The 144,179-nt window shown below is 44.3% G+C and overlaps 1 protein-coding gene and 1 long non-coding RNA gene across 3 annotated transcripts; one reads left to right on the top strand and one right to left on the bottom strand.

Moving 5' to 3' along the window:
• Window positions 1–66,041: 66,041 nt before the first annotated feature.
• Window positions 66,042–126,566, bottom strand: LOC140898376 (uncharacterized). Of its 2 annotated transcripts, none has more exons than XR_012154973.1 (3): window positions 126,469–126,566; window positions 67,868–67,991; window positions 66,042–66,179 (listed from the first exon to the last, which is right to left on the bottom strand). It is a non-coding gene; the product is annotated as an uncharacterized lncRNA (long non-coding RNA). The 2 variants fall into 2 exon arrangements; XR_012154974.1 differs by lacking the exon at window positions 126,469–126,566 and adding an exon at window positions 107,944–108,025.
• SOX9 (SRY-box transcription factor 9) lies at window positions 111,055–117,266 on the top strand. The gene is made up of 3 exons (XM_073310724.1): window positions 111,055–112,437; window positions 113,651–113,904; window positions 114,598–117,266. Exons 1-3 carry the CDS (start codon window positions 112,007–112,009, stop codon window positions 115,377–115,379), a joined length of 1,467 nt encoding a protein of 488 aa, XP_073166825.1. The 5' UTR covers window positions 111,055–112,006; the 3' UTR covers window positions 115,380–117,266.
• Window positions 126,567–144,179: the final 17,613 nt, after the last annotated feature.

The following is a 144,179-nucleotide window of genomic DNA, read 5'->3' as shown; positions in this document are numbered from 1 at the left end:
TACAGTAGTTCACATGCACAGCACTCATTCAGGCTTGCTTTCAACTTAAATGAAGGGTTTCAAAAGTGACTTGCGATTTCAGATGTCTCAAATTTGGGGAGGAGGGAACTTGCAGCACTGAATGAGCCCCTGTAAGACGTCTTGAGCTGGGAACCCAAAGTCACCTTTGAAACTCTTGGCCCTAAATGTTACGGAAAACTCCTATAGGACTTAAGAGACAATGAGTACCTTCCTATGTAAGCTTTAACCTAGCCAGAACATTGAGTGGAAAATTTGATCCCATGTATAGATTCTTCAGAAAGGTTCAATAAACGTAAAAGGAGGATCTGATTCTCTGTTATAGTCGAAAGAACTGTAGAATCATTTCAGCAGAAATCTATTTAATTGCCGTTTAATTTCACCATCCCTTCATTTCTACAGGACCTTTCTCCAAGGAAAGGGTGGGAGGTGCACACTGCTCCCTGAGGTTCTGGTTAAAAGTCTATCAGTGTGGGGCAGGAGGCATATGCCCCATTGCCTGGCAAGAAGCCAATGGAAAGCACATCATGCTGTGTATTACCTGAGTCGCAAGGCAATTTCCAGTCCTACATGAAGAAGAGGATGTGGCTGATCTGCCACTAGAGGAGACAAAGCACAATGGCAACTGTCTCTGTGTCCATCCCGCAAGATACAATCACAGGACCTCAGCAGTATGTGACTATTAGAGCAAAAGAACACAGATAATGTTGCAAGCTGCGACTTTAGAGATGGTAATAACCAGGCTGCAGCGGTAGAACCAACCCCCCCTCCTCTTCGCCTCCCTTGCTGCTCTTTTTCTCTCCCACATCTAACCTGCAGACACTCGATCCCAAAGGCTATTTAGTTCCTGGCCCTTCTGAGACCACTGGAGGCTGAGTGATACGTGTGGGAAAGTGGCAGCCATCTTTGGTGCACCTGTTGTATGGGTCACCCCCCTCCTCCACTCCCTTCTCTTCTGCCTGTCCCATTGTGCGCCACCTTATTCTGTTTCAGCAAGAGCAGAATAGAAGCCTAGCCGCTCACATTCAACACAGATACACACACACAAAAACTCCCATGAAAGAGCGCAGGAGAGCCCTCCCCGCTGTCCCTCTGAGGGGCAGCCCAGTTGCATGGTTCAATAGCAAGTTTAGCAACACTATCCCCCTTTTCAGAACAACAGTGCAACAGGGTCACTAAATAGCACTAACCAGGTCTCTCTAAGCGTGTGACCATTTTAATGGGCCTACGAACAATAGGGCTCGGGAGCTGACTTTAAAAAACATAACAAAGCAAAAACTCCTTGTATCTTGTATCCCTCGGAACAACAGATCCATTACATTTTTTGTACAAGGAAACAGACTGGAGATCAAAGGCAGCTAAGATTTCTAACTTCCAAGTAAAGTGTCTTCAGATCAATAATTATGCCCAGGATCCTTTGCACAACACACTGTTGAGCATAACCCAGGCTCTAATAACGCAGCATCCAGGATCATGCTAAAATAAAAAAGATCAGAAACCAACCCACCCCCAAAAAACTCCAAACCCTAACCCAAGAACAACCCAGCTCTAGAGGGCCATGTCTTCTAAACAGCTATAGTTCCACTGACTTCTATTGGTTTCTTATACTATCCTATAGAAATTAATAATTATTTCCTGACTATAAAAATCTGTAGGATGCATCAGAAATCCTACAGACAGGAAATATGTCTCCATCAAATGCTATAAGTCTTCAGAGTAACTCTATAGGTTGTATTACATTTCTTCAGTACCCTATTGTCTGTAGGGCTTTTCCATAGTGGCTGGGGAGAATGGGGTTACTGAGGATTGGGTACTGACTGGCTTATGAGAACCATGGATATGTTAAGACTCTACAAGATGCTAAGCAATTTGCATGTGCACGCACCTGAACCTGAGCACTCTCTTCCAGTTCCATCACTTGTTTCAGTCCGGTGTTTCTGAAACAGCCCTGCATGGAAACAACTAACGTCTTTTCATTTTCTAGTCTCCTCAGCACACAGATTCCTTTGTAGCACACACTGCACCCGTCGGCAAACTGAAATTGTACAAACATAATAATAATAATGCAACCTAAGCCCAAATGCAGCCTGACATAGAGCATCTGGTGAAGATGCCTTCTGCCGACAGTAGAGAATTCTCCCATCAGCATAATAAAACCACCCCCCCCAAGAGGCGACAGTGATGTCAGCAAGAGAAGCTCTCCCGCCAACATATCGCTGTCCGCACCAGCGCTTAGGTCAGTGTAACTTACATGGCTCACACCCTTGAGTGACATAACCTGTAATGTAGACAAGCTCTGAGGAGACTCCTAAATTCACGCTCATGGCTTCCTTTGTCTTCCAAAGGTCATAGGATGAGGGCAAGGCTGGCTAACTGCATGGTCTGATTGCTGCTGAACTCCTCCAACAAGCAATTTCTATTCATCTAGATAAAAAATGGGAAAAGGTTTGCTTTTTCATTGGAAACATTTTGAGCCAAAAATCACTTTTTGACCATTCTCAAATGGACATTTTTTGGCATCTAGATTTTTGTTTGTTTTGACAAAAAATTGAAATTATCGGTGGAAAATTTGGACAACAAAAAATTACAAATGTAATGGAAATTGTCTAGGGGCTGAAGGTGGGTGCAGCGAAGAAACATGTTTTCCAGTCAACTTTATTGATATTATTTTTAGATTCCCAACACACAGGCAAATGAAATGTGACTATCAGGCTCCTGACCTTTGAAATTTAATGGGGTCTTATAGAAAATACTTTACAAATCAACAAGGAGCCCGGTGGCACCTTAAAGACTAACAGAAATCAGAATCAGTAGAGAATGCAGCTTTCCCATACCATGTTACAGAATTCTATTCCAGGGCTATAGTTTTCTGCTAAATTCTGTAGGACGGATCAGAAAACCCTATCATTTTCTATTACATTCTTTAGAACTTTTCCAGTAGGGTTTGCACTGGGAAAAAAAGGGGTTTTAAAATTGCCTGTTTTCACATTGATGAGAACTGGGAAAGAAAATGAATTATTTTAAAATTTAAAATGATTTTAATCTGTCTATTTTTTTAAGGCTCTGACAGGCCATTAAGCCACCTTGTTAATCTCTAATTCCTGGATAATCATCACGCTGCGATTTAAAAATGTGGTCCCAGAGAATGACGGGAACAGCCAGGTGTAGAACAATCAGAACCAGCACATCTCAGAGAGTTTTTATTATTTTTAGCATTACAGTACTATTATTTCAAGGATGCCTCTGGCATGTCTCTCCAAAACCTCTTCCCATCTGTCCTGCAGTGAAGTGAGTTGTAGGAACAGCAACAGAATCAAACACACAATGTTTCAAGAAGTTTTTAATAAAAACAAATAATAAATCTTCCTTTGTAAATCAATCAATAAAATTACATAGTTTGCCACCTATTTAAAACAGGGTATTTATATATAACAAGTGTTATTTCATTGCTAATCCTCCTCACCCTCTGCTTAAAAAGAAAACCCATCTCTCTACCCACATTTACAGAAGATTCCTCCTATACCAGTGTGAAGAGCAGAATAACAATCCTTATTTCAGTGACAACTACAGTATGGCCTATGAAAGCAAGAGAGAGAGATTAATACTTTAACATCAATTTTTTCCCTGTCAGATTATTTTTCCTCCTTCCCGCTCAGCTTGTCAAACGATGATTGATAGATGTAGAAATGGACCTTAAAAACAGCAGCCATTGCCTGGGGTCCTTCCTATAATCAAAGAACATGCCCACCCATGGCTAATTAGACATTAGGCTAATGTCAGCTGATTGATTTAGAACAGTCATACCACCCACCAGAGAAAGCTGTAAACCTTGTTCAAAGAGGCACAGTACCTTTGACAATCAGTGATGGAGTGAAAGTGGTACCCAGAGGAGACGGTGTTGTTACACCTTGAAAAACCATGAAGAAGAAAGTATTTCAGCTTATTTATGCAAGGGGGATGCAGGGAGGTTTCTTCTTACTCCTCAGTTAAAGAAAGGAAATAGCAGGAAACGCAAGGTAAAGTGCATCCCAGCAATGTCATTCGGTTGTTTAAAAAATGAAGATATAGGGACGTTACCCTCATAATATAATGCAACGTTTTTCCCACCTGTATTGGTTTCTTCATCCTGAGTGCTCACAAGCACGTTATGGTGAGCTAAGGAATGGGGAAGGAATGCCTTGGGCCATGGGGGTGCATGGGCTGTGTGAAAGGAGACACTGCATGCGGAGACATCCTCACGAAGCAAAGATGTAAAAACAGCAAAGGTGCAAATCAATTTTTTTTTTTTACAGAGTGAGGGGAGAAGAGCAGGAGGCTGTGATGAGTTTAAGGGACGGTGAGTGAAGGGGGGAATTGCAGGGACGGGGCACTGGAAAGAGGCAGGAATTGGGGATAGGGGAAAGAGAGAGGAAGTGAATGTTTCAGTGACGGGAGAAGGACAAAAGCAGAAATGGGGGATCTACATGCATAGGAAAATAGATCATGAATTTGGAGGGCATATTCTCAGCTGCATGAACTTTTAAAAACAAGAACATTCAGAGGTCATCGGCTGAGTACAATGTAAGAAATCCTGGCTACACAAGGAGCCCTGTTAGGCAGATTATCCCATAAGAGAGCAGCTGTGATCAAGAAGGTTATTGCACTGCACTATGGCAAGCCCTGGGTCCATTTTGCTGGTGTTCCCAGTAGGCTAGGAAAGATCCCTATTCATTTGGCTACAATTTAGATACAGTTTTTCAAAGTCCTTTGGCCTACATCCTTCCTGTGACCCCTCATCCCCACACACACACACTTGCTCTGAATTTATGGGCCGGAAAAACTCAAAGTTGTCTTGATGGATTAAGCAGAGACAAGTCTGTATTGAGTAAATTAAAAATGAAACAGTTACAGCTGTTGGAACGGTCTTGGGCCCAATGAAGGTAAAAGCCTTTCTATCCTCCAGGGGCAAGGAGTCGTCTGTGAAGCACCAAGCACTTAAGTAAAGACAGCTTGCGTGAGAGCACGGGCTGTCACTGAAGTCCTGAAAGACCTCATCCTTACCTGTGGCTTAGGGCATACTGAGAAATGAACAAAAGTGTCCCCTTCTAGCAAAATAAGAGCTTCAGAGTGCTTAGTTGCTGAGGAAAACAAATGCTTGTTATAATTTCCCTCCATGCATGTGTAGTGAAGATGTTAGGGCCAGTTCCAGAGTTAATGGAGCAAAGGAAGCAGAGACATTTGGAAATAAAAACATGGAGGAATTCTCCTCTCTACTCATCTTCAAATAGCACCCGGGGGTGTCTTTGTGGGATGGAGGGCATTGGACCAGATATTTATTCTGTAACATTTCCCCACACACACACACACACAGACTCACACACCAGCATACTAACTAGGTCCCTGAATTACTGTTTTTAAATGAGTTTAAGATGGAATTCATGTCTGCGGTTGAAATTGCAGAATTCCACGTGCATCACAAGGTTCCCCTTAACTCATCTCCTCACAGAGGAGAGTTTGTGTGAGTGAGCGAGAGAGGAGGAGGAGAGGGATTTTTCTCCAACTGAAGGATCTGTGCAACTTGACGTTTTTCAGCTATAAACCTTTCAATACCTGGAAGTAAATCCTTCAGTTCTGTAACTGAGCTCAGCCTCTGCAGCTGCAGATTTACTCACCCAGCAGAGAATCGGGCCAAAAGACGTAAACATGAAAGATGTGACTGATAGCTCTAGGACATAACTCAAGCTCTCTCTGCCCTGCACTGCAGGGCACATCCCAGGGAGAGACTCTCTTTGCTATCTGCCTGCTGGAGCTGCAGATCTCATACTAGAAAGTGAGGAAATTTCTCCCTTGGAAGTTGAGGGAAGGTATAGACCAGGTACACACTAGTGGCTGGTATAGTAACCAAATGCACTTGTTATTGTAGGGTTGCTTGCGCTGAGCTCATGTCATGGGCCTGGAGTTTTAGGGTTGCGAACGACTAACTGGCACATGGAGTTTGAAAAGAACTAAAAGACAAAAGATGGTCCTGCTAAGTCAAATGTTGAGACACTCAACCTTGATATGAACCAGCAAACTCTAAAGAGGCTTTTATATAAAACTCACGGACAAAATCAATGGCACAGCATTGCAACCATTGCCTGTGAAGTTAGACTCTGAATCTGTGAAAGGCCTTTATAGTCTCTTTTATGTGATGTAATATACAGTCCTGAGAAAAAGAGCTTAGGAAATTACCTAGATCCACATTTCACACTCAAAGGTGTTGGGGAACGACTCCCTTTGAGTTTTCTACAGGGTCTCAATTCCTTTTCTTCCACAGAACTGGCACATATGTCCAGCTATGGTCCTCGCTGCTACCAGCAGCATCCCAAGCTGCAAACCAAACCAAATCGTACAGATACTTAATTCGCTCAAATCTCCAGCCCAGTTCCAGTTGCTTTGCAATGCTCCGGCAGTGGAAAGAAACCTAACATTGCTTTACCTGGAGAATCTTACCCAAACTGCCTCCTGCCCCTAGCGTAATGGCATGTCTATGACTAGAGGCCGTGTCTGGGCTTGTCATAACCCCCTGCCCTCAGTCATCCCTGGCTGCCAGAACAATCCTTTGGGCAGCTGGTGTAAATTAAAGCAGCCCTAAGGCAGCATAAGACAGCCCCAGCAGCTCAGACCCAGGAAGGTGGTTTAGAGGTACCTCTGACTCCCTTCCCTCCATGGCCATCACCACCGCACAAGCTTCTGGTCTGCCACTAATTCAGCTCAGCCAGAGCAGTGGATCTAACGGGGTTGGTGACGTTTCAAGTTTACACAGATGCAGTAATGGTTCTTGAAATCGGCATAACCTGCTCGAGCTCACATGTCCCTAAACTGGGTGAGGAGGGGGTGGAGTTTTTGAGGGTGGATTATGTCTGGGATGGGCTTGATGCTTTAGGAGAGTCTCTTGGATTTGAAGGTTGGCTGCATGATGAAGTTCTGTGTTGATGAAAGGCAGGGGAGGAGCCTGGGGGAGGGGGTGAGAACAGAACAAAGACTAAACATAAATAGGGCAGCACAGCGCTCCTGCTCCTGGCTGTCACTGGGAGCTGCTAGACTCTATCAAGCTGCAGTCACAGTGGGCCACTCATAGATACTGAGGTCAAGGGAGGCCATCCGCAGTCATTGCCAGTTATTCCTGTCTGATGGCTCATTGGTCATCTGAGTGTGGTGTCAATCCAGTCCCTAGCAGACAAATGCCCACAGAACAACAGTGCTCTGAACAGCAGTTTCTTTAGAGAAGTCACGGACTGAATGAATCCAAACTGCTCTCAGACTTCATGCTCAGAGATGATGAACCTAGCAAGGCGGGAAGCTAGTGGAAGCTAGTGTATGGGTCAGCAGCTGGGTTTTGAATCTGGAACCTTTTGCATCACAGCTCTTTTAGACCTAAGCTCCATTGGTGATCAGCAGTAGTAGACTGTTATCCTTTAGTGCACCAACTACTAGATGGGGAGACAACATGCACTCTGCCAGTGTGTTACCCTGCATTCTGTTGAGGAAGGCCAGCTTCACTTTCTAGGCCTCCTGCGCTGACGATCTGCTCCAACCCAAAATTTACTTTAAAGAAAACATAAAAACAGTAAAGCTACAGTGAAATCCAGCCAAGGAAAGCAGAGCACTTGGGTTTTAAAGGAATAGCTTAAAGGGGAAGATGCAGCAATACAGCCGATCAATATGACAGCGTTAATTACCTCTGTGCCTTCCCCACGTAACTTGAGGTGTGTCTGAGGCTGCAATAACTGCTCTGGAATGAGTCTCCTGATTTCGCCATGCTTGGGCAACTGCGTGCACCTCCCCAAGGCCATTGGAAAGGCAGACAATAAGGATGCAGTTTTACCCTCAGGGATTTGGCAGGGTTCTCAGATGCAGGAGAGAAGTGGTGCCAGCACACACACACACACACTGCGGTGGAAAATCACAGCATCAGGCTGGGCTGCAATGTAGACTTAGAGAGAGGGGCTTTAAGAACTAAATCAAGATTCTGTTTAGGGGCGAGGTCGCCCCTTTGAAGAGCTCAAATACTGACCTTGAAGCCAGTTAAATTCCACTGAACAGGGGTGAAAGTTTCACCACAGCGGACTAAGGGCTTGTCTCTACTGGAAAAGGTTTGCAGGTAAAACTTCAGTATAGGCCTGTTCCCTAGTGGCCAGAGCAGCAGACTGGAGACTTGACTTCTATTCCAGGCTCTGCCACTTGCTGGGTGAACTTGGGCAAGTCACGTCCCTGCCCTGTGCCTCAGTTTCCCCAACTGTAAAACAGGGATAATGATACTGCCCTCCTTTGTAAAGAGCTTGGAGATCTATGGATGGAAAGCACTGTATGTGAGCTAGGGATTATTAGTATTAGTGTAGATGGTTTACTCCAACCATAAAATGCTTTTGCCAGTATTACTTACACTGGTTCCCCCAGCAAAAGAAGCTACAGCAGCAAAAGCACTTTGATGTCTGTGGAATTGTGTCTACATTAGGGATTTGAATGGTATAAAAATGTCATCCAAAATCACCTTCTAACCAACATTATTATACAAGTAAAGTTTCTATGTAGACCTGGCGGGGATTGTAATAACAGGAGGAAACCACCCAGCTCGATCAATTTAAAGAGTCAGGTGGAAATATGATTTGTCTTTCCTTTCTAAACAAAACAGTGAGATAACCTTTTCTTTACCCCCCCCCCAGCCCCCTACTTGCCCTCCCAACAACCCCTAAACCATCTGACATTGCAATGCACTTTGCAAAGGTCATCTTGCAGTGTTAACTGCTGCATTTTGGCTTGGTTCATGGGCTTCTCCCCCCAAAACCTAGTGGCAAAAGCATATGACATAGTACTCGGTGGGCAACCCCTCCCCATTCTCTCCTCTCTACCCCGGGCTCAGCCGCTTGAGAGACCGGTTTCCATTAACACGGGAAAAGCTAATAAGTCTCCTGATATATCGGAGTGACCTGGATCATGCTGACTTGCTGGGAGAGAGAGAGAGAGTGCATTTCCTTCACGGTCCCTGACTAGCATTTCATCTTCACTTCACTGGCAAGCAACAAAAGGGGAGATTGTTTTCTCCTTTAACCCATAGGAGTGCCCCTTCCTATGTAGCACTTGAAACACTCAGCACTCTCAAACTCCATCGACAGCTGTTTGGTGCCAGGGAAAAGTCTTTGGGAAGGGAGCTTCTTACCCTTATTAAATAAATGGGGCGTCTATTTCATTAATTGCAACCCATGCCCTGCTATGAAAAGGATTTATGGAATCAGACCCGGCGACGTAGGAGAGAAGAGACTGGTGGGCAACACAAGCTAGGTTCATTACCAGAAAGACAAGAGTGATTGTCCTTATGCAACACGGGCAGTGTTGTCAGCTCTTCTGAGTCTATATGATATGTGGTGGTTTTCTTAAACCTCCAGCTCCAGGAATCATTTGAATATGTGAGAATCTCAGCTTTCATTAAAAAAAAAAAAGAGGACGCTTCTAGCTCTCGCTGTTGTCGAGTAAAGCTTGAAAATAAATAAAATACAGTACATTGGAAATGCAGATTTACTCATAATGATTTGAAGAGGAAGAACAGAAGGCCAATATAAAGAACCCCAAATGTATTTTTAATACAATTTCATGGGGCAGAGGGGTCAGGTTAAGCCACTTTCATCATTTTTAGGGGCCTGAGATGTTTTCTGAGGTATGATATGTTTGGGGTTGGCAGTATTGTCGATGCTGGATTAGCCCGTGGCATAAGCAGTGCAGAAGGCTAATTGGAGCCTCGTATGTTTCAAGGCCCTGTGATCCTGCCTAATTGGCAGCTTATGGTTCAATTCGGGTTCCATCTCTGGCAAGTGGACTGAAGGCACCATGCTCCTTACCCCAGGCTTGCTTCACTATGTTTGTTTGTTAATATCAGCCAATGAAATCCTGCATTCTAGCAGCACCGGCTGAATTCTACATTGTCTGGCCAATCAGTGCAGCGGCCGAGCTTAAGCCTAGGAGCAAGGCCCATTGTGCTAGGTGCTGCACAAACAGACCAAAAAGACGCCCCCTGCCCCCAAAACACTTCAGATCTAAGGAATGTTTTCTTCCCACCCCAATTTTAATCTTATTTTATTCTGAGCCACTTTTCCAGGCCCCTTTTGTTGGCCTTTCTGTTTAAGGTAATTTTGTGCCTGGCCAATGTTGCTTTTCCATCCAGATTTGACCACATCCCATTGAAAACATGCCAAACCTCGACATGTCGGTTTTGAAAAGGGTCTTTCACCTGGATCAGGTCCATTCTTACTGGAAGATGGGTTCATTGGCATTGTAACAGGTTTGGGTTTGAGCCAAAAATAATTAACACAATGGGGGGCACGGATGCTTAAAAAAAAGGGGGAGGGCCCATTGTTCAGCTTGTAACAAAAGATGCAGAAACGCTAATTCTTTTTTCCTGTGGATATTTAGCTCTCACAAGGCTTGGGTCCCTGTAGTCAATTTAGTATTTATCACTAGATCTGGGTCCAGTCAGACTATCCTCGCTGATCAACTCCTGGGTTATGTTTGCAGCACAATGCCTAGTTTAGCAGTAGGACGCTCAGTGATGCTGCAGACGTTACTCATGGCTGCATCCTGGAACCCAGACGTGAACACTCATTTCACACTGCAACCATTCCTCCCACCCCACCCCCCAACATTTTCTTTTATCGAGTTTCAATATAATAAACAAAGGACACGATATTACTTCACTGGCAAAGAGTCTGACTTATGCAGAAACAGCTTTAAATACTGGCAGACAGAGTGGCTTTTTCGCCATGCGCTGGCTAATCCGTTCAGAACAACATCAGCACTAATGGCTTCAAGAAATGGAAATTCAGATCCCTCACCTTAAAGAACAGTTGCAATTCATGCATGCTAGCGTTCTTTTTTTTCTTGCAAACATAGCAAACTGACTCATCACAGTTGTTTCAAAGGAAATTTTTACAAGACATTCACATATTGGAAGGGGGCTGCCTCTCGAGCTTTCAGATTTGGTCTCTGCAAAATGTGCCAACATCTTTGGGTGGCAGTGCGTTCCAGATAGGGCACTGAACTGTGGGTCTGGAAACACCGGGTCTGTTCCTGCCTCTGCTACTGATTGGCTATGTAACCTTGACTAGTTACTTTACTTCCCTGTAGAGCTGGTTGGAGTTTTTTCAGCGAATAGTAAATTCACCAAAATGCATTTTTGGGGGGAACCAAAAATAACCACGAATTCGCATTGAATTTGGCAAATAGTTTCAGATGAAAACTTTTTTTAAAAAGTTCTTAATGGTTTGTTTCAACTATTTTTTGCCTTCCTCTGCAGGATGGGGCACAGGTCACTTGAGGGTTTAAACGAGTGTAAACGGTGAAGTCTCTGTAACTTGAAGTCTTTAAGCCATGATTTGAGGACTTCAGTAAGTCAGCTGAGGTTAGGGGTCTATTTCAAGGGTGGGTGGGTGAGGTTCCGTGGCCTGCAATGTGCAGGAGGTCAGACTAGATGATCATGATGGTCCCTGCTGACTTTAAAGTCTATGAGAACATTTTGACTCTGTTTCAAAATGACATTTTGTTTAGAAATCATAGAATCATAGGACTAGAAGGGGCCTCAAGAGGTCATCTAGTCCCGTCCCCTGCACTGAAGCAGGAGCAAGTATGATCTAGCCCATTCCTGACAGTATTTGTCTAATCTGCTCTTAAAAACTGCCAGTGATGGAGATTCCACAGCCTCCCAAGGTAATTTCTTCCACTGTTTAACTATCCTCACACTTTTTCCGAATGGGGCTTGACAAAGATCTCCTTTGCTGCGATTTAAGCCCACGCCATTGCATCTATTAAAGCAGGGTGGGCGGGAAGATAATAAAACACCCAGAAACCAAATGAAATGACAAGAAAACCTCAAGAAAAAAAAAGTGAGATTCAACCAAACCAAAATATTGGGCAGGGGGGGAGAGGGTGTTTCGGCCCCTGAACTGAAAAATCAGTTATCCACTAAGCTTCACTGCTCTGTCCCTGTATCCCTTCCCATCCTTGTCTTGTCTATTTAGACAGTAAGGCTGCCCTTATTGGGTGGGATCTATGTTCTACTCTCTGTCTGTATAGGGCTGAGCACTATGGGTCACTGATCTCAGTTCGGGGGGTCATCAGGGCTAATGTAATACAGAAATTAATAATAGGAATGCATATCAATGTAAGGGTGTGCCATGTGTTTGATAGTATTTTTGTATTTGCACAGATTATCCGTCAGACCAGACAGCATGGCAGTCAGGTAAAGGAGACAAATGGAAAGGAGGCTTTCTCTTTTGTCAGTAACTCAAGTCAGTGTTCAATCCCACATCTCTGGAGCTGAAGGGCTAATAAAGATCATAACCACTTGTACTGACACGGCAACTTCATCTTAAGGTCTCAGAGAACCTCACCAAAAGTCTCACTTGACCCCTGTGGTGTGAGCTAAGTTTCCCCATTTGGGGTGAGCTTCACTGCGTAACTACGCTCTCGTCCACCAGGGTGGCAGTAGAGGTTCAACCCTTCTCCACCCCGCGTAGGCGCAAGGCGAAACAGAGATAACACCACCACCACCCATCCCAGTAAGTCACACCGGTGAAAACACCATTCTGCACAGGAGCAGTGTACCTCCGTGAGAGGGGAATCAACACTGTTACGCCGCTGCACTTTTCACTAGTCTAAACAAAGTGCAGCGAGGAAAAGGTCCTTTCTGTTCAAAGGGCCAACACAAGACTCATGTACTACTTAAGTCTGCGTGAAGGAATGACCTTCCTAAGATTGTACTGCAAGGTCATTGGTAGAGCCAGGGCTAGCAATTTGAAATCCTGAGTCCCTGTCCTATTGCTCTAGCTATGAACTAATACATCCTCCCACTGCACTTTCACAACCCCTCCCCTCCACCTGGTTCCCTCACTGGAAAAACATGCCATTTTCCATAGGTGGAGGAGTTTTGGGTTACTAGGAACACAAATCATGATGACTAAAACGGCATTCCCAATTTATTTTATTTATAATTTTATTCCTTACTCCACATTTTCCATGTGTTTCACGTCGCTCGTGTCCATTCAGGACTTTACATGGAAACTTGGGCTCCTCTCTACTGGCTAATGTGTTGACGGCTTTATAAACAGTCTTGTTTCATTGTTTTCTCTGCATGTTGCTATCCCAGGGGTGTGTGACTAACGTTATGTTTGGTGCAAGTCCGAGCATTCTGCAAGAGGGGGGGAAAGGGAGGGAGAGAGAAAGGCAGTTATTAATGTGATAAGCTGGAGAAAATAAGGAACATAAAATTATTCAACCCCCAGCTCCAATAAAGGAAAATCTTGAGAGTCCAGTTAAAAAAAAAAAATCTGGCCAAAGATAACAGGCCAGATTTTCCGTGAGCTCCAGACAATGAAAAGAAGTGCTAGATAAATCACCTACACATAACTAGATTTTCCATCAGCTCCTGAAATACAACCCTTTGAATGAAAAGATCTCCTTCTGCTGGTGGTAGTCGAAGGTTCTTTACTTTCTCTAAGTTACAGCCAATAGACAGCACCATCACATGCACAGATGGGACATGATTGCTCACACCCTGCCCCCCTAAACAGCCAGTACAATTATTTTCTCCGGCTAAAAACCGACTGCATGTATGCGGGCAACTCAGGAATGCTCACTGACACCATTTGCCCCTATACATTCAAGTTTTTGGGTGTGCAACAGTAGGGGTGCTGATTTACAGGCTGCTTTTGAAGATTTGCTGCAGTGTGTCTAAATATATTCAGAGGTATTGCTTAAAGTGACATCATCATTCAGCTCCTCAGTGGAGGGATGTTCATTTACACCAGCTGATCTCATAAACTTTTAATAATCCTCTTGTGAGTTCTTAATGACACCTTCGTTAATTAATGTTTTTGTTCGTTCTGTGAACAAATGTTTTGTTCAATCTACCTATCCCATACCTGCAGCACATGGGTGGAACACACACAAGATTATGATCTTTTCCTCACCCTTCCAACCTAGTAAGAACCAGCAATTGTTTGCAATGTGAATTTTGCCCAGGTAAGATCTGCAGGCTTTTCCCCTTAACATTTTTCCTTAACTTGTATGATATCAGCACCAAGAGAGCTATCCCTTCTGGAACTATGGAAAATGGACTAAAATAAAAGCTGGTCATGGTGGTGATGTTTCACTAATCTAGGGCAGTGCAGTATCAAATCAGTGCTCAGCTCCTGTGAAAACCTTGCTGGCTGTGAAGCTAGATACTGTAGTTAAGGTGATTTGCTTACATTAAGAAATAGGGAAAAAATAGTATTCTAAGGCAATGAAAGGGTGAGGAGGGGAGACTGAATTAACACATCTGGTTACGTAATTACATTCACTAAAAAGTTTACAATCCAAACTACCCATACGTAATTGATCAGACTATTGTGGTGTGTCACTTTCACTTACTCATATTAAGCAGTTGGTTTCACCTAGCTTCACCCTGGGCTAACCTTCATTGTTGACCTGCTACAGTATACTTATTAAAGCTGCAATTATGGGGTGACACTTAATAGCAAGGTCTTGGTTCAGAGAAGGGGGGGAATGTTTCTGTAGCTCACATGTGACAATTAAAGATAATTTAAAATGTAAGTAATTGAGCTGGGTTTCTGGAAACTACTGGAGAGGTCTTGTCCCAGGCATCTGACAGGCACGGCGGTGTATTTTGACAAGTTTTGTGCAGATTTCCATTAAATACCAAGGAGGAGTTCGATTTTCTTTGGAGTCACTGGTCAGGAAATGGTGCTTGTGAAAGGTCAGGCCTGGAAGACTCAGAAGGGGATGAAGGTGTTACTCAGATTCTATACCCTGGGGATCTAATTTCAATCTAAATCTTAAATCCCTCTCAACCTCATGATTCTTGCCTCCTGTGTAATCTTCAAGCTGCAGTAAATAGGGCCTGATCAAAAGCCAATGCAAGTCTTCCCATTGACTTCCATAGGTTTGGTTCAGACCCATAGAGAGGCACCAGGAATGGTATAGCCGAGAGAAATCATCCTCAGTTCTCTGAAGCCCTGGTGGGACCCAGACCACTGGCTTTTTTAAAGTGAGTAATTACTGAAGTTCATAACATTTAGAGGTTTGGCTATACCATACATGTCTGGCTGATTTGCCATCCCCTTTCTGAATTCTCCAGAATCCTCGAGCTGCAGAACTGGATGGGAAATCTCAGCTGTCTCCAAAGATTTCCCCAAGTTGTGATAGATGTCGGAACATTCCCGAAACCACACCCTGAAACTTTTGAAGGTTCACCAGCCACTAGCAAACACTTAAGTGTTCTCATCAATTTCCAGTGCCTCAGGCTAGTGAGTGGAAGTTAGAGATTAATTTAGGGACCATCTTTAATTAAGGGACTGCCATCTGACCACAGGGCTAGGAAGCATATGCTTGGTAGACTGTGTACATTCTGTTGCCTCGCTCTTCCTCAACTCCTTTCTTCTCTCTCTTTCTTCCTATAAAGCTCCTATGTGATCTACAGGGACCCATTTAAGAAACCAGAATTGTAAGTGTGTAATGTCTGTCAATATACAGGGGCTTGGATTTTTTATTTTACTGTGATGAAAGATCATTGACATAAGGCATTACATATGAGACAAAATTACAGGATTTTTTTTCAGGGGTTTTGGGTTTTTTTTAAGATTGATTTCAAGTATGACCCAATCACGGCCCCATTTTCATGAAGCAGCCATAGCTAGGCGCATACATAACACAAAGCGTGTTACAGTGATCCAGACAGATATGGAACACGTGTCATGCAGACAAGACTATGCCTTCCCACGAGTTATTCTGACAAATGCCACCACATTGAACAATGCAGCAGCACTCGCAAACAGCCATATCCCAGTGTCCTTACAACCTGACAAGTGAGGTTTATAGTAACATCATATGGCTGTCTCCACTGTGGCTGGAAGGGGGTCTTAGAGACTCAGATGTATTTGTTAGAATTGTACATTTACAGATTTTACAATGTTGTGCTACACTGGTAAAGGAGGGAGAAAAGAAAGCAATATGGAGCTAGTTTTTAACACCAGCATTTGGATAACCGGTATTGATTGCGGTAAGTCTAATCCAACCTTCTCTACTTTTGTCTGTGCAGAGTTGTTGTAGAATATTTTGGGGGCAGCCTTTTTTATGTTTTGAAACACATAACACAGAGGAAAATAACACACTAAAGAAACTTGGCAATGGATTAGTTTGGAGTAGCCAAGTTGGGCATGGAAAAAAAATTGACAATAAAAAGTTGTTTCTAGCCAAGTTTTAAGTGAGTACACAATACATATCTTTTTTTGCCTTACTTATTGGCCAACTTGGCTAAGGGCTCATGGAAAACAGGGAAATGGAATTATTTTGATTTTTGCATGCTCTTTTTTGACCAAGCAGAAGTTCTTATAAGCAATAATTTAATTATGGCAAAAGAGGAACATAGACATCGCTTTAGGGATGTACCATAGCAAAACCTATTTTGTGTACTGTACTCAAATCTAAGGTTCATTTTCAAAGCCCTGATGATCAAATGCTATTGCTATTTATGATTATTTTAAAATTATTTATTATAAAGCATGTCATAAGGAGGAAAATTACTGGTGCCGACCACATTTCCAAACAGGGTAATTGAAACCTGAATATTGAACATTTGCTTACTAAATCTAGTGTGTTTCGTTATGCTAGGATCAAAAGGGATACTTTTAAGTTAACCAGCGGCTTTTGAAGCGGACAGACATAGCTGTCTCTTTTCCGGCGTGCTCTTTGCATGGCAGCTATTCTCCAAGATGGCTTCAGTCTGCCGTAACATGTTTCCACATATTTTTGTCTTTTCCCTGAGGTATTTCAGGTGGATTGTTGATTAAGAGCAAGTTCCTTGCTGACGTAGGTTGGGTATTTAACATCCCTGGCATGGCGCTTACTTTTGGCTTGCCCTGTGCCTTGGAATTTTTATGAGGACATGCAGTGTAAAAAAAAAAATGAAATGAAAAAACCTGTTGTTTTTCCTGAGCAGATTCCTAGACCTTTGTAGCTTGGAATCAGGTCTTCAAAAGATCCTGGGTTTTCTGGGGACGTGGCTACACTGGGGATTTTGGGACCGCTTTAGCTATGTGGCTGACCCACTGCAGCCCCCTATTGCAGATTTGTTGCAACAGCTTCAAAAGTCGCTTGCAGCTAATGCTGATTGAAACGTCGGACTGGATTGGGGAAGGGTTCAACTCTGCAAATAAACAGCTACAAAACTAGGAGCTCACACGGGAAAGTGGTCCTCTGTAGAGGTCAATACTCCAGGACCCTCCTTCCTTTTGAAGATGCTGGGCATTGTACCATAAGGGATAGAGATCTCCTGAAAAGCTTGATGTAGGAATGTAAGCCGTGCCAGAGTAGATGAGACCAGCGGCCCATCTAGCCCAGTCTCCTCTTGTCAACAGTGGCTGGCACCAGATGCTTCGAGGAAGGTGCAGAAAACCCTGCCCCTGAATAAATCCTGATTTCCAGAAATGTTTTGCAGGTTGAAATTTCTGGATAAAAAATGCAGCCTTTCTTGGCATTCATTTCTGCTAGGACAGAGATTATAACATGACAGCAGAGGAGGGGAAAGGCTGAGTGCTGACAAACTGGCCTCCCAGCTGAGATAAAGATAGAAGCAGTGGGGAGAAGGACATGGCAGTATAGGGCTGAGAAAAAGAGCTGGAAGCCTTTGAAACTGTTAGGTTTTGGTGCCAATTTTTTTTCTCTCTAAGACAGGAGAAACCCTGGAAACAGAGCAGGAAGAGAGGCTACAGTTTATACTACAGAAACCAGTTAAATAAGCACAATCATCTCCTGAGCTGCCACTTGCTGACACAAGGCCATTCTTTTTGACAAGTGCTGGTCAAAAATTTTCCATCTAAAATAATTCCCAAGGGAAAATGGTCTTTTCTGACTAAGTGAACATTTTTAGTTTTTTTTTAATTTTTAAACCTTTTGCCAAAAAACACAAACCCCCCAAAATTATCAGTTTCCATTTTGCCATTGGAAAAAAAGTGTGGGGAGCAAAAAACCAAAAAGTTTTCAGTTTGGGTTTCTTTTTTTCATAGAAAAAAATTCAAAGGCAATTTTGAGACCCACCCACCCCCCAAAAATGTCTCAAAATTTTCCACAGAAAATCACTGGCAATATTTAATACCAAAGCACTGCAAGTAGCTTCCCAGCCCACATCAGTTGTTACATGCAAATGGCAAGTTAATGGTAACCATTTCTGAGCAGATGAGAATCACCCAGCTGGCTGTCATGACTGTTATATGAAAACCCACAGACAGGCATCTCCAAACCTTGAATCTGGCACAGGCTGGCACACCACATAAACGGAGCAGCCAGCCCTCTGGGAAAACTTCATTGCCATCTGTTTACTTGTGTCAGTGGGGGAGAAGTTGCAACATGGCAAGCCTCGTCAAGTTCCACATGTATAAGGCAGGTGAGGTCATTCCTAATTATACCCTTGGTAAGGATTTTCATGAACTAACATATCTAGCACATGAGAAGTCCATGCTGTGTAGTTTATGCAGCATTTGTTAGCGAGTATGACCGGTTAGACGTCCTACCCAGGCCCAAGCAATGATATGGATGGGAACAGTCGACTTGATGAAAAGGAGGACTTGTGGCACCTTAGAGACTAACAAATTTATTTGACCATAAGCTTTCATGAGCTACAGCCCACTTCATGATGAGTAACTATCCATTCAGAGACACTGAAGTCATCTTTAATTCAGCAGGTAATAACTTGATTTTTGACATATGCAGCAGCGAGATGGGTTAAAATGACACAGCTGGTATGAGACACAATATTAGATTTTATTAGCATTGTATGTGTGGTGATGTGGTATTCCTACTGCATTTGTATGTCATAATAATAACTCAGATGAATGCATGAAGGGAAATACCCCCCAGGTGAGACCATTGAAACTGTCTGGCCCCTTTGCAAAGGCACAGGAGAGGGGGAGCTTCTTGAAGAGAGGGAGTGGACAGCACATTGGACGGGGACTCAGGAGAAGAAGTTGCGTTTGCCACTGACATTCTCCAAGATCATTCACCCTCTGTTTACTCTCCTACTCTTTGCTTGTTTACACTGCAAGTCTATGGGAAAGGAACCATCCCTTACTATGTGTTCATACAGGGCCTAGCACTAAAAACAGCATGTAGGGACCCATTAAAAATAAATTAAAATATTAGTAACACTTCTGCACTCTTCTTTCCTACACACTGACTAGCCATGATCTGCCCACAATTATCTAAGCATTACACCACCGCTCAGAGGTACATAAGCATTTTACACCAAGGGCGATTGAAAAATACTGAGGCTAAGTGACTTTGCCCAATATTACACATCGACACTGTGGCAGAGCTGGCAATGGGACCCAGGAGTCCTGACACCCAGTCCTCACTTTAGCCACACGACCATGCATCCCTCCCTCCCTCCCTTAGTATCTCCAGAAGTTTTATGAAATCCTCAGAAGATTATGCAAGAATGGAAGGGGACTATGTTTGTGGGGGTTTTTTTTACAAAACCCAGAACTCATCCCTGTGCTGCACTGTCAAGCCCTATTCTTAGCCTCTGCTACTCTCTTGTTTGTTTGCTCATTCCAGGAAACCACCCAGCAGCCTTTCAGGGTCTGGTTTGATCAGACGCGAAGAATCTCACCCAAGCGTGAGAACCTCATGATATCAGTGGGACAGGCCATCCTGTGCAAGGATTCTGGAATCTTCCTGCTCTTAATTGTTAATGAAGTTACCTTCACAACATACAGGAGTTGAGAGAAATGGCTTTAAGACGTGGTCCCACATGTCTGATGGCATTTCTTTACAGTTCTGGTGACTTTCCTACTGCATTCATTTCTGCGCTGTTGTTACGACCTCTCCGGTTGTGTTATTGACAGAGAATGAAACTGGGCTCACTAGCTCCAACGCCCAGATGTCTACCACTTGAGCGAAATGACTAACTCCATTAGCTGGGAACAGCAGCGGGTGGCCATGCTCTGTGGATCAGTGACAGAAGGGGACCCAGACATATGTGGCCAGTGTATGCTATACAATCCTGCTCTCCTGCTGGACTTGTGTTTCTTCAGTCTGCCTGATCTGAATGTATAACCAGGAGACCTGTTCAGGTCAGCTTCTCCAGACACCTGAGTTTGAGGCTTCCTGTACTTCCCATACAGGGCTCCAACCCATGCATAGCTCAACACAAGCCATTCCCCACATTTCTTAGTATAGGGCATGCCACAGAGTTTAGTCCCTGAGCTATCTCTGTCCTACACAAGCCTGCTGTTGACGGCACTGGATAGTCCTGGAAATTAAGCATTGCCAGGGATGTGAAATTGCAGAGCTGCTGCTATGGCAAACAGTGTTAAAGGGAAGAAGGCTGTGTCAAACTCCTGCTCACTTGGTGGCCCGGGCATATATTACATACCCGGGTATCAGAATGCGGAGTCTCTCCCATGCCTTCATAGCAGAAATGGAATAAGGTGGGGAAGGATGTGATGGGGGGAGGTTTAGAGCAAGCGGTAGGGAAGAATCGCCCTTCCTTTGATGGTGCTAGTCCCAGAACCAGAGGCTCAGGGCCTAATTCTCCTGTGTTCTCATTTACACGCCTGCAAACTAGATGTAACATGCTACTAAATCAGATCAGAGTCACTTTGCCCTGGTATAAATGACGGCACAAGGTGCAAAGCCATGGCATGTCAGGCCCTCCATGTGGCTAATTATGGTGACAAGCTCAGTACAAATGTGGATAGGTCTGAGAGAGACAAGCAGCTGGAAAGAGACAGACAGACACAGATCTAGTTTACACTTTCCCCCTTGTCCTTCTGCATTTAAGGTCAGTCCTTGGAGGATGCACCTAGCATTCCTCTGTGTGAGTTAGGGGGTGCGCAGCATCTCCCAGGAGGCTGCCCTGAGAAAGAATCGGGGCCCTTAAAAAGCAACAGGACACAAACCAGTTTGCAAGGTCCTGCCTACATTCTTCTGGAGGGGATTTTCAGTGCATAGCCACAGCTAAGATTCACTAAAGCCAAGGCCCCCTCCTACGGTGTTTCCTGATCACTGCACCACCCAGAGCCCACAGCTCCACGCCCATCTGCAAAATCAGCAGCTAGAGCTTGCTCGGGGCCTGTTGACTCACCAGGACACCTCAGGATGTGTAATCGTGGCGTCCTCTTAGCAAAAGCTATTTTTATCTCCCAAACAAACAGAAGGCAACTTTGATGACGCGAATGAAAAATGGCTTTGTGGCTTCTCCGAAGGGAAGCCTTGTTTCAGTCTAACGCGAGGCAGCGATCAACAGCCCCTCTCTCTTCCATTTGATGGATCCTAGAACCAGCTTTATCCAAAAGCTACTGACAAATACCCATGTGCTAACCTCAGGAAACCTAACTCAGAAAGGCTGGCTGAGATCCTAGTGTAGCTGAAAGCATCTTGAGGCCTGGCCAGCCTGAGCGGAGCATTCTGTTGTTGTTTCTTAAGAGCGCGATTCATTAAATCCAGGAGTTGGGCAAAGTTCCTTTCTTTTCATCAGGCCAGTGTACTCCTTTGCTCTGGCTACTATGGAATGGGGGGTGGGGGAAGCAAACCTTGGAAAATAAAACTTATTTGGCATTGCTGCATTTCATTGTGGGAAATTGTGTTTGCCCAGATTTTATTCAGCTCTGATCTCTTCCAGCCACATAGGGTTTGTTTTAATGATAGGGGAGTTATAAGGACCTATCTTTTCCTGATTGTTTTATATTATAATATCTATAATAATAATAATAATGTTTAATTCTTATACAGCCCTTTCTATCCACATGTCTCAGAAGGCTTTATTAAGGAAGGCCAGTAATCGTATCATTTCCTATTTAAATCTGGGGAAACTGAGGTACAGATGGTTATGGTGATGTGCCCAAGGTCACCCAGGAGGTCAGTGGCAGAGGCAGGAATCATGCTCATGTGCCCCTATATCCCCTTAGACCGAAACTTTTCCATCAGCTCTAGTTTGGCTCATAAATAAAAATGCCCAGTTCAATAGTGGTGTAATGGCTGAGAAGTGAGAAAGCAGGGGGCCTATAAAGATCCGGTGGAAGGAGGGTCCAGTAGTTAGAGCTACAGACTGGGATGCAGGAGACTTGAACTCATGGATAAATACATTGAAGACTTGGAGCCACTCAGATACTGGGTTGAAGGGGGCCATACCAGAACCAAAGCTATCTACAGAGAGATAATGAGGCAAAGGTGTAATTTGACTGTGGAAACAGTAAAGTGAAGCTTAATCAAACTTATCTGGGGAGGCTGGCATGAAAAGAGGTTTCACAGCTTGACAAATGACTAGACTCCCCTCCCTTTTTCTAGACTAGGCCCGAGAGCAGAACCAATTGCCCGAACGCCTGGTCTCCTCAGCGCCAGTCTCGGGAGGGAGGGAGGGAGGGTGAACCCAGCAAGTGAGCTATCAAATCAGCTGTGGGGAGACAGCCAACCCACCCGTCTCAGGTTCTTGCCCATTTCAGAATCGTGTGGGGAAAGCCTGCTGCATCTGGAATTGTTTGGTCTGGATTGGGGGCAGGGGAGGCTTTTTGTTTGGCTTGGGGTTTCCCCCCCTCAATTCAGTGCATTCACCTTTCAAAGAAAAGTTCTGCCTCCATTAGGAAATGATACCATTCGTTTTGCAGGGTGGCTGCGGTGACAAAAGACAGCGAGGCTGAGACAAAGGCAACTGGCCGACTACCTTTCTCGAGCGCCCAGTGGTAACAAGCAACAGGGACGATCCAGTTGCCGTCATGAGCTCTCTGTTGTCACGATCATGCTCTCGCTGAACTCAGTAGTGACAATCGCATTCACTTCAACAGCAGCAGAGCCATGAGCTCTCTGTTACTGCCTCTTGCCCATATGGGTGGTGCGGGGGGACATGCACGTTTTGCAGCGAAAACCGATTTCCCCCTCAGATAAGCAGTTCCGGGGCTAGGACATCAAAATAGCCATTGAGGATAGGCCCAATCCAAAAACTCAGCTTGAATATACCAGGGGCAAAGTTCTGTGCTGCACTTTTAAGTGGCACAGCACAGAACTCACAACCCGGGGAGCTCAAGAAGTTATGGTCGTTCCAAGCTCATTTTGTACCCTGCAGAACCTGGGCTGCTCTGAGGACCAAAGAGAGCCCCAACACAACTTAGACAGCTCTGGGCACCTACCTAAGTTAACAGCAGCCTTGCTGTGGGCATCGGTGCTGCCCAGAATATACTTAGTGTCCCACCCCCAACATGCCCCCCTGTCACTGGCACACCCACTTTTCCAAGGTTTGTGAGGAGATCTTTGCAAACGGGGCTTTTGCTCCCTTTTATAGCATTTTACCCTTTCACCTGGCATAAAGGGACTGGAGTGGGGGTGAGGACCTGAACCCTGGGCTTTGGAAATGGTCAACTCCAGCTAGAACCTTGCGGAAGGAGGGAGTCTTTTCATTGCTTTCAGTGGGCACGGGAATCTTACAACTTAAATCAGTTCCTTAGGAACCTACCTCATGTAACCAGCAGACGCTCAGAAGGATCCCCCGGCAGCAAATTTTCAGGGGTAATCATTTGTAATCGTTTTTAATTTCTGACCACAGAACAAAAGAACGGCCCTACTGGGTCAGACCAAAGGTCCATCTAGCCCAGTACCCTGTCTTCCGACAGTGGCCAGTGCCAGGTGCCCAGAGGGATGCTTTGGTTTGTTGTTTCCAAACATTGAAATGGAAAAAGCTGGCAGGGTTCAAACTCCAGGTAGAGAAATGGCAGAAAAAATATCACTGGAGCCTCTTTTTTTCATCTCCTTTAACCCTAACCATTTACTAGGACCATGTGTGAGGCAACAGGAAATGTAATATACAGGGAATATTATATTATGAATATTATGTCTAGGTTAAGATGAATCAGATTCCAGAGACATGCAATAATCCCCTTCTCCCAGTGCAGGTGCTGGAGGGGAGAGGTGTGTTTACTTTTAACAAGTAGACTGATGCAAGGAGAAGCATTGCTTACTGAGAAACAAGCCCCAGGGAAAGCCACATTGACTTGCAACCCAGGACGGAAGGCGTGAATCTGGCGAGTTAATTTAACCTGCCAAATTGGTAATATTTTATGTTAATTGCTGTATGTTAAACCAATAAGCAATTGGGTCAGCAATGCAGCCAGCATGTGGGAAATGACAGACTGTGGGGATCCTGCAATCAGAATGGATTTGGGCAAAACCCCCCATTGTAATAGGAAAGAAAAATTCCCAGCACGAGAGGAATTACTGTGTAAAATTCTATGGCCTGTGTCCCACAGGAGGTCAGACTAGATAATCCCAGTGGTCCCATCTACACTTAAAATCTGTATACCCAGATCCAGAACACAGGCGGCTCCTTGCCTTCCAGGAATCCAGAGGAACCTGGTCCCAAACCAGGTCTTGCCAGCTTGCACAGAGGAGAGAGTAATGAAGTGCTGCATTTTGACAGGCCTCCCAAGAAGAAACTGCTCTTGCCACCAGAAATAAGCCGTGTGGTATCCTGAGTTCTCTCTGGCTAATGGCAGACACCTGGGACCTGGAAGGAAGGAGCTGGAGCAGGAAGAGAAAGGCGGAAAGGGACTGAGAGTAAAGAAGGTTGGAAAGAAGAAGTCATATTTCACTTTCCTGCCATTTCTTAACCTGCCTATACATGATCCCGTATGTTCAATATGTGCTTCTGATTCCAGCTCTCCATGCGCCCTACCCCAAAAAAATCCCTGCACCCTGGAATCTAGCTCTCTCCATTTGTGTTGGTAAGAAAGAGAGAGAGGAAAGAAAATAAAGGGTGGGGGGAAGCAGGCCCAGAATCTTTTTAGGGGCCTTGATTGTCTTTAATGATCTTTCTAAATTTCACATACTAGCCGATAACATGTGGGTCTCATTTATATCCCATTCACCTCTGACCTGGATGACTGATAAACATGCTTCCAAATGCAATACTGTTCTGTGACTGCTCTTGATTTTAAAAACACTTTGAATATAATGAATGCAAGATCCAGAATAGCTCCAAACAGGCCGTCTGCCACTGGGTGATTTCAATTTCAGGCAGCATGTTCCACCTTTTTAAAAGTGCCTCTCTCCTTTCTTGAATTGTACGGATCAGTTCCTCAGCTGGCATTTTAGTGATGACAGTGCAAGAGGTTGGCATGGTTTTATTATCTCCACCACTGCAGCTGGTTAAAATTTTTTCAACAAAAAAAGCTTTTTTCCCCCTCTCTTTTTTGACAAAAAACAGGGTTCCATCAAAAATGACATTTTTCACGGAAGCAGTGGTTTTTTTTATCAAATAACAAACCCAAACCTATTTCCATTTCTAAAATCCAAATTTTTTATAGGAAAAAAAATTGTTGAGTGTGAAAACTTTTTTTGTTTTGGTCGAAAGTTTTAACGGGGGAGGGGGGGGAAGTCCCGTCCTGCTCTAACACCACAACAGGGCCTCCCAGAGGGGGAGGCAAGTGGAGCAATTTGCCCCAGGCCCCCGGGCCCTGCAGAATACTATAGTATTGCAACTTTTTTTAATGGAAGGGGCCCCCAAAATTGCTTTGCCCCAGGCCCCCTGAATCCTCTGGGCGGCACTGCACCACAGCGGTAATGCAAGCTTCCTCCATGTCACCCCACCGCTACGCTCAGCCCTGTATGGGCTCCAGACATCAGAGGGGAATTCAGTTTGCATGTTCTAGTCCTTGGCCTCCTCACTGAGATGATAGTGGTAGTAGCTTTGCGACAAGCTTTAGTCTATCCAGGATTTGGGTTGAGACACCAGCTCATGTCAAACTGAAGTCACCACGAGATGGTAACAGCTTCTGTTTACAACTGTCTGGGGTTAGATCTACACTGACAATTTAAACAAGTAGGCTTGGTATCCCATTCTTAGACCCCTCAGCTATCCTGTTTACTTCTGCCTCCATAGTTTATGGCTCTGTTGGAGTTCCCATTCAAAATCCCCTACTTGCCAGGCTTTCTAAAGCACATCTTCAGTTCTGTTCCATTGTGCATTGGGGCCACACCACTAGAGAAGCTGCAAGGAAACAGACCGTTATATGGGATCCAGAACCACACCGATGCAGTCCCTTCAGTGCTATAGGATTTTCCATCTGTGAATGGGTAACGAATTCTTGAGGAGGGCTGTGTTAGTACAAATTGGACATTGTCAAGGTAAATTATATTTGGAACATCTCAGCCTAGCTAATGTCTGGCTTAAAGATTTGCTGATGGCTCATGAAAGATTTTTGAAAACTTACACTGCAGGGATGTTTCTGCTGAGAGCAGAAATGTTCTGTATTTCTCCTCTTCTGTGGATCCCACCTGACATGGCAGGCTCTCGACCATGACCTAGAGCCAGTTGGAGTACAGGACCCTCAGCACCGCGGGAAGCAATTGTACCTTTGCAAGACTGGGGTGGTGACATCAAGGGGCCTGAGGTCTGACAGCAAAAATATGCAAGTATTTACGCATCTACATTTGTGCACAAATAGAGTGTGCCTTGATGGAGCAAATGTCCTAGACTAAATTCTCCTTTCACATCCACCAGCATGAGAGCACAGCACTTCACTGATCGCGGCAGAGTTATTCTGGATTTGTGATAGAGAGCAGGTCTCTGAGCCAGATTTGTCACTGCTGTGTGACCCTGTTGCACCAGTTAGGCTGGCACAAAAAAACCCCTAGAACAGAGGACCCTGCATCAGGCCAGCTCTGCTAACTGCTGCACTGCAGGCAGAAAACGCCCTTGCTGCAGGGGGCATGCCAGGAAGGGATAGACTGAATAAGGAAGAAGGGACCATGGTGGGGCTGGAGGGGGTGTGACCTGGGTTTTTCTACACCCTGGCAGTTCTTTGCCCCTACAATGGTCCCTCTAGGTCATTGCATCAGGGAGCAAGTAAGGGACAGATCTCAGGGTTTCCCTTTCCAGTACCAGGGACCGAACAGGCATCCCCTGAACAGGTGAGATGCAAGCTGCCAATTTCAGTCCTTGCACCCCGTGTGATGAATCTTCCCCTCTGTCTTCACACAAACGTCCTTTGTAATTAAAACAAACTAAAGAAAAGGAAAAAAAGCACCTGCTCTCTGAGCAGAAGACTTAGCTCTTGTCTAGTCATTTTCATCCATCGATCTCAAAGCACTTTACAAAGGCATTCAGTATCATCATCTCCATTTTACAGCTGGGGAAAACAAGGCAATGAAAGGCGAAATGATTTGCCCAAGGTCACTCGGCAGCTGTGGCAGAAATAGAATCCATGTCATCTGAGTCCCTGTCAGTTGCCCCATCGACTAGACTTTTTCGTTTGTTTCTTTTCTGTGAGATGTCAGCAGCTTGTCATTCAAAAATAAAAAAAATATATCAGGTCAATTCAATCCAGAGTTCAGGGCCTGACTTTGGCCTTAGATCACTTAATGGCGACATGAATTCCATTTTTTTTTTCTCTTTTCAGTTGGGCTGCTGTGTCAGTCTAAATTTTCAGCCTTAATTCTGAATTTCCTTCTGTGGGATTTACGTCAGGCCCTTACCATTACTTAGTTTTCTGTGGTTGAATACATTTTGCTGCTCTCCAAAATGTGAGCTCATAGCAAAATGGACTGCATTTCAGTCCAGCTCTGCAGCTGAGGCTTGGAGGGAGCAGGAAGAGTTAAAGGGAAACCCACAAGGCAAACCACTTTGCCATTTGTTTTTCAATAAGCTAAATAATGATGGAGGACAGTGTCATGGACAGACCCTGCCAGGGCACGGAGAACTGTTTTGCTAATGGAACCTTTGGATTGAGTTTTCTGTTTAATTCTCCCAGACCTGCCCAGTATTGCCTGGGGGTGAAAATATCATGAACCAGCCTTCGGTGGCTTCTTCCCATCATGTCTAGAACTGGGACATCTCCAGCTCGGATGGACGCACCAAGGCTCTTCACCAGTCAGTACTCCCAGTGCTGCTCACCACTGACCTTCTCCACAATGTTCACTCACCTTTCCCTCCTTTCCAACTGTTCCCTTCCATTCCCCCTAACCATCTCCACTCTCCCCTTCCTTCCACACTAACCTTCACCCTCCCCGACACTCACCTGTCCCTCTCTGTTGTGGTCCCCATCCATCATAGCATCCTTCTCATTCTCATCTCCACACTCTGCTCCCTTTCATGCGCCTCATTGTAACCAGTCTGCAAAAAATTCTCAGCCTTCTCTCTCCTCTGGGCCATTCCAACATTCTGTCCCTCTCTGTCTCTCAAGGTCATTTTCCTTTAACTCTGAGTGAGTTTTCACAGCAAAATGCAGCTGAGGCTGACAAATTTCATCTCACTTTGACCCTTTGACCATAAATTGGCCCAGCTCCACTTGTGACTTTGCCTGAGTTTGCCTTAAACTTTGAAACCCCATTGGGTTTTGCTTGAAATTCCCCCTAAGTTGAAGGCTTACAAATCTCAGCAAACCTTTCCCTGAACCAGGGTTGAGTTTTGAACTGATGAAGGAACCTGAAGGTTGATGAGTTTCACCAGATTCCATGTTTTGTTAAGAAACAGTCAACATAGTTTATCCTAGGAACTGCTAAAGTCAACTCTGGTCCCCAGACACCGTATAAAAAAACCTCACGTCCCTTACCTCAGATTGTGGCATCCCCAACTCTAGCAAACTGGGGCAGGTTTGAGAGAAAACCAAACTTGGATGATTATCCAAGTACCAAAAAAAATACCATATATTATGCTGATGGATTCAGAGTTGGACACAGCTTGCATTTTGCCCTATATCATGAGAACCCCATTTTCCATTAATGAACCCTCGTTAGCTTGCCTTACTTCTGACGCAATCTCCTCTTGAATGGGTGCCTATGTTCTACCTGGAGGGGCAGCCCTTGCTAAATGTCGTGGTTTGGAATGAGCCGACACCAGGCTGGACAAGCTTCGCCAAGTCAGTTAGGGACTGGGGGCTCGCTCTTTGAAGCTGCCATTGATAAGAGGATAAAAAGATAATTATTTGTCCAAATCTGAGTGAAACAAAAGAAAAAAAGGTAATTTCCACTGCAGCTTCCTGTTCCATCCCAGGAAGAGATTCCATTGACTCTGGAAATTCTTGTGGTTTTTCCTTATCTGTTCCCACCTCACTGTGTTTCACTCCATTCCCTCCCTTTCCCGATGGTCCTGTTTCCGGATTTAACAAGCCATAGATTATACACTAAGTAGGAATGCAGTGGTGTGGCAGCTGGGCCAAGTAATCGTCTAGCAGTGCAGCCTCCCGCAAGCAACCTGTGAAATTGTTGCAGGCAAACGAGCTGTACAGTAATGGTCATGAGTGGCTGAGTTACCTCAGATATCAAAGTAATGTAGGACTCTTGGCATGGCATAGATACATGCCTTGCTGTGGCTGGACAACACACAGGTATAATTTGTACCATCAAAATGGCTGAGAAGTTAAACGCTGGTTGGTAACAGACTGTGAAACCCACAGGTGAGTCCACTTCATGATTTTCTGAACAAAAAGAGCTCTCTCAGCCAGGCATGTAGCTGTTTCAATCGCTTCACGCTGACTCAACAGATTTTCTAGGCTTCAGAGTGACACATGGCCAGGTACCAATCCTGGACTCCTATGACATAGAGATTTAAGTGAAAGTGATACCCGTAGGCAGAGGGCCAGCACAAAGGTTATGCTCCACTAAATTCCTAATGTTGTTAGTCATTTTACAGTTGGAGAAACTGAAGCCCAATGCTACTGACAAAGAATAGAGCTGTTCCTGGCTTATAGTCCTATGAACTAGAGGTCACCAAATGAAATTAATAGGCAGCAGGTTTAAAACCAACAAAAGGCAATATTTCTTCACACAGCCCACGGTCAACCTGTGGAACTCCTTGCCAGAGGATGTTGTGAAGGCCCAGACTATAACAGGGTTCAAAAAAGAACTAGGTAAGTTCATGGAGGATAGGTCCATCGGTGGCCTCTGTTTGCCAGAAGATGGGAATGGGCAACAGGAGATGGATCACTTGATGATTACCTGTTCTGTTCATTCCCTCTGACCCACCTGGCACTGGCCACTGTCGGAAGACAGGATACTGGGCTAGATGGACCTTTGGTCTGACTCAGTATGGCTGTTCTTATGTTCAGGCTACTAGAATACATGTTCCTTTATACAGGAATATTTCTCTTTAGCTAAAGCAAAGGTGGCTTTTGCAGGGTTTCGAGGCCTGGGCTTTATCCCTATTACCAATATATACTCATTAGGGAGATAAACAGCCACCCTTACAACCAATAGTATTGTCCAACAAAAAGAAGGATGGGTATTACCCATGCTGCCTGTAAATAATGGCCAACCGTGCAGGCTCAGACACGAAGACACATTTTGCCATAGGCAGTGGGAGGCTAGGACTAGAGGCAGGAGCCTCAGGGAGGAGAGAACTGGACACAGGAAAAATGGTGTGTTTTGTCCTCTTTTTGTGTCCTGTCTTTCATACAGATTGTGAACTTTCTTGAGGAAAGGCCTTTGTTCTAGGAGTGCACAGGGTCTTGCACAATGGAGCTTTGATCCTTCATCTGGGAACTGAGGTGCTTGTGACATTTAAATAATAACTAAGGATAAGAAATGGAGAAGGAGACAGAAGAAACGATCGAGCAAAAACAGGAGTCAAAGAGCCACATCGAGAGCAAGAATAAGGAAAAAGTGGAGGAAAAAATAGAATCTGTCCAGAGAAGAAGAACCGACTGAAACAAAGAAAAGTGGGAGGAAAGAAAAAACCCAAGTAGGAATGGAAGAGCATGGCAGCAAGGAGAGAACTGGGGAAAAGCTCGAGAAAGATAGAAATGAAACATGAGGGAAACAAAGACACTGCGCACAGAAAAGAGATGGTGAATGGCTAGAAGGGAGTTAATGAGAGCCAGAAACACAACAGGTTGGAGAAATGTTGATTTTATTTAGTATTAATTGCAGGAAAGAGCCTATAAACTGTGGTAAAAAAAACTATTATGTGCCCCATGCAATGCCAGCTTCATGCCAGCCACCCCTTCGAAGCAGGTGTATTATTCCTAGTTCCCGAGGTATAAATAAATATTTGATTTTCCATGTCTTTTTATGATGCCATTTCATTATTTTTTACTGCTATATAGTTAAAGGTTCTGATTCAAATCTGGAGATTAGCCCGGGTGCATGTAAATTAGGATGTAGGGGAGTGATGGAGGAGTTCTGCACCTGATCTCTGTCCCCTCCAAAACATACCTAATGATCATAATAATAATTCCTAGCTCTTATCTAGTGCTTTTTGTCAGTAATTCTCAATGCACTTCACAAAGAATGTCAGCACCATTATCACTATTTTACAATGGGGAAAGTGAGGCACAGGGAGGTGAAATTACTTGCCCAAGATCTCCTGAGTACCAGTCAGTGCTCTAGCCACTAGGAAATACTGCTTCATTTCCACATACACAGAGTCATCTCTGTATCCCACTCACTGACTCATGCCTGCAGCAATTCTGAAAACTTTCAGGTGACTATACTATAGTAAAAACTATGTGTCTATTTCTCTCTGTCTTTCTCTCTTGCTCCTGACTCCTCTAGCCAAAATTCAGATTAGGGGAAAAAAGGGTGTCTGTACTTTATTCAAGCTCCACCCAATAAATTTCTGCTAAAATGATTGGCGGTGAATTAACTGGCACTGCCGTTTTTAGGCTTCAGAGTTAGCATTGTCAGTTAAACTGAATGGGGCAGTTTCTTGGGCATTGTTTATGTCTGTATCTGCAGGCTTGATTTAATCAAGTCACATTCAGAAGACTTTCTTCCCAACCATAAGGGCTGGACACCTTTTCCGCCACAACGGAATCTGAAAGTCTGTAGAGTCAGATGGGATTACCAAAAAGGTGCCAGGAAGATGTGATCATCTAGAATTGGCTCACTCCAATTCCTGACCTGGGATGATGGGCTGTGCAAAATGAACACAAATTTTAAACTTGTGGCCAATTCACATCAAGGTTCACTGAGGACCACAAACCTTTTGGTGGATCTAACCTCACTTTGGATCAGAGCACAGTTCGATGTATGATTTTAGGTGGAAAACTATGAAACAGTGATTTCAGTGCAAAAGCAAGTGAAATTTTGCTGTTTCAACTAAGAATCAGTACAGGTTAGGGGGCTTCCAAAATAAACCATTGATGGAATTAAACAAGACAGAAGTTTTCATGATGTATAAACAGGGGAATCTTAAGTAGAAATAGGAGGTTGTGTTAAATCTGTGTTTGGCACTGGTGTGACTGCCAGTGGAATTCTGTGTCTAGTTCTGGTGTCCACAGTTCAAGAAGGATGTTGATAAACTGGGGAGGGTTCAGAGAAAAGCCATGAGAATAATTAATGATTGGAAAACATGCCTGATAGTGATAGACTCAAGAGCTAATCTGTTTAGCTTAATTAGAAGGTTAAGGGGGTGACTTGATTACAGTCTATAAAGTACCTATATGGGGAACAGAAAATATGAAAACAGAGAACCTAAGCAGACAAAGATATAATATGATCCAATGGCCAGAAGTTGAAGCTAAACAAATTCAGACTAGAAATAAAGTGTAAATGTTAAACAGTGAGGGTAATAACCACTGGAACAACTTACAAGATTTGTGGTGAATTCTCTTGATCACTGGACATTTTTTAATCAAGATTGGAAATTTTTCTAAAAGATCTGCACTAGTTCACACAGGATTAATTCAGGGATGTTCTATGGCCTGTGTTATTCAGAAGGCCAGACTAGATGATCAATGCTTGTTCATCAAGTGCCGGGCAGAGCTAGCCCACCCACGGGGATCTTCAACTCAATCCAGTGTCCAACCAAAGACCAACCAAAGAGGAAAGTGATTTATGGTTTTCAATCAAACAGCCACAAAAATGAACAATCACTGCAGTGAGCAACAGATTTTGTTTAAACCAGAAAGCCAAGCATCAGCTTAGGAACTAGCATTTAACTAGTTTCGCCATTTTTAATGGCTCTGAGGCCAGCCTACTCCCCAGAATGTCGAAACCCGGAATAGCATTGGGGAACTTTCAGTACATACGCATTGGCTGTATAATGTGTATGGCACTTCCAAAGTACCAACATAAACTGCAATACACCCACCTTTAGTCTGCAGTGTCTCTTAACCAAGAGATTGGGACTGGGGGGGTGGAGGGGGGAATTATGGATGGGGGGAGGGGATTCCTGCAGTGTTCACAGAGTAAAAGTCAACTATGTAAAACTGTTAGACTCCCTGAGCTTGCAGGATGTCTAAAGTTTATAGTCAGTGTTGATGTGGGCTCGCACTTGTAACATCTGTATCCAGTCGCGGAGCCAAGTCGTTCTTTTTTCCACTGCTTGGTCTCCCCTCCGTGTGCATGTAAATCTCCAAAGGGAAACACTACATCATAATTTTTGACCAAAAAGGTAATCCTGGGCAGTCTGTTATAACAACACCTGCAACACACAGAGTCTTTTCCAGCCAGGACTACTGTTAATACGGTACAGGGCTTCCACTGCCCCCTTAGGGAATCCACAGACCAATGTGAGCTAATAAGCAACAGGGCAGACCCGTTTCGATCAGCCAGCAGGTTTGTGTCACAAGACACAGAAAAGCGGGTAACGTGACCAGTGACATCTGTCGTGGGGAAGCCAATTGGCAACTGCTGAAATTGTAAATTGATTTGAGGCTGTGCTTCACCTCGCATGAGCCCTTTGCACTGGGGTCAATTTCATCCTGATTTCAGTTCTCTTGAGATCCCCATTTACAATCTCAGCAGTTGTGGTACCTTTCCCAAACTGTAAACTCATCGTTAAAAAAAGATGAGTTTACAGTTTGGGAAAGGTACCACATTCTGGGTGAGTGTGGGGGGGGTGAGAAAACCTGGATTTGTGCTGGAAATGGCCCACCTTGATTATCATACACATTGTAAGGAGAGTGAAAAGAAAAGGAGTACTTGTGGCACCTTAGAGACTAACCAATTTATTTGAGCATAAGCTTTCATGAGCTACAGCTCACTTCATCGGATGCAGTGAGCTGTAGCTCACGAAAGCTTATGCTCAAATAAATTGGTTAGTCTCTAAGGTGCCACAAGTCCTCCTTTTCTTTTTGCGAATACAGACTAACACAGCTGTTACTTTGAAACCTGTCATTGTAAGGAGAGTGATCACTTTAGATAAGCTATTACCAGCAGGAGAGTGGGGTGGGAGGAGGTATTGTTTCATGGTCTCTGTGTATATAATGTCTTCTGCAGTTTCCACAGTATGCATCCGATGAAGTGAGCTGTAGCTCACGAAAGCTTATGCTCAAATAAATTAGTTAGTCTCTAAGGTGCCCCAAGTCCTCCTTTTCTTTTTGCGAATACAGACTAACACGGCTGTTACTCTGAAACGGGTGAGTATGTCTTTGTTCCATATTAATTGAATTTAGTGCAAGGTGAATAACTTTTCTCTGAAAGCAGCCATTGTGAAAGCTTTTCCCCCCTTCTTTTATTAAAATTTTCCTTTTATTGCCAATACACTTTACTCTGCATACCCTACTCCTGGGCATGCACGACCCTACCAACATGCCTTACTCCTGACCTGCAGCACCTCTTTCTTTGCCAACCAAGAGATCACATACAGTTCTTCTAATACTCCTCATTATTAACCTTCTGAACCCCCTGCACTTCCAGCCCTTGGCCCACACATGGAGGGCCAGGAATGAGGTACATTGCCTTACTCATCTCCATCCCACCATCCCATGACAGAAGCTGCAGGGTTGCAACCACCAGTTATGTCCTAAGAGAAATGTGACCCCCCCAGGTCTCTCGAGGTCTAATGCATTTACTCTGGCTGAGCTAGCTTTTTCATGACTTGGATAGCATCAGTAGCATATTTCTGAGCTCTCTCTCTCGCTCACTCTTTCTCTCTGTCAAGGTCAAAGAGGTTCCTTCACGTTTTCTGAAGCAGTCTGGAGAAGGTGAGTTTGCTCAAAGGGTTTACGCAGGACCTGCAAGCCCTGGAGATGTAATCGGGGCACTAGAAACACAGCTTTATTAAAGAGAGAGAGAGCACAGGTATTAGCCATCTGTGTGCCATGGAATATTTCTGCCGTACTTGGGGCTGTGGTTTATTTTACTAGTGGTGACTAGTTCAAGCAACATTTAGTCAATAAATATGAGCTATGAGGTCACTCCACAGTTTAGCTGTTACCCTGTCTACACATTTCACAGCTGGGTAGTAACCTTTTAACTAGCGTCTACCTCTGTGGGGAGTCTACATAAAATAAGAGCCAGGATCCATTGGTCTTGGTGGGGGATCAAGAAATAGAAATGCATGCAGGGTTTCTGAACAGGGAACAAAAATAATAGGTGGGGGCTCTCTCTTCATTCTGTTACGTCAATGTGACTCCCAGTGGAGTTACTGGACCCTGGAAGCTCTCTAAGCGATGACGCCCTTCCTGCTTTTGAACATGGAAGCAAGGAGAGCACACTACTTTGAGGGCACTGTGGTGTCCAGCTTCTGCCGTCCATTTGGAAACATGAGCCAGGACACAAATAATTCCCTTCAGTTTCCATCCGCATGGAACAGTCCTATATGATTGAATACAAAATGGTAGCCTTCCACTGGGTTATTTTTAAAAATGTATAAAATGGATCTCATCGTCTAGCAGATTCTATAGGGCCCTACTACATTTCTCTAGAACCCTGCTGACTTCATCCAGTTCTACAGGATCCATCCATGAGGCCAGAGTTTTGATTCAGTGTATTATGTAGATTCCCAAATCCTCTCATGCCACGAGACCTGAGACCCAGCTGGAGAAGCAAGGGTCTTGCCCCTCTTTGTAGTCTCTCTCCCCCAGCTAGTTAAGGCCTTCAAACTGTCCAGCTCCCCAAGGATGAGTGGTGGGACACAGGTCCTTGTTAAATGGCACTCTTTATTCTGCCACAGGGTGGTTGCTGCTGAGTGACATGAGGCTCTTCCCACTAAACTCTGTTAGCAATGGGTCAGGTGTATATCCAGAACCCCTGCAGTCATGGAGACTGAGACCACTTGTCAGAGCTAAACCTAGTTGTGATCATTGCAGCAAGCCCCGATCCCATGTTAGCTAAAATTGCATCTAGAAACAGTCTCAGATGGGTAGATTTCAGCTAATGCTAAGTGAGTTAGGCTCAAAAAAATTAAATCCATGAATGTCTGTGCTACAGGGTGAGCAGGGACAGGGACAGAAGAGAATGTTCTGCCAAGAAATTCCAAGAATGCCAAGAAATTCATAAGTGGAAGGATCTGGAAAGATGCCAAATTTGGAAAATACCAAAATGAGGGGAATAAAGAATGGAGCTAGGCTGAATTACACCAGTTATGGATCTGGCCCTGTAAACCAGAGGTTCAGGGGTGTAGCTCGGAAACAAAAATGCATGAGCAGGAGATGTGGACATGAACAAACACCTGTGGCTCAACAGAAGTTGGGGCTCCTGTCCATCATCCTTCTGTAGACTGAAATGAAACGAAAAGCAAAGCCAGGGCAAAGGAGAATTCCATCGGGGGAGGGCTCTGTTCCTACACTGTGATGTGAGCAAGGTGACGGCAAGTCCCTTCCAAGCATTGCACAGAGTCTCCGAAGAGGCAAGCCAGAAAAGCAGCTTGCTTGGGCTGCTGGCAGGGCTAGAGGTGATGGCTCGGGTAAGCCTGTTGCTCCCGCCCTCTGGCACGCCGAGAATTCCAACCTGTTTCTCTCACTGACGTCAGGACGGAGCATCAGCGCCGGACACATGGCACCAGCTTCTGGAGACAGTTGCAGGCCCCACCCAGCTCAGCTGGAACCTCCTAAAACGGGACCTGTTCAGTAAGCTGCCTTTTATAGAACTATAAAACCAAGAGTTCACGTATGAGGAGCTGGGCCAGTGCGTGGGAGAGGTGGCCAGACCTGGCTGCTGCTGCTGCCATCCTGACCGCTGCTCCCTGGCAATGTGTGCCACCTTGCTCCTTGCCTGACCAAAGGCCCAGTGGCATTTTTTTTTCAGAAGATCAGGGACCAGATGGCACAGGAGCAGAAGAACCAGTGCTGCATTTCCCGGACCTTCAGGCAAGATTCAGAGCGGCAGACAGACAGACTGATGGTCTGAGGGTGTTTATACACGTTCATCTTTCCAATATGCCTGTATTAGCTCGAGATAAAAATGTTTCACTGCCTTTTTCTTGTCCAACGATGTTTTCAGCTGCCCGGCAATACTCAATAGCGTCAGAATACACCCGTCTGAATGGCAATGATTGCAAGAGGGATCGAACCAAGACGCCTTGTTCCCCAAGGACAGCAGAATGCTGCCCACAGCCTCCCCCCGACCCCAACAAATCTCTTGCTCTGCGCTAGATGCAAGCCCTCCTGAGCACATTAGTATCAATACAGTTAATAAAGTGCACACTTGTAATGCTGGGCCCGGAGACAAGAATAACATTAAATAACACTGCACCCACCCACTAAGAACACCGAATGTGTCACACTCCTCTGTGTCATGCTTTTAAAAATATCTTCACTGACGGGCCCTCTTTTTTAAAAATTGTATTTATATTTTTGAACGTCTAACTCTGCCAGGTGGAAAATGTTTGCATCAGAGCCCAAGCAGGGGCTGGTGATGGATGTCTGCTTGTTTTACGTTAAATGGGAGGAAAGGAACAAAAAAAGTTTGCAATTACATGTTCCTCACAAAGAGGTGGGGCCGCTGGCACAGAGAGCAGCCTTAACCTAAACCGCATAGACAGATGCAAAGGGAGGTGGCTTTTGTGGCCAGTGGAAATATACAAACAGGGGCAGCCTGAAGCTGAGATTTTATAGGAGTGAAGGGATTACAGGCTGAACGAAAGGCTGGAGGATTTGGTTCTCCTGAGGGCTTCCACTTTGTGTTGTTCGTTTTGCCCAGCCCTGTGGAAGAACTTGGCAGCAGAATTTGAAATGAGAGACAGGCCTCGGTGATGGGGTTAGAGCCCAGTACCAGTTTGAATCTGGATCCCATTCTAAGAGATGTCTATGGTTCTGAACTCCCCCAGGGTCAGATACCATGTGCCTATTTGACATCATCATCTTGCTACTTAAAGCCAGGCTGGACTCAACTATGGTGGAATGAAAACAAGAGCACCACTCCACTGAATGCATCCGATGAAGTGAGCTGTAGCTCATGAAAGCTTATGCTCAAATAAATTTGTTGGTCTCTAAGGTGCCACAAGTCCTCCTTTTCTTTTTGCGGATACAGACTAACACGGCTGCTACTCTGAAACCACTCCAGACAGTCACAGGATGACCGCTCAGTGTGTTCAGTTTCCCACTAACAGTTTGCTGCCCCTTTCCTGACAGGTCTCCCTGAAACCCTGCTTGTCATCATCAAAGACTTATTTTTAAATTGCCATTTCCCCCCAAAAAATTTACAAAAGCAACATTTAAATGTTACATTTCAATTAGCAAAACATGCAGCTCATTTTCTATCTGAAAACAATGCAATAAATGCATTTATTCTTGAATTGTTAATGCAATGTAATTCAATTCAATTAGGCTGTTATTGATGCATTAAACGCAAATTGAGATGGTACACTCTTAGGGGCAGGTACTGTCTCCTTCTATGTATGTGCTTAGCACAATGGGGGTCCCACTACCCTAGGCATACAAATAATTAATACTATTCACCTTTTTCTTAGGTGAATATGAAAGACAACAGGGCTCAAGAACTGTCATCTTAGCAACTGTCTTAACAAGAGTCATTATTTACTGCCTCTGTTGAACACCCCTCTTTCTCCTTTTCTCAGTGGTCATAGCAGCCACAATACCATCCTGTGGCACTGTCCAAGTCAAATCCTGCAAAGCCTGTCATTCAGGCCAAAATTATATGGCTAGGTAGGCACAAAAGCCAGCAGAGTTTCATATAAGACTATACTGGGCCTCACAAACTGTTCACAGAACCTCCAAGCAACAAGGTTTTGTTGTTCCCTGCTCTCGCTAGAGGTGAGATATTCCATCTCCAGGGCAGATTTAGTTCTTGGGCTTTCATAGGGGTGGGAACTGTGGGTATGTCTGCATAAAAGATAAAAGGCCATGGATAAAAGATCCATGGCATGGCCATGGCTGGCCCGGGTCAGCTGACTCGGGCTCACGGGGCTTGGGTTGCGGGGCTAAAAAAATCACTGTGTAGACATTCAGGTTCAGGGTGGAGCCCAGGATCTGGGTCTCTCCACTCTCACAGGGTCCCAGAGTTCAGGCTTCAGCTCAAACCTGAGGATCTACATGGTGATTTTTCAGCCGCCAAGACCAAGCCCCATGAGCCTAATTCAGCTGACCCAGGCCAGCAGCGGGTTCTCCCTGCATAGACAGACACCACAAAACTGCCATCACAGGCTATAAGATATCCCAGGCATGCTGTGAACTACAAGGCCGGTATTCCATTATGTTAATCCTGGAGACTGCCTAGGGCAGCATTTTTATATGCAGCAATGACTTTAAAGTGACATAATGGGATTGTTTGGGATTGCCGAAGGAGGTGGGAAAGAGAAAGGCTGCGTTATCAGAATAGCCTCTCTTCCAACGCCTGCTGTAATTGCTGCACTAATTTCATTGTGTTGAATTTGACTTTCCAGGCCAGCCTGCCAGATGCTTCTGGCTTTGCTATTACCTCCAAACACGACCACAATGGGCAGTAAAAGTGACGTATTCTGCCATAGAGGGTTCTCTGCACTGAGTCTGTTCATTGCAGCTTCATGGAGCGTGTTTGCATTCCAGCCAAGTGCCAGCCCTCAAGGGCTGAACTGGGAATTTGGGGTCCCATTCACTAATGTGCTATGTATCATTGCTGTCTGTTTGCCACAGGTGCTTCTAGACCCGCCTCAGTCAAATGACAGTGCTCTGCCTCGGTAGCTATCAGGTACATACCCAGAGGGGAACGCAGCTAGGCAGCATTGACTGTCTTGTGGTCAAGGCCCGGGAGGTCAGGGCTTGTGTGTGACTTAATCTCTTTGGTTCTCAGTTCTCCCTCTAGAAAATACGAATAGTAATGCTTCCTCCGTCTGTCCTCTCTGTACAAACTCTAAGGGTACGTCTACACTGCACAGACAAACCCACAGCTGTGAGTCTCAGAGCCTGGGTCAGTTGACTTGGGCTCGCAGGGCTCAGGCTGCAGGCTAAAAAAGAGCAGTGTTAATGTTCAAGCACAGACTGAAGGGAGATCATAAACACACATCAGGTTTCCTTCAGGGCAAGGACTGTCTCTCAGCCCATAGCACAAAGGGGCCCGCAGGCATTACTGAAATGCAAATAACGAATATGAATATTTGTCATTTCTTCACTGTCCAGTTGGGCCCATAAGACAAAATCCTAGTGATGGCTGGCATTGTGTTAAACAAATGTTTTCCTTGGTATATTTCATGATTTGGCACCTCCATGTGCAGCTAGAGATGAACTTCTGCCTACCACGAGAAGGAGGTTTTTATCCCAAGCGGTACAGACAAGCATTCAGATTCCATGTGCCTGTCTACATATCCCGTTATCCCTCTGTCTCGGGGCACTGGTGCCCAGAACACACACTGTATGTAGCTCGGTTATTCCTGGCAGTGTGGAAACCATACGGGCCGCCCAGACAAGCAGAGTTTAAGATGTTCCCACTGTGTGATTGCAATGTAAAGACAGATTAATAACCAGTACGTAGTAAAATGGCAAAGTCACTTTAGCACCAAGGAAATGTATTGGGCTGACACCCTGGGGAGAATGGCACTCTCTTACTGAGCCATAGGCTGCAGCACAGGCGATAGCAAGGAAGCTTAGGCACTGTGCCTAAAACCTGCTTCACTGCAGGCTTGAAAAGACCGCCTCGAAGGAGGAGGGTGGAGTTCCAGCTCCCTGGACCATTGAACCCTTGGTTTCGGGCAAGAAAGGCAGGGGAGCCAATTAGTGTGACTGGCAGTGGTGAGATTTCTACTTTGGGCACCTCTCCACCATTAAGACTTCCAAAGTCACCCAATTGCCATCAGCTGCATAATAACTTCTGGGCAAGCTCTGTAGAGGATGGCTGATTTAAACCTGTAAATGGCTCTGTTACAGAACATACTTAGAAGTCCCAAGATACTCTAGGAAACATGACCAGGTCTTTACTGCTCTCATGAAATGTAACAGATTGGCACTGAAATGCATAATGTATGCCAACACAATTGACAGCACAAACCCTGGACTGAGTTCCTCACTGGTATCAATCAGGATCTTTCTGGTGTTTAATTTAATTTGATTTCTCCTTTTCTCTTTAAGTTCCATGATTTTTGGCTGGTGCGCTTTTGGAGTCAATTAGAGGTTGCTGGAAAAGCATTACTTTGTAGTCCCCCGCAAATGCAATTATCATCCCTTTTTTAATTATTCCTTTTAAAAACTGCATGTAGTGGCTTCTGTCACTAGATGTTACTTTATATTTAAAAAATTTAAAAAAACATTTGCAAGATTAGTTAGTCAAAAAACATCACTATCTTTTTCCTCTTACACTGATTTCCCCCATACATATCAGTCTTAATGGGTTTCATTTTTGCCCCTTGCAAACTTCTCCTGCACATCGCAACCAATTTGTTTACACCCTCACTTCTAGAGACAAGAGGTCTATGGTCCTTTCACACTATTGCCTCCCCTGGTGAGAAGATTTTGCTAATGGTGCTGTAGCTACCTATCCACAAGGAAATATGCTCAGACCACTTGAAACCAGGGATATGATAAAAATATGAGTGTGAAGTTTAGCTCTTACTTATGTGATTATGGTGTTCAGTTCCCCTGTATTACGCTTTCCAGCATACAAAAGCTCAGCCTTCCAACTTCAGTCTAAACCCGCTTTTATTCTATATTGAGAAAAGCAACAAAGAAGAAAGAAGTAAAGTATCCATGAGAGGGCCCAATGTGTGTCTCTCTTCTGTAAGTCTGCAGCAGATCTGAGGACAAAATGGCTGCACTTACAAATGTAAAGATGCAGAGCACGAAACAACAAAAGGCATCACAAGTATCCTAGCTATATACATTGACACTTGCTGTATGGAGACCTGCTTTCAACATTTCTAGGAAGACTTCTAAAACTCACAAGCTTAAGGCACTGAAGCTACTTTCATAACAAGCCTTCTCCACCTTTTCCAGGCAGGTAAAAATGCCTCGTGACTTGGACAGTGTCATTTCGGTCATCTATTCAACCTTAATTTAATTGTGCAGAAAAATGGTTTCAGGTTTTGTTTTGTTTTGTTTTTCCATGAGGTGATGAGGATAAAAACAGTTCAGCAGGAGGCCTTAAGCGCTGAACCTTTCCACATTTTTTCCCATTCCCTATTTCTTCCACAACAGGAGGCTGAGCCATCAAATCAAATTTCTGACCTAATGCATGGCTGCTGCAGGATAGGAAAAAAGCAACCGAGCACTGTATAGAATTGCCATGTTGTCGCTGTCGGGAGACTCGGCTGCAGACTAATTTGGTGCAGCTTCCTGTTTTTCTATAGCCAACTCTGAAGAGAAACAGCGGAGAAGCTAATATGAGCTTCTCAAGGCATTGACTTGCTGCTGTTGTGTTTTTCAACTGACAGACCCAATTCAACAGAGGCCTGACTATGCTTCCAGCATCAGCCACAGCCAAGGGACATGGTTAATGTCAAACGTGACGCACTTTGTTTACTGTGAGGTTGCAGTTACACAATGTACCACTTGGTATTTCCAACTGAAGTCCCGGCCATGGCCTTTTTTCATTGTTTTTTGGGCAAGTGTTTGGCTTTTCAGGCCTTCGTGGACCTTGGTTAATCAGCCATAGTTCGTGTAACTCCCTAAGGGCTGCAACAGAACATCACTTTAATCTCTTCAGGCTTAGGAGAATCACAATCTACTAAGACATGAACCTGATGTCTGAAAACTAATTGCATCCCTAGCCTTTAAATACGATGATGACATTTCTTAATTAACTCCTCCAGGCCTCTGCCAATTTAGACTAAAAGAAGCAAAGAGGTAGATTGCACCCCCTTTCCCCTCCCCCGTGCAAGGATACTAGCACTTATTAAGCCATTTAATTAGTCATGATGCAGTTTGGGTGGTAGGGCTCATTTCACTGTAACTTGCATCTCAAACATCAGCATCAGTTGAAGTAAATGGAGTCGTACGGGGTAAGACAGAGAGGAGAACTGAGTCTTCTGTGTATTAATAACCCTTCACTGTGCATTCAGTTTGCCCAATTGCTCCCCATTATTGCAAATACACACCTTGCAAAGTGCTATTGGAAACACCAGATGGGCAGAATTCCATACACACAGCACAGCTGTAGACAGGACTGTCCTATTGTGAAAAGGTCATATAATGTGACTGATTTAATCTAGTGCATTGTTTGCTAAGGGAGCAATATTATACAGGCGAGGAAGGCCCTGATTAACTGGTCTGGCCAAGGTACACTTGGCACAGGGTTGAGGGCGGTAAAGTTGTACCACTTTCATGTGTCTCCAATTCTGGGGCCAGCCAGGGGTCAATCTAGTCTGCAGTATAACTTAGAGTAGCCTCAGGACTTCCTATATCCTACACCCAGCTGCCTATAGCCCCAGTGGGCCATTCTTGCAGCCAAAGCACAGCAGAACTGTAGCCATGCCTCCTTTTCTCCAGCCCCACACTAGCAGTTGTAAATGTAACTTAAGAGCTTCCTCCTGCAGGACCTGACTTTGTTTCTCCAGGGGAGGGGCAGAGAAGCATCGTGAAGGGGACATAGCTCTTAGCTGGATGTTCTGCGTCTCAGATAGAAGGGGCCTGAAACATCCCAAACATCTCTTTGAAACTGACGGGGGACTATTCCCCATCTACTTATCGCAGTTTTACATACAAGAGCCCATAGGTCTTACCTTGTGTAATACTTTCGGAAAAGTCCTGAAAAGATTGAACTCTGGCCTATTCTTCAGCAAAGCGCTAAGCTGAAATGCAGGAAGAAGGGAAGTGTTTAGTTATGCAGAATACTGAGTATCCCCTGCCCCACATTGCCCAAGGAGGGACAGCAAAGCCCCTCTATCCCACCAGGGATTTCCTTTTGGTGGAGCGAATTCCACAATTCGCACAGATCCTCCAGCTTCGTGGCCCCTTTCCACAGGCTTCTTTTCACTTTCTGCATCAACAGTGACAACGCTAAAATTACACTGCATTGCCCATTTCATGGGAAGATCTCAGAGTGTTTTACAGATGGGGAACCTGAGACACAGAATGGGAGCTAGAACCCAAGTCTCCTAACTTGCAGGTGTGTGCTCAGACTAGAACGTGCTACATCATCTGTTCAAGAGATGGTTAAGAGGAGGTTTGATCATGGTCTATAAGTTTGTATGCGAGGAGAAGAGTTCCCATAGCAGAGGGTTCTTTAATCTAGCGAACAAAGGCATAATGAGCCCCAGTGGTTGGAAGCTGAGCCTAGACCAATTTGGACTAAAATATGGAACATATTTTTAACTCTGAGGGTAATTAACCACTGGAACAAGTTAAGAAGAGGTGTAGTGGATTCTCCACCATCTCAATCTTTAAATCGAGACTTGGTGTCTTTCTACAAGATCCGCTCTAGTGAAGCCAGAAGTTACAGACTTGAAGCAGGAATCACTGGATGAAATCCCCTGGCCTGTGTTATGCAGGAGGTCAGACTCAGGGATCATAATGTCTCCTTCTCTCCTTAAAATCTCTGAAGCTGTGAAAGGCCTCCTTTAAAACATGCTTCCTCTGGGAAGCTTGCCTGAGATGCCTTGTCCAAAATCTCTGTACACCCTCCCATCATTCAATGCATTAGTCTGTGTGAACAACCGTGTAAGTAGCTTCTAGCAGGGGCCTTGTCTTCTGTAACAAGCATGTGGTCGGTACTTAATCAATAATAGGGGTAAGGCCATGCATATGATGGAGACCCCTGCCAGACTGTCTGCTCCCTGCACCGGGCATAGCCGCGTACAGCAGATGCGCTTACGCCTAGCATGTCTGTGTGGGAGGAGCTGAAAAACCACGTTACTGCCCCATGTTAGCGAAGAAATGCAGGGCTGCCAGCTGGCTCCGTCACTAGCACAATATCCGCAGGTTAATATTATATGGCACTGCCGCAGCTTGGGACTTCAAAGGGGGCAGGATCATTGGCTAATTGGATTTCTGTTCTCAGTGAGGGCCGAGGGAAAGCCAAATCCAAGGCTGACACAGAAAGCTTTAAACATCTGTAACAACAAGTGGGTAATTTATGACCAATCCATCGAGTCGTTTGTAATCTGAATGCAGGCTTTTACCTCAAGATGCCTACCTTTTCCCACAGGTGCATGGATTTGTTTTGCAAAATAAAGGAATGCAGACGTTTTCAAAGTAAAATCTCCATTCCCGCTCCCCCATTACAATTATGAAGATGGTACCTGGGAGGATTTGGGTTTCACAAAGTGAGCGCCAATCTCTTCCTGCTTTGCGATGGAAATTGGACATTTAACAGCAGGCGTGATTATTATTTTATATATATATATATATTTGTGGTGGGGATGGAACGCTCTGCAGCTCAGTTGAGGAACTCCAATCGGTTTCACCTTCAAATCAAACCAAGATTTGAAACTAGCAAGCAGGTGAAATATAAAATTGGTGTTGGCCACATGTTGCAAATCAGAGGCTAATTAATCCAGCCAAAGATTTGGAGTCGATGTTCAAGCATTTCCACATGACATTCAAGAAAGCAGCTAACCCTGGAAACCCTGGAAAAAAAATTAGGAACCAATTGATAGGAATTCAGATATCAGCCATTGGATTTCCCCCATCATGTCATGACATAATACAAACCAGCATATAGCAGATTTCAGTAACAACATGGGAGGGGAGAAGTAATTCTTTGTCATTTGGGCAGGAGACATCATGCTGGCAAGTCTGCCCTTCTATTAGAGGATCTCAAAACACTTAACCAACATTAAGGGCTAAATTTTGGCCTTAAACCACCTTCCTGTACTGGAGGCAGTATGGCACTGCCAAAGAATGCTACAATTAAACACTGTGGGTGCACTCCCCTCCGTCACCACTGGCTAGTAAGGATGGAGATGCGGCTAAGGCCCTACCGTCTCTTTGGGATGGGTAGTGTGTCTAGCAGCTCTAGCCAAGGGGCTACCAACACTGGATGTGTGGTCAGCCCTTGCATGCAAGAGGAGCCCCTTGCACCCACACACCCCTTGCACTTGCTGGGCATGATCTAGCCCTAGTCAGTTAAGACATGCAAGGCCTTTTTAAGGTATGTAGGAAACATCAGAAGTATTTGGTGGCTATATGGTGTGGGTAACTGTCTTGACAAAATCAATGCAAACAAATCCATAACAAAGGCAGGAACTGAACTGAGGAGTCTAGTCCCTGCAGGGGGCTGAACTAGCTGACCTCTCGAAGTCCCTTCCAGTCCTACAATTCTAACTACATTCCCTCTCCATGGGAATGTAGTTACTTACTCATTGAAGACAAAGGGATACTCATCTAACGAAGGCTTTGAAATATCTGGTCATGTGCACGTATCAATCAGCTGGTGGAAGGGGAATTTAGATAGAAAAATACTATTGTAAGCAAATTGTTCTGGCTTTAAAGAGACATAATAAGTTATTTTAGGGGTCCTAATGCTTCCTTAAAAATGCTTTAATTTAATGGGGAAATACCTCCTGGATAAACAGTTTGTAATATTAAAATGCACAGTTGCTGAGAAATAAAACAAAAATATAGCCATATGTCTCTTTAAGTGCGACATATCAACAAATCACTTGATAGTGTTCTAGCACTCCGCCTACTGGCCTTCCAGCAGCAGCTAATGAACAAGAGGAACATAGTCTATCACCAGGACCTAGCTGATTAGTCTGGTGTACGAACAAGAAAATGAAGCAAGTGATGGACAAAATTTGCACACACAAATGGGAAAGTTAGATGAACAGCTACAGATCTGAGTGTGCAAATGAGAGTGAAAGCAATATTCACCCGCACAAAAACAAGACTGTTTTGAACGTGTCTCTCTTATGTTTTCCAAACCGTGACTTTGGAGCCCCTCAAAAATTCAGCACAATCCTCTCTCTCTTTTGATAAGGCTGTTCCTTTAGCTACCAGCAGGCGTAAGCTATTATCCGCTGATGGAACTGCCGGTGGAGGGGAATCTGATATTTTCTGACATGGTGCTACCTTGATTCGGCAAATAAAGCTGTGTAAACTGCATTAGCACAGCATTACCTTTTACCCCAAAGGCAAAAGATTACTTTGTTTAAATACATTATGTCAACTGAATTAAAATCTTGGTTTACATGCATTTGCATGGCACATTTACATACCCATCGGGCTAAATAACACGCAGTTAAACCAAAGTAAAGCTAGAGTAACCCCAGCAGCTTTATCAAACCAACAGCATTGCTGCAGATTCGGAAAGCTAATGATGCTACTCGAGGCTTAGTCAGAGTAGAAATTGTCCCTTGCGATGTTAGACACAAGCTAAATAGAGATCAGACATTGCAAAGTCTTAGTATGCCCAGGTTGGCTCCTGCATGCACGTGCACTCACTGCAAATGCTAGAGAATCACTAAGTTGAAAGGAAAGGACATGAGAAGCTTCCCCAACTTCTGCCTTTGTACACAGGCTGGTTTCAATCATATTCCTGCACTGTCTATGGTCAATGTCAACACAGACAGCCACAACAGCTTCCCAAAAGGCAGTGGTGAGGGGTGGGGTGATGCTGTGGCCAAACGCTCATACATTAGCATTCAGAAGTGGACCAGTGCGGTGGGAAGCACATGCCGCGTCCTCTCAAAGGCGCTGTTCTTGGTCATCATTTCTGCCGCCTGCCCAGAGGCATTTTTCTTCCGCAGTCTTTGGGATCTCCAAGCAGGGGGCACAAACCGACTCCCAAAGCCTGTGGCTGAAAAGCCACTGGTTCGGGCAAAGTCTGTACACTTCATTTTCCAGGCGCTACAGGATGAGGGCAGTTAGGCTGATTGCCAGGGGCACAGGATAGCGGCACGCTGCAGGGCAGCCGCATATTATTTATGACACAGGTTCTAATAATTTGCTGCACCAACTGGGGAACTCCCAGCAGTTTCCACCCGCAGCACACACCGGTTTTTCTGTGGTGACTATCTTTGCGGCCCACAAATATTTTCATCGAGCTGAATCAAACTCGGGCGTACAAACATGAGTGGCCAGATTTTCAGCTGGTAAAAATTATTTAAGACAATGGAAGGAAATCATTTTAGACAATGGGCGGTATACCAATTTACCCCGGCTGAGAAGGGGGTCTGCGAGATTATTGGTTGGAATATTTTCAAGTGTCCTGGGTTCTTTCCTATTTGAGTAGCCCTTCATTTTTACTTTCCTATAATGTGCAGCTTGACCAGAGATGGGAGGGTTGAAATGCTCCATTTTCGTTTGGCACCATTGCCACTTAAAAAAAAAAAAAAATTGAAGCTTGGTTTATGTGTTAGCCGCATGATTGTGAAAGGAACTCCAGGGATCCCTGAAGGATTCCAGCCAGTTCTCCCAGCCGCCACTGACTGTAAAGAGCAAATTGGGCTGAACCAACAAATGTTGGGGGGTTTCGTGGCGGGGGAGGACCCACAGCCCTCCAAGCAAAGTGGCTATAGAAAGTTGATGCAGTGTAAGCTCATGATTCCTTAAGACTTCTCTGAGTGTCAGATGTTCAGCATTCAATGCCATTGCCTCCAATTTAAATCATTTTTAAAGAAGTGCAGAGAAAGGTGATGAAAAGGCCCTAATGCCATTCCCTGGTCTGAAAAACACAGCCCACTTGTACGCTGTGGTCAATTTTTGCATTTTGGCGAGACATCTCGTGCAGGGTTGTGCTGGAACCTTTGCTTATTTTTTAAAAGTGTAAGGCACCAGTGAGCCATAAAATGAGAATATACTTTTCCTTTGAGGAAGATTCTGGAGGAGTAGCATCTTTTCAAGAAATGGGGCGTTGCCCGCCTCCTTTCAGAAAGGGGTGTTCTTTCCAAAGCTGGGTACAAACTCAAACCTTGGATCGGGAAGCCACTAGGTTTTGTGGTATGGGCCCCTTATTTCCACTTCTCTTTGAAATGGTGGTTTAGGGACTTAACACTGTTTCAAAGGGTCTATCACAGTTTGCATCCACACTATGCTGGGTTTAAACTCTGCTGTGATCAGGTGAATTGGGGCTAATTCTCACTCTAGCCTCAGGGAGCTCAGTACCATTCCATGAGGTCAGAACAAAGTTTTCAACACAGATCTCAAATGCACTGGAAGTTTGGAGCTGTAGGCCCTGGGTTTGGATTTAATGCATGTAGCTGATTGATATTATTTTTTTTTTAATTTCTGGATTAGTACCTATGGGCCTGGGAAAGCAATCACTCCAGGATTTAAGACCCTATGTGCTAGGCCCTGTTCCCCCACATAATGAAAAGAGAGTTCCAGCGCAGAAGAGCTTACAATTACATGCCTTTTCCTCTCCCACAATCTTTAAGACAATTTTTAATTTTGCCACTCAAAGAGCAGTCTTTCTTTAATTCAAAGAGTGAATTAATATATTTCCATCACAGGGCACTGCAAAGAGGCAAACTTCAGAAGTGACTGCAAACATGAGATAGCAATGAGATCCGGAAAAAAGGTAAACATTACAATGAAACATTCAAATAGGTTTCTAAAAGGAAAAGCCAACTCTATGTGTATCATGTACAAAAAATTCTAAAAATAGCTAACATGCTGGGTTTATCTTAATAATTTCATCTGTGCTGAAAAGCTAAGTGCCCCCAATCTAATGCATCCCCATTGACTGGCTTTAGCTGATCCAAAGCCCACTGAAGTCAATGGAAATACTCCTGTTGACTAAAGTGGGGGTTGGATTGGGTCCTGAAAGAACTTTTTTTTCAGTGATGAATGGAATCCATTTTATTCCTGAGTAACCATAATGCTAGCCCTTCAGAAGTGCATTTTGCATCCTAAAGGGGATGGCTTAGAAATACGAGCTTTGGATTTTGACATACCTACCCTGGCATCTAGCCTAGCTTAAGATTTCTGGTAGAGTAGATTGAGCCCTTCAGCCTTTCCAAGAGAAATAAACTGAGTTCCATGCAGTTTACTCTATGGAGGCCTTTCAATGATACCTGTTTGCTCTGCCTAGACACTAAAGGTGCCATGGCACATTGTACAAGTAAACAATGCATAGATCAGCAAATGAGCCTCTCCAAAAGTTTAGCAGTCTCCTTCGGTTTTCGTTGTGGTTCCTCTCTAATTACCACATCTGCTTCTGCATTGCATTATTCTCTATTATGCTCCCTGTAGGTCCCACCCTATTCCATTAAAATCAATGGCAACACTCACACAGACTTTGTGACTTTTCCCTCATTGTGCAGCTTGGGCTCAAGCCTGCGAAGTGCTGGGAGCCCTCAATTCCCAGAGAAGGCAGTACAAGTTGAAGCATTGGCACTCCACAGGGTCAAGCTCATTGACTGTAAGAACCGGAGTTTCCAAAATACACAGCAGTGACCTAATGCTGCTCCCATGGGTATAAATGACTGTACAAAGGCCGGGCAATGGGAGCTTCTTATTGACTTCAGAGTGAGCAGAGTTAAGGCAACACTGAGCACTTCTTTGAAAATCCCATCCTGAACCTCCCAGGGCCAGATTCTCTATTGCTCTACACCAATGCCAAATTGGCATAAAATGCTACCCATTCGGAACGGTGCACTCACTTTTCATTGGTATAAATGACTGTGCAAGGTACAGACCAATGGAAACTTTGGTGGCTACCTGGTTCAATTATTTGTTTGGCAAAGCTCACCAGCGTCAGAGTGCACGGCACAATCCTGATGCTACAAAATATACGTCCTCTCGCAAATAAGAACATCCCTTAATATAGGCTGTTTGACTGCTAGTGCTAGTGTCACTTTGAAAACAGTAGGGCACAGCTATCTAGGTACAACCGCAAAAGCAGACTCCAAATATTTGTGAATTTTTGGGTCACTATTGAAAAGCTCTGCAGGTTATGTCAAAAAAAAAATCCTCATTTCTTTGGATTGCTCTAGGTTCCTGCGGCCACTGCATTAGCCTTAATAACCTAAAACAAGAGTGGATTGCCTCTTTTAATTCAGTATTTCCTTGCACTAATTAATTGATTGATGGATTTTAAGGCCAGAAAGGTCAGCTATGATCATCTAGTCTGACCTTCTGCGTAACATAAGCCACAGAATTTTCATCAAGCCCTTAATTTCTGGTTGAGCTACAGCAGGTCTTTTTTAGAACAACATCTCAACGAGTGTCTCTTTTTATCTTTAAAAAAAAGTAGATGAACACATAAAAAGCATCCTTTTGTGATGCTGAACTTCTAGATTTACTCTCTGGAGAGCGTGTGTGCATGCTTGTATTGTAAGATAAGTTTAACAATGGTGTGATTTCAATTTTTCTTCCTGCTTATGCAGAGTTACTAATATCCTGATTGGAACCAGATTTGTGTGAATTAGAAGTCGAAATTGGAGCAGTAACTGCTGTGCAGAGGATGTAAAGGGAATAAAATGAATGGGGTATTAACCTTCAACCACTGAATATTAATCAGTGTTTCACAAAAAAGAAAATACAGAGCCTGCCACACTAAATATTTTTAGCACTTATTGACAGACTTGATTTCCTCTCTCCATGGACCAAAAAAAGGGACATAGAAGATTTTCAGGGGGAGAAAAAATATTATACATTTTTAAATACTGTACGATGTTTGTGAATTATGCAGTACAGAACCCCCTGTAACAAACAAAACACCTTATCCCAAAAGAGATCTGTTCAAAGGATCATTTCTCCAAGCCTCAAGCTAAACAGTAATCTAGACTGGAATATGGTGAAGCCCTCGGAAATGAATGCACGATAAAGAAATAAACTTCCTTTAAAAATAAACTTCCCGTGTGCCGAAAGGTAAAATGCAACTGAAAATGAGCCTAATAAAAGAATTGGCATGTTAAATGAAGACATTTTCTGTGCACCAAGCTAAAGTCTGTTTCATAACATAGCAGCATCTTCTGAAAACAAAGTCCTGTTAAAAGATTTGCTGGAGTAATGAAATCTGGCTTTTCATACACTGATAACTTACATCTAGCAACACCCCCATTAGGTAGGTGTTGGCTATTATTATTCACCACAGATGGGGCAAATGAGAAACAGAGGGCCTGATATTTAAAGGTATTTAGGCACTTAAAGATTAACATGGGCACCTTCATATGTGCCTAAATCCCAATGATTTCAATAGAATCAGGCAGTTAGGTGCTCTTGAAAATTCCAGTAGGCATCCATCTCCTTCTTTAGAGACCAACATACCTTTAAAAATCTGGCCCAGAGACCCTAAAAGTATCCTCTATATATTAACTTCTGGATGCTGACTGAAAATACATAGGGCTTGATTTCCAGAAGTGCTGAACGATGTTAGAGGCCATTTTTTATCACTTAGGTCTTAGTGAATTGGCAAAAGTCACATATAGCGAAAAATGGCAGAACTATAAATAGGACTCGGGAATTCTTGTTCCGTATTTTAACTACTCAGCAGTACTCCCCATTTCCTACCACTGATAAGTAGGGATAGCTAGGATGAACATGTTATTGGCTTAAATTTGGGGTGGCTGTGTTACTTAGAGGTTAAGGCCAGGTCTCAAGAAAGGTGAGTATCTATGAATGACTCTCTATCTATCTAAAGATAGATTTTTGCTAAATTAATTAAATAAAATCTCATAGTCAGGATAGTTCAAAGAAACTGCAACTCCACATTGTCAGGAACTTATTTCAGGGTTCTCACATTGTTTATGAAATCTATTTGCTAAAACAAACACACACACACACAACTAAGGCAGCTTTGACAGCAACCTAACCCATACTATGTATATTGTTGTATTTTTATTTTAAATGCCTGCTTTGTTAGACCCTTGTGAGAACTGTTGTCTACACAGGGAAACTGAAAGAGGCTGCAGACACTTCTGAGGTGATATCACAGTTTAGCAGCATGCCAATGGTGTTAGTGCTCTGATGCTGCTAGAATGTCTCATGTCTGACACATTTCAACAACCCTCCGCCCTTCTTTAGCACCTTACTCAGGGCATCAAAGGGATAAGATCCTGAATGGGCTGGTGAGCATCTTCAACCCCCATCGACTTCATTTGGAAGTGTGGGTGCTCAGCCCCTCACCAGAGGCACCCTGTTCCTTGTAGAATTGGGCCCAGAGTGATTTACAAATATTGATCAGTGTTTGCAATCCTCTGTGAAGTGGACAGAGGCTATTATGTCCATTTTACAGATGGTTGAACTGAGGCACAGAGTTTAAGTGACTTGCTGTAGTTCACACAAGTCCATGGCATAGCAGGGAAGAGAATCCATGAGACCTGACTTCCAGCCTTGTGTTCTAACTATTAAATCACTCTGCTTTCCATAAATCACTGGCTCCTGGTTACCTGAACATGCACATCAAGGAAAGAATAGATTTCTCATGACTTTGTGATGGCAATGAAAGAGCCTGCTGCCCACTATGCAGTACAATATTCATACAGCATAATCATCTCTTGAATTTTTTTTTGTCAGAAAAACAATGAGGTCTAGCAATTGCACTGTCCGTACCTTGAATGAGGACTCAAATTTCACCGGGGATTAGGAAAACTATCTATCTCAACATTTTCAATGAAAAACACATCCTGTTAGTAAAAAAAAAAAAAAAAAGTTGTTCCAATTACTTTCATCCCATCGTTTTCACACAAACAATGTTTAAAATGACACACGCACAAATGGAAAACTACAGAGGTTTCTCTTTTGCCTATTCTCCCCCACAAAATTTGGCACAGCAAGACTCCGACACTCCAAACTATAAAGCCAGATGGCCTTTGAAATCCCTTTTCAGCAGAGACAACGATGCCCCTCTCTCGCAGACTCTGCTGCCCCTCTCCTTAATGCATCTTTGAAAGACAGAATTAATTTGTTTTCATTAACTCCTTATCAAGTTACCTGGATTTGAGTCCATGCTCAAAATGTATTTAAAAAAAAAAAACAGCGGTAGGTTTTCAGGAAATAGCAAGTTCTTTTTCACTAAGATAGAAATCATTTGGCAAGCAACAGTGAAATACCTCTGGTTTCCAGTAGAAGAGGGGAGAAGGAAGTTTTAAAAGAAAAATCAAACCTTACATTTGAAAACTCCTCTGTTTGAAGCCGATTTTTTCAAGTACTATCAGGGTTTGTCCTCAAGAAGGTAGATGATATCCTGGCCGTGTGTTTATGAAATGAAGTGATTAAGATAAAGTCCCACACATAATAATGACGGATGTTTAGATAGCATCCTGTAGCCAGAGGTCCTAGGCACTGGTTCAGCAAGCACTGAAATGCATGCTTAACTTTGACTTCTGTGGGACTTAAGCATGTGTATAAGTGCTTTGCTGAACAAGGATAGATTTAAGCACATGCTTAAAGTTATGCATGTGCTTAAGTATTTTTCTGAATAAAAGTCCTCAACAAACTGATTCAGATCCATATTTTTTGTATGTAGTTTCATACTGCAGCCTAAAACTGCAGGTTAATGCAGCATAAAACTAAAGCAAAGTGGTCATGAATCAGGGCCACTGTACGTGGGGATCAGTTTGACTTATTTCTGTAATGCAGCCACTTCATGGCCAGATGGTAGCTGCTTTTACACTACAGAGCAAGGAACACCCTTTTCCTAGTTTATTGCTACTTACCAAGCTACTCAGAACCGGTGTCACTGGAGTGCTGACGAGAGACCAAGGGGATAGCTATGGCCTTTGGGAATTTGTACACACATGGGCCAATCTGGATTTTCTGGCCTTATACAAATTGAAATGGCAATGTTCTGCTCCTTTATTCCATGCTTTCAGGAGATTGTCATTCACTTGGTTTTTTTACTCCGAAGCAGGACTGCATTCTAATTAGTTTGCATTTAGAGGCTACATAATGGTAACGTGATCCTTACTCTAATATTTATCATCTGTTTCCCATCTTCAAAGCAGCACAATCCTCTTAACTCCTGGTGCACAGGCGCGGTTTTTAGACTTGCTGCTTTGCTGAGTGCAGTATTGAAAAAGGAGGAGGCAAAGGTGACAGTCTCGCTTGGGGAGGGTGTCACCCTATTTCTGATACACCTACCTGGGAAGATGCAGGCTACTACCTCGGAGATAGTACCCTCCATCTTCCCAGGTACGTGTATCAGATAGGTTCCCATGTATCACACAATGGCTGAGTTCATTTAAGGCATACTGAGTGACAATCCCTGCTCGTGATGTTTGTCCCCTTCTGTGCAACTCCAGTGGTTTCTCAGAGCTTAGTTGCACTGACAGTGATGCAAGAGATGTCTATTGGGTTGAACATTTGCTTGACTCTGGACCAATAGTAGTTTGTTTAGGGACGGCGCAAGGAAAGGGCTGCTAATACTGTCTGTTGTAGGTGGTTTCAGTTAATGTCATGTGGTGTTTAGTCTAGATTAATGCACCACATGCTAAGGTGATGGGCTCACCAGTGCATAAATGAATGCATTAAAACACCCATCTGGTGTTTTCAAAAGTTCTCACCGGTGCTAACTCTGCTTCCGTTAAAGACAACGGTAAAATTCCCAGAGCATTTCTGAAAACCCCACCCTAAATGGCTTAGATTTCTTTAAATCATAATAAACCCTGTGCCTGAGTAACAGCCTGCAGCAGTGAGTACCACTGGTTCTATTCCATTCTGTTTGTTTACCTAGCCCCTTTGATCCAAAGGTTAATGGTAGGCCACTATAAAAAGCTTTTCTTCTTACCCATTTTAAATCCATTGCTTTTGATTTCCACCATGTGCTGCTAACTCTGGAATGTCCCAGAGAATATTTCTCTCAGCAGAGCAGGGGGAGTCATCCTGAGTCGTTCCTCTAGCGTTGGCCTCCAAAGAGGAGGGGAGGAGGAACCTCCTTTGAAGTCTTCCCTGTGATTCATTTCCAGGCCCTTCCTGTCCCTTCCCACAAGCTGACCTGACCTCCACTCCTTTCTACCTCTGTGTCAGATGCAGGGAAGACCAAGTGACCTTCCAAAATCCTGAGTCAGGGAGTAAATCTCTCCCCCTCAGCTGACTGTCCTGGAGAGACAGGACCCAATTCTCCTTTTACTCCTGGTGGATATACACCAGTGCAATTCTGTTGACTTAAGTGTAGTTCTTCCTGATTTACACCAGAAAAGATGACGTAAGTAAGAGGAAGATCAGACTCTTAGTAAATATCTTTTTTCCCCTATGAATTGTTTTTACTCCGACCTAGAGACCTTATATACTCTATTCCAGTCTTTTAAAATAAATGTCCTCGATAGAGCCCTCCTTAGATGCTGAACAAGATGTGAGCTGAACAGGAAAATCACCCTGAAGTCTGTAGTAAATACCATCTGCTCAAACCACTGTGCTAGGCTCGGATATAAAGGGGTAGCAAGATGTCCCACTTCATCCTTTCAAATAACCTCTCTCGAAAGGGTTTATTAGGATCTCTTTCATCAGTAATGTCAGGAAGTTTTGTCAGGAGCGGATGATTATAGTAGTAAAATGCACTCCAAACACAACGAAAGGCTTATTTGTTGGAACACCGGCGTCTCGATGCAGAATCTGCTACCTTGCTTTGATAACAGAAGAGTGCCAGCTAGATTTTTAAAAAAAAATTCTCTCTTTCTTTTCAAACATAACACGTTGCTTTTTTTACTCATTGTTCTGTAAACACAGTTCAGCATTTTACAAAAGCAAAACAAAAATCCCTAGGTGTGCGATGATTAAAGTTTTCTAGGTCTGGACGTTTTAAAATCGGAAACATATGTTTAAAATAAATTGTGCTGGCTGAGGGCCACTGCTCTTTACATCCAAAGGGCTTCTGCATTACAAGGCTCTGCAGTTAGCATGAAGAGAAGAGAGCGTAAGCGTCAAGAGGTCCTCCTGTCATTCTGATACTGCCAATGCAATTCCACACTGTGCTCCTAATAGCATGCATTGCCATATACTCTGTGCTGGCTCTAGTCCCTAACGTTAATGTTATAACCCAGCGGTTCTCAAACAGGGGTCCACAAGCGTACTCCAGGGGGTCTGCAAGTCATGTCCAGGGCTGCCGGCCCTGCTGATTCACTCCTCCCCCTCCCTCCCAGGGCCTTCTGCACACCACTGAACAGCTGTTCCGTGGTGTGCAGGAAGCACTGGGAGAGAAGAGGAGGAGCAAGGACAGGTGGAGGAGGTGGAAAGAGGTGAGGAAGAGGAGGGTCAGGGATGGAGCGGGGAAGGGAAAAGGTGAGGCAGGGGTGGGGCCTTGGGGAAGGGGTGGAGGGGGGGCAGCTTCTGGGGCTGAGCAGGAAGTTAAGCACCCCCAGGGAAAATTAGAAGCTGGCTTGGGGGGGTCCAAAATCAAATCAAAATTAAATCAAAATGGGGTCCTTGGGTTGCTAAAGTTTGAGAACAGCTGTCATAACCATTTCTTTAACAGTCTGGGTGATTTTCTTTGTATTCACTGTTCATCCATCTCCTAAACTGGGGGTGGAATACACCCCCATCCACATCCCCAGCAAAGTTAAACAATGCAAGATCCTCTCTACCACTTAGGGCCCAATCCAGCTCCTGCTGACATCTATAGCCAAACTCAGACCTACAGCGATTTACCAGCTGAGGATCTGGCCAAGCCTATTGACTTCCAAGAGCGCTAGATCAGGGCCCAGAAGTGGGGCCTACGCAGGCGAGGAGCAAGGGTCCATTTAATCTTCAGAGCACGGACGCTCATTAAAAATTCCAGCCAGGGCATGTCTATATTGCACAGTGATTTCCACATCCCAAAGGGGCAGCGGGCTGTGTATCCTAGCTGGGGCACACATTGCCTTAGTCTTTTGCACAGCCTCCTTGGTCTGAACACGCAGGAACGTGAGTGGTGATTCCCACCCCCCAGAGCAGGTGGATGTCCCAGCTCCTGACCCCGACTCTGCTCCGAACGATCACCTCTCTGTTCCTTTTTCCTCCCGTCACCTCTCCCACCCAACACACACCTGGGAGTTTGGCACTTGACTCTGAAGCCGCCATTATAAGTCACAGGTGACTGAGAGATCAGAGATCAGATTAGATGGGCCACTGCTCTGCTGAACTGGGGTGATTCAGCTGTGGCTGTACAACATGGGGTGGCAAAAAGCAGAAGCAGCATTTACTTTGGGAAGGAAATGAATGTGATTTGTTACTTTCAATTAGACACATTTCCTCTTTCTTTTGACACATGATGTGTCCTCTCTGGCTTCTCAGAAAATTAGTAGAAAGACATTTTTGACCCCTTACATCTCCTCACTCTGCAAGAAATGTGACCTAATTAGAGATACTTGTTTGACCTGTATCATCTAATGATATTTTTCCTCTCACTTGCCTTCCCTCTATCTGCAGGACATGAAGGCCAAGATTCCCAAAAGTATCTAAGTGACTTAAGGGCACAAGTTCTATTAACTTTCACTGTGATTTATGCTCCTACGTCATGCAGGCACTTTGGAAAAGCTCACCTGCAGTGCATCTACAAGGGTTAGTTGAACTAAATGGCTGTTTTCCTGATTTCTCCTTGATATGTTTTGTTTTCTTCCCTGTTGGGTCAATGCGTTCAAGACCAAGAGGCAGCAAGAACCTGTCTGCAGAAGGGATTGTTTTGCTGCAAACGTTTGTTTTAAAGCTTTGCAATGACCATAGATATTGCACTTCACTAGAAACGCCCTTCTAGGGCCTGATCCAAAAGCCTGTTGAAGTCAATAGAAAGACTCTCATTAACTCCAATTGCCTTTGGATCAGCTCCCAAATATCCAATTCCACAGCACATTAGCCTCTCTGATGATGAGCCATTCAGGGAAACAGAAAGGCAGAACATTTAAAACTAATAAAAGATGCCCCACTTCATCACAAAAGGAAAAACATTAAAAAAAAAAACACAACAAACAAATTAGGCTGTGGAACTCATTGCCACAAGCTATGAGATCTTTAGCTGAGGCTCAGACCTTAGCAGGATTTATAGGAACAAAAAGAACATCCAGAATTATGAAAATAAGCACTTTTAAAAGGTGAGACTTTTGAACAGAATATAAGGCCTCTTACTCCAGAGCACAAGCCAACCTCTAGCCAATATGAGTAAGAAAGAAACTTTCTCTGTGGGAGGATATTTCACACAGGATAAAAATCAGAGACTGGATGCTGGACTAGATATAGAATAGAGCAGTTTTCCTCTGCTAGTGTTTCTGTGGCTACCAGATAGTGTCCTAAAGAAGTTATCATGCAATTTATTTTCTTCTCCACTCCCTGTTTTTCTTCTGGTGTTTTAGTTGTATTGTCGTTATCAGCAAAAGAATCATCTAGGTCAGGAATATGAATTTATGGACCTAACTGGTGGGGAGAAAATCCTGAAATAATTACATTGCAAGGCTGCTTAGAAGCTGCTTTACACTGAATAATATTCTTCCTCCTACATAAATTTACAGGATTTTTAACTCTTCCCTTTTTATAGGTGGGTTTCTGAAATCTATTTTATTAGGGGAAAAAGATTTGAGTGTGTTAGGCAAAGTGCCAGTAGCCATGGCAACCTAGGATTTTTCCATCTTCATTACAAGCTCAAGTAAAACCTTCATATAAAATCTAAATGAAAGGGTACATTATAAGTCAATTTTCAAATGTTTGCCTGGAAGTAAAAATTTGGACTGCATCCTTTTTTTCCTGCAGAACATTCTGGTTCTACACAGAACACATTTTTAAAGTGAGATTTTTGTTTTATTTATTTTTGCCTTCACGTTTTATTCAGTTTTCTCATGCAGAGTGTGTTGTCTAGTTGTTAGACCAAGGTAACTGGACTCCTGGACTCTAGTCACAGCTCTGACCCGCTGTCTGACTTGGGCAAGCTATTTAATCTCTACACATCTTTGTTCACTTACCTGTACAATAATGATGACAATAAGTTATATATCTCACAGGGGTGTTGCAATGATCAACTAATTAGCAAAGTACTTTGAGATCTTCCAGTTAAAGGAGTTATAAGTGTGCTAAGAGCCGCTGGTCTCTTGATTATATTTTCTCCTTAGTCTAAAAATCATACCAAAAGGCGAAGGAAATGTGTGGGTTAGAGAACAGTGTGAAGTGTCTGTTTTCTTTTCAAATAATTGATTATCTGAGAGCCTGAAGAGGAAAAACAAGGCTGTTTGTTTGGTTAAGAAACTCATGCAATGTTCCCCTAGTACAGAGTCATCACACACACAAATATTTAGGTGCCTTAAATGGATTCATTCCAACATTGTTTCATCTGAAAGTGCTTCCGGCCAAGAGAGGAGACAAATCTGTAGCAGCCTTCATTTCCAGCCACATGGGCTGGACAACAGGGATCATTTCAAGGAGCCCCTGCTCAGCCATCCATCTCTGGGATATGCTGCTCAGTAGCTCCCAGGAGTTTGAACCAGGATGCGGCATCTCACCTCAGATCTCTGGCTGACCCTCCCTGCCCGTTCAAGGCATTCAGAACCACGGGTTTAGGGCTGTGTTTTATCCTCTAATGCAGCTTCCCCAGGGAAAGGCACAGAGTCTCTGTACTCTCAGTGCTCCCAAATGAAATCACGACCAAGCTCAGGGCTGCAGATCCAAACACACATAGACATAAAGTCTCAGACACACCTCAAGGCAGGAACCTTGCCCGTAAAGCACTCTGTATTTATAGTTTCTGAAGCCCCATGGGTGTGCAAACACGGAGGATGAAACGTGCGAATGGGACTTTCTAACTTGTGCGCATAAATCCTGTTTGCACATACAAAACGGTGGGCTGATTTTCCAAACATAGCCCTTCATCTGGAAACAGATCGGCTCCATCCCATTAGTTAGAGCATAACAGATAACGCAATGATATACTGGTATGCCAGATTGGAACCTCACAGCAATGGTGCGAGCACCTAGAGGCACTGTGGGCCAGAAACAGGCAATTCCTCCTGGAGTTCCCTGGGAATTGTTGTCAGGCAGGGACTGGGCACAATCTGGCCTTTATGCTTTTCTTTGCAGTAAATTTCATCCTTCCTGGTGTTCATGGAAAATATTTTCCAGCTCCGCCATTAGGATGAAAGGAAACCCCACTCCTGTTGTATCTGATTTCCCTTCTGCCCTGTTACGGTTAAAGCTACAACCTGCTGCCTTCTAATATTGTACATTTCGGGGGGGAGACGGATTAAAAATGGCAGGGGGTTCTTTCTTTTTTTTGATACATCCTTCCTTCCGCCCCTCGCAATCAATTAGTGGGCAAAGACTTCCGAAAAGCTCTTTCCTCCCTAACCTTTCACAGACTGTAGCGATAATGACTCTGGAGAGCTCGAGCTGGGCCTTTGCGTGGGGTTTGTTACCCTCCTAGGGCAGCGTCAGGCGACCTCCATCACTTCCTCCTCTTCCTGTCCTACTCCTGCAGCTTAGATAGTCTCAGGAAAGAGGAGGGGGCTGCTGGAGGAAGGGATAATGTTCTCAAATTGGCTTGATGCCACCAGATAATGTTTCCTCTCTGGTGTCATTTCTGCAGTCAGAGGTAAGAGTATGGCTGTAGAGATTATATAGGCGCACTCTTTTCCCCGTTAATAAATAATAATTATGCATATCTGGAGTCAAGGTGGGGGGGAGAGCTCGCTGTTTTTAATTTACATTCTCTTTGTCTCTTAAACCACTTCTTGGAACCCAACCTCCCTACTGCTGCAGCTCCATCCCGCCCCCCAAAACACACAGCTTATAATTATGGGGTTACTTATTTTGCCAGCATTCCATGATTTTCCTTTATGCCCCTCAGCCTTCTCAGAGAGATAGATTTAGGTCTGTATGAATAGGCGTGGGATCCCATTGTACACTGTTGCTTGGCACCTGGTCCCTGTTTCGCAGCCAGTTTGTTTGTGACAGCTGTATCATGGGTAGGTGATGCTTCAGTCTAAAGTGTTTCTGTTTTGTGGTGCGTGCCTCTTGGGTGTGTGCATGAGAGAGAGAAAGGATCCGGTTCTGGGAAGGATTTCTAATACTTCTTAGAAGCAGGCACGGCACGGGCAGGATTTGTGCTGCACAATGCTGCCAATCGACCCCAATCCTGGCGGGCATCATCTCCTGCTCCTCCAGCCCTGGGACGCCCACAAAGCTCTGCTCAAGCACCTCAACCACTTCCCACTCTCCCAGTCCTATGGCTGACACACACACACCTCTGCCAAAGCACCTAAGCCTGGATCTGCAATGACCCCTGCTATTCCAGGTCTGGAGTCGCTCCTGCACAAACCTTGTCACGGGTGCCATTCCAGTGGTTTACTGACGCAGACCAGTGTCTACTAGGAAGTGACCTCCACGCTCATTTTCACTTGTGACCTCCTCAGGAAGTACTGATGGACTCCCCATTCGCCTTCCCACTATGCCGAAGTTCTGCTATTTTAACTGCGCACACAGCTCTCCTGGCATATCTGCATCTCACATACAGATCTGTGAGAAAAGGAAGCGAACCTATAAATAGCAGTTCAAGCCATTCTGTGGCTGCTGTGCGCAATTTGGCATCTCAGTTGGCAGGGATTCAATTAAACCCATTTTTTTATTTCTCTTTGTGGCGGGGTTCACACCCTGGGAGCTTTGGTTTCAGCTTTAGGTTCAGACTAAGCCCCCTCCCCCAAAAGAAATCCTTCAATGCAGAATTCAGCCTAAACTTCCACTTTTTGTCCTCTTTTCAGGAGAAAGATGGAGGGGATTCACCCCTGGGGTCATTGAAAATTCAGCCCCAGTTCAGTAACAACCTTGACCCAGACCTTCAAAGGTATTTCAGTGCATAACTCCCATCAATGGGAGTTAATAGGGCTCCATGTATCTCGTAGGATCAGACCTATATCTCTGTCTCCATTTCTGGGTTTAGGTGTTTGGTGTGTGTCTGTCTGCTGTGTGTCCGGTCAGAGGAGATCTGGATAGGACTCAGACTTTTGATTAACTATTTGGAAACCGAGTCTTACTCCTCTCTCGCTCTATGTTTAAGCCAACTCCAGGACTTCTATTCCAATAAACCATTCCCCCTTTGGACAATGTGTCTCCTTGTTAATTTCTCTTTGGTAGCTGTGACAATGTTTCAAACACAAGAGGCAAAGTGGCCTAATCCATGAGAATACTGATTTCTGCCTTTCCCTCCTCCTTTAGAAAGCTACAAAAATTTGCAAAATTCCAAGTTTTGGTTCAGCAAAAGTCACTCACTCTGTCTTAGCTGTGTTTACATCTCACCTTTATTTTAGGCTCATCCATCATTCTGATTCCAGAGATTTCATCTTATCAACATAATCGAGAGGCCAAAATTCTCAGTCCTAGCTGGGCATTAATAAATACAAGACAAATCCATCCAGAGGCTTAATTCTGCCTAAGACAGAGATAAGGGCTGTTAGTTATTAGCTCTTCTTATTAAACCTTAACTTGGGATAGACAGTCCTTCACTAAATAGTCTAAGTTTCCAGACCCTTTTTCCTTTTCAAAAACCCATGAAATCTCATCTCTGACCACTAGAAGGAGACGGGAAAGTCAAAAGACAAGCGGAGGACACAATTCCCACTCCCCCCTTCACCTAAAATCTAATAAAGATGATTAAATTACATGTCTTTTCCTCCCATTGAAATAACCGCACACTGCTCAAATATTAGGACTCAGGAAATAAAGCACGACAACTTCCCTCATGAAACCTTAGAAGGCAGAGCAGGGGGCAAGGGCTACAGGCCTGCAAGACTGGGCTGGTCTAATTAAGAAATCACCCTGCTGAGCAGAACCTAATCTAAATAAAATAGAAAAAGGAACCTAGTTCAAACCTCTGCCTCCCTCCCTTCCTTCCCTCCTCCACCCCCCCCACCCCAGGACGTCTGCCCCAGCCCACCTCACCCCCATCCAAAACCCATCCAAGTCACAGTGCGTTTTTCTCCTCTGGAGTTTCTTGGAGGGTAAGGTTGGCTCACACAGAGCTCTGTGTGTGCTTAGGGTGGCCAATTTCCAAAGGAAAAATACACCAGCCATGTATGGCAGAAGACTGCTGTTTCTTTATTGGCGATTTTTTAAAATGCTACTTGGCCTGCTGTTTGCTAAGAAAAATGCTGGTGTCTCAATTGTTGCTAGGTAGGGCTGGTTGAAACGGTTTTTGGGTGGAAAATCAGGGGTTTCCATTAAATGGCATTTTTCGCTAAGTGTCCTCTTCCCACTGAAAAGTTTGATTCTTTGTTAAAAAAAAACAAAAAACCTTTTAAAAAAAAATTTTAGACTGAATACCAGAATATTTCCTCCAGACCCTGAAACATATTGATTCAACTATCCTACCCAGGTGTCTCCTGAGACTTGTAGTTGGGTGTCCTCATGTTCCCAGTCACCTCTATGGACCAGAGTCCCCAGTTGGACTACATGCAGTGTAGTTGTAGCTGGGTTGGTCCCAGGATATTAGAGAGACAAGGTGGGTGAGGTCTCAGGATATGAGAGAGACAATATCTTTTATTGGACCAACTTTTGTTGGTGAGAGAAAGAAGCGTTCGAGCCACAGAAGTTGGTCCAGGATATGAGAGAGACAATATCTTTTATTGGACCAACTTTTGTTGGTGAGAGAAAGAAGCTTTCGAGCCACAGAAGTTGGTCCAATAAGAGATATTACCTCACCCACATTGTCTCTCTACATCTCCCATGATTCATCATGGCCAGAGACTCCTATAATGCAAGTGCCTCCCCTCACTATGGTACACCATGGGAAATGTAGTCCTTCCAGGGGCCCAGACTATAAAGAGAATGGGAGCATGAAGCACCCATTTGAGGCCAACTACAACTCCCATGAGGCACTGTGGCAGTATTCAAATTGAAACATTTTGGTTTTCAACTGACATATTTAGATTCCCATTTTCTGACCACCTCGGACGGTTGACAAATTACCTGTATATAGGCACGAGAAGCCAATGTTTTCAAAAGTGACAAGTGATTTTAGGTGCCCAATTTGAACTACTGTAAAGGGGCCTGATATTTACCAGGAACATGCTGAGCCCCTTCTGAAAATCAGACACATTTAAAGGGTCTCAGACTGGGCACTCAAAGTCGCTGGTTACTTTTAAAAAGCTTGGCCCAAAGCAACGTGGAAAGTCCAGGGGAGATGGATTTGAGCCTTCCTTCCCCACCACCACCACCACATGAAAAAAAATTAATTTAAACATTTAAGGGTTGAGAGTTGTTATTTTCTGCTTTTTCGTTATATTAGAAGGATCAGGAAGGTCAAGGACAGCCGTCCCTGTTTGTGTTGGAGAACTCACGGGAGGTCTCAGATGTAGACTGAGGTATCGCAAACCCTTAAGTGAAGTGGTGGTGGCATCACATCTTTATCAGATACTTTCTTCCAGCTGTTTTCAAGGTGTTTGAGTTAAATGGCTGTTAATAAAATGGGGCAAGAATATGTGAGCGCTGGACTGACTTGGGCTACGCCTGATTCTACAGTTACTCCCAGGCCAAAGACCCTGATACTGTGATGTGTATGTATAACTCTAGGTGTATATTCACCTTGTTGTGTTTTTAAAATAAACATACTTAGATGGTTCAGAAGGAAATTGTTGCAATTTGAGGAAAGCATGGCCGGACCTGAAATGCAGAGCAAACAACATATATTTTTACTTATTAATAATTCCTGACAGGTTATTTTTAAAGGTGGTTTTGCCTTCAGCGGAGCTATGCCAATTAATACCGGCTGAGGACCAGGCTGAAAGCTGGGTGTCCTTTACAGAAATAATTAGAGATGTGACAAGACCCAAATCCTAACATCCCTGAGAAGTTTGCATCCACATCCATACACTACAGTTTTGGCCCATGTCAGTGGGTAACACAGGAGTCAGGATGAGAGACAAATCTATAATCCAGAAAACTCCTTTTCTCCTTCCCAGCCACAATCTGCTAAAAGCTAATCCTAGTAATCTATAGGACATTGCCAAGTTCCTAAAGATTCCTTGCCACTGATGTGGCCCAAAGGGACCAGCCTCACTCTTGTTATCTCTCTTTATTAATAATTATTAATTATTATTATTACCTAATTAGGTTGTCATTCAAAGAATATAACAGACTCCTAGGTTACTCACAGAAGAGAAAGCTTCAGAAGGGCAGACGTGTCCACAAGATTGGGATGTCAGCACGAGTTCATTACTCTGCCTGTGTCAGATATTACATCTGTGATCATGATGAAACAGAAGCAGACAAAATCTCAGGGGAATGGGAATGTCACAAGCAGCATTTCCAGGTTGAAGTCTAAAAGAGAGGTCATAATAACTTCAGAACCAAACATTCAGAGCCTGGGGCTCTCACTGGACTGATTTTCACACTGTGGGACTCTGCTGTCACAGATTATATTAAGTGGAGAAAAAGGCAAAGAATCTAATTTGACTGATAGGATCACCTGAAATAAGAAGATGAACAAAGCCCACCTCATCACACCCCACCCTGGCCTCTAGACACACACATACATACCACTTGCTCTCCCAAATACCCTTTGTAACCTTATACTTGCTCCTAAAATCCCCAAACAGCAGTGTAGCACACTCCCAGACACTTCCAGACTTACTGCCATTTCATTTTCTTCTTAAACAGTAAAACCATTTCACTATAACTTGGCTAAAGCATTAACACTCTGGTTTCAGTTTCTTTTATGATAGCCTAGGGCAACTGCCAATTAGGGTCCCCCAGCCACCCTGCCCCCTCAGTAGCAACTCCCTGAACTGTCTTATAGTGCAACCCAGACACATAACTCTCCTGTTCTCTGATGAAAAAATATAAAATAATAATAAACACACCGTAGAAAAGATTATTGGAGTTATTTGCCAACAGAAAATGGCTACGAGCCAATCTCTCTTCTCAAATCCACTCTCCTCGCCCAGCATCACCACCCTTCCCCAAGCTGTTTCAACCACCATCGTTTCTTAAAGTGAAGTGCACATGATTTTGCGCATTACAGGAATTGTCATAATACAGTTGTTTCAGGCTACCATGTCTGCTCTTAAATGTGACACAAAGAGGAAAGTTAAGTGACTTGCCCAGTTACTTGCCCTGTTAAGATTGAACAGCAAGCCTGTGGCATAGACAGGAATAGGACCTGGGTATTTTGTCTCTGAGTGCTGTGCTTTAACCACTAGACAATGCTTGCATATATGGGCATTTTAACCTCTTTGTTTCTCATATGGTGGCATATATTCCCCACCATTATAAATTGACTTCATACGGCTCTGTGGACAACGCGAAGTTCTACTACTCATTTACATAGTAACTAATACACTTCTAAGGAAGAAAAAAGAGATGGGAAAGACTAGAAGAAAAGCTAAAAAGAAAAGACTAAAACTGGTGAAACAAAAACAAAGTGGTGGTGTGGACGGCTCTTGAAATTTGTTGCCACTTGAAGACTTACATGGTTCAATAGACTCACTCAGAAACACATACATGCTCACAAATATGTACATCAAACCACTAAAATAAACAGACAGATTCCATCTATGAACAACACAAACATTAGAATAGATCACTACATGAATGCTAGCGAGAGAGAGAGAAAATGTTTATTCCCTCATATGCATATATATCTGTAAACATACACACACACACACATATATACATGTTGTGCGTTATTCACACAGATAATACTTTGCTCAGCTCTTTCATGAACTTACTGAATCTTAGCCAGGCTTATGGATATGAGTCAAAATGTTAAGAGAAAATGGAGAGGGGGGGAAAAAAGACCACTAAGGACATGAAAGCATAAGGTAATAACCCGGGAAACACTCAGCCTAATACACATCTCTCAGCCACGGCCTATTTTGACTCAATTCACCGAAGCTGTGCTTAAACACAGCATTTAGCCAATCGCATTGGGCATGGATGTGCAGGGAAAAAGGTGGATCCTGGGTCCTTTGTTGCTAAGAGCACTCGAGGCTAATTATTCTCCTTACCTTCCAGTTCTTTAAGCCTTCTTGACATCAGCAGATGTCCTGATTTGATTCCTATTTCACTGATCCTGAAGCAAGTTGATGGGTGGGGAGGGCAATGGGAAGAGGCTCTTGATAGTTTGACACTCTAGATCCAGGCCGGGAAGAGAAGAAAGGAATTTATTATTACACATTTTAAACGTGGAGCCACTCCAAATTTTCATAACAGTTATTTTCATCCTCTTCAATAAATTGTAGCTTGGTACCTGGACGTCATCTGCAAGTGAGCAGCAATGTAATCTCTCTGGAATAGCAGGATACCATCACATGGACCATTTTCTCTTTCTTTCAAAGGCAGACTCAGCTGAAGCCATTTGACTGCAGCTGCTGAATTCAGAACCAGCATCACCATCAACAGAGAGAGCCAGACATGTGTTGCAGCTAGGTGCATAGACAGCAATTGCACGTTTTCCACTGAGCAGCTTCTTAACTAGCTCATGGAGCCCACATGGCTTAAGATATTTAGGACAAGGGCGCGCTGTCAAAATCCCAGCTCCCAATAAAGCGCCAGCTTTACCACCCCACCCCACCCCATTGCTCTGTCCGACATCACGCTTCCAGTTTGTTTTCCAGTCTGGAAAACACAAAGCTCCACTAACACTGCAGAGGCAGAGGTACCACCGAGCCAAGAGGGGGGGACCAGGTCCCCAGCCAGCCGCCAATGCGGCAAGCAGCGACAACCGATCGGCGAGCAGGTCTGGTTGCTGCTGCCAGCAATGAAATGAGGCTGTAGTGTCCACCAATCTGATCTTTTATAGGCTTTGTTTATTAACTGGGTGCCCCTATTTCATAAGGCAGCGTTAGCTAGACTGTGATGAAGATGATGACTATTAGCAGGAGGCCAAGGACACCTTTTCTTAAGCCTCATTCATAGTGGCAGACATGGTAAAACAGCCTAGCAATTGTTCTCTCAAATGTCACCTTTCTGTGTAGGCCACTGTGCCGACAAAACCCTGCTCTCGGTGGGGCTTTTTTCCTTCCCTCCCCCCGTTTTAAAAAAAATAACCGTACTATCCTTTAACTATCGCCAAAGAAATTCAACCCACCAGGGACGTTTTTCTTCTTTTAGGCCTCCCCGCCCCCCATCCTTTATTTTTTCCCCTCCCTTCTTCACGTCGCTTGAACAATCTGGCTCTGTTCTGGGCACATTCTTGTGGCCTATTCTTTAGGTTGCTCGTGCAAGGTTCATTCTGAGTGGACGGTGGGGGGGGGGAACAATACAAGGTCTGCATTCAGGTAAGGAAGGGCTGGAAGGTGAATCTAATGTCGTGGGGGATTGTTGTGTCATCAGCTTAATACCTGAGGAGGGGAAACAAAGAACCTTTAGAGAACTTGCTTCTAGGCTGTGACCCTCCCCCTCTTTCTCCCCCCCCCCACCACCCCTGAAGGAACTCAAAAGATAACAAGGACTGAAAGAAATGGCACCAATATAATTAAAGCTATCCAAGCAATTTCTGGGGGTATTAGATATGATGACAGAGAACCAAGACATTAATAGTATTCCTGGTATTATTAACATCCACCAGCATGAAGGGACAGGTGTCATTTTAAAACTCTTCATCAAAATTATTCCTCTTAGGAGTGACTCAAAGCAGGGCTGATGCTCCCAGACCAGGTAGAGCACACAGTCATTCCTAGAATGATCCAATGATCCTGTATATATATATATATATATATATATATACACACATATAGTCAGCAGGGTGTTTAGTGACTGCAGAACTGGGATATTTTGCAGTTCACATAGGTGGCAAATCAGGGGCCTAGAGATGGGAAAGTGTTTGACCTTGATGAGTTTGATCAATAGAGTTTGACCAAGACTCAGCTAGAAAGAGGCTGAAAGTCGCTGCTGTCTGACAGCTGTTTGATGGATTGTGGGACATGATTTGATGAGGATGAACTCAGTCCAGTTCTCAGCGTGCAGCTATCTATCATTTAAGCCAGCTCATTTGCTGGTAGAGTCAGCAGAGAGGGATTGAATGGACCTTGGAGATAGTGTCCATCTAGCAAACCTAGAGATGGTCTCTTGCTAGAATAATTTTGAGGCAGACTAGTAGGGCAGCTGAGCCTATTTCAGTGGCCTGCTCATCTCATCATTACATCCAGATGGCCCTAGACTACATTTGTGGACATGGCAGTAGGACGCTTTGTCAACACATCATAGCTAACGTGAAGTGCCCCTGGTGTGAGAATGGGAGAGGAATACGAGCCAAGAATACAATAAAGAATGGAAATACATATAGTAGTTCAGTTCTAAAAAAGGCTGGATACTTACATTAACAATAACATTTGCAGTTATACAGGTTAAAATGAAGATAATTAAATTTCATGCTCCAGGGCACAAACTGATTCCCACAAGGGTCAGGAAGGTATTTCCCCATAAGTACAGCAGTGCTCAACTGGCTAGGTAGTTTATAAGGGAAGAGGAAGGATCACTTTCCTGTGAAATATGAGGTACTGGCCTCTGCCAGTCACAAAACGTAGGACCGGCTAGATCATCGCTCTGCTTGCGGATGGTAAACAAACACCCAGAGGCTGATCCAAAACCCATTGAAGTCACTGGGTATTGAGATCAGTAGGGGTTGCAGTCTCTGCACAATGTGTATGGTAGTGTCTGTAGGCTCCCTTATGCTCTAGCCCTGGGTATCCAAGGCTGTGACATGCAATGTGGACTTTGAATGAAAAACAAACATTAACTTCTCTGGGAGTTTTCTCCCCCCATGGTATTATGTCAGTCTGAAGTGATCCAAGCCAGGGCAGGATGGCTTTGGAACAAGGCTAAAGGGGTGTGAGAGATTAACTACCTGGCCTATCTTTTTGTTCAAGTGAAAAGACTTCAAACTCCCAGCTAATGAAGTCCAGAATCAAGCCATTCATCTCCTTATTAATCAGTCTCTTCATCAGTCCAATTTAATTTCAGACCAATACATTTCAAACTAGCAGTATAGCTCTGTTCTAGGTGGCAATCCCCACTACCTTCCTCACTATTCTGGAATGAAGAGATCCCATTGGATCCTATACTATTATAACAGGCTAGACACAAAAGCCTTATATCTTCCTCACTATCTGAGCACTGCCTCTGCCCCTGGCTCAAACCATCTTTCCTGTGTGCTGCTAGAAGCATTAAAAGCTTTTTTCATAAGGTCTCACCTTAGTTATTGGGCCACTGTTTAAAGGGATACCGTCAGCTCTTTGGGAACTGTCACTTGGACACAGCATTTCTGGCCCAACTAATCTGAGCTCCTGAGCCACTTACAAGTCATCTGTGATTTTGTTTAGTGATTAAACAAATCTCAGCTACAGGCTTGAAAATGGGCTTTTGGAAAATATCTCAGTGTTACTAGCTCTCGCAGTTTTATCATAAGTCTCAAGGTTGGATGTTTTTCTTAAAGCCCCAGCTGATGGAATCAGATTCTATGAGAATCTCTGCTTTGTTTAAAAAAGAAAAGAAAAAGATTTCTAGCCCTCTGGCTTGCAGAGAAAAATCTTGAAAACATGAAGCAAATACAGCCTAAAGGCTCACACACTGTAAGGCAAATAAGAAAACTAACCCAACATATATTGTTTTTATTTTAATCTCATGATTTTAAGCAAATCTCATGATTTGGCAGGGTGTGGGGGTCGCTCGAATCATAACTTTCGAATATTTGAGTTGATGATACTCATACCAGTACATTCCCCTGCTTGGAATGTAGCAGCCTGAGCTTGTTAACCTTTCTGGCTCATCAAAGGAAGGCTCATGTTTTCTGCTTGACCCACAAAGAGTCAAGAGCTGGGGGAAATTGGGATAGAAGATGTCGGGGAGCTAGTGTTAGCTGTAAGTAACTACCAGAGTCGGATTATGTATGAATGGTGCCCAAAGGGTGCACTGGCCCCTCTTTTATGTAGGATAGTATGAATCTAAATAACTGTTGCTTGCACAATACCTTTAATGAAAAAAGAGTTGTGAGAAATGTGAAGTGAAATCCTACTTAGAGGTCACCAAAAATGTTTGCAAATAGTTTTCGTCACTCTTCACCCACCTCCGCTGGTACCTAAAGCCCAGTTCCAATCTGGTCCAGTTCCATAATATAATTAATAGTCAGTTCAGCTCCTGCTGTTATGCCAGAAAACTTGAGGCAGTTTCTGCTCCAATTTCAGCTCTTCCAAATCAATGTTTTTCTGGACTGGAGTTCACACTGTTTGCCTTGCTCTGCACTCAGTGTATAACCTCATTAAGCAAAAGCATAAAGTCTGTTATTTATTTATTCCACATGATAAAACCAGGATATTACTCACAGTGATAACATGGGTTAATTTTCAGTGAAGTCTCTTTTGGCAGCAGGTGGCAAACTTTTAATAAATACAATGAATAACACTCCTATCAGATCCAAGATAAAAGGCTGTCATATCATAAACTCATTTCGCTCTTTGGGCCAGTAACATTAGACTTCAAGGTGCTGTAATTATCTTCCATTGATTTTTATTTATTTTTTATTGTTACTCATAAAAAATGGAGCATAAAATTCAATTAGTTCAACAAGATTTGGTGTGAGCTTGGACGCTAAGGTGTAATAGGTGTCTATACAATGTAATTTAAGGGCATCACCCTGCCAGCTGACTACTATGAACATCCGACAGAGCTATTTCTGCTGGAAGAAAGGGTCTTTGCAGGAGTTCTGGCTGGGGATGTCTGTAATAGGAGCAAAGTTCACACCACACCAGCAGGATGGAACATCTGAAGTGCACTAGGAGCAGTGATAAGCTCCATTGACAGCCCAGCCAGCCCTGCTTCTCTCTTAGAATAGAGGTCACGAGCCCTCATGGTGGAATCCACTTGGGATACAAGACAGGTAACTAGCCCTTCCCAAATGTTTCCTCCAGTAATAACCCTCACTCTAAGCTGTTACGGCAGAATGAAACATGGAGGCAGCAGGGCCCAGTGGCTGGATTGGGACTCACGACTCCTGGGTTCTATTCCTGGCTCTGCCCTTGGGTGACAGTGGGCTACTTACTTCCCCTTTCCTAGCCTCAGTTTCCGCAACTGCCAAACGGAAATGATGACACTGACCTCCTTTGTAAAACACTCTCTTATATGGTGGTTTTCGTCAGTAGATCTCAACAATGTGTTATCATATTATAGATATACCATATCTATCGATGAAAAGCACTATAAAAGGACTAGGTACTATATATATAACGGTCGAAGACGGGATCAGGAATTACTGCGGAGTGCTCCCCAGTTCAGCCCCTAGGCTAGTTCCCCTGTTGTAGGCCAGCCCCTTTACAACACTGATCCTTCATTCACCCTGTAATCAGGGTGTAAGTCAGGGCAGCTTTTGGCCCGGCCTGTTGACGTTCACTATGTTGGGTGAGTTTTCAGTCAGGAATGAAAGGGGTGGGGTGTTTTTTTGGTCAGAGGTTCTGGCATGTGGTAACATTTCCAAAAGGCTATATTGAATTGAAGGCTCGTGCTATGGATTCATGGCAGGAGTTACACACACAGCCCTGCTAGCCGCAATCTTGTTCTCCTTCCCCCCAGAGCTAATTCTATTTTTAAAAAAAACAGTGAGCATAGGGAAAGCAGCAGAGGAAAAAGTTTAAAACATGAACAAGGAAGCCCCAAAAGGTTTTGGGGTTGGGGGTCAGTGCAGAGAAACCCCTGAGGTTTCCATAAGAGAGAAACCCAAGTTGAAAATTTCAGATTTTCAGTAGGCGTTGGGTTACCTAAGAGACCACCTCTATCTCCATCCTCCACTGCCACAGCTGCAGAAGCACTGATGTGATGTCCCTCCTCCATATAACGGAGAGGGAATGACTGAAAGGACGTTCTCTGGAAGGGTCCAGGCTTTGGAATACCTTCCCATACTGGTCCAAAATAGCCTGGCTTTGCCAATTTTCAGGGTGTTTGGAGCTGGAGTCTGGGTTCGAGTGCATGGTGTTAGAAGGAAGATGATCTTGTGGTTGAATCACTGGAGAAGGATTCTAGAGATGTGACTTCAACTCCCCGCTCTACAGTAGGCTTCCTGCGTGACCTTGGCCAAGTCACCAGATATCTCTTTATGTCTACACTGAACACTAAGCTTGTGTCAGGGAACTGTTGCTCCCTTACTAACATTCAGTGGCGGTGTTTTAGTTGCTAGCTCCCAGTACTAAAAGGGGAAGGGTCGATGGGGAATCAGGACCCTGAGACTGATAGGGAGAGGCCAATGCTCCAGGTCAGCCTGAAGGACAGGGCGAGACAGGCTAATCAGGGAGTCAGGAGGCCAGGGAGGTCCCATCCTCCGTGTGAGCTGGATTTGCCTGAGTCAGACAAGAGTGGGGCCGAGCTAAGGAGAAAGCAGGGGCCCGAGCTGAGCTGGGGAGCAGAGCTGGGCCAGATCCAGAGAGAGCAGCCCCTGTCCTGGGAGCAGAGCTGCAGCCCCAGAGCCAGAGGCACAGCCCCGAGAGAGCAGACTTGCCCTGGAGCAGAGCTGCAGCAACCAGAGCCAGAGGGGCCAGAAAAGCGGCCCACGAAGCAGGTCAGTGCTGGGAGCAGAGCCACAGAAGCAGCCTGCAGAGCAGACCTGTCCTGGGAGCCGAGCTGCAGCAACCAGAGCCAGAGGGGCCAAAGAAGCAGCCCAGGGAGCTGGAGGCAGAGCAGCAGCAATAGTGCAGAGACCGAGTGGTGGAGCTGGGGCTGGAGCAGTCCGAGCTGGGTGCAGTGAGCAGCTGGGGAGACTGAGGGGGACCCTGGGCAGCAGGCCCAGCACAGGGAGACGCCTCAGCCAAGGGGCTCTGCAGGCCAGGCTTGGATCATAACCCCGACAGGGCGGGGGTGGCACTGGGAAGAAGGGTCCTACCACTGAGAGCGTGTGGCCACCACCAGAGCGAGTGTCCAACCCACAGCATCCCTGCAGCACAGCCAGGGCCTGAGAAGGGGCCTGGGACCTACAAGGAACAGACTGTGAACTGCCCTGACGTTCCAGAGACACTGTTTGTGATGTTCCCTGCCACAGAGCGGGCTGATGTGTTTCCTTTAACCTTTCCCATTTTTCCTTATTCTTTTTAAAATTAATTGTTGATTAAATAACTTGCATTTGCTTTCACTTGTATGTAATGGTCAGTGGGTCAGAGAAGTGCCCAGTGCCCAGAGTGGAGACACCCAGCCCCTATCCTAGGTGACCGCAGCAGGGTTGGGGGTCGAGCCCCCCAGGAATCCTGGGCCCAGCCTTGTTGGGGTTGCGAGGACTCTGCCAGACAGGAGAGTGGAAGGGGAGTCCTCAAGGGCAGGGAGGCCACTGGGTAAAGGAAGTGGGAGCGAGGACTCAGATCCTTTCGCTAGCCCACTTCACCGGGGTAGTCCAGAAGCCAGGAAAGTTCCCCACAATAGCAGGACTATTCCCCCACTTACACTTTGGCCATGACTCAGGTTTGAGTCCAAGCCCCACTTCCGTCCACACACAAATCAGTCTTGGGTCAGCAAGCTCCCAGGACCCAGACATAGTTGCTGTGTCTCCATTTCCAACCTTCTGCTTGCCTGTCCTTTTCTCCCCCCAGTTCCTGTCTTGTCTGTTTAATTGTAGGTTCTCTCTTACTAAATGTGTCTACAGCACATAACAGAATTGGGTTCTGGTGTCAATAGAGGCCTCCAGGCATCTCTGTAATACAAACAGTAAGAACTGGACATTTTCCAGAATTATTTGGGCTTCTTACCTATGCAAAGACACGTCGTAAGTAGAGCCAGTCGACAGCATTCATTTCATTTCATTCATTTGGGCATTTTTTAAAAAGTACAAATTTTCAATTTTTTTTTACATTTTCCAAATTAAAATAGTTTTTCATTCTTTTGGGCTTCCCCAGTTTTTTATGTTTCCTTTTCCTCCCTTTTTTCTTCCTTCCATTTTGCCAAAAGGTCGTAGGAAGGCAGAAAGAGAAAAAACAAAACGCTAGAAATCCTTCAGGTTGAGGAATTTTTGAAAGAAAGAACCTTTCATATTTTTAAACAAATATTTTCAGAAAACATGTAACATTTGTGACCATCCCTCGTTCGACATTTCACAAGAACAAGACTTCTTGTGCAATTTCTACTGTTATCTGCTTCTGATAGACCCAGAAGTGCCACAAGAACGACCTTTCTTTTGTTATTTGGCATTTCCAGTCCCTCCTCCCCCCTCAGGAAAAAAATGAAAAATAATATAAAATAAATTAACAGAAAATTTCTGAAAAGTCAGCAGGGTTTGGTTAACAGAAAAAATTGGCCTAATTCCTTATGACGGTTTTCTGAAATGTCATTGATTTTAGTGGAGTTATTCCTGATTTATATTATATTGGTATAAGTGACAGGAGAATTAGCCTGCACCTCAGTATTGGGTGCAGCGGGGGTGTTTTAAGATAGAAATGAATGAATTCGTTATTTTGCAGAAGACCTTTGCATACTAAGAAACTGGAATATAAAAAAAAAAAATCAAGCAAGAGGTGGCATGAAACATACTATTAAACCAGTGTAGCCTTCCAAAGGTGTGAGAGTTGTGATAAGTCCTGTTTAAACTTTACCCAGAGCTAAATACCAAATGTCAACAGGCGTTCATGCCCAAACTCTCTGATCAGGCCAGACAAACATCCAATCAGAAGCATAAATCAAAGCTGAGACATAGTCGAAGGGAGGCGGGAATGTTTCGCTCTCCAATTCCCAGCGGGTTATCCTCAGCCAGTTCTTTCCCCTTCATCTATTTATACAAGACACCCTGCCACATGTATCTTTGTTTCCCATCAGGTAAACAGGCACAGTGAGTAATAACTGCTAAGTGTACATCATGTACCAAATCCACACCAACTCAAAAGGGCATCTCCAGCATACTGTGAAAAGAAAAGGAGGACTTGTGGCACCTTAGAGACTAACCAATTTATTTGAGCATAAGCTTTCGTGAGCTACAGCTCACTTCATTGGATGCATAAAGTGGAAAATGCATTCCGATGAAGTGAGCTGTAGCTCACGAAAGCTTATGATCAAATAAATTGGTTAGTCTCTGAGGTGCCCCAAGTCCTCCTTTTCTTTTTGCAGATACAGACTAACACGGCTGCAACTCTGAAATCTGTCAGCATACTGTGGATGCAGCATGCTTGTTTGCCTTTCCTCCAGGTCCCATCTACCTAGCAAGCATTAGGCCAGGCTCATGAACTGACTTCCGTCCAGCCACTTTCTTGAACACTAGGAGGAAAAACATTCCCTTTCTAAATCCTTCAGCTGGAGGAGGATAACGGCTCAGGAGGCGGCGGAGTGTTATAAACAGATTCTGCTGCCTTAGTTCACCTTCAGTCCCTGCCTCTGTCTGTGCATACATGGCTTACATGATTAAAGGCAGTTGTTAGACCATCATATTGCTGCAGGTGACATAGTGCATTTTGTAACAATAGCAAATACATTTCAGGTCTGTTCACAATGGCAAATGTTCTGCCTGTTTTATAACCTGTCTCCCCCTAGTTTGAAGCCTCTAATCGGGTTAGTACATATATTCATGGACATCTTATGACATAATATACTTTGATCTGATCCAAAGCTTTTTGAAGTCAATGGAATGCTTTCCATTGATTTCGAAGAGCTTTGGATCAGGTCCTTAAATCCTCAAGTGACTTAAATTATAACACTCCTATGTCCATACAGCGAGTTTTTTTTATTATTGGGCTGAGGAGAGGCTAGAAAACACCATCTGTCATGGTAATGTCTTTCTTTTCTATATTTCTTTTTTCCCTTCCTCATTAGAAAAAGCATGCTCATTTGAAGCAGGCAACATGTTTTATTAATTGATGGCAAATAATCCTAAGATAAAATGTGCAATAAACTTTTTAATGGAAACATATGGTGGGGAAAATTGATAGGGGTGAGCCTTCGAAGTGCAAGCTTTCCTTGGGAGTACTGTTATAAAAGGAGATGCTGTGTACAGAGGGACCAGCGTGCTCTCAAAGGAGCTGAAGGTGCAGACCGGCTTCATCTACGCTTGGGAGGTAGGCTAGGCATATTAACTGGCATGGCAAGGTGGGTAGTATTTTAACCTGAGATGGACCCAAGCCACAGAATTCAGATACGGACCTGTCTTCCGCACTTCCCAAAGCCTGGGGTTTCAGAGCTTGTCTATATGCAGTCATGATGGTTTAACTGAAGATATTATTTTAGTCTGTCCACAAAGCTATTAGCACTAGTTTAACGAATTCACTCTTATTCCAGTTTAAACCACTCTGAGCTTAAGTCAATTAGAAACACGTTTCATCTAACCTGACGTAAGCTGCGCTTAACATGAACTAAGAGCTTTGCAGCCTTTAACTGGTTTAATTGAACCAGCGTGAGTTTGTGTGTAGATCTGGTCTTGGGGTGCAGCCTACTGTAAAAATAAGAGCTCAGTCTGATCTTGGCTATGAAGCTACATCCCCATTAACTTCAGCAGATTCACTCCTGGTTTACACCAGGGTAAAATCTTAAGCTATCATATAGCCTCACTCTAGACATAGTGGGCGAGATCCTGCCCCCATTGAAATCGGGTTTTGTTGAAAATAGCACTGCAGTTAGATCAGAGGGAATCTGTGCCTGGCTCTGCTATGACTCATGCCATGTCTATACTACAGGGATGACAGCAAGGGAACCGTAGCATGACCCTGTAGTGTAGACGCAGCCTACCAAGACAGAATGGGTTTTTCCATCGCTGTAGGACCCAGTGGTTGCTAGCTCGATAGAAGCATTCCTCTGTCAATCTAGTTGCCTCTGCACTGGTGGTTAGGTCAGCATATGCTCCAGGATGTAGACTTTCCACACACCTGAGTGCCACAGCTGTGTTGACCTACATTTTAAGCGCAGACCAGGCCTCACTGGGGGACCCAGGGCAAGCCGCTTTATCCCCACTGCCTGCCTCACTTTCCCTTTTCGTATAGCTGAGAAAACAACTAATACTCCTATTAAAAACCATTCACTTCAGGCCAAATCCTGGAAAACTGAGCCAAGTGTGAGCCAAAAGGAAATGCCCCAAAGGACACTGGGAGCTTTCCTTCCCAAGACCAACCCATATAGCCAGTTTAACCATTAAGGGTGGGATTTTTACAGTGTCTAAGGCCCAGCACCTCGATGGTATTTAGGTGCCTCACTCCCATTGGATCTGTGCCTAAGTGACTCAAGGGCACAGAAGCAATTGATTTTCAGCAGGACTTATGGTCCCTTGGGTGCTTCTGAATATCCCATCCGAAGAAGCTACCCTAAATGGTGATGTTCTGAAAACCAAACACACACACTGCCTCAACCTACTACTCCCAGATGTGCCTGAGAAACCAGATAAGTCTTGTAGGGAATGGTGAGAATTGGTTGATGTGGCGAGCTGCTCCCAGCTTTTGGCCCTTGTGAACGGGTTCTTTGTGCATGAAATGCACTACTATGCCAGCACAACCTCCATATACCACTTGAGTCTTGCTTAAACCCTCAGAATAAGTGGGACTTGCATGGAGCACACATTTCAGTGTTTCAATGCAGAGAGACCCAGACCTCAGGGGAGCAGTACAGAATCACAAATAGCATCTTATTGCCTCCTCTGAGTCTCTGCATGCCACTTGCATTATTGCCAAACCTAACCATTCAAAAATCATGAGTCAGGCCCCAAAACTCTTGTGATTAGCTTCAAAAATCAAGAGATTTAAAATCATAATAATAGATTTGTGGTTCTTCTAGGTTAAACTCGAGTCCCATTTTCAAGCTTTTCTCCATAATCACAAGGGCTACAAACTTACCTTTTAAAAACAACAAAAGCTGACATTCACATGACTCCAGGAGCTGGAGCCTTAAAGAAAACATCAAAGAACATGAGATGTGTGATAAAAACACAGAAGTGGGCAACACTTCACTTTTTCTACTCAGTCATTGTTTGCTGGCCCTGATCCATCAGTCATGAGATCCTGGTTGGGGGTCAGAGGTGCCAGTTGGCCCTGGTAATCTATTAACCAGAGTCACATAAAGGTATTGAAAATATGGAGGCACCTGAATTCACTAGCAGCTTTTGCTGGCTTGTCCAGTTGTTCATTATTAGTAACATTGTTATACTGGCACCTGGAAAAAAACGAGTAAGGTCCGTCCATCTGAGGCCTTTCTTTCCCCGGCCCCAGGCAGAGTTGCAGAAAGGCACCGACTGCGTCAGACGGAAGCACAAGCCCCCTCTTGCCAAGAGGCTGTAAACCTCCTGGCTCCCGGTCTCATTTATCACCTCAGCGAAGGTCCTGTGGAATTCCACTCATTCTTCACAAGGACTTTCACCGCTCAGATCAAACAAGGGAGTGACATTCCCGGGCCAGCATGTGTAGGCGGGGAGGTGGGGGGAAAGGCTTAATCAATCCAGCAGACTTTCCCACACTTTTTTATCAGGGTTTTGACACAACAGGTCAAGGACCTTCTAATGGTGTCAAAGGTGCTTTTCTGGCCTAATAGGCATTGGCATTGACAGTGGAGATTTTAACCTCCCTACAGGTGGTCCCTCCACCACAGTGGTGATAGGGCCACTCTACCGGATCCTCTCTATCCCCTGAGTAGCTAACAGACATGCCATGCAGGAATACCCAAGTATTATTTGCCCATCTGTTGGAATTCAGCTCTTAGAGCAAGTAGAACCCACTTTTTATCTGTCCAGCCACCATGAGACGCACCAGGACTCCTTCTGCGTTCCACACGTAGACATGTAGAGACCCCGGAACATTCTCGGGAAGAGCAGTGAGTTCATGTCGACAAGACACGCTTCCAGGAAGATGGGTGGTGATTAAAGAGGTCCAATTTCCCTGTGATTTACAGTCCCTTTATGTCCCTTGTAACACCATTCATTTAAATGGAGTTTCTCCTGCTGTGTGAACATGTACGTGAAAAATGGTCACATTTACATTTCCCAGTTATGTTACAAAGCACGAGCTTAAGAATCACAGCACATTTATTTAACACGAACTATACCATGGTTTCAGAGACAGGCAGTGAGGTTTTGTTTTGCAACAACAAACAAGACATTTGAGAGTATAAGACCTGTATAAATTGCTATGGACCAGATACCATGGTGAGGGGTTGACTAAGAAGACAGATATAGATTAGAAAGGATGGATGCTCGTAGGTGCATAACATAATCTCATTATGACCCACCCCAAAATAACTGATGGGCAGACCTTGTAAGTTTCAGAAGTTAGGTTCTGGTTCAGATACATTTCTAAAAACTCAGAATCTCATCCAAACATAAAGAGTCTGCAAACTTCAGCTAGGAAACTCATTACAACCAGATTTCTCACCCACTTTCTTGGACTGGTCAGATTGGAGATGCATGGGAAATAGCTCTACTTATGGGTACTTGGCACTTCATTTTATAGTCCCAGCTGAAATAAGGAAGCTCAGAGGTTGAGAGGGAACATGAAAAATAACTCCTGGCAGGGGGAAGGTAATCCAAATTTTTTACAAACTTCCCAAAAGTCTGGTTTGAGTTTTGGGGGCAGTTCTACTGTGGTTCTTATTTTACCCACCTCTACCTAAAACTAAATGCCTATCAGGGACACAATCCCCGAGTGGGAGTTCTAGCTGCTATTGCACTACAGATAAATAATAATAATGGGCTCCTGGAACCGAAAGGGGAAAGTTTGCTCCACCAGCTAATAAATGGCTGTTTTGCAACAAGACCCAATTAGAAATCCTTTCTTTGTTTCACAGTGTCAGGTCATGCAGGGTACTAAGCCTCCTCAGCTTCCAGGTTCTAAAAGAGGAGCTGAGGGCACCTAGCAGCTCTCCAAAGCATTCAGCGCCACACAGGATTGGGCCTTAGGATCTGAACGCGTTCACTGGGGTAGAAACTGTACAGAGTGTTCTGTATCTTTTGGCAGGTATTCACTGTTTCTTTAGTTGGGGTTAAGGATACTTCTCCTCCTCATTGGCTGGAATGTCAAAGAAAATTCATAAATCTTATGTAATTTTCAGGAAGTGTGTCTCTGCAAGGAGACTGGAAATGCAACTTGCAGGCATGTCGTGTTTTGTTAACATCTCAGTCAGTAGCCTGTCTTAAAGTAGCTCTGTCAGGCCAAAAAAATTGACCCACTCTAACGTAAAATTAATTTGGGCCTTTAGAACTTCAAGGAAAGCAGCAAATATGATTGATTTAATTTTTTGCAGGCCTACAATAACAACCTGCTTTCTCCTCACGATCGCAGGCACAAGCCTGCATGAACCACTTTGCCCATCTGCTCCCGCTGAGTGGATTCAGTACAGGGCAGTGAAATATACAGGTCTGTTGCTCCTCGAAGGAGACAGCAGGAGGGGCCTTGAAATTTCATTTCATGGCTTACAAGAAAGCTTCACAGACAGCAGTGAGAACAAGTCCAGTTGCTAATGCTTAAAGGAGTGGATGGGGAGTCAAAACTCCTAGGTTCCATTCCCAGCTTTGCCACCAAATCATTGCCTGACCTTGGACACGTTACTAAACTTCTCTGTGCCATTGTTTCCACATCTGCAAAGGGGATAAAATACACCACTCTGGCCAACACCTTGAGAGCTAGGGGCTACGAGGTTCAAACTCACGTGCTGATTGTTGGAGCCATGGGCACATGGGACCCCAGTAATGAGCGAGTGCTGAGAGAACATGGAGTCGGTCAACGCTACGCTCGGCTGATGCGGCAACTCATGGTGTCGGACGCCATCAGATTGTGGAGGGATAGCTACATAAAACACATCACCAGACATCAGCAATACCAGGAGGGGTGAGCTGGAGTGCCAATCAGAAGTGCAGTCGGGAAAGTAACTCAAATACTTTCCTGATGGACTGTTTCTTTCTAAATAGACAACCTATCCCAATTTCTCAATTACTAAGGGACAGTCTTCACTCATTGATATATTTTGCTTTCCGCCACCATCTCTCTGTATTACTTTTTTCATGAGTAATGTACCTGAATACTTGGATGCTAAATATCTAAACTGTATTCTTAAATTCATTCACCTAAATTTGGGTTATTGCTGATTATGCACTATATGTATCTTATGACTTTAAAAACAAACCCTGTATTTGTGGATAATCTAAGCCCTGTACCCAGATGTACAAACACTCTTTTCTCTACCTGCATATTATATAATTTTAACATTAGCTTTAATAAAATTTTTAAATCTGTATCTCAAAGGGGACTTGTGAGGATCAACTAGGGCAAGTGTGTCTCTTGCCCTACATGTGCCCACAAAGGGGGAGTAATGTTATTATAACTAAACCTCCCCTTTACTCCCTTATGCTGGCTTCCTGCATTGCCAGTTGCAGCATGGGGGTTGGACAGACTGAATTCCATGGGACCACTACACCACTGTCCCACACAGACATAGAGGTGAGCAGGGAAAGAGCAAGCCATGGCCAGAGCCTTGGTTAAATACCTCCTCCCCCAGTGCACAGGTTAGCACATCTCAGTCAGCACAGAGTATTGATCTGTCAATACCAAATTACCTTCCTCTGCAAGCAAAGAAGGAGCCAGGAACGGAGATGATTCTTATACATCCCTGGTCTGTTCCTGGGGTGATGCAGCCACATGTTGCTCCTTACTTTTGGCCATGAGCAAAATCACAATTTAGCCCTTAATTAAATGTTTTCAAATCTGGAATGCTGAGATAAAAGATGCTACATAAGTTGTACTATTCTGTCTGAATCCTTTTTGTTTATGTGTACAGACAGCCTGCAACCTAAGTAACAAGTCAAAATTGTAGTCCACCTTGACATGTGTCCCCCTAAAGCTGTTATTTCAGGCAGTGGATTTTCCAAGTGTGGCACTGTGCTGTTTTGGCCATTGCCTTTAATAGCACTTTAAAAAACATTACTACTGTTTTTAGAATAATCACCCCAAACAGCACAGTCTTGCTATTGTAAGAGGGAGCGTTCAGTTCTGGTCTTATGTTTTCAGAACAAGGTTGCCCAGCCCTGGTAATTAGCTCAGTCTGTCTGCACTGGGTTTCTCCAACTTCTCATGAAAATACTCGTAAGGTTTTGAATAGACTTTTTTTTTTCCATAGCACTTTTCAGACTTGATGTTTTCCAAAGTGACTTACAAAGCAATGGGCTTGGTCTGTGCACTGCAAGCTCAGAAATAGCTCACACATGGCCCTGGAAACATAAGACTGTTCTATGGGGTCAAAGAATACTTGTCAAAACCATGGCGTTCTCCCAAGGAATGGAAACCCAGTAGAACTTCTCAATGGCAAGCTGGTGCCTTGAAGACATCATTCTTTTCCTGCACTGTGATCACCGTAACAGGGCTTCAGCTAAAGATGGGAGACCCTCATCAAGTTCAGGGCCCTGGGCAGATAAGCACACATCAGCTCAGAAGTGTATCAGAACCTCTTGAGACAGAGCTAATGCAAATCTCATGAGATCAGGTTTTTCCTCACAAGATTTGCAGTGGGCAAGTAAATGAAAAATAACGGAAACAATCTTTCCAAATGGAGGCTCTTTGGAAAGACACAAGCACGTCAGCACAAATCCTCAAAGAGATTTCGGTGCCTAGCAATCAGTGGGAGTTAGGTGCCTAAATAGCCTTGAATCTCTGGAGAGCTACTGACTAAAGCCTTGATTCAGCAAAGTACTTACGCGAGTGATCAGTGGAACAATTCATGTACTTCAGGTGAAGCACCCATTTAAGTACCTAGCGAAATCAGAGTCTAAAACAAAGCACTGTGCACCCAGATATTCAACGCTACAGCATATAGAGCATCATCAAAATTAATAGTCTGGCCTTAAATCTGCATTTAGGTGACAAAAGCTCTGGCAGCATATAATACATACATTTCAAACTGGCAAACCGCATAGCTAGCTAAACTTACACAAGTGAATGTAATGGCCATAAAGGAATCATTAGGGCATTGGCAACTCCTCTCTTCTTGTCTGAGGTATGATTATTTTGCTGTTCTCTTGCAATATTTTTAACAATTATAAGAATTTATACAGCACCTTTCATCTTGGAGGATCCCCAAGCACTTTAACTAAGGCTACATTTCTCAAAAGTGGCTAGTGATTTGGGGTGCCCAATTTTTTGGGTGCCCAACTTGAGACACCTTAAAGGGACCTTATGTCCTGTTGGTGCGTGCTCAGTACTTTTTGAAAAACCAGGCCATGTGTCTGAGCCTTCTTCAATTTGGGCATCCAAGTCACGTTTGAAAATCTTGGCCAGTTTACCTGCCCAGAAATCTCTTTATCCACATGGTAAATGCAGCCATTTCAGGACTGGAATACTGCTCCTGTAACAATACACAGCAATGTGGCGCGCTGTTTAGGAGAGGAAATGGAAAAGAATACCATGTCCAACTGAAACTGCAGGGGGAACTCCAGCAGAAAGAATGCAATTACCAAAACTAGGATAAACAGGACACTGGGATTAAAACAAGCCCTGTTCTTTCAAAAAGTTCCATGGGATCTTTAAAAGACAGGAAAGAGGGTCCAGTGGTTAGAGTTAGCTAGTGGCTAGCCTGGGAGCTGGGACACACAGGTTCAATTGTCTGTTCTGCCACAGATTTACCATGTAACCCTGAGCAAGTCAATTAGGCCCAGGTCCTCAAAAGTATTTAGGCACCTAACTCCCACTGAAAGGCCTTAGTCTCTCTGTGGCTCAGTTCCCCACCTGTAAAATGGGATAATAGCACCGCCCTGCCTCACAGGAGTGTTATGAGGGTAGTGCATGAATAATTGTGACTTGCTCAGATACCATGATGATGCGGGCCATGTAATTCCCTAAGATAGATACCAATTAGGACATTGTTTTATTATTATTTATTGGTCACTGAAAGGTGACATCTGAAAAATGTCCGCTTCACATGTGGCAAGGATTCAGTGCTGACTCAGAGGTGGACGCCTTCTGAACCACCAGTACTATTCCCTCCAGTACCACAGGTTTTGCTTGCAGTTCTTCCTGCTTAGTTGGGGAGCTCTGACAGCCACGTCAGTATCACTGAAAACCACAAAGGCCAGGAACCAGAACCTGTTCCGCCCCACGATGTATTAAAGGGACAGTAGGAGGTGAATTTTCAAAGTGTGCCATCACCACTGGTTTAAATGATGTTCCAGATATAACACCATGTCTGAGGCTTTAGAAGGGGAAGTAAAAGGGCTGACAAACCCAAAATTTGGAGGGACCTCCAGCCTCTCCCCATCCCCTTCTGCACACCTGTTGCAGGTTTCTCCGAGGGATAGGTATTACTGTATATTCTGCAGTACCCCAAAGACTGGTCTTAACTGTGAATTCCCTACATTCCATAGGATTATGCTGGTTTGACTTAGAGTATTGCTACACTCCAGTCAGAGGTGCGACTGCAGCTCGGTTAGCTACGTTAGCTTTGATCTAGTTAGTGCATCTAAAATAGCAGTGACGTTGAGGCAGTATGGACCTCAGCACAGGCTAGGAATGTGAGTACGTACCCAGGGTTCCAGGCAGGCTTGTACCGCCCATGCTGAAGCTCATGTCATTGTGTCTTCCTAAAGCTAGTGCAGGTATGCCTACATAAACTGTAACCCCACCTGCCAACTGCAGTGTACACATACCCTGAGAATTCACTTCCATGAGCTTCCAAGACAGCAACATTCTACTGGAACAATCAGACTGTCGGCACCCACTAGGAAAGGATCATCCCTGCGGGAAACAGAATTTTCCCAGAAGCGGGAATTTCCCAGAATTTTCTCAGCCACAAGAAATAAGAATGACAGAGAAAGTTACCTTGAATAAATGGGTTTGGTATTTAGTTATGAACAAGATGAAGCCTTCTAAAGTCTGTTGTAAGTTGCAAGCTGGTTCACAGTCAAGCTGGAAGGGCATATCAAGTGGGGTCCTGCAGGATCTGTCCTGGGTCTGGTTCTATTTAATGCCTTCATAAATTATTTTGAATAATGGCACAGAAAGTACACTTATAAAGTTTGTGGACGACACCAAGATGGGAGGTGTTACAAGCACTTTGAAGGACAGAATTAGAATTCAAAATGATCTTGAAAAATTGGAGGACATGGTCTGAAATAAATAGGATGAAATTCAGGAAGGACAAATGCAAAGTACTACACTACAGAAGGAATAATCAATTGCACGACTGCCTAGGAAGGACTACTGCAGAAAAGGATCTGGGGGTCACAGTGGACCATAAACTAAATATGAGTCAACAATGTAATACCGTTTCAAAAAAACCAAACATCATTCTAGGATGTATTTGCAATAGTATTGTAAATAAAACATGAGAAGTAATTCTTCCACTCAGCACTGATAAGGCCTCAGCTGAAGTATTATGTCCATTTCTGGACAAATTGGAGAAAATCCAGAGGAGAACAACAAAAATGATTAAAGGTCTAGAAATAACCTATGAGGAAAGACTGAAAACACTGGGTTTGTTTAGTCTGGAGAAGAGAAGACAGAGGGGAGACATGATAATAGTCTTCAAGTGTATAAAATGTTGTTTTAAAGAGAAGGGTGATAAATTGTTCTCCTTAACCACTGAAGACAGGACAAGAAGTAATGGGCTTAAATTGTAACAAGGGAGATTTAGGTTAGGAAGTTATTCCTAATGTCTAACTGTAAGGGTAGTTAAGCACTGGAACAAATTAGCTTGGGAGGTTTTGGTGTCTCTGTCTGTCATTGGAGTTTTTTAAGGACAAATTAGACACCTGTCAGGGATGGTCTAGCTAATGCTTAGCCCTGCCTCCGTGCAGGAGACTGGACTAGACGACCTCTCGAGGTCCCTTCCAGTTCTACATTTCTGTGATTCACATATACACAGACAGACACACATAAATACACCCCTCAGTCACACATTGACAAGCAAAACCTCTATAAACTATGTACGTAGGTCTCCTACAGGCTGTGAAGACAGATCAATAGATCAATAGACAGCCTATTATACAGTCATAGCAATCATCTCCGGGTGGCTAAGTTCCCTCTAAGCTGTGCAGCCCCACAACCGTGCAGCAGGCTATCAAGGGCTGCGCAGGCAGGGAGAGGTGCCTCTCTCCTGGCCCTTGCCCCAGAGCTGCCTTGGCTGGGGAGACGCGTCTCTCCCCTGGCCCCGGGTTGCTGCTGTGAGAGAGGGCTGGGGGGGGGGGTCCTCTCTCCCCACTGCAGCCCCAGGGCAGCCTGCACTCCAAACCCCTCATCCCTGGCCCCATCCCAGAGCCCACACCCCCAGAGCCCTCACTGCCCCCCCACCCCACATCCCAATCCTCTGCCCAAGCCCTGAGCCCTCTCCCTGACCCTGAACCCCTCATCCTCAGCCCCACTCCAGAGTTCTCACCCCCCACATCCCAACCCTCTGCCCCAGCCCTGAGCCCCACCGGCACCTTGAACCCCTCATCCCCAGCCCCACCCCAGAGCCCTCACCCCCAGCTGGAGCCCTCACCCCCCACATCTCTACCCTCTGCACCAGCCCTGAGTCCCCCTCACACTCCAAACCCCTCAGCCCCACCCCCACCACACATCACCTCCATATTGGTGCACATAACAAAATTCATTCCTCACATGGATAGAAAAAATTAGAGGGAACATTGCTACACAGACAGTTTCACGTTGTTTCTTTTCGGGTATGTCTACACTGCAGCTAAGTGTGTGCTGCCCAGCACAAGTAGACAGACGCATGCTAGTTCTGCTCAAGCTAACGCACAAAAAATTGCCGTGTAGCCGGAGTCGCACTGACAGCAGCTCAGGCTAGCTGCCTGTAGCCAGGGGCCCAAGCGGGTTTGTATTCAGGCAGCTGCCCACTGTGCTACCCCTGACTACACTACTGTTTTTAGCATGCTAGTTCAAGCAGAGCTGGCATGTGTTTTGTTTACCCAAGCAGGGAAGCACACTACTCTTAGGTGTGAGCAACTTTTGACTCTTAGGAAGACAAACTGTTACTGTTGTTAGTTTGGGGTCATGCAAGGTTTTGTGTAGAGGCAACTTCAGAAGAGAGGGAGTGGCTGCATTGTTTGCTCTCTGATTGGAGTCAGTCCCTGAAGCAGTGTTTCTCCCAGGCAGTGGTTCTGTGCAGAGATTCCCGGGCGATGGGATTGTCCTGCATGCTGTGTGACCACCTCTGTTCTAGGACGGATGTATGCATGAAAATAAAACAAGTTACACTTGCATATAAATACTTTATATATACCCGGACTCCGAATAACTGATTTCTCCTCTAGCGGGATGCCGACTTGCAAAACCCCAGACATCTGCTACAACTTGGTAGAGGAGCAAGAGTGGTGTCAGAGCAGGGCCCTGGTGTCAGGAGAAGGGGCAGGAATATTATTTGAACATACATTTTAATACTTTAATACGTATGGCCAGGTATCATTGCAGAGAGAGGTTATACTCTGGTATGAAAACTTACAAGGTAAGTAATGATTTGACAATCAGTAGTTTCTCAGTTCAGTGGAGCTGAATCTTTATGAGCATCTGCTGGAGCCAGTTCTATATTTTCTCTATCAGACTCCTTCAAAGTTATTAGGATCCTGAAATAAAAGGGTGAGGAGAAAAGCAAAAGAGGGAGGGCTAAGGAACCAGAACTGCGTCCTTTCCAACCTCGATAAATGAATCTCTCTCTCTTGAGGAAAACTGTTCACAAACAAATCCCAGCAGACAAACTCAGCCCTATATTATTAGTAGTCATAACTTATTCCCATTTAGCACATCAATTAGTGCTGCTCCCCACCCACCCCCTACTCTCAACTAGGTCCAATATTGGCTGAAAGGAGGTGGGGTAAAGGGGTTTCAGATTTTGGCACCCAGGCTCCAGCTGTTCTGGTTGAGCAGCTGGGAGTGGAATCTGACTCTTGAGGAAGGGATTTACGACATGGTTTAGCAGTTTACCTCCAACGTTTGTCCCGAATTTTTACGGAGAGGTTCGAAGTTGAGCTGAGAAGTTTCTCAAGCCCTTGTCCAAGCACAGAGGTCTGTCACACAAATGCCAACCCTGCTTTTTACCTCCCCTGAGATGCTAGGAACTTCACCAGACCAGGAGAGGAATTTTTCAGTTCCCCCCACCACCACATTCCCTCCCTCATCCTTTTTTGGCCACTGCTGCATAATGCAGTTGGCTTGTCTTGGCAGCCAACTGACAAGGTATATATGTACATACTGACCAAAATGAATGCAGTTGCTGAACTAGGTGTCAGAGTGAGACCCCTTAAAATGATGAAATACGCTTACTGTAGAGCAGAATCCAAGTCTACACAAGCCCAGCCAGAACTTCCACAGTGTAGCTCTTTTCTTCTTAACATTTTTGCTGTGGAACCATCCCCCGTGTTCAGAGTCGATTCCTTCTGGGGAAAAGACACTGCTGCCTTGAATTCAGGAGATCTCATACAACTCTCCCACTGCCTTGAATTTCATCTGCTCTTGCGAGTTTTCCACTATGTTTGGCCACAACTGTTCTGGATCCTTCCCAATTCTGGATTCAGCCTGGATGCAGAAGTGTAGCAGAAGGTTCTGGTCGAGGGGCTAAAATATCACATACACACACATACACACACAAATTTGGGGTTGGCTCATAGCTGAAGTAGCACTTCAGGCCCCTCACTCTCCATTCACCCCAAGCTGAATGGATGAAGTAGAATCGTACAGCGGCAGGTCATCATGAGACCACTTCTATTTGCTGTTCTTTCTCAAAGGTTTCTAATCGCTCCGAATCAACAGGGCATAATGCACCGAGCACCAGTACTGGGCGCAAGTATCTGCAATCATTTCCAAATACAAAACACTGCATTGTGGAATGGAGCTCAGATTCCCAGGTGAGTTGGTACATCTGCAATGCATGCAGCTTCTTCTCTATGCTGGGGCAACTGCATTGGTTTCAGTTGGATCAGAATTAGAGATCTCTTCCTATGAATTGCAACCATCCAGCAGAATCAGTGCTTGGAAAATGCCTGGGGCAGATGTCATGCTTCGGCACACAGAGGTCCTGATTCTCCTCACATCTATGTTGATTTTATACAAGTATCACTAGATTGACTTCAGTGGAGTTGCTTGTGATGCACAACCAGGAAATCAAGGCCATAGTTTCATGTATGCACCGAAAGTTTCAGTCACTCCAAGCAAAGATGTTTGTGACTTCTTTTGCTTAGTGTAGCTTAATGAATGAAAGCGGCTTAATTCTCTGGCACTATGCTGGGACTGGGAGTGAAAAAAACTCCTTTTGAGTAATAGATGGAGTGGATTTGATACAGAAGGTCATTGACAGAGTAAATACAAAACACGAGGATATAATAGTCTCTCTCCTGACCACAACCACACCCTAAACATTAGTTGATGATGCATATAGCCAGCTATCTCCTGCTGAAGCCGGAGAAGCAGACCAGGTGAGATATGGGCAAGCCAGCAAGTTTGGAGACAAGAAGACTCGCTTGGCTTTGGGAATCAAACCACAAGCGGAGCCATTGACGCTGGCCCTCCACATATGAAAAAGGAAACATATAAATAAAGATTCCTGTGGATGGCAGAAAACGATGTGAAGGGATCCCATTGGCTTGGTTTTCCTTTGGCTTGCCCTCAGTCCTGGAAGCAGAACTAAGCTGAAGTCCGGTTCTCAGATGGAGCCAGCCTTCCGTCGCCTTGGCTTTGCCCACCTCTAGAATGCAGGCCCCCCACACACTGGAATAAGGCAGAGCCAGCACATGTGTAGCCTAAAAAAACAATTGTAACAAAAGTGATGATGGTTTTTTAAAAAAGAGATGAACCCACCTCTGTTTCAAAGGCTTGCGTTGTTTAGGTCAGTCTGACAAACTGTGAGTCTAGCCTTCTGTGGCAGAATCTTGTAGAGAGCCCCCTGGGTCAGTCGGCAGGGCACTGAATCGGAGATACAGGCTCTATTCCCAGCTCTGTCACTGACTTGCTCTGCCACCATGGGCAAGTCACTTAGCCTCTCTCTGCCTCTGTTTCGCCTCCCACCTCTTAGAGGGCATCTACATTTGAGCTGGGAGGTGTAACTCCCAGCTCGCGGAGACATACCCCCGCTAGCTCTGCTCAACCTAGCGCCTAAAAATAGCATTGCATCCACAGCAGCATGGCCGGCCACTTGGGCTAGCTGCCCCGTGTACAGCCCGCCTGAGCCCCGGCTTACATACCAGAGCTGGGCTCCATGCAGCCATGCGCAACCTGCTATTTTCAGACACTAACTCAAGCAGAGCTAGCACAGGTACATCTATAGGAGCTGGGAATCCCACTGTCCAGCTCAAACGTGGACACAGCCTTAGTCTGTCTTCTTCATTTGGACGCTGAGCTCTTCAGTGCAGAGACTATATATCTGTACCACACCCACAGCAATGAGTCTCTTACCTCAGAGGAGGCCTCGAGGTGTTGTTATAGTATAAACAACAACTTTGAGGAGAAGCAAACAGGTCAAGAAGAGAAGAGGACTTTCCAGTTTAAGAACCCAGCAAATAGCCCAGTAAATCTACTGAATTTCTAACGTTCCTCTTGCATTTGCTGAGTCCTAAGTGGCAATGAGAGAAGTTAACAAGTTGTGCTACTAAAGATCTAAAGATCTTTACTAAAGATGCTACTAAAATGCACCGTGATTCTTTCATTTCTATTCATGGAGGAAACAGGGCCCTCAGACGCAGCTTCTTTTAAAGAAACTATTACATTCGCGAAGGCCTCAATTTTTTTATTTTGTGCCACTGAGATTTTGAAATATTCTTTCAGACAAACCAAGATTCTCTGGAAATTCCTGTGCCAATGGGCCAGAACTTCAAGTGCCCAGCACTCCCAACTGGGGACAGAGTTTCAAAAAAACATAGCATCCAAAATCTCTCCAACATACTGAGCTCATTTGAAAACCTGGCCTGGATTGTGGGTAATGAGCCCTTGTAAATATTCTGTCCATAAATCTCTTCCCTTTTATTTTTTGTAATTGTTAATTATCACATTTCTTCAGCCTGAGGCAAAGTCTGTACTGGCGCCATTGATAGCAGCCAAAGGGCATGGGACTTGCCTTCTGAAAATGTTCTCTGTATGGTACACAAATATTTATAGAAGCCTGACAAGGTCCCATTAGGCCATTCAAATTAAACAATGGTCTTTAAGAGGAGTGAAGCTGACCCCCAAACAAAACCTGAACTTCTGTGGCTTCTTCTACCTGTACCACACACTTTCCATGGTGATTAATTCCTAACAATAACCTACCGGCAAAAGTAACTCCCATACTCCAGAACCTAGCAAAAACAGGACAGACTCCTTAAAGCAAAGGAGTTTTCTTAATGATTTTTTCTTAGAGTTTTTCTTAATGATTAGAGATTGGTCTAAAGACAGTCCCCAGTTCTGAACGCTCTGGAGGGTGGGATTTGGGATCCAAACCCAGATCCAAATTTCATGACTGATCCTACGTGCTACAAATATGGGCAAAACCAAACCCCACAGATCCTGAAGTTGAGCTCTAGATCCGGATCTAAACCTGGTGGCTTGGGCCTGTCTCAGGTATAATTAATTAGTATTGATTTTATTATTATTATTATGAGAGCGTTATTTTAGATAACACCACTGAGGTTCGTGGGGATGTACAGACAAGTAGCAAAACCAGGCATTAAATTCACTGCTGGCATAGGCAGTTGTGACTCCATTGTCTTCAATAGATGGACTCAAATGACACTGATGAACGTGCTCAAGAGTTCCATGTACTCTAAGCAGGTGAAATTTACCCCTAGGCAGAGGGGGCAGTGCAGCGTCTATTACACTAATTAAGCCTGTTGTTTGTCTCCTCAGAACGTCAGGAGACATAAGTAGTACATAGGCCTTCTGCTAGGGGATGAATTTCACCCAGTAACAGCAGGCAAGGGTGAAACACCAAATTCATTTGGTACAATAAGAGTCAGCCCAAACTCTCATCAAGAACCTTTGTTAGGGTTGGAATAAAATAACTGGCTAATTTTTTATCATCATGCTTATTCTCTTTCTTGGGCCCTTCCATTTCCCAGCCTTGCCCAAAGGGAGAAGCATTGACATATCATAAGAGCAGCTATTTCCACCAACAACAGAGGAAGCAACGACTGGAAATCCCACAAGAGCCTATTCAGGTGATGCTTCCAGCCTGATTTCTAACTGAAGTCTGGCTGATCTTCCAAACTTTTAGATGTTTATCCAAACTAAGCCGACAAACCTTTGAGGATCACCATCACTACACAGAGAGGCAGATCCTCAGTTGATGCAAGACTTCAATGGCGTTGCACCAATTTACCGCAACGATGGATCTGCCCCAGATGTTTTAGTGAACTATTTTCCTTTTTCACACACACCTTTCCTTTCATTGGAGAAAAAAAAAACCACCTCACTGTCTCGTACCTCCTAGTATTCCTTAAATACAGATCCGACTTTTCGGATTGGTCACCCGCAGGCTAAACCTACTGAAAGAGCCGATCGGGTTCCTCAATCATATTTGCAAATGCGCTCTCATTTCCTGCTTGCCAGGCTACCGCAAGCATATTTTGTCCCTTTAAATCATTGTCTTCGGCTGGTGATGCGAAACACTGAGCAGCCCTTGCTGCGGATGCTCAATGTCATCAAATTCAAGGAGTGGATAATTAATATTGAAAGGTGTGATTGCAGCTAAGCAGGTCAGCTAATCAACTACTGATTTCTCTATAATGTCCTAGATCGTTTGGAAATCTAATCTGGAGGGGAGGGGGAAGGGGGGACTGCTGGGAATTAGAGTGGAAATGCAGTATCCCTTTTCAAAGATAAACACTGCACAATTATGCCAGCAAGTTGGTCCCTCCTCATTCATTGGGCTATTCTCAAGCTATGGAAGTTGGACAGGCATTTCCTCCAGAGCGGCCTTCTAGTGAGTCAAATAAGAGGTCTACTTTAGCCATTGGATCTGAAGAAGTCTTATGTCATATTCATATCTGCTTTGACAACACTGTGACTGCCTGGACATTCGTTATAAGAAATAAACAGCGGGCACTTATGCCTCCGACACCTTAAAAAATGGGACCATGTAAAAGTACGTCTATGTAGCCACCATGCAGCTATCCAATGCCTGTAACTTTAAGTATAGACTACACCAAATTAAGGGACTCTATTGATTTACAGTGCTTGGGGAGTCCTCTACATATTTGGGGTCGGGAAGGAATTTTCCTCCAGGGCAGATTGGAAGAGGCCCTGGAGGTTTTTCACCTTCCTCTGTAGCATGGGGCATGGGTCACTTGCTGGAGGATTCTCTGCGCCTTGAAGTCTTTAAACCATGATTTGAGGACTTCAATAGCTCATACATAGGTGAGAGATTTATCGCAGGAGTGGGTGAGTGAGATTTTGTGGCCTGCATTGTGCAGGAGGTCAGACTAGATGATCATACGGTCCCTTCTGACCTTAATATCTATGAATCCATGAATCTATGAATGGAATATATTTTCTGATATGTGAACATTGCAAAAACATTATAGTAATTTACTTGGGTGATTACCTTATGTTCATGGTTCCCACAGTAAAACTGACACTTTAAAACTCTAAATACATTCCAGCCTATTTGCCCTTGTGACACGAAGATATTCCCCACTTCAGCTGTAGGACAATTCCCAACAAAGTTATAAAAGGACTAGAATGATGCAGCTGTACTGGTGCTTTTCTGGTTTCCTGTTAATCCTTTCATTACCTCTAAGAACGTGCATATTTCCTAGCTTTAGTTTTCTACTGTGGCTAACTACAGAACTTCATAGGGATGAAATCAACAGAAATGTAGTAGGATTCTGTAGAAATTGCTCTACAGAAGCAATTGATTTAAATTGAAGTGAAGGGCATAGACCTTTTTGAAGATACGAGTAGGCACTCCTATCTACATCTTTTGGCACCTAAATTCTTTTAAAGATTTGTCCCTAAGAGCCTAGGCACAATCACATGAGAGTTGAGAGCAGAGCTGGGAACTGAACCCAGGGCTTTAGTAGCCCAGGTCAATGTCTTACCCACAAGTCCATGCAGTTGTCTAGATGAATAGTCAGTGCACGGCAAGCTGGGCCTGCACCTAGCGTTGCCAATCCTCCAGGATTGGCCTGGAATCTCCAGCAACTAAAGATTAATCTTTAATTAAATATTATGTCATGTGATGAAATCTCCAGGAATACCTCCAACCAAAACTGGCAACCCTACCTGCACCACCTGTCCATGCGGACCCTGTTATCGTGCACTGAAAGTTCCCTAATGTATATTGATTTACTCTTGTTTCAAAGCAGAGTAAATCTAAGCACATTAGGAACTGGAGTATTGTGTCCAGTCCTGGGCACTGTATTTCAGGAAAGATATGGACAAACAAGAGAAAGTCCAGAGAAGAGCAACAAAAATGATTAAAGGTCTAGAAAACATGAGAGAAGATTGAAAAAGTTGGGTTTGTTTAGTCTGAAGAAAAGGACATAACAGCTTTCAAGTACATAAGAGGTTGTTACAAGGAGGAGAGAGGTAAATTGTTCTCGTTAACCTCTGAGGATAGGACAAGAAGCAATGGGCTTAAATTGCTGCAAGGGCGATTTAGGTTGGACATTAGGAAAAACTTCCTAACTGTCAGGGTAGTAAAGCACAGGAATAAATTGACTAGGGAGATTGTGGAATCTCTGTCATTGGAGATTCTTAAGAGCAGGTTCAACAAACACCTTTAAGGGATGGTCTAGATAATACTTAGTCCTGCCATGAGTGCAGGGGATTCAACTAGGTGACCTCTCGAAAGCCCTTCCCGTCCTACAATTCTATGAACTTTTTGGGCCAGTTTGCAGTGTCCACATGGACAGTTAGTGCGTGGCAAGCTAGCATACCACAGATTTACACACCAGCTTGCTGCACACTAACTTTTCATCTAGACAAGACCCACATTTCCACGCTAAACCAGTTCTTGACACAGACAGGTCATTTTCAGCTCAGCAAACACCTGCATTCCCTTTTGTCAATCTCTTTGTCCATATGCTGTCCAGAAAGCGTAGACGTGTTCAGCCTGTACATACTCTGGGAATCTCTCTCCTTTCTGTAGGCCTGTCTCCCTGCCTCTCACCTAGCCTTTGTTGGGACAGCCAACATTCCTCTAGTCCCACAGGAGCTGGGTGTTGTCCTACATTGCGCAAAGAAGGATTAAAAACTAGGATCTTATACCCAAAACAATGATGCTTTATTTGTCTTGGATCTCAGCAGGATTATTGCGTTTTCCTTTTAATTAAGGAAAACAATTCCTCTGCAATAGTATTTTGATTTTCCAGCCTGTGCCGTTCTCTCCTCCCCCACCCCATCTGCTTTCCTGAGACAGCGCTCAAGATAGATAACTTCATTTCTCCTTGGGACGCAAGTGCGCTTGAGAAATCACATCATATCCTCCTGCTCCTTCTTGCATGTGGGAATCATCTTCTGGGAGGTTGCATTGCTTGCAGTGTCTGTTTGTTTTGGACGCAAAGCCTGGTGCATTGGGTTAGATGTTAGTCAAACTGACCTTTCCTGTTTTCTGAGTCAATGATCTAAGATCACTAAGTCAAGCACAAGATGTTGAAAATTAATCAGCATGTGGGGTTGACAGTGAACTGTGTGGTTGGGGGACGAGAGGGGGACCAGACCGACCAGCTTTCTCAGTCAAAGCATGGTCCTGTGCTTTTAAAACCTGCTCTCAGGAATTCCACCAGAAAACCCACCTGATGTGGCCACCCTGAGGCAGTGTCAGAATCGATGAGCCGCTTCCACCCCCCACTGGAATCCAAGGGAATGGAAGGTGCTCCGCACAGTGAAAGAGCTGGCCCCAAACGCTGATCGCCTCACTCACAGGGATAACCCATTTGATTTAAAAGATTTGGCCCTAAATGGCAATGAATAGCTTATTCCCTGGAAAGAATCAAACTGAGGGTGAAGATCCCATGCATGAAGTTTGCACTGTATTTCAGACACCAATTTGGATGTCGCTTTAGCTCTCCGGAAATGTTTAAGGAGTTACACCAAGTTCTGATACATAATTTCAGGGTGTTTTCCAGTAGCAGAGGATCTTTTCTAGCACAAACCTGTATGTTTCATACACATCTAGCTATACACCCCAGCTTTAGCTCTTGCAGTGCCACAAAGCCAATGGTCTTTTCCTCTCCTGGTATACACCCCCCAATATCCACACTGCAAATAAGAACCTGGGTCTACATTTTCAAAAGTGACTGATGATTTTTGGATACTCAGATGGACTCATTTGAAAGGAGACTGGCTTTCAGAAAGCGCTGATCACCTGTCCGCTGGAAATGTGGGCTCTTTGGATCTGTCTCCACTGCATCTGGGAGCGAGTCTTTCCACCTCGTAGACAGACTCATGCTAGATCCACTCAAGCTACCATGGAGAACTAGCAGAGGGGACCCTGCAGCTCAAGAGACTGCTCGAGCTCCCAAGCCCTACCAGCTCCCTGAGTCTGAGCTTGGGTGATGAGGCAAAGTCCCCACCAGATCCACAACATCCACCCTGCTGGTTTTAGCCCAACAGCCTGGGTGAAGGTAGGCCGAGTCTGTCTATCCAGTCTGGGAGACACATTCCCAGCTGCAGTGGAGACATATCCTTTGTGGTGACTCAAGTCAGGCACCCAAAAAATGGAAATACCTCACTTCCTTTGTCTTTGAAAATCTAGGCCCAGCTGGACGAGTGGAATCCCAAGTCCTTCAGCCTGTTAAGGCTAAGTGCTAAGCTTGTGGAAGTGCCAATAAATAATAAATAAATAAATAAATATGAATAAATCACTATTTTATAAAGAGCACATGCTAGCCAACATCACTCATGTGATCCAAGCACCCTGCTATCAGTTTCAAGTTTAGCCAGATAAAATTTCTATATTACCAAGCAATTGTTAGCAGTAAAGGGATGAAATAATAAGTCATTCTTAAGTAATATCAGTGCATTACTGTCCTGGATAGAAAAGATCCAAATTCCTCCTTTGTTTCTAAACTCTGCTGTTTTATTAAAAAAAAAAAAAAAGAAACAATACCTCCTTTCAGGCACTGCCAAGCTCCAGCTCAAGCCCCTCAGATAAGAGCTGGCAGGAAAGGTGACTGCCATCAATATTTTGGTGAATGTAACTACAGCTGAGGATGGGCTGTGTGTGGGGATAATCGCAGACACTTTGGTGTACCGGGGCTATGTTTAAAAGACATTTCTTATTGGATCCCCCTGAATTCCTAGCAAGCTTCCTCTAACACCAGGGTTTGTAAAAGACAGAGTTTAGCAATAAGGAACTAAGTCGACTGTCCTCCATATGAAGGTACGTTTTCATCTCTTGATGCTTCTTATTGTCGATATTTCATTTACTCCATTCAAATATTATTCATCTGGAGTTTATTTGGGATGAGTGGGGAAAGTAGATTTTTTTTCTTCCTACATTGCAAGTTTCATATCTGCAATCTAGGAATCTAGGGCAGCCTGGTTCCTTCAGCTCTGCAAGATAGCTACACAGTATCTGACATGCTCTGTGAAAGTTATAGTTTCTTATTATTGTTTGTATTAAAGTAGCATTTGTTTTCATCATTTTTCTACAAAGTCACTTGCATGTTACAAAGAGAGACCTGGGATTGATTGTTATGAAGGATGAGTGTAGGTTGAGAGTGAATGAAGATGTGAGCAAAAGTATATATACTGTTCCGAGACAGATTTACAATAGATTACTCCTTAAACCAGAAAATGCAATGGTATTCCTTGGGCATCCTGGCTTTTTTATATTACATATATTATTAATTAGTAGTTGTTGTTGTTATTAAATAATTGGGATGTGTTATTCTCAGAGTGATCTCTCCCCACTTATAAAGATGGTGAATTTTTTCAAAACTTCTATCAAAAATGTGGGACTTTTGCCAAGCTAAATGGTCAACACATGTTTAAAATCTATCAGGGAGAGAGAGAAAAGACCCTGAATGTTTTTGACCATATAAATTCTGTGCTGTATTATTGTATTAACTTTCATTTGATGTTTTTAATGTTATCCTTTTCTCTTTTAAATCCAGTGTAGTTATCTGTAATATAGCTGATTTAATATTTGGAAAATAAACATAGCAAATACAAAATAGATCCATAGAACAAATAATACGACCAGCAAGATTTCATTCTTTAATTGTTAAAATAGGAATTTATGTTATGGTTGCTATTGTATCAAATTGAGTAAGTGCAAGTTGCTTTGAACTGAAAGCCATTATATTTTTCAGGTGCAGGTTTTAGTTTCTATAGTCTTCTTTCCAAACCTTTTACACTCAGTTGATCAAGCAATTGACAAGCAGAAACACAGCATCCAGGAATGCAGATAAAGGGCTTAATCTGAAAGAAAGGATGATCTTGTGGTTAAGGCACCAGGCTGGGCCTCAGGAGACAGGAGTACTGTTCCTGGCTCTGCCACAGACTTTCCTGTGTGACCCTGGGAAAGTCACTTAATCGCTCTGAACTTCAGTTCCCCATCTATAGAGAAGGGATAATATTTCCTTTCACCCCTCTTCCTCTGTCTTGCCTGTTTAGATTGTAAACTCTGCAGGCTGGAGGGGTTCTTTGCTATATGTGTGCACAGTGCCTTGCACAATCAGGCTCCTGAAACGACCAGATGCTACCAAAATGCAAATACTAATCATGGTCTAAAGCCCACTGAAGTCAATAGATAGATGCAGTGGGGCTTGGATTAGGCCCAAAATGCTCTGAGAGAAAGAGATTTTCAAAGGCACTCAGGCCGCTTAAGGCATCTAACTCTCATTGAAAGTCAATGGGAGTCAGGTGCCCAAGTGCTTGATCATCAATGTGCTGCTCAAAAGAGTGCCAGTTAAACTTTTGCAAAGCGATCAGGCTGTCAGCCCCTGGGCCAGCAGTAAATGCTGCAGGAAACCCTATTGGTAGGCTGGGCAGAATTCAAAGTTTTTTTGTTTATAATTTTGACAGATAATATTAATGTTTATTTTTAAGCATTTTAACTGATTTACATTTTCACAATTGCATGAAATTATTGGGGGCCAGACAATAATTATTTAATGACAGTGGATGCTGAGATTTAAAAAATTAAAGCTTTATAACCATAAAACACAAACTGTCAACGTGACATGCCAAAATATACACAGTAAATATCCTTAAAGCAAACTCTAGTAAGTTCTCAAGCTCCATTTTTCTTACTTTGCCTGTCCATAAATTTCAAAGATCATCCATAGAAATATTTTTCATCAGTTCATGTGTGGACAGTGAAATCCAAACCTGAAGAAGAGCTCTGTGTAAGCTCGACAGCTTGTCTCTCTCAACAACAGAAATTGGTCCAATAAAAGATATTCTCCCCCCCACACACCCTCCGCCACCTTGTTTCTCTACAGTGAAATCGACGTTTACCGACATTTACCGATAACCATTTAAACCTTCCAACCCTACTTTTTGGGAAGTCCAGACAGCTCCATGAGCCCCAAGTACAGACAGCTTCCTTCCCATCCCCAAGTTTAAGATGGGTGAGGGGGCTAGTTAAAAATCCTCTTCCACTGGAAATGGGGAGAGAGACCAGTGTCTCATTAACCCCTGGCTTCAAATGACAAAGCAAGATGCCATTCACACCTTTTCTCCTCAACAAAGGTGAGAGCAGAGGACCAAAACTAGGGCCACAATTCAGCAAGGTACATAAACGCATTCCTAACTTCAAGCAGTTACCTGCTTTTACTGAATAGAGATGGGATTACTCAAATGCTTCAAGTTAGACAACTGCTTGTGTGTTTTGCTTACACGGGGTCTGGCTCAGCAAAGGCAGATGTGAGAGAGGAATCATTGATCAACATGTCAAGCTTTACCAGCAATGATATTTAAGGATCCACCATTTCTTTCATTAAAAAGAGAAATACAACTGAGAAAGGTTTCAGAGTAACAGCCGCGCTAGTCTGTATTCACAAAAAGAAAAGGAGTACTTGTGGCACCTTAGAGACTAACCAATTTATTTGAGCATGAGCTTTCGTGAGCTACAGCTCACTTCATCGGATGCAGAGAAAACAGGTTCGTTCTGCATATGCTGATCCTTCTGCAAAAGCTTCATTAGGTTCTTTTAAGTAATATAGTGCCAGCTGAATAGGAAACATCTTATCTGCCTCCTAATAATGTCTTATCAAACTTATGTGAATATATATGCATAATGCACACATACACATATATACATTCAGAGACAGAGAGAGAGAGAGACACACACACAGCTATATACACATAAATGTACCACACACATACATATATAGGCTTGGCAGAATTCCATTTTTATTTTTTATAATTTCAGTGGATGATATTGACATTTATTTTTATCAATTTAAATTTTTACAGTTGCAAAAAATTATGTTTTAAGCTTTTTTCAGTTTTCATTGATCTAAATGTTCACAGTGGTTGACTGTCAGTCAATCATCATTTAATGACAAATGTTGAGAAGCAAAAAGTTCAAGCTTTATAATGGTTAAAACACACACAAATTGTCAACATCACTTGCCAAAATATGCAAAGTAAATACCCTTAAACCAAACGCTAATAACTGCTCAGGTAGCATCTTTCTTATTTTGCCTAGCTGTAAATTTTAAGTGTAATTGATGGAAATATTTATAATCAGCTTGTGTGTACAGTGAAATCGACATTTATCAATAAAAACCGAATCCTTCCAAGCCTATATATACACACACACACACATTATATGCCCCCATAAATACACACCCACCCACATATATGAATCCCTGTTTATTATGCAGTAGAGAAAATTGAAGTTTTTAAATAAATAATTCCAATGTAAATAAACTTCACACCCTGAGCAAACAAAAACGGATCCCATAGCAGATTTCTCTATTTTTCAAATAAATCATAGTTCCAAATGAACATGGGCCTGGCAGTTAGAATTTCCAAATGATTCAGTATTGGGGAAGGGGGGTGGGGGGCAAAGGGGCTGGAAAAAACCCAAACAAACAATTTTACAAGTTCCAGAAGTGAAATCCCTCCCCCCCCCTTTTTTTTTTTTAATTTGAAGAACTGGGAGGGGTGGCGGCTGCGTTCTTTGGCCCATAGAAAATCAGTGACCTGAGGACATCTGCAAGCTATTAGGACACAGACTTCAGGTAGCTCCCAGAAACACATGCTGTCCACATTACACCCTCCAAGTATATTTCCACAACTTTAGCTCTCCAAATAAATAGTCGAGCTCTCCCTGCATTAGGAAGGAGCTGCACAAACAGGTAGAGAGAATGGTAGTTTTATTCCCCCTTCCAATTCTCATGAATTTCTTGTAAGCCATTGCTGGACTGTGTAATATGAACTATTCCTTGGAAAATATAATAGGGCTAGTTTTAAATTACCCCCATGCATTTATCTGTAGGTGACTATGAAATATCAGGTCCAATTTCCACAACATGTTAGCTTCAATACACATGTCATACCTGAATAGCCACTTGTAAGAATGTGTTGTGTCAGCTGAAGAGTTAAAAAAAGATATGAAGCTACCAGGGTTTACTATGTTGCTGATGGACTTTTTATTATTAGTATTTAAATAGAGTTTTCCACCTTTTGAAACAATCCTGTTTATTTTTAAGAGTTCATAATGATTTTTAAAGGAAGGCCTCAGCACCAGAGCATGTGTTTCTTTGCAAATATAGTGGGGCAACACAACCCACTGCAGTTTAAAACACTGCATCCTTCAGAATATATGCAGTTGTGATGGAGGTTGAAAGCCAATAAACGCATGATCTGAACTCAAAGCATTTGTTCAATTTGAATGTAAGATCTCTCGGTCAAACAGCAGATGAAGGGAAAATTGGGAAGGTGTTTTTTACTGTCATTTTCTTGCTGTATAGGGCTGATTTTAAGAAAAAAAAAAATACTGGTTGTTCAACAAACATCTATTCCTTCTCCAGCCATCTCTGTGCTGTTATGAATTGGAAGACAGGTCTTTGGCCCCCATTAGCAGAGTTTGACCTTTTCCCTATGATTGGTTTAAAATAAAATTATTCAAAACAGATTGCGCATCTGATTCAGATCCCTATCCAGGCAACGTCCACTCCAAAGTGGGACTCGAAGTAAGATGAATTTGATTTAGAAAGGTAGCTCTTGGATACCTCTTCAGAGCCCACAGTTCTGTCCTAGCAGAAGGCAACATAAGGCTATTTTTAGCTTGGTTCTTTTGCCTGGTAGCATACTTGGATCACATCTCAAGACCTTCTTAGGAACAAAGTATCGATGTTCACATCAGGAGGCAAAAATTAGGCTATGTGACCAGACCACCAAATATAAGATGCACCCTAACGTCTTTGAAAGTATCTTGCAAAATATTCCACTTCCACTAGCCTGGGAAAAATTCTGTACTATTGCAAGGGTATTCCCCTTCACTTTCAACTGTCAGATACATCTCCTAGACCTACCAAGTTTGCAGAGCTTGAAGCCAATGTTATTTTTTAAAATAATAATCTTGAGAAGAGAACATTGGTAAATTACAAGTTTGTGTGCAGTGGTTTCAAAGTGTGGAGGAAACGGGAGAAAACAAAAAGTGTGTGTGTGTGTACACACGTACACGAGCCTGCCCTGGAGCCACGAAGTGTTAAAAATCCTATAGAACTAGTCAGGTGCCCTCAGCTCAGAGATCTGGATTCAAACATGCAAAATAGAATCAACCAGTCTCTGGAGTTTCTGCTCTGCTATCACTCATAACCAATGGATGGGTTAAAACTCCCTATTTTTCCTTGTACTAATTCTTGGTCTCTACATATTTTGGGTGCTTCTAACATTATTTTTTACCCAATGATCAGGTGCAAAAGAGCTTTCATAATCAGAGACAACAACTGTACTTGCTGCTGTCTGGAAAATTCAAGTGCAATGTCTGATTCTACTTGCTGCAAAAACAGGATCTGGCCCACAGTGAATTCATACTCCTGGAATTATCTTTTTCAGGAGCAAATCTCAATTCTATTTAGAATGGTGCTATTTCATAAGCAAGGGTCAGCCCACAGTTATTCTGTAGACAAATAAAGAGGTATACCCAGTCTGATCTTGCCACTCAAAAGAAGCCAGCCCTTAAAAGTAGTTACAATATTTTTATTGCAGCACTGTCCACTTTTGCTTTATACTTTCGTTATGGAACCTTTTCATTATATTCTACATGGCAAACATGAAGAGGTAGTCATTTTCAGGGATTAATTAAAACATTAAAACATGAATGTCCTTCAGGAAATCATACTGTAATCTGTAATCTCCCCTTCACTTTACAATCCAAAGAAAGAGAAAAATGCCACTGGTCCAGCTTTCACTCCCATTGCTTTACATTTCATTAGTTCCAAAGCTTAAATCAATCTACATTTTGCCCAGCTCAGCAGCAGCATAGGGTTGTAAATTATTCTGACAAACTGGTGATTAGATAGATAGATAGATAGATAGATTAGATAGACAGATAGACAGACAAAGAGCTTTGTTAATGAACAGTTAAGATTAATATAATAATTCAACACAAATACCAAAGAATTCTTAGTTCAGGCTGCAAAATAAGCCCTAATTCTGCCCCAAAGCCATCACCTAACAGCCACCATTCTCACTATTAAAACAGGACAGAAACCCACATTCCTCCTGACAAAGGCTAATCAGAAAGTGATCTAAGAAATTAGCAGGCATTTGCAAAATAAATAGCTACAGTACACAAGGAAACATCCCAGTGGTTACTGGATTCTGAGTAAGGCAGACTGCTAACCCGAACAGAGGAGTATGTGATGGGCCACTCCTACACAAGATAATTCCTGCAGCCTCCAACCACTTTCAGCCACAGTTTAAAGCACCCACTGTTCTCCTGGCATCTCTGTAAGTGCCAGAAGGGCCTTGGACAACTCTGGCGACCTGGCAACAGCTGTTTCTAATGTTAACCCTAACGTGCATCCACATGGGTTGCCTTTCACAGTGCATGTAAAATGTAATTCTCCCCTCTGTCATTCTCTAAGCTCAAGTGATATTTATTCTTTTGTGTCAATAAAAAATCGTGAACAATTATTTATTGTTTGTTAAGTGACAACAATGTGTTTGGAAAGGTATAAGGTCCCTGCCCCAGTGACCGGAGTACAAACAATCTGAATGAGATAAATTAGCTAAAATGCTAACATCTTGCACCAACAGATGAAAACATTCTGCACTGATCAAGGGTAACACTGACCTTCCAGATTTACATCTGTTCAGAGCATGTTTCCAGGCTCTCACTCCTTTTATTTTGTAAGTGGAAATAAAAATGTGTCACTGTTTTGACTTTGATGAAATTGTCTTAACGCACATGAACACAGACAGTGTGCTCTTATTTAAGAAATCATTCCATGGCTTATGAGTGGGCAAAATGATTACATAGTTTAAAAAATTCTTTACACCTCCAGATTTTCCAGTTGAAAGTTGCCTTCCAAATGGAGGAAGCACTGAGGAATCTAGGAAGTACAGACTTAGCTGGCATCTGCTTTTGTGCCATGGAATAGTCATGAAAAGTTTTGCATACAGCAAAATTCAGAGAGATTTTTGCACTAGCTTCCTGGTGTATATTTTTAAAGGGTTGCACTGTATCCCCGCTCCTCTCTACTTTGCCCCACCACACACACACACACACACACACACTCACTCCAAATGGCTGAGCATATGCAGTGACAGAAAGGGCTTTCACTCTGCAGCACATCATTTGAAAAGGCGAACATTTCTCCCAGCAGAAATGCAGGGAGCCAGCATTTCCCTGGGTTTCCTGTCCTACCAAGGATGAACTTTTTGTTCCAATGAAGAGTCTGTTCTGACCCAGCAGAGAGGTCCCAGGGCTGTGTTGGTGACATCACAGCCGACAACTATGCAAATAAGTGGCTGTCAGCAATTTCAGCATGACAACTTCACAGGGAGTTGTGCGGGTGGTCAAAGAGTCTGGGGTAGAGGGGAGAGACACAGTGGACTTTAGAAATTACTGAACTTCATAAGGAAAACATGAAGGTGAATTTGCCATCCTCCCTTCTCCCTCTCCTCCTCCCCTCTCATTTCAGTATACTACAACTGACTTACATGTACATGCAGAAGCTGGCTCTCAGCAAACACATCTGATTCATGTCAATATGGCTATGGTACACATTTGCAGGGTTTGAGAGAAAAATATTTAATGTCTTGTGTGGATATTAGTCCCCTTACTATTAAACTGACCGTCTCTTTCCCTCTCTCCTAAATAGTTTAGAAAGAGGGTTTCCTGAAATAACGAAAGAAGCTGAATTAGCACAAGAGGGGAAAAAAATCAAATGAGGATTGTAATTCACATTCTTATTTGTCAAAAATCTTTCCTGAAGCCTGGGCTTGAATACTCCCTGTAAAATAAGATTAAATCGAAAACACACTATCCTGTTGTATAAAACATGACTTCAATAAAAAACATTCTACTCTTAAAAAGTGAATCTGATTGATCAGATTGTCCATATGTCTAACTATTCTGGAGAACAGGGCTTTTTTTAAAAAAAACTATGCAAACTATGACATGGGACATGCTATCTGCTTTACATTTTTCTTTTGTTTATTTTTCAAACTTGTTAAACCACTTTCTTTTGTTAAAATAGATTCTCTCGCCATGAAAAGGCAGAATATTTTCAACAAATGGTCTTTCAGGGTGAAAAATGTTCTATTACATTTTTCATTAAGTCAATTATCCTCCAAAATCATGGGATTTTTTTTTCTTTGCCAATCAATCAGCACTAACAGAAGGGAACAATCTGTTGTCACTTCCCCCCCTCCCCCACCCACACCCCCTTCTCCTCCAGGTACATTTGTTCAGACTTTTTGCTTTACCAGTTCCGCTGAGAGAAGAACAATGTATTGGCTGAGCTTTCTTTGATATTTCTAGACCAAATATTAAAGAATAGATGTGCTGTGCTAAATTTGTCTCCTGAAATAGCTAATCTGAGTCTTAAATTGGTAAGCCAATTTTTTTTCTAGAATTGTCCATCTAAATATTAAGAATAGATTAACTATGTTCATCCCAAATGTTGATGCAAATCTCAATATACCTTCCTACTTGGTCTCTGCTGTATATTTAGCCCAATCATATCTGTAACACTGGGAAATGTTTTTAAGTGTTGCAGTCAATCATAAAAAAAACAAATCATCTTCTCACCTCCCCTATGATTTCAGACAAAGGCTCTATAAATAAGGCATACACTTACCTTTCAGCTCACCCAAAGATAGCTGTTTGCCAGAGGTTTCCAAGCAAAAACTCCCAGAGAAAGATAGCAAATACAGAAAGGGTCTAACAGGGAGTTTTTCTTCAAATTGATTTCTTCAGAGCTCCTTCCCCCTGTGCCCTTTTTTTTTTTTCCACGCACAATTTCCAATTCCATTTCAAAAAATAATTGCACTTTTTTAAAAATGTCCCCTCGCCAATGTACGGTCACCCAGCAGGACAATGCTACCTAGAGGAATTGTTTAACCGAACAAAGGCTGTGAACTGAAGCAGTTTCCATAAAGCACTGAGGGGAAAACCCGACATCAGTGCTCGAATTGAATTCAGAATTAGGCACTGTATATTTTATAAGGAAAACTACAGCAAAAAAAGGTGCCCCCCTACTTTGGCCCTAGAGGTTTTGATCACTTAGTTTACAGGGAAGTGTGTGTGTGTGTGGGGGGGAAATAGACCCTTAGGTTAAACTCGGAATCGCAGTCTTTAAAAAGCATCTGTTCAGAAATTCAGTTCTCAGCTTAGTCTTTTTATTTATTTATTTCCTTGGAAGTATCAGCACAACTTGTGTCTTATTCCCAACCGAGATAACCTTGTTATTATCTCGGACAATGCATTGGCTGTCTCGAAAGAGAAGCCTGCAATTAAAAACGTAGGTGCCGAACATTTCACTACAAAGCGAAGGGGGAATGTTTGGACTTTTTTTTTTTTTTTTTTTTTTTGGAAGCGCGTCTCCACACACACGTTAAAAATCGCGGCCCTTTAGAAACAGATCAGTGGCTGCAATTTTTAACGTGTGTGTTGGGACGTGTTTGTTTATTTTTGCTGATCGAGTTTGGCCAATTTGGCGACTCTTTAAAAACCGTGCGTTGCGTCACCGACTGACGTTGCACAAGGACGGAGACAAGTCTTTGTGGGGACAGTGTCCCCCAGTCAGGCTGGAGAGCAATCTAAACCTTCCTAAGCGATGCAGCGGCTCTGCCCAGAAGATACTTCCAGCACGCAGCGAAATTGACATAGAAGTGCGTTGGGAAATCCAGACGGATTCGAGACTGCCTCGAAGTGAGACACTGCATCGTTCACTTATAAATATGAATTGAGAAAAAGTGTGTCGGGAACTGTATGGAGTGGCCAACATGCTGCATGCTTGGGTTACAGGGGTTTGGGTTTTTTTAATTCTTTAGTTATTTCTCATTTCACTCCTTAATTTCCCCACATGAACCTTAGAGAAATATTAAGAGCTCTTTGAGAGCAGCATCACAAGCAAATAAGGGATTGAGAACACTTGAGGGGGCAAGAGAAAATGCACCAGAATAACTGCCATTAGAATATGTAGATTTCCCCAAAAAGTTTTTAAAAAGCCCCCCCACACACACACACTTTATGCAGTATTTTATAACTATTTGGTATCTTGTCAGTTTCATTGACCACTGGCTGAAAACACTTTGATCAGTTTCTCCTCACGGTTTGCGAAATAAAGTTTGCTGTTGAATCTTGTCAAGGGGGAAATGCCTGGAGCTGATCAATCTGATTGTCAAAGACGAGTCCAGATTCAGCAAGAAACCTGTTCTAAAAAAGTCTCCTAAGAAAGCGAAAAGTTTGAGGTTAGTTTCTGGGCTTTTGGCGCCCCCTCTGGATAAAGAAAAGAATTACATTTTACCAGCAGAAAGGCGATTGTTGACAACTGTAAAAGTTCCAAAAAAGAAACGGGACTATGAAATGTGAGTATCAAACGCACAGAAAGCAAAGCAAACCCATGTAAGGGTGCCTGGCAGGGATCAGACAACATGACAACAATGAGGGTGCTTCTCCCATTTTAAACGATTTCTATCAACAGCTAAGTTTTATTTGCAATAGCTCTGGTACAGATCTGATGATCTGTGACTGAGAGATGATATAGGTATGTGTTTGATATGATTGTGCATCTACAAATGTTGAGGCATTAACGTGTTAATTATGAGAAGAAATAACCACATTGGTATGTTTAAAACTATTTTCTTCGCTATTTTTATTACACGGTAAACTTGTTTAATGATCACGAGCGGGTGTGCTGTGACAAGCTTAAAATCAGGAATAACAGTCTCAATTTTTTCCCTTCCTGTTTGTTTCAGAATTATACCAGCTTTGCAAAACAAATAGATCTTGGATGCCCTATACCAGTTATCGGCCCCTAAAGAACAGGAGATAAAGAGCAAACTGAAAATGAGTTAAACTTTTACTAGCAAGAACCTAAAAGATATTCAAAACATGTAATGAAAACGTAAACATTTACAGCAGGGAAAACAGTCTTTCTGCAAATATAGAGGCAAAGATTTGCATTCTATATCCTGCAAGTAAATCTACGGGAAGAGAGAATTTCTGGGTTTAAATGCTGGGGGAAATGCTATGTATTAGTAAATGTCATGTTTTATTACGTTATTTTGCAACTATTTTAGATATGGTCTTTGCATATTTTGAGACTGTTCTCGCTTAGCAGTTAACAGTTAGTTAGTTAGTTAATTAGTTAGTTAGCTAATTAACTTGAGCCTGTATATCGCTCATGTCTTCATAATTTCATCCTGAAAACAAATCTGTTGTAAAGAACTATCACTCTTTCTAGTACATCTTAACTTTACGAAGCTCAGAAATGCAAATATACCGTTTATATTGTAAGACTGGAGAAACTTCAGTGCCATCGGTTAGCTCTATAAATGCAAGTTACAGCGATGGACGAGAACGGTATATAAAGTTTATCCGTGTATCAAAATGCAGAAAGTAGACACACTTTTACTTAGTGTGTTTCAGACCACGGAATAATTAAGGTTTAATTTTAAGACGACTAGCCCAATTGCACCACACTGACACAGTGTCAATGACTAGAGTCTTCAGACTACAGTCCAAACCAGAAGACCAGCCTCTGAACAAGGTAGCTCAGCAATAAATTGTCACAGAACTTTGCAGAGTTAAGCGAGCTCTACATCTGTGAGTACAGAACTTAAAGCACTGAATTATCAAATAAGCCTGCGCGTGGCTTTAAACCATGCTGGTTTTAATTAAAGAATAGCAGCAGACCAGTGAGCGTAACATCATCCTTGATGACAAATGTATTTTTAAAAACAGCTCGAGGTGTTATAATGAAAAAACAAACAGAGGCGAATCACATCATCTTTTACTTCACAGAAAAAGCTCGAAGTTCTTTGCCACGCCAAAGTAAGTGCAAATTAGGAGCACGCAACCTGTGTGATGCAATTTGACCCCCCTGGAGTATCTTTTATAGAACAGGAGACTGTCCATAGTCCCACTGAAATCAATCAAAAATTGCCGAGACAAATACAAAATAAAGACGAGTTTACTTTTAAGGCACCACAAAAGTTCTGAAGTACAAAGAGTAAACTCAGACACTTCTACTTTTCTGTATTTTTGTCTTCCCCTTCTCTGAGACCTGCGCTCCTTTCTCCCCTCCCTACAAAAACTTGTAGCCAATCATCTGTGTGCCAGCCCCCCAGGGGCAGGGCTGTCATTGGCTGAAAGTTTCTAAGGTGAAATAGAAGAGGAGAGTATTTATTACAGAGACGCGGAGAGAGAGTTGGAGAGCTGAGCTTGAAATTGACTAGGTGAAATTGGGAGCCTTAAACTTTCCAAAAACCAAGGAACTTTTTTTTTCTTCTTCTGAGAGGCAGAGAGAAAGAGGGGACAGAGAGGGGGCTAATAAGACTAACTCCAAACTTTATTTCCCACCCCCTTTTGACTATCCTCAGAGCAGGGTCCATGCACGTCTCTGAGAGCAGATCGCTGCAGCTGCAACTTTGCAGTGGGCTGTGAACAAACTTTTTTTTTCCCTCCTGCAAGCTGCTGTTCACCAGCCAAAACTTTGTTTCTTTTGCAAACTTTTTGCTGCCTTCCTTCCCACCCCACTCCCGCCTCCATCTCTTCCTTGCTTCCTCCACCACAAACCCAGCTGGTTTTAAAGAGGCGTTGCCACTTTATAATTATTATTTTTAATCCCTCCCCCCCTCCTCTCCCCCACCCCTTGATTTTCATCCCACTGTTTTCCCCCTCTGCCGCTTTCTCGCATGAATCTCCTAGACCCCTTCATGAAAATGACAGAAGAGCAGGACAAATGCATCTCTGGCGCCCCTAGCCCCACCATGTCGGACGACTCCGCGGGGTCCCCCTGCCCTTCTGGTTCCGGCTCGGACACTGAGAACACCAGACCCCAAGAAAACACTTTCCCCAAGGGCGATCCGGATCTGAAGAAAGAGAGCGACGAGGACAAATTCCCGGTGTGCATCCGAGAGGCGGTCAGCCAAGTCCTGAAGGGCTACGACTGGACCCTGGTGCCCATGCCGGTCCGTGTGAACGGATCCAGCAAAAACAAGCCCCACGTGAAGAGACCCATGAACGCCTTCATGGTGTGGGCACAGGCGGCCCGGAGGAAGCTGGCGGACCAGTATCCGCATCTGCACAACGCAGAGCTCAGCAAAACGCTGGGCAAACTCTGGAGGTGAGTGAGGCGGGGGAACGTGTTTAAAGGGCCTTGGTTTGCAAAGCAGGGAGAAGTTTGGACCAGGCAGGAGAGCGTGTGGTTTCGATTCTGGGAAGCTGGCTGCTGCTGCTGGCAAACTCGTGTGCATGGGGAAAGGCAGCTAAGCTAGCGCTGGGGCAAAAGCTGGGGCAGGCGGGTACGTGGGCTTGGCCTCCTCGACTTTCAAGTGGCTTTTCTGCCCTGCACGGGCTAAGGAGGAGGGGCGGTGGGGCTCTGGTCCGGGAGAGGTTTGCGGAAAGATGGTGAGCAGAGCCCTTTGATCCCCTGGCAGGCTTTGGAAAGTGGCTGGTGCTAACAAGGAGGGCGCTCTGGAACGTGTGTGTGTAAAACCGGACTTCATCCGCATTGCATCAGATTTGCACAAACGAAGAAATGATCATGGGGGAGAGGGGAGAGAGAAAGTTGGCAAAGTTGTGCCAAGCTACGGGTGGGTGGTTCTGGAGAAAGGTGCATGGCCCGATTTCTTCGGCATTGAAAGAGAAGAAAGGGAGGGGGAAGGAGAAAGAAAGTGAGTCACCTGGCCGGGGCTTATTCTGTGACTGCAGGAGAAAAAACAAAACAAAACAAAACAAAAGTTAAATTCGCAGCAGAAGGGGAAAGTTCTGAGCGAATCTGGACCTCCAGAGGTGGTGCCCGGAGCCATCCAGGGCATTAGTCATCTAATCTTTTTATTGAATCAGTGTGTGCACGCACTCCTCTTCCAGAGGGGGAGAAAAGTCACTGCCTAGTTTTGTTGTGTCTTGTTTGGCCACCAAAACAGTCTGCCATTTCATGGGGGCGGGGGGTTAGAGGGCGCCACCAGCCAGCAAGAGATTCTGAAGCAATGGCAAGAGGCAGGCCGTAGAGGAAGGGGTACCTACGGGGGGTCCTTTCCTTGCAATTCAGAGAGATGCCAAGCTGGAGCAGGGGAGGTGTGCTGGTCATGCAGGATGGAGTGTGCAGAAGGGAGGCTGGGGGTGCAGATTATTGGGTGGGGGGGAGCAATCTGCACTGCAGCCTGGCCGCAGTAGTGTGTGCGGACATCTGTAGCACCCTAGGGGTGCAGAGCTCTTTATGGCAGGTCAAGACAGGGGGCCCCTTGGGGCCTGCCCTCTAGGCAGCACGACACGCTGTAAACTGTCCTTGCTGTTGGAGAAGCAACTAACCCCCAGCTCCCCTGTGTCTTGCCCAGGTTGCTGAATGAAAGCGAGAAGCGCCCTTTCGTGGAGGAGGCCGAGAGGCTGCGGGTCCAGCACAAGAAGGACCATCCCGACTACAAGTACCAGCCCCGGAGGAGAAAGTCAGTGAAGAACGGGCAGGCGGAGCAGGAGGAGGGCTCCGAGCAAACACACATCTCCCCCAATGCCATTTTCAAGGCCCTGCAGGCGGATTCTCCTCAGTCTTCCTCCAGCATGAGTGAGGTTCACTCTCCTGGAGAGCACTCTGGTAAATATGCAGCCTGATACAGACACACACACACACGCTCCTGGGCCCAACACACTGGGCTAGGCAGCTAAGGAGAGACACAGCCGTCTGTATGTTACGGAGGTACTGTCAGTGACTCCATAGCTCACGCTGTGTTCTGAACCAGGCTCCAAATGCAATCTGCTTAAAGACAGAATGACAGACAAACAGTAGATACGGCTCGCGAGAGCTGGATCCAGCATCAGATACTCACACAAACACGCTTACTAGGCTTCAGACTTTTTCACCAACTTTTCTCCTTGCAACAAAGTTTCAATCGACGTTTTCCAGCTTTTTAATTCAGAAATTAAATTAAAAACCACCTTGAGCTGCAGGCCATCTCAAAAGCCCCATATTTTATCTGGTGCTACATATTTGCACAGATACAGATCACACTCGTGTTACGAACCTGGAAACGTTCGTGTTACCCTTCGCAACCGACTTCAGGGGCAAAGCGGTGATATCTGCCAGGGCCCCAAAGATCTTGAGTTAACCATTAACTGCGGTATCACCCTTATACAACTGCCTCCTGCTTATAAAAAAACAGCTCACTTTAGATTTCAGGGCCTTATGGCTGTCTTTGTGTGCCATATCAGCTAAAGAGACAGACAGCTCACTTAAAACAAGGGAAGCAGCCAACTCACGACTGCATGTGCTATTTCTTTTCCTCTCCAGGGCAGTCCCAGGGGCCCCCGACTCCTCCTACTACACCCAAAACAGATGTCCAGCCTGGGAAGCAAGACCTGAAGCGAGAAGGGCGCCCTTTGCAGGAAGGAGGAAGACAACCGCCCCACATTGACTTCCGGGATGTGGACATTGGGGAACTCAGCAGCGACGTCATCTCCAACATAGAGACCTTTGACGTAAATGAGTTTGACCAGTACCTCCCACCCAACGGTCACCCGGGAGTCCCGGCCACCCACGGCCAACCCGGTCAAGTCACCTACAGCGGCAGCTATGGGATCAGCAGCACGCCTGCCACTCAAGCTGGAGCCGGGCACGTTTGGATGTCCAAGCAACAGCCACAGCCACAGCAGCCGCCGCCCCAGGCCCAGCCGCAGCATGCGATGACCACCCTGAGCAGCGAACAGGGCCAGTCCCAGCAGAGGACACACATCAAGACAGAGCAGCTCAGTCCCAGCCATTACAGCGAGCAACAGCAGCACTCCCCACAGCAGCTCAATTATAGCTCCTTCAACCTTCAGCACTACAGTTCCTCCTACCCGACCATCACCCGCTCGCAGTATGACTACACAGACCACCAGAGTTCCAACTCCTACTACAGCCATGCGGCCAGCCAGAGCACCAGCCTCTACTCCACCTTCACGTACATGAACCCCACCCAAAGGCCCATGTACACGCCCATTGCAGACACTACCGGAGTCCCTTCCATTCCCCAGACCCACAGCCCGCAGCACTGGGAACAGCCTGTCTACACACAGCTTACGAGGCCCTAAGGGCGACAACAGCAACAACAACAAGGAGAGAGAAAAAAGAACGGTCTCCAACTTTTTTTTTTTTTTTTTTTTTAATAAAGACACTAACGCTAAAGATGATGAAAAAAGAGAACACATCGGGCCTTCTGCACTACAGCACCCTTCAGGAAGTGGCCAGACCACTCTGCTGAGAACCAGCAAAACTCGGTACAGACATTCCAAGGACTGGACTTTAACCTTGATTCCGGGGCGAGAGATGAGCTTTCTCACCAGCCAACTCGTCTGCCTGTGTTTGGACTTTTGTAATTATTTTTTAGCAGTAATTGAAAGAAGAAAAAAAAAAGGAAAAAAAATACCCAGAGTCCTCTGTGAGGAATATTCTCTATTTTAAATATTTTTAGTATGTACTGTGTATGATTCGTTACCAATTTGAGGGGATTTATATATATTTTTTAGAGATTTTTTTTTAAATGCTCTTATTTTTTCCAACAGCTAAAACGACACTTAGTGGAGCAGTCCTAGCTTTTCTTGCAGTCAGAGGTATTTTTGTATAGATAAAAGTCTTTTCTTTAAAGAAAAACAAAATAAAACAGTGTGCATTAATTAGGAACAAAAACTGTTAAACAGGGATTGGCATCAGGCTAAGCTTTGGTCAGCTGTGCAACCTAGGAGACGCAAGGGGTTAAAAACAAAAGAGGCTTTATTTTTCTAACTTGGAAGTAGCGAGAGAGCCAGGAGGAGAATTTGTTAGTTTTATTTTTTAAAGACCTTGAGCCTTAAAGCAGCGCTGTTGAAAAGCCTTAAAAGCAGTCCTGTAATATTTTTTTTCCCCCCTCGAGATTCTTATACGACTGCCCTCCAGTGCAAGGAGAAAGACAGAGCCCAGAAGGGAGGCAGATCCGATTTCTGGGAAAACTTACGTCTGACTCTTTTACCAACAATCAGCAGCAGATTATGATGCCACAACCAGCATCACCCTCCTCAGCTTCCTGCTTTGGACACCATGTGCATGACAGATGCTGGAAGCCTCCCATCACCTCCCCAGCCCTTTAAAGAGCCTTGAGTGCAAACATTTAGGGCCTGATCCAAAGCCCGTTGAAGACCCCTATTGGCTTCAGTGGGCTTTGGATTAAACCCGCAGGGCACATTGGAAACATCAGATACATTTTAAATTATTTATTTTGTGAGAAAAGCCAGTTTAATCAAGATTTTCTTTTTAAAATCTCCCTTCCATTTTTTAAACTCCTTTAAAAGCGATTAGATTTGTTGGAGTCTTATTTGGAGGGTATGATGCCTGTTAAATTATGGTCTAAACTGTAACCAGTTCTTTATTTATCTCTAATTCCTTTTTATTATTATTATTATTATTCTTTGGAATCTGTGTCCTAGGTTTGTACAAATGTGTCCTCTTCCTTTTTTTCTTTTGTTTTAAGGATAAACTGGAATTTTGTTTTGTACAAACTAGAGATTGCAAATGTAGTGTATCACTGAATCATTTGCCTTGTTTTCTGCCTCAGCTCTTTTGGACACACAAACGTGTGTGTATGTGAGACACAAGACACCATTGACAAAATGTGTGTGTGTCATCTTGCTAACCTTCCACCCCTTGATGTTGTTTTGAGGTGGGGAAGCTGTGGCTAAACAGTTAAGAATTGCTTTTTAAAAAAGACAGCAAACTTTTTTTTATTTAAAAAAATGATATATTTGTTAACAGTCGTGGGAGTTTTTTGTTTTGGGGGTATTTTTTTAGGGATTCAGTAGAAAAAATCTTAAAGCACTCATAATATGGCATCTTTCTATTTCTGTATAAAAGCAGATCTTTTTAAAGTATTTCTGTAACTTAAAAGACCTGTCATTTAAATCATATTTTGTCTTTAGGTAAGTTTGTTTTATTTTGTTTTGTTTGCAAGACCATTTGTTCTCTTTGTGAAACTTACCATTTTTGTATATTATTGTTTGCAATAAATATACATTGTATTAAAAATTTTAAAAAGGAACTGTGTATATTTTATTAAGTGCATCCACTTAAGAACAGTGGGATGTTAAAGCTACAGAGGGTTTTTTATATCGTGACTTGTATACTTTTGTCTCTTGTTTTGATTAACTGTAATCACTATATGGTTTTGGGACCTGAGCCTGCTTAATTGGGCCCAGTCCTGAAATGGTTCTTTATACAAAACTCTCATTGAAGTCAAACAATTGTGTCAATTTCCTCCTGCTACAGTGATAGCCCCATATGGTCAGCGTTAATCCCATGGCAGGATAGGTCATTTAAATAGAAGGCTACCTGGTTCCTACTACCTCTCAGGAAAGCTAGTGTGAAAAACCTTCAAAAGCTGGATTCATATTAATGTGTTACAGTAACATATTACAGTTGGTAAGATACACCTACATGCTGTGTAAAGACCTGTACACATGGAATCATACACAAGTTTGTGGTCTCATCCCAGTTCCTGGTGGCCAAGTGTTTATCTCACACACACCACAGTCACATCGGAGGCTAATTGTTAACAGAGTGGATGAAGAGGACCAAAGGGGGAAATGGAGCTAGAATTCCCTTCTGATCCTCTAGGAGGCAACCCTCTCAGCTCAAGAGGAGGCATACTTAAATGAATCACGAGTGGGGCTGACAGGAGATTGGGATTTGCATTGCTGCTGCTTATTTCTCTGCCTGTTAGAAAGATGAATGGAGGACTTGCCGCAGAGTTGCCAGACGGCCTAAATGCACAAAAAACCAAAGGCTGAGCTTGGTTTTATTTTTTGGGTGAGGGCAAAGGGGAAAAGTAGAAAACAAGAATGAAAAAAGAAGGAACTGTCAAAGAAAACCGGAGACCAATTAATCCCTGGCATAATTCCAGGGAAGTGAAAGTGATTAAGAGAAGAACCCAACTGACTTGTCCCATCTGAAAATGAAGCATAGTAACCTGAAAGGTGACAATGCGCTTCCCATCTCTACCCCCAGGATGGAGCTGGGCCTGATTTGCTGTGCTCCGTCCATGCCTGCATTTCAGTTTTAACCAATTCATATCACAGCAGGGGCGTGGGGGAGGTAAGGAGATCAGACTCTGTTAGGTTTGGCATGAATCATTCAGGGAGTTTCCAAGCTCATATGGACTTTCAGGTCATTTTCACTAAACAAATGATATCATCCCCTTCCCTGTGCAGCAGAACAGAACAGGTATCAGCCTCTGATGATGTCACTTTTCCTCCGAGCCGGGGGAATGCTGGGATTTTTAAAAGGACACGTAGTCACAATTGTTTATTATATTTACTCTGAGACTTCAGGCTTCCTGCCGAACTGCTAGCAAGAATTTTAACCCCCTGCCCTCCCAGGAGCTGCGCTTCCATCAGGTTCATTTACTGCCTCCCAGGCAGCTCACATGCCATTTGAAGGGGGTTAAGAGAAGGGGATAGAGGCTCTCAAGAGAATACCAAGCAAGGGATACGCTTGCTTTTTCCATTCCCTCTGGCACCAGCAAGGGCTGGTTTCCCTCCACTCCTGATCCTGCAAATACTCACTCACCCAAGTAGCCTCACTGATATCAGTGAAAATACTCATGTGTGCAAGAGCTACTTGCACAAGTAAGAATTTTGCAGGATCAGGGCCCTAGTCTTTCAGGGGTTTATAACCCCAAATTAGGCCCCTGGGAGTTTTCCTATTGACTTCAATGGGAGTAGGAACAAGCCCATAAACCTTATTTCTGAGCTGGAACCTGGCAAGGGTCTCACCCCTTTTGCATGATTCATGTCCATCAGCAGGACTGTGCCTTCACGTACGTGTCCGTGTATCTATATTGCTATGTCTGTACCTAAGTGTTCTTATTCAGCACTCTATAATTAAAAATACCTTTACTGCCCATAAAAGTGAGATGCTGACATCGCCAAGTGGAGCCAAGCTACCCGTGGGCAGCTGCATAAACCCTCATGAGCAATGCCAACAGGCACCGCAGTCCAGGTCTGAAACACCTTCCGGGCCACCCTATCTAACCGCGCTGTTAGTGAATCTCAGCGCCGCCTGCTAGCCCAGATCCGCATAGTCACTGAGCTCCGCCAATGCACCTTCACCTGATTTGCAGCTCCTTCTGCTATTCCAGTGGTGGGACCCTATACAGCGCTCAAGCCTGATCGACAGCCCCCATTATTATTCTAGGGCTACATTTGCCGTACATAGCTGTGCAAATGCACCTTAAACCTGACCTGCAGCCTGCCCGCCCCCACTGCTATTCCAGGCTTAGGTTCTCCACGCACAGCACATCTGTCCTGCAGCACCTGTTGCTGTTCCCTGCTGCGGCTGAGCTAACCCTCTCAGAGTTTCTGTCTGGTGGTTTTGAGACACTGAGAAATGTGTACTCATGGCTGGAGCTCGATTTCATTACAGAGGTTAAAGGTTATTGCATGAACTCGTTGTGTTACTTCCCTCTTTTTGAAATGGCCCAGTCATCCACCTAAGAACACCAGCTGCTGCGCATCCATAGGAACTAGCCCCAGAGTCTGTTTCGAAGGAGCAGGGTGATCACAGAGACAGCCTCATGCTGGGAATGGACACACATTCCACTACTCCTTAAGGGCTCCTCCGGAGCTGCCGTCACTTACTGACCACAACACCTGTTCTGCAGTGTCCTTTAGCTACATATTTGCCTGACAGGCTGCAACAGTCTCCATACCTCCCTGCTGGCTGCTGTGCAGGAGGCAATCACTCCTAGACTAGCGGCACAATGTGGGGAGTTAAAGCTGGCTGCTCGGCCTTGGCATTTCCAAACGGTTAGTGCCTATTAACAATCACATTTCTGCCTGACCATTTCTTAGCTACCGAATGGTTGGTCTTGAAGGCAGTAGACTGGGCGCCATGAGATCTGGATTCAACTCCCCGCTCTGCTACAGACTCACTATGTGACCTTAGGCAAGTCATTTATTCTCTCCACACCACAGTTCCCCATCTGTAAAATAGCATTTGTCAACCAGCTCTGTCACTTAGTTATTAATATTTACTGTATTTGTACGGCAGTAGCACCTAGGATCTCCAATCACAGGCCAGCACCCTATTGTGCCAGGAGCTGTACACACACAGAACTAAAAGACTGTCCCTGGCCCACACAGCCAACAACCTAAGTAAACTGCTTAGTCAGTTTCCTTCTACGACTTGTGTCTTGTGGGTGTTTTGCCCAGTAATGAAAAAGGGAAAACATTCCAAACCAGAAAGAAAAGGAGTACTAGTGGCACCTTAGAGACTAACCAATTTATTAGAGCATAAGCTTTTCGATTTTCCACTGAATGCATCCGATGAAGTGAGCTGTAGCTCACGAAAGCTTATGCTCTAATAAATTGGTTAGTCTCTAAAATGCCACTAGCCCTCCTTTTCTTTTTGCAAATCCAGACTAACACGGCTGCTACTCTGAAACATTCCAAACCAGGAAAATGTTTCAGGGGGTTGTTTATTTAATTTCCTGATCTGATTCACCTCATTCCAAGAACATACTTATAGGCAGTTCTAAAAGGATCGCATAGCAGTTCTGCAGCCTATACACTCAGGTCTAGATCTTCAAAGGCATTTAGGCTCCTAACTTCCTTTGAAATCAGTGGTTTCCTGGCATCACGTATGATTAGGACTAACCAAAAGAGCTGTAATGAATAACCAATAAGGAATGCCACTGTGCAGCTTTGCATCCGAAAAGGGTGGGGCAGGGGGAGTCTGGTCCCTCAGAAGATGTTTGCCTTTGCTGCTGCTGTTTTATTTTTTCAGTTATGTTTTTCTTCCATTTTCTTAGTGGGAAGAAAAGGTTCCTTCCAAAGTGGGGACATGCGGGAAGAGAATAGAGATGGCCACCGCGCCCATGCTTGCTGCCCCCCTTGTCTAGAAAAGTCAAGTCATATTCCACAGCTGGCATTTGAGGAGATTGTAACACATATGTCCTCCCACATTACAGAAATAGCCCAGTCCGACCACAGAGAAATCTTGCGTAGAGCTGTGCGAATAAGGCATTATTTGATTCGCTGGCAAGTCTGAAAACAATAAAATATCCATTTCAGACAGAACCACAACATATAATTTTTCAAAATTTTTGGTGAAGCAAAGAGTTAAAAATAAATGTGCTGGGGGGTTGAGCTTTATGTTTCATTAGATAGCAACCTTTAAAAACACTTTTTGTTTTGCATTTTCCTTCTTTTTAAAAAAAATAAAAACAAGAAGTCATTTCAACCCTTCACAAAATGTTTAAAAATCAAAACATTTAGATTTTTTCCCAACTTTTTTTTCAACTGAAACAATTGGGTGAAACTGCCATGAAGTTGCAGAATGTTTTGTCATCCTTTGTTGCCAGAAAGAAAGTTTTGGCCCAGTTCTAGCTATGCTTCACCCTGGCTAAGAGGTGCTGTGAGTTCTAGGCCATTTGTTTCCACCTCTGGAGACCCGGGGTGGACTTTGGTCAGAAATGAAAAATGCCTCCAGCAGTATCTTTCCAGTCCTGCTGTTTGTTGTACCCATCACAGAATAAACTCACCCAATGAGCAGCCCCTGCTCCATAGTGCTGCAGGGTAAGTGGCTGCTGAGTGTGTGTGGGATGTGGGGAGAGAAGGGGAGACTTGGGAGCTGGGAAAGCAGGGGAACATCTGTAATGCCGCAGGGGAGGTCTAAGTTAGAAAACAGAGCATAGGAGGGGTGAGAACCTCGCAGCCTGGGGTCTAGGGGAGCTGCTGTAATGCTGCAGGGCAGGTTGGAGCCAAAGAGCAGAGAACAGAGCAGAGTGCAGGGACAGCTGGGACAAGGGGGAACGCCCGCAATGCTGTAGGGCAGGTTTGAGAACAGGCAGAGTGTGGTGGGGACTGCAAGGGAGGGAACTACCTGTAAAGTTACAAGGCAGGGCTGAGCTGGGGGGTGGGGGAGTGGGAATGAAGGGGGTAGAACAGTCTGATCGACCCCAGCTGCTTTGCTGTCACCTTTTCTCTTCACTGGACCCCACTGCCTTATCTTTAGCCTGAGTGCGGTTTTTTCCCTTATTCCAGGAAAACAATAAGAAACTTCCAAAAAGGGCAGGAGCGGGAGATAGGAAAAGAAGCCCAGCTCCTGGGACGTCCTACCGGATCAGTCACATCCCTGCTCTAGAGCCATTGTTGAATACACATTCTTATTAACATCTAATACACGCTGATGGATCAGGAGTGAGGGGCAGAAGGGAGAGAAAACCTTATTATGTGTACGTACAGCACCTTCCACAATGGGGCCCCCCATCTCAGTAGCACCTAGTGGCCTCAGGTGTCATACAAATAATTGATCATAAGGCGCATAGAGAGATGTATTTACTTGGATCAGTGGTTCTCAACCTCTTTACCGTTGTGGGCCACACATGCAGTTCTCTATGTGTTGTGTGGGCCGCATCCACACAATATATATACTACCTGTGTGGCCCTGAGGATGTCACATGGGCTGCAGCTGTGTGCTGATTGGGCCTCGGGTTGAGAGCCACCGACTTAAACAGTCAGCTCTTTGGTGCAGGCACCATCTCTTTGTTATTTGTTTGTCCAAGGACCAGCATGATGGGCCCTGATCTGTGACTGGGGCCCTACATGCTTCCATAATACAAATTATTAATACCTAATAATAAATAATAATAATAATGAATAACACTCTGGGCATTACTCAAGTGAACCCTGTTTAGGGTTATACCTTGCAGGCAAAACTCTATTGACTTCAGTAGGGGATGGGCCTTCATGAACAATATTGGGTCAGAGCCATTTAGCAAACACAGTTATGGTGAAACTCCATTTTTGGTGCAGAAGAATGAAAGCCTGGTGCAGTTTTAATGCACTGAAAGAGGCAGCTTCTGATTATAGCAAAAGGCTTGGGTTATAGCAAAGCCATTTAAAAAAAAACCCGACTTCCCCGTAAAAAGGGTTTGTGTTTTTTAAAGTTTCAATAAAAACCTTTTGAACTACGAAATAACAGTCAGCTTTGCAGCTCAGCGAAGGGCTGGGAAACAAGTTTCCAAATGCATATTTTTAATTAATGACCTGCCTAGGAGCTGCTCTCAATTTTCAGTGACTAAAAAGCCATTCAGGATTTTTTCCCCTCCCTAAATCTGATTATTTGTGGAGAGTATTTATAGAGAGCCTTTGTGGATTTTTATCTCCATCACATGCATTTTCCATTTTAAAAAGAAAGAAAAAAAGAGAGAGAGAGAAAAAAAGAACTACCAACTGTAGCGTTTACTTTTAACCTTTTGCGGGGTAGAGTGATCATTTGTTTACCATTTTTCCCTGTCTCATATTGGGAATACAGGGCCTGATCTTGCAGGTAGTCCTTCGCACGATGGGGTCCATCTGTGTGGATCTGTCTGCAAGATCTGGCTGGTCCCAAAATATTACAAGAGCCTCATTTTGGTATTTCAATAGGTGTTCCACTGCTGGGTCCAATGGGAATGGGAGGTGCAGAAAAGATTAACACAGGAGAGGATAAGTGGTCTTGTAACTAAAGGTACATCTACATTGCAAAGAAATAACCCTTGGTGTCATGTCTCAGAGCCTGGGTCAGCTGACTCAGGATTCACGGGGCACGGGTGTGGGGTTAAAAATAGCAATGTTAATATTCAGGCTCGGAATCAGGGACTCCAGGCTGAGCCCGAATGTGTACACTGCTATTTTTAGCTCTGCAGTCCAAGCCCCACAAGCCCGAGACAATTGACCCAAGGTCAGAGTCGGCACCAAGGGTTTTTCTTTGTAGTGTAGACATACTCACAGGCCCTAGCCGAGGACTTGGGAAGTCTGGGTTCAATTCCTGGCTCTGCCAAGGACTCTCTGTATGGCCTGGGCAAAGACATCTCTGTGTCTCAGTTATCCACCTTTAAGATGAGGATACTAATCTTTTGCCCATCTTGCCTGTTCAGATTGTAAGCTTTTCAGGACAGGGAATGTCTCTCACTATGAATTTGTACAGCTCCTAACACAACAGAGCCCCACTTCCGTTGGGGCTGCCATTATACCGTTGCCCTATCTTCTGACACCAAAGTCCTATCCCGACACCAGCATTACTCCTCCATAGAGCAGCAGCAGATGTTCAGGGCTTTGCAGATTGCCTTCCTAGTGGAGGAGAAATCAGTCTTGGTATATTCTAAGCGTAACTTATTTTATTTACAGCTAAACACCAGTCCTGGAACAGAGATGGTCAAAAACAGCTAGCAGAAAAATCCCTTCTTTCAGGAATCTCAGCCCAACAGCAACATCAGTGTTTAAATCAGGGATGATTTAATTGGAGATGGGTCCTGCTTTTGAGCAGGGGGTTGGACTAGATGACCTCCTGAGGTCCCTTCCAACCCTGATATTCTACGATTCTATGATCCTGTTTCCAAGGAGAAACACTGCATCAGAAATTTACTCCAATCCATCAGAGACCAAAGCAGAGAGCAAGTTCTCCTGTTGCTCTCACAGCTCCCTGTGTCCAGAATATTGCAGACCAAAACTACCACCACCCCACAGCACGTCTTCCCAAAACTGAACATTTGCTTGCACGCTACTCAAAAGCACTTGTAAGACTACATGTAATGAAATCACCTGATGATGCCTGCTATAACAATACAAAATAAATAGCAACTATGGCACCAACTCCCAGTACAGAACCGAATTCTTGGTGCTCAGTTTATCCCTTCGGCTCACAGACAGTGAGAAAGGATCACTTACATTCAGGAGTTTCACTAGGTTTGCTTCACACCTTTGTGTAATGGGATATTAAGCCCAACATAAAGGGAATTCCTTAGGTTATCCAGGACAAAGTTTTGACTCAGGCACCCAGGACACAGACAGACTGAGCAACAAGAGGCCATTTTTACATAGTAACACACAGAGAATATAGTTAAAGGTGCAAATCATAAATTTTAGGGCAAGAGAGGACGACTGTGCGCACCCTACTCTGACCTCCTGCATAACACAAGCCAGAGAATTTCACCCACTGATGCAGCTAAAGGAACTATTCTTTTCTGCTGTGCAGGTGAACATTACTGAGCCCAAATACCTGCGGTTAACTATTGTCTCTCTTTCAGAAAGACGTCCAATCTTGTTTTAAAGACTCCAGGTGATGAGGAATTTGCCACCTCCCTTGGTTAACTTGGTTAACAACCCTCACTGTTCGCATTTTTCATCTTATTTCCAATTTGAATTTCTCTAGCTTCAACTTCTAGCCACTGGATCTGGTTATACCTTCATCTGCTGGATTAGAGACCCTCCCTCAAATCAGATACTTCAGCCTAAACACCTCCACCAGAAGAAGATATCTCACTATAGAACATGAAAAAGAATTCATAGATAAGGTTGAGAAGCTCCAACCAAATTCACTCCATCGTGGTCTGATATTTCAGCCCACGTGGTTACATATCACACATGGATCTCAGATCCCCTCTACATCCTGGCCACAGCAAGATGAATTAGAGGGCAAAAGGGAAAGTTTTAAATTGGACTTTCTTCCCCCAGTGTGGGCATTAATTACACAGAGCTGTCTGGGCACAAACCAACTATCACCAAGGAACGTCTCACTCCATAAATTTTAAGCTACTAATAAGAAGACTGGACAGCAGTTTTTAGGCTTCAGTAGATAGTTTACAATTAACCTACTCCTGTCAGCTGGAAAATCAACTTACATGTGATTCCAGTTCACGTCTGAATCACTTTGAGTTAGAAATTTCCTTTGAAACCAAGTAGACTCACATTAGGTTTCTATTTAGAGATGGGCCCAAGATGCAAAACTCAGAACCAGATCCTGCTCTGAACTTCCCGGACATTTGAGTTGTTTGCATACAGGGTTTTGGTGTGGCTTATTATAGGAATAAAGGCCACCAGGGGGGTTTGGATATAAACTTCCTCAAAGGTCAGGGCTGTTTTGCCCAGGGGGTTGATTCGTCCCCATCTCGACTGAGTTTATCATCTGCTCCTAGGCTTCCTCTTTTGGAGTTAGCAGGGGCCTCAATCACAGCTAAGACAACAGGAGAGAACAGCTGCATCTGGACGTTCTAAAGCCAAAAAGCGTGAGCTGTTCACAAGCCTCACTCAGTGAAACTAACCTCCATGCAGCTTATAGATGTGCACCGTAAGGGGCACCTGGCCAGTAAGTCATAAGACTTTTTTTACATACCTTCCTTGGATTGCTTTTTAGAAGGGAGAAGGACCTGCCTCCTGAAGAGTCTGTCCAGCCATCCAACAGCCAGCTGGATGCCCTCGGTCGTCTTTCAGATAGCTCTGGTAGAGCCCTACGTACAAAACCAAAACAATCAAACCTCAGCAGTTGTCACTAGCATCCAACAATGCTCTGAAGACAAATGTGCAGCCATGTTTATCTACCGCTCAAAACCATTACAGCAGAAAGGTTGGTCACTGCTCAACATTGGGTGTGGGAGGGGGATTGCACATTTCAGAACCAAGGTGCAGCAGCTGAGCTACGAAAGTAAGCCCAGGAATGGAATAGCAGGGAGGGGCTGCAGTCAGGAGAAGAGTGCATCAGCATAGCTGTGTAAGTGGTGGGCCGGGGATGGGGGTGCAGGTCCAGACTGGGGTGCATTGGAAGAGCTGTCTGGGAGGGGGATCTCTGGACTGGAATAACAGGGAGCGCTGCAGGTTTGGGCCAAGGCACATTAAAAGCAGCATGCAGGTGCCATAGTAGTAGACGAGCAGAGCAGGCCTGAGGAACAAAGCAATGCAATGGAAGTTATACCTGGCACACAGCACTCTGAGCTCCTCCCTTTCTTCAGCACCAGATTCACTCCCCATTTTTTAGATGCAAAATACAAGCAAGCAAAATGGGCATTTATTGGAGCTTTTTCCAACCTAAACCGCCCACTCAGCGCCTCATGCATTGCTGACAACTGTGTCAAAGAGCAAAAACATGGGCAATTCGGGTCCATCCATCTCACAAGAGCTCCAGAGGCAGGCACTTACCAGGGCCTATAAGAGGTTTATAATGACAGAACTGGTAGTGAACAGGGGATTGGGCAGGGGAGGAGTGGAAGGGGGAAACTGGTGGGGGGGGGGAGAGGAATAGACGCCCAGTCATTTTGTGTGATTAGAAGGGACATTTCATTCCTCTAGGAACTTGGACCCAAATGTGGCGTTGCCATGGTTTCACACCCACGGACTGGAAATGACAATATTAGCAGGGTGACCTGGTAATTAGAAGCTGTGCCCCCAGATCAGCCTGCAGGGAAAATAAAGAGAGATTATCGAGCCCGAAAGACGCAGCATAATGCTGCAGGCTCCTGGGTTCCATACCTTTTATAACTGGCCCATTTAAATGCAGATTATGACTTTCCACCTGGGGCTGCTAATCTGTCTCACAGCCAAATCAAACAATAAAGCATCTCTCAGCACAATGGGGCCAGGGTTTTTCAAATTTGGTCTGTCATTGGGGTTGGGTTTTTCCCCCTTTTCTCAGGAGTTGCCACATTCAAATACGATTATTTCTCCTTTTCCAACCCCCTCCCTCCCCCCAGTTCCAGAGTAGCAGGGTCACATCGCAACATTTGTTCCCCAAGATTCTGAGGGCAGGATGGGCCCAAAGTTTGATCTGAGTTACACAGGTGGGAATGAGTTTCAGATGCTCAGCGCTCAAGGCAGTAAGGATGAAGGTCAAGGAGTTATGCACATGTGCAACTAAGATCAGAAACTGGGACACGCCTCTATTCCATCTAACTACACAATCCGGCTGGAAGTTCTACCTCCCTACCAATCTGGGTGTTCTTCACCCATTTACCTACACTGCCTCTAGTGATATGACTGGATTGATGTCAAGGTAGGACTTGAGAGGAAGAAGGGTACAGAGCTAGCCTCCGGCTAGACCCTGGTTCAATTCCCCCTGTGTGACCTTGGGCAAGTCATTGTCTCCTTCCATGCATCAGTTTCCCCATCTGTGTAATGAGGATAACAGTCCTTCCCTACCACACAAGAAGGGTGAGGATGAATACCCTAAAGTTTGTGAGGCACTCAGATACTGTGTTGAAGATGTCCATGTAAGTACCTTGGGCAGGTTTGGTTTTATTGTTGGTGAAGAACACTCGGAGAGAATTAAGAGTCAACCCCTATTTTGTCTGAACGAGTTAGCCCATCATTAGTGAAGTAGCAGGAATTTCCATAGACCTGGTCTACACTTAGAAGTTTTACCAGTAACTATTGCAGTTAGGGTGTGATTATTATTACTGTTTTTAACCAAAATAGTCACGCCAGTAAAAAGCCAGTTTAGACATCGTTATATTGGTATAAAAGTGCTTATCCCAGTATAGCGTATTACTTTTCCCATCCAGGAGAAAGCCATACTGATACAAGCAAGCAATTTTATACCAATATAACTGCATCTACACAAGGCCTTTATACTGCTTTAACTATACCGATCTAGTTAAAAGAACAGGAGTACTCGTGGTACCTTAGAGACTAACAAATGTATTTGAGCATAAGCTTTCGTGGGTTAAACCCCACTTCATCGGATGCATGCAGTGGAAAATACAGTAGGAAGATAGATAGAGAGAGAGAGAGATACACACACATACACAGAGATCATGAAACAATGGGTGTTATCATACACCCTATAACGAGAGTGATCAGTTTAGGTGAGCTATTACCAGCAGGAGAGAAAAAAAACCTTTTGCCGTGATAATCAAGATGAGCCATTTCCAGCAGTTGACAAGAATGTGTGAGGAACAGTGGTACAACTTGGGGATGTAAATAAGTCTTCAGGGTTTGATCCTGTGAGACTTTGATAATAAGACCTGTCTAGTACTTTTCATCAATAGTTCTCAAAGCACTTTGCAAAGCAGGCCAAGATTATTAGTCCCATTTTCCCAGATGGGGAAACTGAGACAAAAAGTGCGGACATGACTTGCCCAAAGTCACCCAGCAGACTGGTGGTAGAGCTCTGAATTGGACACAGGTCTCCGGAGTCCAGTTCAGCATCCTGTCCACATGGCCCCACAGCCTCTCAACTACGTGGCCGATGGGAAAAGAGATACTGCAAGTGTCAGTTGGGGTTGGTCCTGCTTTGAGCAGAGGGTTGGACTAGATGACCTCCTGAGGTCTCTTCCAACCCTAATCTCCTATGATTCTATGATTCTCCATTCCTGCTGCAGCCAATGGATCTTGCCTGATCAGGAAAACAAAAAACTGTCTCTTTTTAGATGTGCTTTCTGTAGCCACGGCTGCCTGCACTGGCTGTGGGGGGAGGGTTCATGCCAGAGACATTAGCAGCATTTTCAGATTTAAACAAAAAAATGAAAATAATCCATTAAAAAAATCTTCATTTTAAACACTGACAAAGCTGGTAAATGTGAGTATTGTGGAAGCCAGACAACTATATCAACACAGTCAGAGACTGGAAGGTTTAAGCTCCTTACTCCATGAATATGCTTTGAACACGCTGGTTTTTATAAAGTAGGAGAGCATTTTAATGAATTGCAAACATAGCAAAAAACTAGCACTCTATCTGACCTCTCAGTCCTCACCCTCAAAGAAAACCTGCACGACACCTTCAGAAGATGAGCCTGGGAGCTTAAATTCATAACTTTGCTAAACACTAAAATTCATGGTCTTAGTAAAGACACTGCTGTAATTGCCATAAATCCAATCTATAACCCACTAACCCTGCTATTTTGTCCTATGACTGCAGCCATGTTAGCGGGCCACTTCACCTCAACGGTCCCTTGAAATATGTTAACTACTTATGCTACACAATCTGTTCCACCGTGTATTTAGCTTTGACACGCCGAGTAGTATACCTTTCCCAGCCCTGAAGAGGAGCTCTGTGTAAGCTCGAAAGCTTGTCTCTCTCACCAATGAAAAAAGAAAAGGAGTACTAGTGGCACCTTAGAGACTAACCAATTTATTAATGCATCTGATGAAGTGAGCTGTAGCTCACGAAAGCTCATGCTCAAATAAATTGGTTAGTCTCTAAGGTGCCACAAGTCCTCCTCTTCTTTTTGCGAATACAGACTAACACGGCTGCTACTCTGAAACCTCTCACCAATGAAGTTGTTCCATTAAAAGACATTACCTCCCCCAGCTTGTCTCTTTAATCAGAACACTACCGCCATGTCTACACAAGAGAGCGAACAGTGGTGCAGCTGTACTGATGTACGATCGCTCGTGTAGCCGCTCTAGGCTGAGGGGAGAAGCTCTCCCGTTGACATAATTAATCCACCCCCAACGAGCAGTGGTAGCTATGTCAGCGGGAGAAACTCTCCTACCTACACAGTGCTATGCACACTAGTGCATTTGTTGGTGTAACTCATGTCGCTCGGAAGGGTGGAATGTTCTCACTCCTGAGCGACATAAGTTTTGCCAATATAAATGGTAGCGTAGCCATAGCCTAAGTTAACATCCAAGTGTTTGATCTATGTTTTCTCATAACCCTGCGGTAAATCAGATACCACCACGATGGGCCATTTTATATAATTTTAGCTAGAGAGCCTGGATTATCATCCCCCTTTTACAGATGGGGAAACTGAGGCACGGAGGTGTGCCCCACTCAAGAGGCACCTCAGCCTTCCCATCTCAGGCTGGGAGAAAGAAAAGGTGTAGCTCACACCTAGGGAGGAGGAGGAATCATGCTGGACTGTCCCAGAACACAGAGGAGGATGTACAAGAATAACCTCAAGAGAAAACGTCCCAGTGATGGCTAAGGCAGGAAGGCTGCATAACTGTACAGTGCAGGCACCTGGAGTGATCTAAAGGCATGGAGTTGCATCTGACACCACCTCCCCCAAAACTAATGCTAATCAAAGTAGAATGTTAAGCAGGGAGGAAGGATGGGCTAGTGGTTAGAGTGCTAGCCTGAGACTTGGGAGACCCAGGTTCAAATTTCTGTTCTACCACAGATGCCCTGGGAGATGTTGGGCAAGTAACTCAGTTAGGCACCCAAATACCTTTGAGAATCTGGGCCTCAATCTCTGGGTCCCTCGTTGCGAGTGCATCCTGCATTAAAGGCTGTGAGGCACCTGAGCCCGACAGTAATGGAAGGTGGTTTAGAAGCCTGACCTTGCACTCCTGTATTCCAATCCCAGTTCTGACACGGATTCTCTCTGGGACCTCAGGCAAATCAGTTCACATCTGTGCCTCAGTTTCCCCACCTGCAAAATAGGCACTCGTTCCACAGGGTGCAGTGAGGATTAACCATGTAATGTTTGGAAAGTGCTTTGAAGTTGAAGATTTACAATTTCACCACCCTAATATCTTAGCAACTTATCAACACGGCACAAATGGTTTCACTTGCCATAAAACTTTAAGCAGCAGGTAACATGGATCCAATAGGAAGCTATTCTTCTACCCATGGAGAAAAGGCCCAGATCAAAAAGCTGAGGCAGGGTTTTATTACATTCATAACATGCCCTCCTCTATCCCCCAGCTCCTCCTCTCTTTCCAAAGTTGCCAGGGTTTATTTTGTTTGGGTGGATTTTTTTTCTTTTTTTTTTTTTTTTTTTGCGCAAAGAGATAGTTTTCCCATGGAGATGCAATGTGTCCTGTGCCTATTAGCATCCTTGTGCATAATTAGAGCTAAATGCATTGTCATGCAAAACAGCCTCGGATGACAACACTGAATCCCGGAGGACACGAATATAGCAAGAAAGTTTCTCACACTGTTTTAGCCAATGCAAAGGGGAGTTTACAAGCTTTTACAATTAATTGATTTCAGGTTGTTGGGGTCCCCACCCTACCCACCAAGTTTGGTCTAAGCAAGTTGCATTTATGATCCCAGCTGTTCCCCTTCCATACCCCAAAGCTGATCTCTACATTTTTAATAGTTTCAGCTTGTTAAAAAAAACAAAAACAAAAACCAGTAAAATCATTTCCTACCACCCACAAAACAAGGCGAGATCAGATCAGCATTTCCATCACAGCACTGAGTCTCTGCTAAGGGCCTGGCTACACTGTGCAGCTTCTGGCATACAAGGCAGAGGAGTCTCTCACAAACTCCATTGACCTGCTGTGTGAACCTGGGAAAGTCACTTCCATTCTCTGTGTATCCGCTTCCCCTTCCAGCTTTTCTCGGTCTTGTCTGTTTCAGACTCCCTCTCCAGGGCAGAGACTATCTGCTACAACAAGGGTCTGATCTTGGCTGGAAGACAATGCAAGTGTCTTGGCTGACACTAGTAGTCCTGCTCTAACCACTATACAGCAGTCTCCTGAGGAATTCCTTCTCTCCCCCCATCCCTCTTCCTTCTATTAGCAACCTTCCCCAGCCTTCCGGGCAGTTTCATGGGCGACATATGTGGGGGGTGGGGGTGGGAACTAGTGAAAAACCAAATGACGCCCCGCAAACATCTTTGCCATCACAACCTCTGAAATCTGCATCAGGGTCACGCACATCTCGGCCTTTGCAGACCAGGAGACAGGTCTCTTCTTACAACACCCCAGAGATGGGACTTGCATGCAAACTTAGGAGCCCCCATAAAAATGAAGTGGGAGTGGGGGAGGGTAATGCTCCATTTACTCCAGTTTGAAGAAGCTGTGCTGATCTCTGAGGAGGTCACGTTGAAGCTGGCGCTGAAGTCTCAGCTGAATGGGTCGGCCTGCCACCACTTCACATCTCTGGAGTGGTTCCCAGCTGCTGCAGCGAACGGGGAAGAGATACTTCTTCCACTCTCCCAACTGTTCCCTTCCCACAGCTTTGGGGGAACTTGACACGGCAAGAGTTTATGGCTTTTTGTGGGAGGCAGACGGCACCTGTGTAAATCATGGGGCAGGTTTCAGAGGCAGGAGGGGGAACTCCCCAGTCAGCTGAGAAAGCAACTTTCTCATGCATCGTCAGTGAGCTTGGTGGGAGAGGGATGAGATGCCAGTGAGGAAGAAATTAAATTGTGCGAACTGGGGAGGAAGAGGGCTGAGTGTCAGGTTGTTTGTTTGCCCATTGGAATTTTGTATGGACCACAAACCCAGTGTTGTAGTCCCAGCCCTGGCATGCTGCAGCTTTGGCTCTTTCTTTCTGACCAGGACATGCAATCTTTAAAAGAAAGAGAAGGGCAGATCCAAACACTACTCCATCTATTCTGCCATTGAGTGGCACTGCTCACACGTCACTCTGCTGATGTCAGTCAGATTTACTACACGCACACTAAAGAAACTAGACCTCCTGGGTTCTGTTCCCAGCCCTGCCACTGACTCACTGTGTAATCTTGGGCAAGTCACTTCACTTCTCCATACTTCCATTTCCCTTCCAACCCTTTGCCTGTTTAAACTGGAAGCTCTTGAGGGCAGGGATTGGCTCTTAATATGGGTTTGTTCAGCAACCAGCACAATGAGACCCTGCTCAGTTGGGGACCTTTGTTCACTAGTGTAAAACAGATGATGGCAGTAACAACAACAACTTAACATGAATAAAGATGGCAACATTTGGCTCAAAATTTAGGGAAGGTCAGAGCCAGGAACAAACTTGGGTGGCTGGGCCTTACTTCTACAAATCTCCAGGCCTTACCCCTTTCCCCCAAATTCTGCATTAAGATCCAGATTTTATAGCTACCCCCCTTAAAATGAGCCTAAACAAATATACGACCGATCTAAGCCCAAAACCTCAATTCAATACCACTGAACTTTAGGACAGTTTGGATCCAGGCTGATCTCCAGTTGGAAACGCTCAGATCTGCCAGCAAGAGAGAAACCACTTAGAGAAAGAGATTTGCATCAAAACATATGAGTTGTTTTTTTTTTTTAAAAATGGTGGGTTTATTTAAAGAAAATCAGGTATCGGATCATAGGCTTTACCCCTCAGGTCCAGCGCAAGGCAAAGGATCCTCACTCTGACATTGAGCTGAGCTGAACGATATCTGGCTAAAGAGGCCTTTTAGTGACCTGAGCACTAGAAAACGCAGGCTGGCAAGAACCGAGGCCTTAATCTCAAATTTCAATTTTGTGCTCAGAGGAAGAGGAGAGCACATTCACATAAGACAGCAGCAGCCGCTTGTGTGCTCAGATAATGCATTTACATTCCCAAGCACTTAAAGCATAATCAAATATACAGTGGCACTTTGGAAGCCTTGATTTTCAGTGGGGAACAAGGGGACCAGATCCTCTGGCTACAGAGAGGAAAAATACCAGCTTCAGGATGGAAAGATTTCTGGCTACTCATTTCCTGAACGGCCACTGTCACCTCTCCTGGCTGGAGATTGGAAGCCCAATCAGGTTGCTGCGTGGCTCAGAGAGTCATTGCAATCCAGGAGTTGTTTGGAGGCCCACGACTTCCAAAAGAACTCAGCACCTCCAACTGGGGCCAGATTTTCAGATCCCATAAAATGGACTGAACAGATATTCAAAGATGCTCAGCACCCAACAAAATAAGGAAGAATCCCATCCCTGGTCCCCCAGCCCATTGGGAACAATGGGAGGTGCCGAGTGCTTTTGAAAATCTGGTTCTAAACGACTGTAGACTCAGGCGAACATTTTCAAAGGTGCCTAAATGTCTTGAGGTTCCCTACCTCCCATTTTCAAAGTGATTTCGGGTTCTGCATGCCTGATTCTCATTGACTTTCCATGAGATTTAGGCTCCAAAGTGCCTCACTCCCTCCTGAAAATGAGACTTCAGGCACTTTTGAAAATTTTACCCAAGGGCAGGTTGGAAAACTTTCCATCAAAACTTTTTTCTTTCCAGAAGAAAATTGGGCTTGTGGCAAAACAAATGTTCCCATGGAAAGTGCTCACTTTTCTCCCAAAGTCTTCAGTATTTCACTGGAAAACTCCAAACCAAAAATGTTTGAGTTTCTAGTCAACAGCTGGTGGTAATCCAGTTTCTCGATGAAAAGGTCTAAGTTTTCAGCAGAATAAGGTCCCATTTTTTCCCCCCATCAGCTCTCTGGTAGCCCAGTGGCCGCAGCACCTGGCAGAGGAAAGAAGGTGAACTTTACCATTTTGGACAGTGATACTTGTGAATAATTTAGGCTTTGATCCTCAGAAGCGTTTAGGGAACGTGTCTGAGGACAAGGCCCTCAGTGGCCTTCATGGAACTTCAGATGAGGCTCCGCCCACTGACGGGCAGTGATGCTGCAAAGAATAAGCAACCAGAACCAGCCTCCCATCCACCAACTAGGGGACATTTTAGGGTTGCCAACCCTCCAGGATCAGCCTGAAGTCTCCTGGGATCGGCATCAATCTCCTGGTGACTCTTGAAAGCAATCCGGGAGAATTTAATAGGATATTTTAAGAAAATGACATTAGGTCACGTTGGGAAAAATATCTCCTGGAATAGCTTCAGTCAGAGTTGGCAAACCTAGGACATTTAGACGACTCCATAAACAGATGCAGCTTTAGGATAGCTCCACGTGATGCTCCCCTCAATCAGGAACAGAGGGAGGAGACTGGTGGTCAATACAGCTCTGAGCAAAAAAGCCTTTGATGGTGACCCTTGTAAACACGTCCGCTTTTGATTCTTCCCAAAGCACATGATATCCTGCAACACTTACCAATCACCCCAGCGTGAGGCAACGCCTGGTTCCAGCCAGTAGTCACCGGCACATCTTTCCTACCCTGCCTGAGATTGCATGATGAGATTCTGAGCCCGGTTCTAATCATCCACCCTGCTGTATGTCACTGTGTTAAGTGAAGGAACAGGCAACCTTAATCCTCCTGTGTCAAGTAACATATGTATCATTCCCTTCTCCCCCTCTATAGGTTTGGCAGGTAGTTTGCAAACATCTGTTGCCTGAAGGCAGGCTGCAAACCTTAGATGCCCCTCATCAAGTAACAGCACCGGTAGGCAGCCTCTCTCTCTCTCTCCCTCTCTTTCTGCCAGCTCTCAGCCCCAGGGTCCACAACCACAAGCCCCTTGGAGAGAGACGGCCCCAGAAGAGGCAAAGGGCAGCGGAGTTCCGGGAGGCCTGTCAAAAAAGGGGGAAGCAACTCTTAAATCATGCCTAGGGGATATCTCCCCAAACCATCCGTCATTGGTCCTGGAGGGGTGCCATATCTACAGCGAACTTAGACGCTGCCAGCACACACTTTGGAACCCTGCAAACTGGAAAAAAGTCACTATTTTTTGCAATTGATTCTCCCCACCCATTCTCACTCTGCCCCAGTGTAGGATTGTTCCCTAACATCCTTCACCCAGTGGTAAACTTTTCAATGCCTAATAAACAGGGTTTCTATCTGAGTTCACCAGATAAGCAAATTCCCCTGCATATCCTCAAGGTGCCAGAGCCTCTTTTAAGGCCCAAACCACCCAGGGCTACGGCAGATCCGCTGTCACTAGCCATTTGAAATCAAGATTTCTTTTGTTTGCTTTTTTAAAAATATGCTCTAGTTCAAAAAGGAGTTTATTTCGGGAGGAAGCTCAGTGGCCTGTGTTATGCAGGAGGTCAGACTAGGTGATCACAAACTGTGCCTTGGAATCTCTCTCCGAAACCCTTTCATAGGGCTCTGGGTCACGGTAGCCTATAAAGTGGGGTAAGCTGTTCTGCTAAACACACCATTGCTAGCAAGGAAGCTTTGCAAGGTGCACTGGCTTAATCATTAATCTTCGAGCTCCACTCTTCAGTTTCGCTCTGTGGCGCCCCCCTTCCCCACCCCCTACTCCCTACAGGTCTTGAAGCAGCAGCATTTGAAGAGAGAGCTCCGAAAGTAGCTGAGGAGCAGCAGGCATCAGCCAGAAGGCATGGGGGCGGGGGGGGGGTGGGCAGGGGGTTGCCAAAGAAAAAAGAGACAGTCCCTGAGCATGCTGTCCTCTCAGCACTCCCAGCTAGCCCAGGGAGTAAACAACCTGGACAGGCATCTCTGGCGTAACAGTGCATTGTGCCAGCCCTGGATCTCCAAAGGCTTCAGCAATGAACAGTGCCATAACTTGCTTAATCCACAATAACCACGCCTTGCACCAGAGGGTCATTACGAACTTTCCACCCATTTATTTATTACACTTAATAAAATCCCTGTGAGGCTGGTATTTCTTACATCCATTTTGCAGACAGGTATGAAGAGGCACAGAGGGCCAAGGTGACTTGCCCCAGCTGAGTCAGTAACGCAAGTCCCTGCTTCTAAGTTCTCTCCCTCTCCTATATCTAATCACCCCAGACAAATTTCATGGAGCCGCGGCAGCACAGAGGGGATATCCCAAACAACCTGTAACTGCTTAATACTGACTGATTGGTTAACTGATTGGCTGACAGAGGGAACAGACCGATCGGCTTCTGTGTTAGCCATGGATGACACACAGCTGATTAGCAATACCATCACACAAAAAGGAGATGGGCCCCTTTGAACTCCACAGCATTTCATTCTGCCGTCTTCAGAGGCTTTGTCCCTGGAGCACAAAGCTGGAACTCCCTCCCTCCCCTTCCACACACACACTCACCCGTGTATGCACACCACACACACTTTTCTCTCTGCACCACCCTGGGCAAAACACAGGAAGTTTCGATCACCATGGACACTTGGGGCCAGAGGAGGTCACAAACTGCTTCTGATTTGCGTTTTCCATCGTGTTTGCTTTGCATGCCCCATGGACTCTCTGACACAAAGAAAGGACACAATAAGAAGTCAGGGGCTGACCCTTCTGGTGACCTGTAACTGGGCCATCCAAGCTCCTGATTGCAACCTTCTGTATGGGGTAACAGCTTTTAATACAATCCACCTGGATGTCGCGCACTCCAGAAAGAGCTGCCAACCAATGCCTCTGCTCCCACTTTGCATACTTCAAGTGTGGAAGAACGGCCATCCACGCCCAGCTGAAGAGTGATGGGGTAAGAGCTGTCACACCGCCACGCACCCAGGTGTCCTGGCAAGTAGCCCAAAGCACTGTACAAACATTAATGCATTAAACCTCACAATCCCCCAGCCCCTCCTGTACTGAGGAAGGTGGGTATTGTTATCCTCTCCTGACAGATGGGGAAACAGAGGCACACAGGCATTAAGTGACTTGCAGAAGGTCACATAGTAGGCCTGACTCTAACTGCATGTCGAGGAAGCATGTCAGCAGCAGAGCCATATTATAAAAACCAAGTGTCCTGTCCACACTTCCTCCCTCAGCCTTTAGAACATAAGAACGGCCATACTGGGTCAAACCAAAGATCCATCCAGCCCAGTATCCTGTCTACCGACAGTGGCCAATGCCAGTTGCCCGAGAGGGAGTGAACTTAACAGGTAATGATCTAGTGATCTCTCTCCTGCTATCCATCTCCACCCTCTGACAAACAAAGGCTCTCCATCAGATCGATCCACTTTGCAATTATCTTTTATGTAGCTACATTGGTTTGGTACCTGGAAACTGTCTTCTGCTTACAAATCTGTTCTTTTTATCAGGTCGGTTTTCCATTCCCCTTTTTGGTGAGCAAAGGGCTCATTCCTTTAACAGGCCTATTCCTTTTCCAGCTTTCATATGAGGGTTCTGCTGTATTTCTGCAGGGTTTCCTGCACGGGGAATGTATTCTTGGCACAAGTATATTCCTTTAACAGGAACTCACTTTAATAGGTCTCATGGTGTTCAACATTCAAGAAGAAAGCACCTCCTACATACGTAGAAAAAAAGAGGTTTGAGAAGAGCAATATAAGTTCCTCATACCCGTCCGCTTAGCCACTCTACTCTCATTCACTCTGGTAAGAATAGATATATAAGATGGCATAAGGCCTTCCATAAAGCTTCAACAAAGAGAAACCTTCCAACACACTAACATTTAGCAGGTTATAAAATGACAGTGCTTTAATCATCTTTATCCTAATCTAAAACTTTTTATAGGCCTTCGACAATCTAAATTCAATACATCCTAGTCAGCCCTCCCTCTCTCCCTCTCTCTCTCTCCCCCTCTCTTTTTTCTTTTGGTACCTGTTTAATCCTTTTAAGTTCAAGGATTTGCAAAGCAAATATTATAAAAGATGAAAGGTGGGACTGAGGAAATCAGCTTTGATAAGAAGCTTTTATGGCTTGTAAACTCTATTCCGGCCCTTTTGGCTTGAAAGGCAATGCTGATTTTAAAAGAGGTGTGCAAGTCTCATGTTGAACTAAAACGGATCCCTGACTGTAAACGATGCGAAGGGAACTTTCATTGCGGCACACTTAGAGGGCACTGATAAGGTCAGACAATTCACCACTGGACACACTCTGGCCTTTTCTTTTTCATATCTTCCTTTGCATACAATTTTCTTTCAAAACAAACTCCGAAAAGCTCCTTTCTCCTGTTAAAAAACTAGCACAAAACATCAGCAGCGCAACCGTACAAGAACAAACCATCCTGTGTGGCACTATCTTTGTCGGCAAACCTACAGCAAAAAAAACAGCGTGTTTAACGTAACCCTAGGGTGCAAAACTGCAACAAACCACCCCCGGGAGCTAACAAAACCAGCAAGGGCAGCACAACCCTCTGGTGCCACCCTATGATAGCAAAAGTTTGTCTAGGATAAAGAAAACAAAATGTCAGTAAAACTGATTCAGCGTCCAGCTTCCAAGGGGTTTATAACTATGGCAGACCAAAAAAAGAGGTGAAAATCCCACAGGTGCCCTTTCCCTTCTGATGGGCTGTGTGCACATCCATAGCAGTTTTCAACATAACATCAATTTAAAGGGCATGTTGATGTCCCAGGCATGTCAGGTTGCAATGCAGAAGCCTTTGAGTTACCCCACCTACTTTTCCCGTCCCTGTTTACACAGCCTTTGCTTTCCCCTGCACTTTATTTAATTTATATTACAGCTTTAACATGCCAAGCCTCTTTTTGTCTGCCTCAGTGGCTGAATGCACACAAGACATTGCTGAAGTGTTATGGTTCATTACGTCTCAGGAAACAGTGCTGATCAACACCAAGCATTCAAAAACCACAAATCAGGCTTTCCCAAAACTCTTGAAATTGGCTTAGATTGTTTAAAATCATACATTTGAGGGTTCATTTTATTTGCCCTCTGGGTTTTGAGCCTTTAGGAGTCATGTCTTCAAGCTTTTTTTCTGCAACCACGAGGGCTAGGAAAAGCACACACTCAGAGTATATATGTAACAGAGAGTGAGAGGGAGGTTGGTCTAATGATTAGGTCCCCAGCCTAGAACTTTCTCCTGCACAGATTGTCTGTGACATCTTGGACAAGTCCCTTAACTTTTCTAAGCCTTTGTTCCCCATCCGTACACTGGGGATAACAGCACTGCTCCACCTCACAGATTACAGATTGTGAAGCGCTGAGCTACAATGGTTGTAGGGTCCAGCTATGTGCTTATATAGCTAATGAAAAATGAGATTCTCACCTCCCCTCATGACTGAGCCGGGGCTTTAAGAAACCACTCAGTATTGCGGGACTTGGCAATAAAACCTCGAGAGTTGACAACACCAGGAAAGTATTATGAGATACCGACAGCCTCATGCATGGTGAGTCTGGACCCTCTCTTTCCCCAGGAGGCTTTGCAGGAGCTTTCGGGGGCAGGAAGAAAGCAGCCACAGTGTTCTTATGCCCTGGCAATTCCACACTGCTGCCAGGTGCTTTCGGGGCCATGGTAGTGGGAGTCACAACTCAAGGGCGGTAGCTTTATTCTGTGCCATGGGCCAAACCAGTCTCGGGGAACCCTGGTATTGGGATGCCACAGCTGGTACAGGGACGAAACAAGGGAGGCGGAGGTAGCGACAGATACTATATCAACAGCTCCAGCAGCGAAGAGGCCAGTTGATTAATTCCGGTCAGGTTCAGGCTCTGATCTGCGTTATACGATTCTGCTTTCACCCAAAGCTGAGGCCTGGATGGGATTAGATCACTGGTTGGCACAGCCATTCCCATACTAACTGGAAATGTGGAGTATGCGGATTACATAAGATACACGGGTGAAAGCAGAATCGTATAGCGCAGATCAGAGCCTGAAGCGGAACGGAATTAATCAAAAAGGAGAGGTCTTGTTTGACAACGTAAATATGAGAAAGAATCACAGTTGTTTGAACAGAGGCCAGGTGACTTAAAGGTAAAGTGGCTTAGCAGAGTATACCGGGCAAAGTTTTCAAAAAAAAGGCTTGTAAGGTCAGAAGTCCCAATTCTGGGTACACATCAGACCTCAAAGCACTGTACAAAGGTGAAGTGAGCTGTAGCTCACGAAAGCTCATGCTCAAATAAATTGGTTAGTCTCTAAGGTGCCACAAGTACTCCTTTTCTTTTTGAGTATCTCTATTGTCATTTTACAGATGGAGAAACTAAGGCACCGAGAGATGAAGTGACTTGCTCAAGGTCACAACAGCAAGAACCCAAATCTCCAGAGTCCCAGACCAGTGCTCTCTCTCCACTAGGCCACACTGCCTCTCCACAATGTTTCACGCCAGGCATTCAGAAATGGAGGCACCCAAAATTAGAATGCACTTGTAAAAACATGGCCCAATATTCCTTAAAAAAAAAGAGAGAGAGAGAGAGACTACAACAGCTGGCCACTGAATGAATGACTTGCAAGCAACAATCCACATCAAAGCATTTGTTAAGGTGTAACGATTACACAAGCAGCGTGAGTGGCTGCAAATGTCATTAGCTCCAAATTCCATGTGAATAAATAGGCAATTAGAGTTGTGGCATTAATTAGCATTGTGTGGCATGTTCATGGAAGCCACTATTATTAGAGATTGGAGTGCTGGCTCAAGGGAAATTAGCATGGATCCCAGGGAACCCTGAAGGAGGAGCAGCGAAAAGGGAACTAGGGATGGGTTACAGAAGCCGTACTCCTCTTCCTGGCAGGTGGAGATGAGGGCATTGCATGCATGTTGTGATGCCTGAATACTAATGGGTATTAAAGCAGGTGCGAGAGACACAGAGGCAATCAGCCTGAGACAGAGATGAGGGAATAGAGAGGTTAGGACCGCTTTTCAGGTAAATAGAGGGAAAATCCAAGTCTTTCCTTTTGACAGGTTTCAGAGTAACAGTCTTTCCTTTATGGCACAAAATGGTTTAATAATCTTTAATCCACACACACAAGACCTGCTCCAAAGCCCATTGAAAACAATGGATTGACTCCCATGGATTTTATTGGGTTTGGGATAAGCCCCGTCATGAATTATGATTGCTGTCACAAGGGGCACCACCTCCTTGGGTGAAAGGCGCTCTCTGGAATCGCACAGCGCTATCCTTATCCTCCTCTTACGGGGGCTGGCTCCTTTCCAGATCGTAAACATTCTTTTAAAACAAAAAGCAAATTCTGTGAGTCTATGTCCCACACTGACCTGGGTACCCAGATATGGTGGCATCTTAGCAACTGGTAGGGCTCACTTGTGTGGGCGGGAGGAAGAAAAGTCCAGCAGCTAGAGCACTGGGCTGGGACACAGGAGACCTGGCTCTGCCACTGACCTGATCTGGGACCTTGGGTAGGTCACCTCACCTCCCTCAATATCATTTTCCCCTCCCACCTTTTGTCTTCAGAGCAGAGGCAGTCTCTTACTGTGCGTTTGTATGACACCTAGCACAACGGAGGAGGCAGTTGGGACCTCTAGGTGCTATTGTGATACAAATAAACGAAACCAGCAAAAATCCTTCCTCATATACATGTTCTGTCTCCTCTTTCTCCCCAGAGCAAGAGAAGAATTTGTTGATCAGCTCCTCTCAGACCCAGCTTGCGTTTCCGTTTCAGAGGTTTTATCCTCTTTTCCAAGAACGTGTGCTCGGCGCCACCACAGAAGTAAATATAATTTTTTTTAAAAGTGCATTATGGGCCTGATCCAAAGCGCACTGTTGTCAACGGGTTTCTTCAAAAAGGCTTCGGATCAGGTCCCACATGTGGCTTTGCGCTCCAGGAACCCCTGCTAGGGAAGAAAGGGCAGAGCTAGAAGAGAAAATATAAAACTTAGTCACCAGCTCTTTCATTTGGGACTTCGAAAATAGGATGGTGGATCCCTCCAACCCCATATTCACAAAAGAACCGAGGCACCCTTATCGGCTTCTGCGATTGCTGGTGGCACCAAGAACTTGCCCTTGGAGGTGAACAAGGGGTTTTTTGTTTGTTTGTTTTCTTTCTGCCCCACAAAGTTGTTTGTTGCGTTAAAAATAAAGATAGTTACGTGTCTGAGCCAAGCAGAGGAGAAACCATGTTTGTTTTTCAACCAAGCCTCTTGCATAAGTAGGGTCTGAGGTCATGCAGACGGAGGGGAGGGGCGGTGGGGGGAAGCCCGGTGTTAATGGATAGCCAGGTAATGAACTGGCTCAGTAACAACACTGGCTGGTACCACCCTGCTTCTCAACAGCTTATTTTTGCATTTAGGGTCTGAATCTGCAAAATGCTGATTATTTATTAGTGTTTGTAGTATGGTAGCAGCCATAACCTGCATCCTGAGATCTGGTCCTCATTGGGCGAGGCACTGTAGAGATGTTAAGAGACCCCCAAAAGAAGCTTACAAACTAAATGTATGAATCAGATGAAGGGCCGGGAAAAATAATTCCCCAGGTCATACAGGAAGTCTGTGGCACAGCCAGGAATTACAGCTTGAGTTCCTGATTCCAAGTGCAGTGTTTTAACCACAAGACCATCCTCACTCCATGCTTCCTATGTCATCAATAGGTATGTCTCGACTAGAGATTTAATCCTGCTTTATTTTAACAGACTCCCAATTAACTCGAGTTAACAGAGCCTTTACAAATACCAGTCTAGACACTCCACAAATGTTTGTTGCAGGACCCAAACATTTGTGGTTTACCCTGGGTTGAGCATGAATAATGATGGACAAGACACGGCTGAGTAAACCACAAATGCTTTTACGTGACCAGATTAGCATTTGCAAAGGCATTCGTTAATTTGAGTTAATTGGCAAGCAATTAACTCAGATTAAAACCAGGGCAAAACCCGTAGTCTGGACATACGCGATGGCAGCTCAGGGAGTTCAGCACTGCTCAGGTGTTGCAGCAGAGTCTTGTGCTACAAGTTATTAGACAGTCTATCCCCACCCACTGGGAGTGTAAACCCC

The sequence above is a fragment of the Lepidochelys kempii genome, chromosome 14, assembly GCF_965140265.1.
Source record: "Lepidochelys kempii isolate rLepKem1 chromosome 14, rLepKem1.hap2, whole genome shotgun sequence".
NCBI lineage: Eukaryota > Metazoa > Chordata > Testudines > Cheloniidae > Lepidochelys > Lepidochelys kempii.
The sequence above is the reverse complement of the archived record's forward strand: the minus strand, read 5'-3'. Positions and strand labels throughout refer to the sequence as shown.

Bases quoted from the DNA above. Each gene is read 5' to 3' on its own strand.
- SOX9 (XM_073310724.1), top strand. From the start codon at position 112,007: ATGAATCTCCTAGACCCCTTCATGAAAATGACAGAAGAGCAGGACAAA. The intron at 112,438-113,650 runs GTGAGTGAGGCG...TGTCTTGCCCAG, and splicing joins ACGCTGGGCAAACTCTGGAG to GTTGCTGAATGAAAGCGAGA. The intron at 113,905-114,597 runs GTAAATATGCAG...TTTCCTCTCCAG, and splicing joins CTCTCCTGGAGAGCACTCTG to GGCAGTCCCAGGGGCCCCCG.